This window comes from Rhineura floridana, chromosome 3 (genome assembly GCF_030035675.1).
Source record: "Rhineura floridana isolate rRhiFlo1 chromosome 3, rRhiFlo1.hap2, whole genome shotgun sequence".
Classification (NCBI taxonomy): domain Eukaryota; kingdom Metazoa; phylum Chordata; class Lepidosauria; order Squamata; family Rhineuridae; genus Rhineura; species Rhineura floridana.
Genome location: NC_084482.1, coordinates 45,463,934 through 45,608,112, shown reverse-complemented (window position 1 = coordinate 45,608,112; position 144,179 = coordinate 45,463,934). Strand labels below are relative to the sequence as shown.

Below are 144,179 nucleotides of genomic sequence, written 5' to 3'. Positions count from 1 at the left end.
AATTGCACTCCATTTGGGAGTTCCCAGGACTGTCCAAAACTGAATGGCTGGCAAAAATATTTTTTCAAAAAAATCAGCAAAATTTGCAGCTCTTTAGCCTTCCTAGTATCTAAAGCTGCTAAATAGAATGTTACAAAGTATATAACTTCCCCAGAAAAATTCAAATAATGATGCCAGCATTTCTTTTAATTTTCTTTTTTACATGTAACACTAGCGGTATCTTGTATAAACTGTTATAGTCTGCACCATTTCCCAAGATCTGTTGTCATTATTTTAGAAACTTTCTTGTTTGGGAAATGATTTTCTCCTCTGTTAGATGCTGTTCTCTTGGGATGCAGAAGAAGCAGTCCTTTGCCTACCAAATACCCATCGGAACCAGCAATTGCCTTCTCTCCCCCCCCAAACCCTCTAAAGTTAATTCACTTGTGAACTGGAATAAGTTATTTACCTTCTTCACCTTCACTTGGAAGGTGAGAAGCAATACATTTCTTAAACACTTATTGTCGTTACCTCCCAATTCCTTTTATCCCTACAGTTCCCAAGGCTTTTTAAAGTTCACCTGTTATGCTTGAGGACTACACCACATCCTGTACAGTACAGTGTCTTGTGTAATTATGACCTCTTTTGTAACCACTGCAGTACTTTAACAGTACCTTGGGCACCAGCTTGGTGAGAATGACTTCTTAGATCACATCACTCACCCCTCCCTTCAACATTCCCAGAAGCAATTATGTGATATTTTTACATTACAGCCACAACTATTCCCACCCATCCACCTCAGAGATTACAATGTGCTAATAAGAATGGCTCTTGACATGCACAAAACTGAAGTTAGAGTCCTTCGGTGTAAGCAGTTGCACGATATATTGCTGTTATAATAACATATACCTCTAAGTCCTCATATCTTACCCCTTGGTCTATTCCATATGACATAGGAATCAGATCTTTAGAGTGGTGGCACCTACCCTTTGGAATTCTCTTCCATTTCATTTTAGACAGGCGCTCTGCTGTCTTAGGCACATATTGAAGACCTTCCTTTTTCAACATGCGTTTTAAGTGGAGATCCTTATCCTAGTCTGTATTTGCATTGGATTTGAAACTGTTTCTACAGATGAAAGTGTGCTTTTTAATTGTTATAATTGTTTTTAAATATGAAACTGTAATTGCTTTAATGCTGATGTTTTTATTGTAAAATCGTTTAGGGGAAGTGATTCATAAATAGAATAAAATGAATAAACAACTGCCCTTTGGTCTTTCATCCCCATAAATCATCCTTCATCATAAATCAGCTGGCCAGGGCTGATGGGGAGTCATAGTCCAAAACATTTGGAGGGCACCAGATTGGTAAATGCTCGCATAAACGAACACTAATATTCTATGCATGAAGATGTGCTTTAAGTTAAGCAACTCAACTTGAACTTTCGGCTGTACATCTGGAAAAACCTGACTGTTACAGTGGTACGACAATGGAACCAATTACCCAAGGAGGTGGTGGGCTCTCCAACACTGGAGGCATTCAAGAGGCAGCTGGATAACCACCTGTCAGCTATGCTTTAAGTTGGATTCCTACATTGAGCAGGGGGTTTGACTCGATGGCTTTATAGGCTCATTCCAACTCTACTATTCTATGATTCTAAAGTTTATAAAAAATGCTTAGGATTGTGTTGGAGAGGGAGAAGGGCAGAAATGCTTCAGTGTTCAAGGAGATGCATTCATATTTCTAATGTTTAAGCAGCTTAAGATAAGAAACAAGGAACATCCGGACAGATGCAAAACACAATCCTAAACATCTTTACTTGGAAATTAAGCCTCACCAATTTCAATGGGACTTAAGCATTTATTAGATTTATATCTAGCCTTTCTTCTATGGAACTCAAGGCAATGCACATGCGGTTTCTCAGTAGTTTCCCAAGTAGTACTGATCAGACCAAGACCTCTTTAACTGTAGTATGCACTCACACATTCAAAACTATAGTAATCAGGTAGAGGTTTGTGTGTTTTATGTGACACTCTTATTTTCAGTTTTCTGAAAGTTAACTTGTATAACGTTTTCAGCAACCACTGTCAGAGATGCAGTCCATTGCATGCATCCAGTGAAGTGAGCTGTTATCTATGATAGCTCTTGCCCCAAGGAACTTCATATTTGCAGCAACTTTATCTTCCCGCTTTTATGGATACTCCTCTACACTTAGTTATGACTCACTCTGCACAGAAAACTAGGGCCACGATCAAAAGAGCTACTATGCACTTCCATTGGGTTTGAGCATTATCACTCTTTTTTAAAAGAAACAATTCTGCCCACTTTGAACAGCAGATCCCTCTACCCAATCTCAATTTTCACCTGAAAGCCCTTTTATTTTCAAAAGTGATTTGTCATGTGTAGGAATGGAAAGATCTGTCAATTTTGGTTTTCAGTTTCTCTTTTTTCCAGTCTTAAATTCAGTACCCTATATTTCTGCAGCAATTTGTGATTTTTCTTTTTTAAAAATCCTCATGAAAATTCTCTAGCATTTTAGTACAAATTTCTCCTAATAACACATTTTTGTAGGCGGAGTTGACTAATGTACACATTTTTGCAAGCAATTCCTCATCATATAATGCATTTTTGTAAGTTATTTTCACTCATGGATTAATTTAATGCACACTTTCCCCTAACATATACATTTTTGTAAACATTGGTTGGTGAACTGCAAAATTGCAAAATTCAATTAAGTGTGAATTTCAAAGAATGACTGTGTTTTGGGTCTCATTTCGAAAGGTGTAAACTGATAGATTCAGTGTGAAATCCCAACTGAATTGAATTTCTCACTCATCTTAGTCATGTGGCATGGGCAGCTGCTGTTTCAATAACTCAAGTCCAAGGAACCGTTAGGCACACAGAGGTCTGTTTTGCTGTACCTTGGATCCCTGCTGACTTTTATTTTTGGCATACAGTAGGGCCCTGCTCATACAGCAGGTTACGTTCCAGACCCCCGCTGTAAAGCGAAAACCACTGTAAAGTGGATCCCATTGACTTACATTGACCAAAATGGCGCCCGGCGGAAAAAAACCGCCGTAAAAGCGGAACAAGCGCTGTAAAGCGGGGCCTTTCTACAATTCACAACCGCTGTATTAGCAGAACGCTGTAAAGCGAAGCGCTGTAAAGCGGGGCCCTACTGTACGTTAATAGGTGCTGTCCTAGGTGCTGAAGATAAAATTCCATCATTCAGAAGTGGGGTATTTTCCAAGAGGGGCTTAAATAATTTTAGCTGTCTCAGTAGCAAACATTTCAGTGCAATGAATTGCTCAGAATCAAAGCATGAGTATTGACTCAAAATGGGATTATGGAACTGTTTAACCCACACGTGAACTTAGAAAGTTGCTTCCAGCTGTCTGATTAAAAGATAATGATTCACCATTTTTAATCAGTCCTGTTACATCTAAGCATGAGTCACTTCCCTGGGCTTATATCCTTCCACTGAGGAGTTCCACTCAGAACAGTTATTCAGACAGAAGCACATATGCCGGTGGGCTCCTCTGAAGATAATTCCTACTCTTTCACATTCTAAACATAAACTTTTTCCAAGTGCAAGCAAGTTCCTACAAATTTTAATGCAGAACAAAAGTGCATATCAGCAATCAGAAGTTTAAACACTGGGCATTAGTAGGGGGGCTCTTGCAAGTACTGTTGTTCTGTGTCTTGTAGTCTTACCCTTTAACTATGCCCATTTAGGAGAGTTTCATGACATATAGCATCACACACACACACACACACACACACACACAATCTTTGGTTATTTTCTTTAAAAATCATCTCTATTTTTTAATTTTATTGCTTAATATAATAAAACCTCTAAGTAGTTTACATAAAAAGTGGTTTACAAAAACTCTTTAGGGAAAAAATCCTAATGGGAGATAGCCCATTGAGCATGCTGAGTGGCCATGCAATGCTGACTGTTGCATGGGTAGGGGGAAAGGTGGAGAAATAGAATGCAGAATTGCATTCTGACTGGAACAATGGCTGGCTGGCTGGAACACTGAACAGGAGTATTCTAACAATGCAACATTTTGTTGCAGGTCCTACTTACTTGTAAATAAAACTAATATTACAAAAATGCCACAAATCCCCATTGTGTTCTCATCTAAAGGAAGCCAAACCTACATTGATCCGGGAAGTTCTCATCACTGAGAAAAATGAATGTGCCATTTAAATTTTTTTTTAAAAAGATAACAGCTGATAGAATCATTAAACTTTGTGGGACTGCTCTGATCTTGACTATCCCCTCTCTCACTTGCTCTGTCTCACTCCCACACTTTCACCACTACCTGGCATGGCAAATGTATTCTGGGACTGAAACTTGGTTCCTGCTGAGCTCTGATATGAATGAAAACAAAACGTCAGCGCTGAACTGCAAAAGCCACCTCTATGTTGTTGGAAATTTCCTTTCTGAATGTGAACACTGCAAGTGAACAATAGAGGGCATCAGGCCTCTTTATGTCAGAGGCAAGGTAAGCTCATGAACATCAAGCTTTAGCAAAGGTATTACATCTCCCCTACTTACACACCCCAATGATCTGAAGAATGTTCCATTTTGAAGTCAATTTTTGCAATTAATATCTAACTTAAAATATTTTGGAAAGATAAAACTGCACTGTTGCCTCAACATTTACCTAAAACTTAATGTTTGCTGTTTAAAAATGCCTTCAAAACTGAATTCTAGACTGAAATCTATATATTACAAATTTGAAACACATGTTTAATTTCAAAATTTCCCTGCAAATGTTGAATCTGTATGAAACTTTTCTTCAGACCCTTTCCCACCTGATGCAGATAGAAATACCACTGGCAAGCCTGAGCAGAAAGTATAAGCATTACAAACCTGATGTCATACATGGGTTATGTCATACACAACGTCTGTAGTAGTATTACTGGAATTAGTTCAGAGAAAAGGTGAGTGATATGAGAGGAGAAAGGTAATAGAGAAATGTTTTTCTCCATCTCTCATAACACTCGAACTCGTGGACATCCTACGAATCTTAATATTGGAAGATTCACACCAAACAAATGAATATTTCTTCACACAGAACATAGTTAAACTATGGAATTTGCTCCCACAAGAGGCAGAGATGGCCACCAATGTAGATGGCTTTAAAAGAAGATTGAGGATAAAGTTATCAGTGGCTACTAACATAAACCTGATGGCTGTGTTCTACATCCACTGTCAGAGGCAGTATGCTTATGAATATCAGTTGCTGGAAACTGCAGGAGGGAAGGGTGCTCTTGCACTCAGGTCCAGCTTGTGGTTTTCCTACAGGCATCTGGTTGGCCACTGTGAGAACAAGATGCTGGACTAGATGGTCCACTGGCCTGATCCAGCAAGCTCTGCTTATGTTCGTATGATTTAGGGAGAACTTACTGGGAGTTACATGAGTGTGCTCACAGCAAGCAGGCATATATCCATATTTCCAGTTAAACCCTAGCCATAGAGTGATCCTCAATCACCCATTGTATTGTATGGCTAGAGATGCAACTTCTTCATACTGTTACAGTCAAAATGAAGGACACCTTTACGTAATTCTTGGCCACGGGCTTGCATCAAGGCTCAGCATTGCCAATGGCCCAGACCCTTAGAAAAGCCCACCACTTGACCCTACAGCTATCCAGACTATGTACTTTTTTCAGCACCAAAGCACAAGTGATTGGGCTGGTGCATGTGATGTTCCTGTAGGTTAAGCATCTGTAAATATGGCAAGTGCGGGTCTATTAGGTGATGTATGGTAATTGACTGAGGGAGAAAGGGGGAGTACATGGTGTTGGTGTGTGCGGATATTTTGCGTGTCCAGGACTTTACAATTGAAGAGCAAGACGTGCAGAAATCCAGATACAAGCAGAGAACTTAATTAAGAGTCCTTTACTTCGGACATTAAGGCATTCAAGCTTACAAGCGGTTTCACTTTCCCTCCACAGAGCTGCTTTCTCCACAGAACACAAACACTCACACAGAACAGCTTTCCCCCACAGAGCTTTCGGTTTCTCACCATACTTAAGTAGATAAGACTGGCCTCGCTGGGCACAGCTGCCAGCCAACGTCCTTGGCGTGCATCCTTGCTGGCTTAACCCCATAATTACATTTTCTTGCTCTGCTACTCATGTGAGGCACATATGCACGTACACACATATCCAACAGCCCCCACCTGTGTCTCACATGAACACAATCACAACTTATCATTACATTGCAGTACATTTCACTTTGTTCAAGTTTCAGTACATTTCAGTTCCATACATTTTATTTACATTGAATATTAGACCATTTAAACTTTATTCAAACTTTGGTTGTACACAAGTCAGGTATAACGTTTCTGCATCCATTTCAATTTCCTTGCATACACCCGGGCCGCTGACTAAACCCACTGTAAATCGGTCAGGCGGCTTCCCAATGTTAGCCCTCTCAGAACGCCTCAAGGGAACTGGAGCTTCGGCTCCCACTGTATCACCACCAGCCGCACTTGTACCTGGCATGGCTTCAGGTGATGTCAGATCATCAGCCTTTCTTTTCTTTGTTTTACGTTTGCCCCATATCAATTCATTTAAAGCATCTTTTAGTGAAATTTGTGTTTCTTCTGTTTTCACCCCTTGTGTAGGTGCATTGTCTGACCCATTGAGTATAACTGTTTGGTCTTGGTCCCAAGGCTTGTCTGAGACTGTTATGCTCCTGCTCAGCACAACCTGCTGTGTCTTAGGAACCCACACCCTGTAATAGGCATTCTGGAAACCCAGCACAAACCCTTCCTGTGCTCTGGGAGCCAGTTTGCCACGTCTTTTTCCCTGTGGAATGTGAACCCAGTATCGAGCACCGAACCGCTCAATGTGTTGCACCCTAGGCTTTCTTCCCGTGAGTTTTTCATATGGAGACATTCCAAGTGCACTGTGCAACACCCTGTTGTGTATGTAAGCCACGTACAAAATGCATTCTCCCCAGAAAGAACCTGCTAAGCTGGAATCTCCCAGCATGGCTCTCAATGCTTCCTGAAGGGACCTGTTTTTTCTCTCTGCAAGACCATTACTGAACGGAGAAAATGGGGCTGTGAAATGCTGTTCTATTCCTTTACTTTCCAGGAACTCATGCAGTGTTTTGCCCGTGAATTCCCCCCCTTGGTCTGATCGTATGGCTTTCACTGTAACGTTATGCTGCATTTCAATTCTCTTGATGAACAGACGCAGCTTCTGTTCTGCCTCATCCTTTCTCTTGAGCAAATAAACATGACAGAACCTTGTAAAATCATCCACCACGACCATAAAGTACTTCGCACCTCCTCGTGAACTCTGTATTGGCCCTGACAGATCTACATGAATGAGCTGGTAGGGTGTGGTTGTGGTGCTTTCCGCCTCCTTGTTTACGGGTGCAATTGTTGCCTTCGCTTTACAACAGGCATCACAATCTATCAACTGCCCACAATCTGTCAGTTTCAAGTTTTCGCTATGTGTAGGGGTTTTCTTAATGGTTTCATAGTTTGCATGCCCCAGCCTTCTGTGCCAATCATGCACGCAACCTTTGTGTGCTTGTCTCTCAGCACTCAACACAGCACACTCTGCATGACCGCCCTGAATGACGAACTGTGAATCTATAAGGCTCGCTTGCATGCAGACCTCACCCCCTTTCTGCACAATACATCTGTCTTTTTCAAACACCACAGTAAATCCAATACTTACTAATTTCTTGACAGACAGAATATTATTGGCTAAGTCAGGTACATACAGAACATCAGTGAGAATCCCAATCTCACATAATTTCACCGTCCCTCGTGCCAGCACGTCTCTCCTGGATCCATCCGCTAACAGAACAGAGTCCTGCACTGCTTTTGACGTGTGAAATAAACTGGGATCTTTTAGGAGACAATGGGATGCTCCACTGTCACACACCCAATCCGTCGCTATAGTTGGAGGCTTCCCTGCACTGACAAAGTTCACGCTTGCCTGCCTCCAGCCTCCGACTCTGTTTTTCAGCCTGGCTACACAGTTCCTTTGAATATGCCCACGCGCTCCACAAAAATAACAGGTTTTATGACCCTGCTGCTCCTTAAAGCTCACCTGCTTGCTCTTGACAGCTTCTCTCAGCTCCGTCCTTTTCCTCTCTTGTCGTCTCTGCCATTCCTGTTTCAGTTTTTCCTCAACAAAGTCCAAGTTTAAGCCTCCATCGGGCATTGCCTCCATGGACATCACAAGATTATTCCACGTCTCATCGAGTGAAGCCAACACCAAGTAGACTTTATGAAGATTACTTTGCTCCATCTCTCTGTCTTCCAATTCAGCAAATAAACACCTGAATTCAGTGAGATGCTCAGCCATGGTGCTTTCCTCCATTAAATGCATCTGGTACAGCTTTCTTGCCAAACACAATTTGCTCCCCGCTGTCGTTTGAACATGAACATTCTGTAGTACGTCCCACATACCTCTCGCTGTGGTTTCGTCTCTGACATAAAGCAATTGAGAGTCAGAAAGTGCCAAAGTAATAAACGCCTGCGCCTTCTCATCCTTGCGCGTCCAAGCTGCCGGAGGAGCCCCCGGTGGGGTGGTGTCGATTACCTCAAACAAATCTTCTTTGATTAGGAAAGCTCTCATCCTCAGCTTCCAGCTGGCATAATTAGTCCCTGTAAGCCACTCCATTGGCATGCCTGCAGACATGTTAACTGCCATCTCTGCTCACCTCTTCCAGGCACGATCAAGCAGCCTTCCCGGAGCACTGACTCGGTCTTTACTCTGTTGTAAAGTGCACTGGATCTGGGCCCATAACCCTGTTGGTGTGTGCGGATATTTTGCGTGTCCAGGACTTTACAATTGAAGAGCAAGACGTGCAGAAATCCAGACACAAGCAGAGAACTTGATTAAGAGTCCTTTACTTCAGACATTAAGGCATTCAAGCTTACAAGCGGTTTCACTTTCCCTCCACAGAGCTGCTTTCTCCACAGAACACAAACACTCACACAGAACAGCTTTCCCCCACAGAGCTTTCGGTTTCTCGCCAGCCTTAAGTAGATAAGACTGGCCTCGCTGGGCACAGCTGCCAGCCAACGTCCTTGGCGCGGATCCTTGCTGGCTTAACCCCATAATTACATTTTCTTGCTCTGCTACTCATGTGAGGCACATATGCACGTACACACATATCCAACACATGGGTGAGAAGCTGAAGTATGCTGGATGATGATTGGCTGAGTGGCTGGCTGGCTGAAGGTATAAATGGAGGTTTGTGAGTAATGAGGGCAGTTGGGTCGGAAGGGGGAGAAGTTGTTGAGTTGGTTGGAGTGAGGTCGTTTGGTGAGGGTTGGTAGGCAGAGTTCTGAGTGAAGTTTGGATTGTATTTGGCTGATATTTAAAGAGTATATATATGAACAGAAACATAAAGAGTGACCATATATGAAACCATACGCTTGTGAAACATTCCTAAAGTAATCTTGTTATTTCCTGTTGTTAGTAAATAAATACTTATTTGGTTTACCAAAGGCCTGATCCTTGGCTGGGGGAATATACAGACCAGAAGGGAGGGCAAGGTAATTACCAAGGCTGAACAGAAACTGTATCTAATGGTGGCAGCTGTGAAGGGAGATATTGTAACAAGTCAAGTATCCAGAGCAACCCAGAGTTGTATGCTTTATATATAAAGATACAAGGGGGTTGGGAACAGTATAGGCACACAGTCACAAAGTAACAAGCTATAGAGAGGCTTAGGCAAAGTCTCTGGGAGTATTGGTTACAGGAAGTGACTGGTGGTGGTGCTGCCTAGCAGTGGGATCTAGTGAGATCTGTGGTAGAGCGGAGTGAGAAACCATATAAAGGACGGTCCTGACTGGTGGTGCCTAGTGAAAGGCAGTAGCCACAAGCAGGTGGGAACCTGGCAGGGAGAACCAGGGAAGGACGTCACAGTGCACACACTATATTAATTCCCCCACAATACCTCTGGTGGCCCAACATACCATTGCTCCAGAGTGAGCTATCCTAATTCAGGGCCTCAGAGGCATTATGGGGGAATTAAAATGGCAGTCAGATCCACCTGTTCAGCAGCACTGGAAGATAACTCAGCATCCACAGCCCTAGCCCAGTAGATCAGGGACTCTGGAGTTAGACTGCCCCACCCCCAAGGCAGGCCTTCTGCAGTCCACAGGATCCTACTGGTTAGCAGAGTGAGGTGACTGCCTCAAAAACAACAAATGAAGGGAGGCAGGTGGGTGTGGTAAAAAAGATTGAACTGCCAATCCAATCAGCTTCTGTGTGGGAAACCTTGCCCTTTGTTTCAGATAGCAAATTGTCTGTTACCTTCTGAGCCTGCACTCCCTAAGGAATCCCCCAAGGAACAATCCCCTCCACAGCAGGGACCCATACCCTCAGATTGCCACGACAGTGAAGGCAACCCACTAAGAGGGACTTGTCAGAAAGGAGGTGTGCTAGGCTCCAAGCCATACCCTGTCCCTTTAACGCTTCCCATCCCTCAACCTCTCTCCTTCAGGTGTTGCTGCTGCTGCTGCATTTACCTGCCACCACCAAGGGGAGGGAAGTGTGCTGCTGTGACCAAGGGGCCCACAGGTGTATGGATTAAGTGCCTCATCAAACTTTGTGCTGGCTTTGCTGGCCATCTCTTTCCACCCTATGATAAAACCTGATCTTAACATATTTAGAGATTTTATATCTGGCTTCCTTTGCACACTGCCATCACAGGCATGCCCTTCTATTTGCCCATTCACTAGCCCTGGTTAGAACAAAAGCACCATTCTAGAAAGTACTCTCTATCATCACCAGTCATTATCATCTGTAAATGTTTGCACATGGAAATCCAGTAGGGTCTCATCAGGGAAAGACTCCTGCCTAAAACCCAGATGTGCCCCTGCCAGTGAGCATTGAAAATACTGAGCTAGGCGGCCCGATGGTCTAAGGCAGCTTCATATGTTCCTATAGTAGTATTCATATTACATACCTATTAACTGTCTTCCCATTTTGTAATAAATACAAACCTTTGCTTTCCCCCTAAATTGTAGTCTGTGTTCTATTGGTGATTTCTCCCTAACCTAAGTGTGTAGGGCAAGTCCCCCTGTGGTGTGGTTTGGATAAGTGTAGGCCCAAGATCCTATAAGACATACTTACTTTGATGATATGCATGTGTGATTGTGTGTCACATGCAATGAGGTACACATTGAGAAGTGGCACATGATGTGGGATGGAGGGAGGAATCACCTAAACTACTCTGATCATTTAGCCCTTTATGTTGTTTATGCAGAATGAAGTGCCTTATGAGTTTGGCAGCTTGCCCTTACAGTATAATATTCTTACTCTTCGAGGACATCTAGTAGAGTGACAGATTTATTGCACTGCTCCATCAACAATTTTCTGAGGCTTCATTTTGCATACTTCAATTCAGGACTTGATTAAAAGACATCGGGCAGTAGGGTTCTGATGCTGAGTACACAGCTTTAATTTGTAAGATACTCCTGTTCCTCTCTTGGGACTGACACCAATAAGGTAACTTTATGCATACGGCTAAAGAAATAGGTGTTGGGAGAATGACATCACATCAGCGGTCATAATTGATTTATTTAGTCCAAATGGTCATGTGATCCCATACATTCTCACCCATATCAATAAAGCTTATTGATACTCTGTTCACTGCTCTACTCTGCTTGAAATGAGCTGTTGCTTTGGAGTTAGACTCAGGGTAGAGACATACTTAGCAGTTGTGTTGGTTCCAGTGCATCTCCACCTCTCTTTTCTGAAAACAGGGGCACACGACTCTAGTCAAACTCTGCCCTTTTAAAAACCTGGTTGGATCAGCTGAAGTGTTTTGTTTTTTTAAATCAGCTTCAGATGGCTTTTGCAATTGATTGGTATATCATTACGTTGCCCCTGCAGATGTGGCCAATGGAAATGCTTTATTGTGGGCTCAGGCAGAGACAGTGATTGGCCCAACACTTTGCTGTGTGGGGTCCTGAAAGTTCTGAAGTCAGCAGTTGGGAAGTGAGGTGTGTCCAGCCGAGGACAGAGTAGCTTTAAAACAAAGCCATAAAACCATTCTTCCTGTTTTGAATTGACTAGTGTGCCCACAGCCTCATAGAGTTGGAAATGACAAAAGGCCCTCTGGTCTACTTACTTGCTCAAAACAGGGCTGTTGATCCACCAGTCCATATCAACCTATGCAACTGAGACCATAGTGTGCCATATGCAGAGGAGAGGCACATTAGCAAAAGGATTTCAGGAAGAAAAACTCTTATAATCTAGCCAAGTGTCAGGCAAGTGTCAGGACTCAAGAGGTTTATCTGACTTTCTTGAACGTGAACATTCACAGGCAAATTGCTTGCTCAGAGCAAAGATACTCTGTAAATGACATTCCAGTTTAAAAAATGTTCAAGCGGAGGGATCATCGCTCAATGATACAGTACAAACTGGTTCAGTCCTGGCATCTCCATTTAATAGTAGCAGCTGGTGGGAAAGATCTCTCCCTCCTCTCCCTGCACCACAGCCTTGATACAAATTGAATTCCACACATAGCTACATTTAGACAAAATATCTTTGACAGAATAAAGGTTAATCCTGTACTATAACATGCATGGGAATTTATTTTCAGATTCACTATTATGTCCTAAACATAACAGCTGCAGTTTACATTATGCAAGAAGCTTCTCTGTCTGTTTTGTGTGCACTTAGGTCACTTCATACATCATATTTAGACTAGAGAGAGGGCTTTTTCAATAGTGGCCCCCACCCTGTGGAACTCTCTCCCAAATGATCTCCGCCATGCCCCTTCTATGATGAGCTTCCGCCGGGCCTTGAAGACCTGGCTCTTCAGGCAGGCTTTTGGGGTGGGTTAGGTTTTTATTGTTATGGTTTTAAATGTTAACGTTTTAATGTATTGTTTTTATCTTGTACGTCTCCCGGAGTGGCTGGACATCCAGCCAGATGGGCGACTAATAAATTTAATATTATTATTATTATATTTATAACACATAACCATATTATGCATGCTAAAAAAATAATAATCCAACCCTATATGCATGTCTTTTTAGAAGCAAGTTCAATATGACTTTTCTGTGACTTTCTACATGTACAAGCATTGCATAAATTAAGAAGTGCAGGGGATGCTCTTCTCTTGTTACTTCACCGAATGAAGCACATATGACTGTTTGGGGAGGAGCATATGCTGGCAGTGGGCAGCACCAGAAACAAAAGTGTTCTGGTTTAACAAATCCAGAATAAAGACTGCCCTACTTCAGGGTTCACTGTCACCTTGGCTACCTCAGATTAGGATTCTGAATTCTATACAGGTCTGCTAAACTCTACTGGGTTTGATGGGATTATTCCCAAATAAGTAGACAGAGAATTTTTCAAAGTACAACAGACCAAAATATCTGCAGTTTATTTATTTTAAAAATGCATAAGATACCACTTATTATTATTTAATAATAGTACATTTAATTTAAAATTAAATGAATATTCAGCCCTTCCTCCCGAAGGAGTCATTAATTAATATTAAAAGAAATCTCTAAGCTGCCTACATAAAATATAATCAAAGGGGAAAATAATACATTCTTATAAAAATACAGTTACATTTAAGTAAAAGTTTTGAAAAGCTTAATAAAAACAGCATTAAAATGATAGATTAATATTTTTAGGACCCACCTATTGTAATTTTTAATACTGTTTTTAATGTATTTTAAATTATTGTGACCTGCTCTGGCACTTTAGAGTGAAGGATGAGTAAATCAAATTATTATTAATAACATGCACCAATCCCTAGCCTCTCCCCCTGCCCCAGGTTGCCAACGCATCTCCCCCCTCCTCTTGTCCCACGTCACCTTCTCCTGCTCTCCACTTGATTTCACCCACCATATTTCCTTCTCCCCCCCAGCATATGGGCTGGAGGAAAGGGCCCTGTGGTAGCAATGTTAAGGCCTCCCACAAAGCAGCAGCCTGGGCTCCCCCCCCTCAACTTCCTTGCCCTCTCTCCCCGAAAAAGGAGGCAGACTATAATGCAATCTTCTAAAAGGCAGGGGACTCTAAAGCCAATTTAGCAAAGCTTTGGGGTTTGGGGTTCAGGATCTTGAGGAATTCTCCCTCCCCCCTCCACAACTTTCAAAGGTACAGAAGACCTCTTGGAGGCTGGGCCTGGCAACCAACAGGTCTTCTGTATCTTTAAAAGTGGTGCAGGGAGAAGGGAGAACTCCACCTTGTGGTTTTTCCCATTACAGGGTTGCAAGAACACCAGCACTTGGCTGACTTTCTCTTCTAAAGATACAGGATCAGTCTCAGGCCATGCACCTGGCAACCCTAATACAGGTGCAAAAAAACCATGCTTTTTCTCAAGCCATGGCACTAAGAAAAAGATTCTTTAATTGGAGTCAGGCCTGCATGTAGTTCATAGCTGCAGTTTGCTCACCTGTGTTATACTACATGGCTAAAATCAAGTGCCCCAAGTGTGAGAAAAAAACTGGGATGATTTTAAAGGAAATGGGAATTCTTTTTCAATGTGGGAGAAAAAAGGCACTGGAATGAGAAATGAATGCAAGAGAATCCCAAGCATCACCTGTCTTTCTCCTTAATAATCATGATCTCTGCCAAGGTCTATTCTTCCCCTAATAGCAGGATGGTTGACTCACGCAGCCTGAGCTTTGCATAAATTCACACAGTAGTGATTTCCCTGGGTTAATCTGTCTAGCAGGAAAGACAGACATCTCAATGTGTTACATTGTGTAGACAATGTGTACATATGTGTTACGTATCACCACCATAGTCCCAAGGAGCCCAGTTGCTCCCAGCTGGCAGTTGCGGACAAAGAAGGGGTTGGCTTGTGCAGCTGTGGCAAGCTGAATAGGCCCCAGCCAGCTGGGGAGGACTAGCCTCAGAGGGAGGCAATGGTAAACCCCCTCTGAATATCGCTTACCATGAAAACCCTATTCATGGGGTAGTCATAAGTCGGGATTGACTTGAAGGCAGTCCATTTCCATTTTTTAAAATAGCTGGATGCTTTAGTACCAGAAGGGGGGGATAGGATATAAATGTTTTCATAACATATAAAAATAAAAATAAATCTGTTGCATAGAATACCGCCCTGCAAAAATGGTTCTTAGTTTGGAAAGAATTTGTTCTCCACTTTCCCCAATACTGTTAGGATGTGATTCCGGGTTTGATTCATGAGTTGCTTCTGCTCAGCACACACAACCATCATTAGTCTGCTGCTTAGTGAGAGAACCTCATGCTTGGCAAAGCAGCTTGGCCCATGCTGAGCTCTGGGGCTTTACTGATTGTGCCCTGAGACTGATGCTGCCATGGTGTTACACTCTGTTCCTTATAAGAATCAAGCACACGAGGAGAGCTATAACTGAAGAGAGTTGCTTTATGCAGGAGAGTTCATTGGAAATACAAAAAGTATGTCTATGGGCTTTTGGAACTATGGTAACTTTGTATCCTAAATATTTAAATCCTCCATGCTGTATGTTTGCTTTTTTATGTCTCTCTTTTAATATCTGGTCTGCGACCATAATAAAATGATTAAAGAAAGTATATGTGGATAGGAAAGCCTCATCATCTACACTAGCTGAATTCGAAAAGGTAGGAAGAGAGAGAATTGTGGGGAGAAGGAGGAGGAACTGGAAGTGATGATAGCCCTGAGATTATCAGTCTAATCAATCAGAGGCATGCTTAAACTTGAGGAAAACAACAAGGAGAGAATTCATGCAGGGGCCCTTTCAGCTGACTATCTATTGCTCCTAATGGTCAATAGATTCAGAGCACACAGTGAAATAATTCATTGAATTGAAGTGATTGAACTGAAATTTCCAACAATAATTTGTAAATATTGAGGATATAATTAAAGAATCCTAAAGTTGCCAAAGACTTAGAAAAGGGCCCATCAACTTTTTTAAAAAAAATAATGAATGAATGAATGATACAATATTACTGTCAAAAAGATTGTTTAATTTATATATTGCCCTTCCTCCTAAAGTAGCCCAGAATGGTGCAAAACATAAAAAATACAATAAATAACACACCTAAAATTTACAACACTAAAGTATGATATTAGAAGGCAGCTTAACAGCAGAACTGTTGAATAATGCCCAGGCAAAAAAATATATGTTTTTAACCGCAGCCGACAGCTCTGCTTACAGCCGGAGTTTGATTCCAATGGGAGGAGGCAGTCGAATTTCTGGTAAAAGGGGTCGAGGTCCACTCAGCCTTCCATCCATCCCTGGTCGGTAAAATGAGTACCTGGCATATGCTGGGGGGTAAAGAAAGGCTGGGGAAGGAACTGGCAATCCCACCTCATATATATACGGTCTGCTTAGTAAACGTTGCAAGACTTCACCTTAAGAGTCGGAAATGACTCACACTACAAGTGCAGGGACACCTTTACCTTTTTAAATAGTAACATTGTGGGAGACAGCCACATTTCCCTGGGGAGGGAGTTATATAATCAAGGTACCACCACTAAGAAGGCCCTGCCTCAGATCACTACCTTACAGGCCATGCCCTCAAGTGGGATACACATTTTTGTATGCAATTTTGCCCAATATACACATTTTTCCAAAGCAATTTCCCATAATATAATCCATTTTTGTATGTTTCCACTAATATATGCATTGTCCACACTTTTATATTAGTATATACATTTTTGTACCCATTACTTGGCTGGAGAAGTGCATTGCAACATTTGGAGAAGTGCAGATTTTCAAGGAGCGCTGTTTTTTTTATTCTCATCTTGTTTCAGAAAGTGTAAATTAGGTAAGTTTACCTTTACATTCAAATGGAATGAAATTCCCCCATCCCAGTTCACATATAAAAGTGCAGCATCTGCCAACATGCCAACAGCATGGATTCCATCTTGGAAGGATCTAGGGGGTGATGACAGATGGGGGAGGGGGGAAGCAAGTGACCAATCCTATAAGGTTCTGGGATTTTCACCACCATCCTTGCATACATATGAAACCTGAAAAGCGGCTGCACAGGTGGCAGGGCACGTGACCCCTGAGCCACTCACTGTGGAGGTGACCTTTAGCTGGCCCTTGACACCGAGGAGACACAAATGGGGATTTGAACTCACAGACTCTGGAGTCCCAGCCAGGTTCTCCTTCCCACTGAGCTATTCCAGCTATTTAGCTAAATCTAAATCAGAGTGGATTAACATTTTAAAGCCCCCATGCCACAGTTGCCTCTCGGGAACTGCCACTCCCGCTAACACCACCTCCTCTTTTGTGCTGGCACTGATAATGATAATGTTGTTTCTATTTAATTAAATTTTTGTATATTGTATTGTTTATATTGTATATTATTGTATTTTTATACCTATGTTTATTTTTCTTGTAAGCCTCCTTGAGGGCCTTTGGCTGAAAGGCGGGATATAAATAAAATTTAACAACAACAGCAACACTGGCCCAACTGCATGCAGAATCCCATACCAGTGCTAGCCCCCACAGATGTGCAACTAGTTTGGTTATGTTAACATGTTTGGGCTGACACACATGGTAAGGGTGTGTGTTTGTTTTTTAACAGACGAGGCCTATCTATGTTGCCTGCCTTCACAAAAAACACTTTTATTTATGTAGGAAACATCTTTATTCTACCCTTGCCAAGTTTAGGGCAGCAAACATGGTCTGCTCTACTAATTTATCCTCATAACAATGCTATGAGTTAAGTAGGTGAGAGAGAGAGTGGCTGGCCCAGGATCACTTAGTAAGCTTCATGGCTGAGTGGGGATTGGAACAATAGCAGACCATGTGGTGAGGCAGAGCCACCCTCTCAACACTACTTCCACTTCAGCTTACCTGGACGGGGCTGGGGCAGAGCAGGGCAGGGCAACAATGAGATAGGGGCAGCATTGTCTCTGCCAGTGCACCTTTGGATTCCCATCTCACCACCATGCTGCCCTGACCCAGACCCATTGAAAATAAACTGCAGCAATGCTGGTGACTAGAGGGTGGCTCTGTCTCTGCCACCTGGGCCACCACTGGATTTGAAGCCAGGTTGCTCCACTCCTTGTCTGTCACTCTAACAACTATACGACACTGGCTCACTTGGCAGCTCCCACATGCAACTATGACATTAAAGAAGCACTGAGCTACAAATGATGACTTGGGATCCAGTGTCCCTTGACTAGCTTTCATTGTCAATATGAAGGAAAATGCTTTCAGACACATGGCCCCTGCTCCTTCAAACAATATAAAATTAAGCCTCCTGGGTTTTATGGATTATTCATATGAATACAATTTACATTTAGTAAACTAGTTTCTTACATGCATTAAAGATGGCAGTTCTCCATCCTCTTGCTCTGCTCCAGAATAAATTGTTTCTGTACTGCTTGGTTTACATTTTAAATATTTAGATTTTAAGTGCGTATTTAACATTAATTTCAAGCATTCTGAAGACTTTCAAAATCCACTCCCTTAATTAACTAGGCTAGGACTGATGGCCTTTACACAGACCGACATTTGTTGGCTTTCTTTGGCATCCCTGACCAGTTGGCAGAGGGAGGAAGAATGTTCAGCATTATGTTAGACAATAGCTTTTCATGGCAGAGCAAATGTGTCGTAAACTGCTTTCAAAGATCCTGGTACATGGCTGGCTCCACAGAACTAAAAAGAATTTGGAGACACTGAGCTATATTACACATTCCCCTTCCCCACACAACATTCTTCCCCCCTCAAAGTTGTACTAAACTCTCTCAGGCATACCCTTGTGGGGACAAATGTAATTGGGGAACTGTATGCAGCTGGAGATGTTCTGATGACTTCAGCAGCACTTTTCCAGTTGCTATGATCACAGGAATTGCTGCTGGCCCTCTCCATGTTCATGAAGTGTATAGATATTGCATGTGACCATACTAATGCATATATGCAAGGATGGTCAGGATTGCTTGCATGGAAACAAAATGAATTATGTAAATCTACCCCTATAAAATGTATACTATATGCCATAAATCTATTCATTTGGTTTTTCCCAGGATTTAATCTAAAAGGTGAGAACATGAGTACATAAGAGCCCTGCTCAGTTGGGCCAGAGGCCAATGTTTAAAGTACAATTATATGTTAAAACCAAAATAAAAATAAACAAGTTAAAAGAGAGAGAGAGACTTTGTTGGATTGCTTTCTATATATTCTGTTGGAGCACTCTAACTCTACCAAAGCAGTACTTTGCTCTGGAACCTTTCTGTCATATCAGACATAATCTATTAGCAGTGTTTCACCTCTGCTTCAAGGACACTCTAGTGTTGTGTTGGGTTTTGTCTCATGTATTTTTAGGCTGCTTTTCTGGGCAAATGCCCATCAGAGGTGTCTCACAATAAAAAGAAAAAATATATTAAAAAGAACATTAACACAATTTTTTTAAACTTAAAGTATCATTCAGCAACACTCCACATATTTTTGTTGTTGCATCTCTTGTTGCATCTGAGCCAATGACTGCTCTGATACCAACTGCTCTTTGTCGTGAGTTTAACTGACATTCTCAGCATAACATGCTATGGCGTATGTGAATTGGCTATAGGTCAAACCATGCACCTTTTCCACCAATAGTAAGTGGTTTTTCATGGCACTGAAGGATCAGGGACACATGTGATGGGATACAATGAAGGCAATGTTACAAGGGGTACCATCAGTGAAAGAAAAACAAAAACTGCCAAATAAAGCCCTTTGAGGTTCAAGAGAGATTGCTAGTAGAGTTTATGCCCTAGAAATAAAATAAAAATCTATCTGGGGAAGGAAGGAAGAGTCTATCCATATAAGCAGTTGATTGTTCACAAAAAAAACAAAAAACAACCCAGAAGTGAAAAGCTGTTGAAACTGGCAAGACTCATTAAAACATGGCATATCAAAAGCACTATAAATATGCGTATTATGAAAACTAAAAACATTTGAGGGGGGGAAAGCTAGAAATAAGATATTATCAAAAAAGATGGTAATTTACCATTAATAAATATTAAAAAATGGTGCACTTTTGCAGTATTCTGTAAGCAACTTTAGTTCACTTATAAAAGCAAATGCACAGTATTAATACTTATATCCCTATGATGACAACAGAATATAAATAAAAATCACAGAATATAAATCCTTGACACTTTCTGTATACTGAAAACGGTATAATCTGTTCCTTAGATCCACATTGTTCACAGGACACTCTGTGCAGGCAGTTTAACTCCTCCTGTCTGTCTCACCTTTAATACTAATGGCTCCTTCCTTTTCCAAGAATTAGAAAAAGATGGTTCAAAGAATGGGAAATTTGGGGAACCTATTGGCTGAAAGATTTATTTAAAGACAAGGCACTCATCCCTTTCTCATAAGCAACTAACTAAAAAATGAGGGGATATCAAACCTAATTGGTCCAGCCTGGTTGGCCACTGAGAAATTTTCAACTCTTGGTAATGAATAGATTGCATACAGCGATAAAAATATTTTTCACATTATATAATACATTGCTTAATATTTCAGGCAGCAACCCAGAAAGGTTGAAATCTGCATGGGAGGAGGAACTGTAGGAGCCATTGTCTGCAGAGAAATAGCTAGTACAGCATCTGGTGACAACAGTAGCCTTTCAATATGGGTTAGAGAATGCTAATTGAAATCTGTCTGCTGCTGACATTTATCTACACTGAAACTGCGCTGTATTGTAAAAAATCTACTTCCCAATGTAGGAGGGTCTGTGGAAAAACAGGTACTCTTATACATATGTGGTGGAGTTGCAGTATAAAGACCAGCTTTTTGGGAGGTTGCGGGCAGTGGTGGTCTACACACTGGTGACTAGTCCCAGCTACATTAAAAGCTTGGATTTTTCCACTGATTTGTATGGGTAGGTTTCATTTCCGACCCTGGGGACATTTAAAAATAACTTCTCAGGGTGAACCAGGAAATGACAATAAAATAGGTTTTCTCAGCATTTTTATATGTCTCTTCCATCCTTCCCCAAGATAATCCATTCCATTCCATTCCACTTCCCTTGGTTTTCCATCCCCTCACCTTCAACAGTCAGTAAGTATTTTGTGGCTATTGAGCATTTTCAGTCCTTGTTGCACTGTTTTGGAGAGGATCCCCCTTAAGGTCTTTTCCTAAAGATTGTTGTATGTCTTCAAACCAAATCCCCCAAATGTGCTGAACCGTTGCCTGGCTGCGATAATGGACTGGATGAGAGCTAATAAACTGAGGCTGAATCCAGACAAGACTGAGATGCTGTTGGTGGGTGATTTCTCTGATCAGATGGTGGATATGCACCCTGTTCTGGACGGGGTTACACTCCCCCTGAAGGAGCGGGGAGGATCCTTCCCTGTCACTCAAGGCTCAAGTAGCCTCGGTGGCACGGAATGCGTTCTACCAACTTTGGTTGGTAGCCCAGCTACGTCCCTATCTGGACAGGGAGGACCTCACCTCAGTTGTCCATGCTCTGGTAACCTCTCGATTGGATTACTGCAATGCGCTCTACGTAGGGCTGCCTTTGAAGACGGTTTGGAAACTACAGCTAGTGCAAAACGCGGCGGCCAGGCTGATAACGAGGACCAGGCGGTCTGAACATATAACACCTGTTCTGGCCCGCTTGCACTGGCTACCTATATGTTTCCGGGCCAGATTCAAAGTGTTGGTTTTAACCTATAAAGCCTTATACGGTGCGGGACCACAATACCTCCTGGAACGCCTCTCCCGATATGAACCTGCCCGTACACTACGTTCAACATCGAAGGCCCTCCTCCGAGTTCCGACTTATAGAGAGGCTCGGAGGATGGTTACCAGAACCAGGGCCTTCTCAGTGGTGGCCCCTGAATTGTGGAATAGTCTTCCCGTTGAGGTGCGCTTGGCGCCGACATTGCTATCTTTTTGGCGCCAAGTTAAAACCTTTCTTTCTGCTCAGGCATTTTAGTTTAATATGTTCAATTTGGTTTTAGATTTGTGGATTTTTATATATATGTTTTTGTACCGATTTATGTGATTTTATTGTATATACTTTCTGTTGTACACCGCCCAGAGAGCTATGCTAGTGGGGCGGTATAAAAATTTAACAAATAAATAAATAAATAAATAAATCTGCTGTGCACAGATAGTTTTGGCTACATAAGCAATGGTACTCTCCTCTTGAACACTGGAATTAGGATATACGACTTGGATCTGCAACAAAAAAATTCAGTGTGAAGTGTTGTTCAGTATTCCTGCCGTTTCATTCCCTGTTTTCCATTTGAAGACTAGAATTAGTATATATGGTGATTACATGTGCATGCATCCACATGACCAAGTAAACAAGCTACTCATAATGAGGTGTTCTCTTTTATAGGCTTCAGAAATATGGAGCTGGTCAAGTTAGTGGACCAAACTTTCAAATCCATTTCATGTCCTTCACAATTAGCAACTAATTAATTAGTTAACACTATAGGTGTGGCTCTACCCCACTTGCCAAAGTTGGGATAGAATTTCACTGTCCAGTACAGTGAAAAAGATTTCATAGAATTTGGATGCCTAACACGTTATATCCATGCCACCCCATCCCATGTATGTATGTGCCACTGAGCACAATGGGACTTACTTTTACATAAGTGCACATACCATTGTAGTCCTAAGCCCTTTAAATCATGATCATATAGTAACTCTTAAATAAAGAAGAACTGTCAGGAAGCATAAACTTGGCTGGTTGGGAGGGCTACTTTAGACATGCCCAAGTGATAGTTCCAGTGGAATTTGTTACCTAAAAACAAACAAACATGAACAGCAGACCCTCCCGTGCACTTTAGAAGTGATGCAGCAAAAAGCAATTAGGATCTATAATGCTAAGTCTGAGTGAGTGATATCAATGAGATTAAACGGGAAACCTATTAACATAACCATCATCCAAGTCTACGCTCCAACAGCAAATGCAGAAGAAGAGGAATTGAAGAGATTTTATGCAGAAGTACAGGAAAAAATTGATCACACACCAAAACAAGTTGTGCTGATAATCATGGGGGACTGGAATGCAAAAGTAGGGAACAGAGAAGAACTAGAAATTGTGGGGAAATGGGGCTTAGGAGACAGAAATGAAGCATGAGAAAGCCTTACTGAATTCTTTAAAGCCAATAATTTATTTCTTGCAAACACATTTTTTGAGCAATCGAAAAGACTAATGTACATGGGGACATCACCAAATAGTCAATGGAAAATGGAAATGGACTGCCTTCAAGTTGATTCCGACTTATGGCAACCCTATGAATAGGGTTTTCATGGTAAGCACTATTCAGAGGTTGTTTACCATTACCTTCCTCTGAGACTGAGAGGCGGTGCCTGGCCCAAGGTCGCCCAGTGAGCTTCATGGCTCTGTAGCGATTCGAACCCTGGTCTTCCAGGTCATAGTCCAACACGTTAACCACTACACCACACTGGCTCTCTAAATGGTCAATATAGGAATCGATTATATAATTGGTAGCAGAAGATGGAGAAGTTCCATACTTTCTGCGAAAACAAGACCAGGAGCAGACTGCGGTACAGATCATGAACTGGTAATATCAAAAATCAGAGTAAAGCTAAAGAAGAAGAACAAAGCAACCATAATGTCAAAATACAATTTAAATAACATCCCAGAAGAATATAAAGAACAAATAAGGAACAGATTTGAGGCTTTAAACTTAGTTGACAGAGAACCAGAACTATGGAGTGAAGTCAGAGACATGATCAGGGAAGAATGCAAAAAGACAATACCTCTAGTTAAAAAGAGAGAAAGACCGCAATGGATGACTGACAAAACTCTTAAATGGTTAAAGAGAGAAGGAAAGCAAAAGCAAAAGGAGACAGAAACTTGGTCAAAACCCTAAATGCAATAATACAGCGATTAATATATAGGGACAAAGAGAATTATTACAATAGTTATTGTATAGAAACAGAAGAGAACAAAAAGGGTAGAACAAAAGCCCTATTCCAAAAGATCAGAGAAATTAAAGGGAAATTTAAACCATGAGTAGGGATGTTGAATAATTGACAAGGGAACACACTGACTGGCCAAGATGAAATAAAAGGAAGATGGAAGCAATACACTGAAGAACTCTATAAAAGAGATGCAAGGATGACATTCATTCATGGAGGAACCGTATGATGAAGAACCAGAACTTTTAGAATGTGAGGTGAAAGCTGCTCTTAAAATACTTGGAAGAAACAAATCACCAGGAACAGATGGCATACCAATAGAGTTGCCACAAGTTACTGAGACTGAATCTGTCCAAATTTTGACAAAAAACTAAACAATGACCCACAGACTGGAAGTGTTCAATATATATCCCTGTTGTGCGCCATCCCAGTCTCCGAGCAGTGAGAGATTTCCAGGGGTCCCTGCGCTTACCCAAGGTTTGTTTTCCTTGCAAAGAAGGTCAGCGGAGACTGTGGTGTATTTATGAAATATGATTTATTTATTTACTCTCATTCCAACCTGCGCTTAAAATGGAGGGATTCAACGCATCAGGAATCCAATGGATCTTGCATTTTCCATCAGGCTTACAGGAGGCACCCTCAAGCCATGGTTCAGAGAGACAGCCTCTCTGCCTGCCTCCAGCTCCCAGCCTTTTCTCAGACTCTATTGCACTCCTTGGCCTCAGGAGGGGGGGGTCTCCTGAAGAGTTGCAATAACATGTAGGATCTCTCTGGCCCAGTTAATGGGCACTTGATAGCCCCATTAACTCACCTGACCACTCTATTAGACTGACAAAGGGAACTCTTCTGACCAGCAGAGCGGGTTTCTCACCCCCAGGCGCAGGGTTGCAAATCAGAGGTTGGAAGGGAACTCATAGAAATCATCAATCTCAACCCCAAACCCCTAACATCCCAATTCCAAACAAAGGGGATCCCAAGGAATGTAGTAGTTATCGAATTATTGATTGGTTCCCATTTGGAAAAGGTGTGAGACAGCTGTGTATTTTATCACCTTTTTGTTTAATCTATATCCAGAACATATACAGAAAGCAGGATTGGACTAAGATGAAGGAGGTGTGAAAACTGGAGGGAGAAATATCAATAATTTAAGATATGCAGATGATACCATACTGCTAGCAGAAACCAATAATGATTTTGAAATGAATGCTGTTGAAAGTTAAAAGGGAAAGCACAAAAGCAGGACTACAGCTGAACACCAAGAAGACTAAAGTAATGACAACAGAAGATTTATGTAACTTTAAAGTTGATAATGAGGACATTATGAACAGTCGCCGCCGGGATCACATCATACCAGTGTTGTTCGATCTACACTGGCTTCCAGTTGTTTTCCGGGCCCAATTCAAGGTGTTGGTATTAACCTTTAAATCCCTATACGGTTTCGGCCCAGTTTATCTTACAGAGCGCCTTCAACGCCACCAATTATGCCGCCCGACAAGATCAGCCACACAGGGCCTTCTCTCAATCCCGCCGACAAAAACAGCTAGATTGGCGGGTACTAGAAAGAGGGCATTCTCAGTGGCGGCCCCCACACTCTGGAACTCCCTCCCACAAGATCTCCAGCATGCCTCTTCCCTAAATACATTTCGTACAGCCTTAAAGACCTGGCTCTTTCAACAGGCCTTTGGGATTTCCGGGGAGGGTTAATTACTAAGATTGGAATGCCTCCTACCCTGTTTTAATATTATTGTCTGCTGCTGTATTGTTCTTATATTGTTTTTATATTGTATCATTGTATTGTATTTTATCATATTATGTTTTAACTGTTGTACGTCGCCTAGAGTGGCCATTGGCCAGATAGGCGACACAGAAATTAAATTTATTATTATTATTATTATTGAACTTGTCAAGGTTTATCAATATTTTGGCACAGTCATTAACCAAAATGGAGACAATAGTCAAGAAATCAGAAGAAGGCTAGGACTGGGGAGGGCAGCTATGAGAGAACTAGAAAAGGTCCTCAAATGCAAAGATGTATCACTGAACACTGAAGTCAGGATCATTCAGACCATGGTATTCCCAATCTCGGTATAGAAATGCAATAAATAAAAAAATAAATAATAAAGGAAGCCACAGACCTGAACTTACAAGATCAGGGTGGTTCATGACAGATGCTCTTGGAGGTCACTGATTCATAGGGTCACCATAAGTCGTAATCGAATTGAAGGCACATAACAACAACAGTTGAATAACCTCAGGAAATTCAATTAATTGCTTATTAATTATGAATAAAGGCATATTAATAAAACAGTGGCTCTAATGGGGTTATGGGATTTTTAAGGTGATGCACTCACATGTCACAACAGGCACCATTTTTTAAGAGGCATTCCCCCTGTGCGAGAGAAAAGGAATTTCTTCGAAGGTAACACCTGCCACCTACAGTTTTTCTAAGTACTTGTTTTTATTGTATAAAAATAGCAACTTTTAAAAAATGTGCTGCTCAATTAATTAGAGGTACTTTTAACAGATCCATTTTTAAGTAGCTTAATCTGACTATTAACAGTGCAATCCTGTACATGCCTACTAAGAAGTAAGTCCCATAGAGTTCAATGGGACTTACACCCAGGGAACTGAATAAAGGACTGTAGCCTAATTATAGCAGTCCGATGGGCATGCTATGCCAACAAATGGATGAAATATAAACTTCAAGTGACATACTTCGCTACCACACATGGCAGCTACATTACAGCCAGTATCAGAGGCAGCGTGCTCCTGGATGACAGTTGCTGGGAATCACGATTGGCAAAGTGAAGTTGGGGTTCATGTCCTGCTTGTGGGCTTCCCGCAGGCATCTGGTTGGCCACTATGAGAACAGAATGCTGGACTAGAGGAGCCTTTGGTCTAATCCAGCAGGGCTCTTCTTATGTAATACTATACAGCCAGTAACTGACCCTGACACTATGTTAATGGCTTACTAGATTATATCACCACGTTGCTAGGGCAGTCAGCATTCTACATGAAGCAGGGAACAGTTGTCAGTCAACTAACATATTACCAGAGGGATATCCATGTGAGCTTGTTGCAGCAGAAATAAAGACTTATGCCATCTCAAAGACTTATGGCATAAATTTTTGTGGTCTAGATTCCAGTTCAGATGCATGAAGTGTTATCCTGAGTTGGCAGGTGTACATACACATGGTTCTGTGGGTATGTAGTTGAGGAGGATGTAAGAGGGATCTGCAATAACAGACTATGACAATTATATTAAAACTTAAATGCATCTAAAGCAGAGCTTGGAAGTAATTAGTTGCAAAAACAAATTACTTTAATTTATTACTTTTTTGAGGAATGAGTGGGTAATTTCATTACATTTTGATTGTAACAGAATGAGGAGTAATTTTATTACTTTTTAGGAGTATCATACTTTGGACACATAATGAGACATGATTCACTAGAAAAGACAATAATGCTGGGGAAAACAGAAGGGAGTAGAAAAAGAGGAAGACCAAACAAGAGATAGATTGAATCCATAAAGGAAGCCACAGGCCTGAACTTACAAGGTCTCAACAGGGTAGTTTATGACAGATGCTATTGGAGGTTGCTGATTCATAGGGTCGCCATAAGTCAAAATTGATTTGAAGACACATAACAAAAACAATATCTCAGCGAGGTCAGGTCTCCTGCTCCCCTGGTGCATTCACTATAGTTGCCCAATTTCCCTTCTTTTTAAAGTTTGATAGAAATATCTGTTGACTGTAGGTATGTTCTTAAGTACTGAGTGCTTGACAAACCCCATTTTGGTTCAAGTGGAATCAAGGAGGTACAAGGCCCTGGAGCATAATTCCCACTTCACACCCTCTTGTCTTGCTGGTTATGCGTTCCTGAGGTACTGTGAGGGGAGCAACAAATATAACCAAGAGAAACTGAAATAAATGTTATCTTCTTCCTTGGCAGATTCCCCACAAGTTCAGCAGAACTATCCCATTGTTCAAAGAAATCACTAAGTTTTCCCAGTGTCAGCTAGAAACACACACACACAAGAAATCATCTTATACCCAGATCCCTCCTTTTTCAGGGGAGTTGGAAGACAAAAAGTGTCTTTAAAAAGTGAGGCTTGAGATCCAAAGAGGGGGGTAATGGCGACCTGAGCTCCAACACGTGTAACTACGCTCTCAAACGCGGGACTGCAGGGATAAAACAGGCGGGGATCCTGTGTCTCAGCACAGGCCTTGAGGCAAACATATTCTTTCCTGTTTGGGGGCGAGAGCTCCTTCACATCACTTTAGCTGTATTCCACTGCCCACTCCTGGGCCTAGGATAGGTAATCTCTCGTACCTGTCACTTATAGTAATAGGGTCCTTTTGTTGAGAAAATACAGAGTGTGTTATAATGTATAATAGAAATAGAGTACAACCATATTGAAGGTCAAAAGACCTCAGGGAACTGATTACAATGTACTGAGTTAAGGATAAAGAAACTAGCTGGAAGTTCTGGTTTATCTTGTGTATGCAGATGTAATGGGCAGATAGCCAAACAGTGGCACATCTTGTCTTTCGTTTTCTTTGTTACAACTGCTTGAGCTGTGTAATTTTCCTTGGGCACATAACATTGTTGAGATAAGGTATATAAGGAAGGCCTGCTTTGTAAAATGCAGGCAGCTCACTTTACGCATGAGCGGTGAGTGTGTCTATTCTGCAGAATAATAAATTTGGGTTGAACCCTCGATGGCTAACTTCTCGTTCTTGGTGGTAATTCAGAGACAGCCTACCAGGGAAACGAAAAACAGCATTTTTGCAACACTTTGATCTCTTTAGTTATGAATGGGTTAGGATATTAATGATTTATGCTGCCATGCACCCAGTAATTTTGTAAGGCTATTCTCTTTTCTCTCTCAATAAAAGAAAGCTTTGCTTTAGTCTGGTTTGGACCTGCATTTCTTGGGTTATACACATAAGAACATAAGAACATAAGAAGAGCCTGCTGGATCAGGCCAGTGGCCCATCTAGTCCAGCATCCTGTTCACACAGTGGCCAACCAGGTGCCTAGGGGAAGCCTGCAAGCAGGACCCGAGTGCAAGAACACTCTCCCCTCCTGAGGCTTCCGGCAACTGGTTTTCAGAAGCATACTGCCTCTGACTAGGGTGGCAGAGCACAGCCATCATGGCTAGTAGCCATTGATAGCCCTGTCCTCCATGAATTTGTCTAATCTTCTTTTAAAGCCGTCCAAGCTGGTGGCCATTACTGCATCTTGTGGGAGCAAATTCCATAGTTTAACTATGCGCTGAGTAAAGAAGTACTTCCTTTTGTCTGTCCTGAATCTTCCAACATTCAGCTTGGATGGCTTTAAAAGAAGATTAGACAAATCCATGGAGGACAGGGCTGTCAATGGCTACTAGCTATGATGGCTGTGCTCTGTCACCCTAGTCAGAGGCAGTATGCTTCTGAAAACCAGTTGCCGGAAGCCTCAGGAGGGGAGAGTGTTCTTGCACTCAAGTCCTGCTTGCGGGCTTCCCCCAGGCACCTGGTTGACCACTGTGAGAACAGGATGCTGGACTAGATGGGCCACTGGCCTGATCCAGCAGGCTCTTCTTATGTTCTTATGAAGCAATCCCCATGTTATTCAGTGGGGTTTGCTTCTGAATAATGTAGTTATTGTGGCACGAATCCACATTAGAAATTGTGACAACAGTAACCACTTTTGAACCAAGGTAAGACACTTAGGTGCCAAGTATTTAAGGGTCCACTGTTTCTTTGCAAAGGAGGAGGATGATGATAGGGAGATAACCAGAACAGATGTGTGCCATACAGCTTTTCTTCCACCAGTGAAGCAACTGTGACAGCAAGGATCCCTTCTGAACCAAAGTAAGACATTTTTCAGTGAAGTAAGGTGCTGTTTGTAAGGGAAGAAGATCAAGTTTGTATCCTGCCACATGTGTTGGCCCAGATGGTATTAGAGACAGCCCCATGGTTGTCATGGCAGCAATGAAGTCCTGAGCCAAACCTATGAGTCTAACCTCGGCATATATGTTGAAGTCACCCAGGACAACCAGCCTGGGGAACTCCAACACCAATGCCGAAACCAGCTGCACCAGCTCAGGGAGGGAAACTGCTGGGCAGTTTGGTGGTCAGTATACCAACAGAATCCGCACTGTGTCTCCCTAACCCAACGCCAGGCACACACACTTAAAACTGACAGTGTTAGGGACAGGGTACCTGACAGGGGAGATGGATTCCCTGCAGACAATTGTGACCCCACCTCTCCCCATCCCCTGGATCTAGGCTGCTGGAGTGCCACAAAACCTGGTGGGCAGAGCTGGGAGAGACCTACTCCGCTTTGGTCATTTAGCCAGGTTTCAGTGCTACAAGCAAGGTCAGCTCATTCATCCAGGATTAAATCCTGAATTAGAGTGGTTTTGTTAGTCACTGACCTTGCATTCATCAGCAGTGCAGTAAGGTCCAGGGAGTTCCCAGCATAGCTACCAGTGTCCCAGGGGTTGGAAGGGGGACCGGAAGGGATGCAAGCACGAAGATGTCTTATATCCTTTCCCCTGTAACAGCCACTCTGCCTTCCACTACTATTATGTCCCCTGCCCAATATTACCTCAATGCCAGGCCCTCAACTACTCCTACCCCAACATATGTTAAAAGGAGCCTGATACTGAAAAATTAAATTAAAAAGAAAAAAGAAGAAAAGTTAAAATAAATGAATGAAACCCTCTTATCTAGTTCTCAATAGCAAACCAAATTCCCACTTCCCCTCTCTCTCCTGCCCCCAGCAATTTATGTAACCTCACTTGCTCTTAGTAACCTCTCAACATCACCAGGCTCTCCCATTCCCTAGCTCCACCTGCGGTTAGCTCCCCCATCCTTCGTCCCTCCAGCCCCAGTGGGTAGCAACCATCACTGTGATGGCTAGATTGGCTGGGCTGTTAACAGGGGTGTAGTGGTCCAGAGTCTTGGGTGTGTGTGTCTTCAACCCCTTACCTTTTTGAGAGCAGGGTCCTTATGTCTCCAGCTTCCCATCAGCGCAAAAGAGGAGTGTGTCTGAGAAGAGTCTTCTAACATGCATCCTCATGCTTTCCTGCTGATTGAACCAAACAGAGTGAAAGGAGGTGAGTCAGCCATAGAGAAGACTCTTCTCAGTAGCTCACAGTCTCCCTTTCATACTTTTTGGCTCGTAGGGATGTCTGTTGTGGGAGAAGGCATTAACAAGGATTTCCTTCTCAACCCAACAGCAAAAAAGGGGGGATGCCTGTGACTATCATGAAGGGATCCCACACTTCTTAATTTGCCACTACGCTACTGGCTTTTAATGTATACATCTTGTGTATGTGTCCCTGTGGGAAGAAGCACTGACGTGTCGCCTGGCGTAGATGATATTTGGTACGTTCCGACTCTATGATTCGGTAAAAGAAGGTCTATTTTCTCTGAAGTCTAGACCACGTGCCCCCCAAACGGCGTCTGTTCCATTTCATTTCATTTTTTTCTGGAGTGGCTGGTCGGGGGAGAGGGGAAATAATTTGCTCTGCTCTGCCTGGAAAGTGGGAAGGGAAACCTGCTCTTGCCACAGGCGACGCTCCTTCTGTTCTCAGAGGGCAAGACAGAGCAGCGAGGACGGAGGCGCAACGGCCGCTTAGCAAGGGGAAGGGAACTCGTCTCTTCTTTTTCCCGCTGCTGACGGGTAGGCTATTTCTGTCTTCGGGAGGAGGGTGGGTAAGACGGACAACAGCAGAAGCTGCGTGCCGTTCGCCGCCTCTGAGCTCCACGACAAGCGGGCCTGAGGTGGAACTGGTGCCGCTGTCTCCTGGTTAGGGAATGGGTGTGTGTGTGTGTGTGTTCTGCGGCTTCTCTCTGGCACAACCGAGGCGGGCTCGCCGGTACTGGGCCGCACAAGAGTGGGGCTGTGGTGTGACAATAGTGGGAGAGAAACGGAGGAGGCAGGGGGGGGGAATCGCAGTGAGATGAAGAAAAGGGAGAAATGCCGGTGGCGGGGGGGGGGTTGAGGAGAAACGAAGAAAGAAAAAACGCTGGCAGATGAAAAAAAAGAGTGGTGGGGGAAAGGGAAGAAAGAGCAACGGGGGAAGAAGCGACAGTGCGGTAAAAGGCGGCAGAGATGCAATATGGAGGGAAGGGGAAGAGGTGGCGTGTTTGCTTGTCTCTTTCTCCCCCTTCCCTTTTTTGGAGGGGGCAGCCGAGCGAGAAGCACAATGAGCCGTCTCCTACCCCCCCCCGCTCTGCTCCCCACATTCAGTGCTGGATGCCGGGGTCCTTGACTTGAGCAATCGTGTGGGGCTGGAACTGACAGCCTTCTCTGTGAGGGTTGCTAAACCAGAGCTTCGTCTTTGGTGGAGGCGTGTTGCAGGCAGGCACACGCCTTTATTTTCCAAGCCCAGGCAGGAAAATACACCAAGCTGCAGGTGTATTTGGCTGGACCTATCAATAATTTAGAAACAATTCTTGCAGGCCTCACGGTGTCTGATGTCTTTGCCCATTGGCACAAAATACAGCATGTCTTGCTGTTGCATGGGGACAACGGTGGGGGATGGGAAGGAGTTGCATTTTGTAGCTGTGTATTGCTGGCTGTCCAAATGGATGTATTTTTTCTTTTGTTTTTCTGTTGTTTATTGATACATGGGTAATTCAGTGCTTTTCTCTACTCATCCTTTCCAGAATCTATGCCTTTTCTAAACCTAATTGTGTTGCATATTCATTATAAAGTTGACATCATTGCAATTCTACATATAATGAGATATGCATGCAGAGTGGGTTGGAGCCAGAGGGATAGAGAAGAAGAGAACACAGAGACAAATCCAAGCCATGAGGTGCTAGTAACACCTACTGCTTAAATAAGAAATATTGTATCCATTAGGTTGGTATTACTGATTATGAGATGACAGTGTGCCTTGAGTTTGTCATGTAGACAATAATATAAGAACAAATCCTAAGGTTGTACTGAAACAGCCACAGCTAAAGTGACTAGCTGTCTTTTAAGTTATAAATGCAGCCATAAACAGGTATCTGTGAATGCATTCATACTGCGCACACTTAGATTATAGGAAGGAATAGGAGTCCATATCTAAATACAGACAAGGAAAAGCCATCTTGTTTTAATCTGAGGAGCAGCTACAATTTATAGTTAATTTTTACTGCAGTCATTCTGGGTTCTGGTAGGGATTTAGGAGTGAATTCATTTAACAATAAAGAGAGGCTGTGAAAAAAAGACCAATAAGGAAAACAAATTAATACTCTCCCACCCCCGGCTGCCCTCCACAATTGCATGCCAAGGCCTGAATTGGTGCCACATATTTCTGTCTGGCAAGATGTAAGATAAAAGTGAATAATGCAGACTGGATTCGTGTATTTTGGATCTGCCCTCTAGTCAAGCAGTTTTGGCAAGCAGTTATAGAAGCAATAAAATAGATTATTGGCTGTGATGTGTTAAATTCTGAAGTACTCTTTCTGAGATATTTTGAGGATCACATCTTGCAGGAGGACTTGGAAATTGTTAACAGATTTACTTACCGTAGCAAGACAAATGACAGCAGCATCTCGCACATCCTGGAGAACCCCTTTAATATTCTGAGATGAGCAAATTTTAGCATGTGTTTTTCAATTGCTTTTTAAAAATGTGTTTTGAAATTTGTGTATTTGTTTTTAATGTTTTTAGTTGTTGTAAACAGCCCAGAGAGCTTCAGCTATGGGGCGGTATACAAATGCAATAAATAAATAAATTTGACTGACATTTCTAACAAAACTCACATATTATAAGAGGTTTAAAGAAGGATGCTCAACAGACAGGTTTATTGAAAAGTGGAGTTTATTTATAATTGAGTAGATTATGAAATACCAAGATAATATTCAACCAAATATATTATTTTCATTGATATAAGTGCAAGCTGTATAGTAGCTGGTGTAAATTTAAATTCAAAATTATATCTTTATATGCTATATATTTCATTATTTTAAAGAGATGATTTATATGTAATGATTGTTTTTTATGTATGTATTTTCACAAAAACTTTAAAAAAGTAAATAATGGTAAATTTGTTTTGGAAGAGCAAAAGAGAATGGTAAGACAATTTAATATGCCATGAAGTTTGTGATAACATCAACACTGCTTTGTGGATATGAATGAGTTTAGATGAGAGCTTGGAAGATTACTTTTAAAAATGAATAAATTACAATTACTGTTACATGACCCCAAAAAGCAAAAATAAAATAAAATGTCGTTATAATTACAATTGTTCTGAAAGGAATTGATTACTCTACTGTTACTCAAAAGTAATCACTACAATACAGTTAAGTTACTTTAAAAAAAATGAGAGTGCCTACAAGGTGCTGGCCTTGGCAGCTGCACACCTATGTAGCCTACATGCAGAGGTAGTAGAATACTTCTTTTTATCCATAAGATAGCAGTGCTGGTCTCTCCACTGGTGAGGGAGGCAGGGAAGGAGGCAGAGGCCACCATTCAGATCTTTGCACATCAAACCAAGGGCTTATCCAAATGGAGTGGGATAATCCACGGTTTCCATATTCGGTTTGTCATCTGATAGTCCTCACTTTGCCTTTTAGTTCGCTCTTTCCCAATTTGCACCTGCACCCGCAGCGGTAAGACCCCCTACATTCTTTTCGCTTTTTCCAAGCTCCGCCTCTAAAACCTCCCCCTTTCAACCAATTGGTCAGCAAAAAAATGACGTATGCTCCTTTCCCCCTTTGCAACGAAGCACAATATGGCTGTAAAGGAGTTGTCGCAGGAGAAGGAGGCGGGTGGCGGTTTCAGCCTGCCTCCGGAAAGCTTTGCCAATTTCATTCTACTGGCTGGGGTTTTTGCTTCAAATCATTTTGCGGTAGGAAGGAAAGGGAGAAGGGGGGGTGACACATTTCTTGCTTTTTTGGAGAAATAAGTGCAATAGCCAGGGTGTGTATCTCCTTAAATATCCATAAAGGCAGAAAAGCATACATTCGTTTAAGCGTAATATCGCAAATACAAACAAGAAAGGGGCTGCTGGTCAGTTTCATGCCTGCCTCGGAAAGCTTTGTCAATTTCATTCTCTATGGTTCTCCAGTCTCTAAGGAGATACACATGCTGGCAATTGCACTTATTTCTCCAAAAAAGCAAGAAAGTGTCACACACCCCTCCTTCTCCCTTTCCTTCCTGCTGCGAAATGATTTGAAACAAAAACCCCAACCAGTAGAATGAAATTGACAAAACTTTCTGGAGGCAGGCATGAAACCGACCAGCAGCCCCTTTCTCGCTTGCTGTGCATTGCAGATCTCACACAGAGCGGCCGCCCAGTTTGCAGGCTGGCAAAAAATAAAATGCATCTGCGCAGTAGTTGCAGACCCCCACCCAACACCCCACCATTGTGATGATTGGTTCAATTTTCCCGGGCTTATTCTTGCACATGCGCAAAAGTGCAGATACGTGATTGGCTGGAATGAGGAGAAGGGGCAAGGGGAAACGCCCAAGAACCACCCATCAGCTGTAAAGTCCGCGGTATTGCATCCTACCTCCTGAAGGCACAGCGGATGATTCCCAATTTTAAACAGCAAATCGCATTTTTGCCGGTATTGCAAGGAGCGGATTTAACCCGCGAAAATGCGTAACAGCGCAAGACGTCATTTGGACAACCGAAAAATAATGAACACACATAGCGGGCATGTCACACATTTTGCAGTCGTCTGGCTGAGCCCATAGTGAAACCCCTGCACACACACACTCTCAGCCAGCAAGCGTCATCTCTCTCACTCAACCACCACCTGGACCCTGCCCTGCCACAAACTAAGGCACACCCACTCAAGCAAACATTTTCCTCTGGGGTATAAAAAAGTTAAAATACTACAAATGCAGCAAAGTAACCAAGGAGGGTGGTGGAGGCTGCTTCATGCTCCAAGTGCAAACACAGTATTAATACATACACACGCACATAATCTCTCACCTCCACAGTTCTTTATCTCATTCCGCTCCTGCCTCCTCCTCCTTCATCCACATCCTTCCCTCAGGCTCCTTTCTCCCTCCACTCCATTCTTCTCCACCACTGTGCATTTTTTTTACAATAGTTTTCTCCACTCCACCCCCATCTCACTCTCCACCTCCTCCTTCGTTGCCTTCTAAACACTCACAGAGCATAATGGGAAGAGCAATGCTGCACAGAAGCCCAATTTGAGGCACATGATTTTCATCTACGAATCAGAGGAGCAGAAGCATCCCCTGTTCCCCCCCCAGGTAACGCCCAACAGTAAGGTTGGAAACATTACAATTACTCCTGAAAAGTAATAAAATTACTCCTCATTCTGTTACAATCAAAATGTAATGAAATTACCCACTCATTCCTCAAAAAAAGTAATAAATTAAAGTAATTTGTTTTTGTAACTAATTACTTCCAAGCTCTGCTTTAGATGCATTTAAGTTTTAATATAATTGTCATAGTCTGTTATTGCAGATCCCTCTTACATCCTCCTCAACTACATATCCACAGAACCATGTGTATGTACACCTGCCAACTCAGGATAACACTTCATGCATCTGAACTGGAATCTAGACCACAAAAATTTATGCCATAAGTCTTTGAGATGGCATAAGACTTTATTTCTGCTGCAACAGACTCACATGGATATCCCTCTGGTAATATGTTAGTTGACTGATAACTGTTCCCTGCTTCATGTAGAATGTTGACTGCGCTAGCAATGTGGTGATATAATCTAGTAAGCCATTAACATAGTGTCAGGGTCAGTTACTGGCTGTGTAGTATTACATAAGAAGAGCCCTGCTGGATTAGACCAAAGGCTCCTCTAGTCCAGCATTCTGTTCTCATAGTGGCCAACCAGATGTCTGCGGGAAGCCCACAAGCAGGACATGAACCCCAACTTCACTTTGCCAATCGTGATTCCCAGCAACTGTCATCCAGGAGCACGCTGCCTCTGATACTGGCTGTAATGTAGCTGCCATGTGTGGTAGCGAAGTATGTCACTTGAAGTTTATATTTCATCCATTTGTTGGCATAGCATGCCCGTCGGACTGCTATAATTAGGCTACAGTCCTTTATTCAGTTCCCTGGGTGTAAGTCCCATTGAACTCTATGGGACTTACTTCTTAGTAGGCATGTACAGGATTGCACTGTTAATAGTCAGATTAAGCTACTTAAAAATGGATCTGTTAAAAGTACCTCTAATTAATTGAGCAGCACATTTTTTAAAAGTTGCTATTTTTATACAATAAAAACAAGTACTTAGAAAAACTGTAGGTGGCAGGTGTTACCTTCGAAGAAATTCCTTTTCTCTCGCACGGGGGGAATGCCTCTTAAAAAATGGTGCCTGTTGTGACATGTGAGTGCATCACCTTAAAAATCCCATAACCCCATTAGAGCCACTGTTTTATTAATATGCCTTTATTCATAATTAATAAGCAATTAATTGAATTTCCTGAGGTTATTCAACTGTTGTTGTTATGTGCCTTCAATTCGATTACGACTTATGGTGACCCTATGAATCAGTGACCTCCAAGAGCATCTGTCATGAACCACCCTGATCTTGTAAGTTCAGGTCTGTGGCTTCCTTTATTATTTATTTTTTTATTTATTGCCTTCTATACCGCCCCATAGCCGAAGGTGTTTGGGCAGTTTAGTCCATCTCTTGTTTGACCTTTCTCTTTTTCTACTCCCTTCTGTTTTCCCCAGCATTATTTTCTTTTCTAGTGAGTCATGTCTTCTCATTATGTGTGCAAAGTATGAGAACTTCAGTTTCATCATTTTAGCTTCTAGTGACAGTTCTGGTTTAATTTGTTCTAACACCCAATTATTTGTCTTTTTCGCAGTCCATGGTATCTGCAAAACTCTCCTCTAACACCACATTTCAAATGAGTTGATTTTTCTCTTATCCGCTTTTTTCACTGTCCAACTTTCACATGCATACATAGAGATTGGGAATACCATGGTCTGAATGATCCTGACTTTGGTGTTCAGTGATACATGTTTGCATTTGAGGACTTTTTCTGGTTCTCTCACAGCTGCCCTCCCCAGGCCTAGCCTTCTGATTTCTTGAGTATGGTCTCCATTTTGGTTAATGACTGTGCTGAGGTATTGATAATCCTTGACAAGTTCAATGTCCTCATTGTCAACTGTAAAGTTACATAAATCTTCTGTTGTCATTACTTTAGTCTTCTTTTTTTTTTTATAAGTTTTATTGAAATTTTTCAAAAGACAAACAAAACAAAGTCAAACAACAAAAACATAACAATACAACAAAAGAAAAAAAATAAAATAGTTGACTTCCGATTTGTCACAGATCAGCTATAAGTATATAATATATATCAAACCTGTCCCTTAATATATACATACAGGATCACTTTTCTCCATAGGCTATCTTAGTTAATCGTCAAATCCCAATATCATCATTTTATTTTGATCTTTCAACAAAAAGTCTAAGAGAGGCTTCCATTCCTTAAGAAATGTGTCTGTCGATTTTTCTCTAAGTAAACATGTCAATTTATCCATCTCTACTAAGTCCATTAATTTCAATAGCCATTCTTCCGTTGTTGGTGTTGATTCCATTTTCCACTTTTGTGCATATAATAATCTTGCTGCCGTAATCATATATAATATTATTCTTCCATATTTCTTTTCTATTTGTTTATCCATAAAACCCAATAAAAAAAATTCTGGTTTTGACTGAATATTTATCTTTAGAATTTTTTGCATCATCCTACCTATCTGTGCCCAAAATGATTTTGCCTTTTTACACAGCCACCACATATGATAAAATGATCCTTCTTGTTGTTTACATTTCCAACAAACATTAGAAACATTACTATACATTTTTGACAACTTTTCTGGAGTCATGTACCAACGATACATCATTTTATAGAAATTTTCTTTAAGATTATAGCATAATGTAAATCTCAAGCCTTTTTCCCACATATTTTCCCATTGATCCATTTGTATGTTATAACCAAAATTTTTTGCACACTTTACCATACACTCTTTTACTTGTTCTTCTTCCATATCCATTTTCAGCAAGAGTTTATACATTTTCGCAATTGTATTTTCATCATTTGTACACAAACCTATTTCAAAATCAGATTTACTTATTTCAAACCCATGCATTTTCTTGTCCATTTTATATCTTTCTAACAATTGTAAATCGGCAAACCATTGAGAACTATATCCTTCCTTTATCAGTTGTTCTCTCTCTTTCATTATATATTCTCCATGTACATTTTCTAATAGTTCTTGATAAGTTAACCATTTCTCTTTTCCAGCCATTTCTCTTCTGTAAAACGCTTCTTGACTTGAGACACATAATGGTATTTTCGAATAGAACCTTGGTTTATATCTATTCCATATTTTCAACAGAGGACGTCTTATAAAATGATTATTAAAGTCTACGTTTACTTTTACTTTGTCATACCATAGATATCCATGCCATCCCCACTTCAGGTTATGGTCCTCCAAATCCAATAGTCTTTTATTCCTCAATAAAATCCATTACTTTAGTCTTCTTGACGTTCAGCTGTAGTCCTGCTTTTGTGCTTTCCTTTTTAAGTATTCAACTATGATTTCTTCAAAAAGGTAACATTCCTGTGTATCAGCAGTTCTTAGAGTTGCTCATTGAGCTGGATTGCTGTAAAACTATGACTCCCCTGTTAAATTGCAACCTTATCTGAAGGCTGCTTTCTTAAGTGTACTTACTTGCAAGTGACTCCAACTGAAATTAACTTCTTAATAAACATTGTTAGGAGTTTCTGTGTCTGAAAGCAGTGAAGTTGGTTGGCATGAGGGAGGGCCTTTTTAATAGTGACTCCACATGTTTGATATGTATTGCTGGTGGGTTCATCAACCCCATCCCTGCAGCTATGAAGCAGAACCCTAAACTTAATCTGTTTTACTAGCATTTGCTTTATGCTGTTTTTGTTTTATAGCTGGTTACTGTAATAGTGTTTCTCTTACCTGGTTTTGAACTGGCTAGATTTCCCGGCCTTTTAATGTAACTCTTTCATTAATTGTTTATTGTTGATTGTCTTGTTTTTAAAAAAACATTTTAGCCACTTTGAGAGGATTTGAGCTAAAAGTATTTTAAAGAAATAAAACAAATTAGGACCAGTTCACTTTAAATTGTTTATTGTTTGGACTGAGAAACAAAAGGAACACATAGATGCTGCTGGGACTGCACCACTTAACTGATTTCTGTCCTGTAAACAATTATTCTACTTTTAAGAATAGTGCACAGCTTTTCATAAGGTCTGACTTATTGGCAATAGTTCTGAGCAGACTAGTTTGGAATTCTGTTCCATTTGCTAAAAGGAAGCCAGCTGGCAGAAAAGACAGGAGATCGGTAATGTCCACAGGTTGATTAAGGATAGGATATTGACAAAGTATTAAAACACTGAGATGCTTAACTTTAAACAACTATATGTCATAGAAAAAGGTATGTGAATGCTATGCAGACTAATTTCTATTACTAATATGCTATGACAGTTTAGATAAATCATTTTTTTTAATATTCAGTAGTCTGTATATACCTTGGAATTTTCTCTCTCAGGAGCTGTGGATGAGAAGTATTCAAACAAGAACTTGCAAGATACTTAATATTGTGTGTATCCACAGAAGAAATCTTGGACATGATGTTGTAGGTTACCCCTACTGTTATCTTTAGGTTTCTAAAATCATATTTGCTGGGATGTTCTTTGTGGGAGTGAGATGTTCATCCTTTGCAGTTGCCACATGCTCATTGCTTCAGTGCTCAGCTTCACTGCATTGCAGATGACTGAAAGGCCAATGAGTGCTATGCACCTCTGCATGACCTCACTGCAGGGTTTCTCCATGCCATACCACCCTTGCTTCCTTTAGATATGCTTCTGGTGTTCCTAACTCAGAATTATAGCACCAGATAGAAAGGGATGTGAGTTTCCTTTGCAAAAGTGTCTGTAGTTCCGTAAGCCAATAGATGTGAAGTTATCTGGATCTTTAAGAAAATTGGTGTCTAGAATACAATTTAGTTCAATAGAGATTTCAATCAAACATGACAGCCATTAAATTTCTAAACAGAATGCCTCTGAATGAATCTGCTTTCTTGCAGTAAAATGTACCTGCCTAGTCTAGTAACTAGGTCTGCACCTAACTGGCCCTGAATGAGGTTTCACACAGTGTCTCCTACTGAGTGCATCTATTTCAGTATGCCAAGATTAAAAAAAGCTGTGATCACAGAGCTGGGTCCCTAGAGAGGGACTTGAAAAGTCTATTGTGTGCTTTTATCTTTTTGTGAAAGGAGCCTCATTCAGCCAATGCTATCATTTTTGTCAGAAATCCCTTTAACATACCTGTAGTGAGTTTTGTCACATGCAAGATCCCTATAGAGAGAAAATACCTGTCAGATTACACAGCTGTGCTTGAAAGTTAACCCACTTTAAAGATTCCTTTAAAAAAAAAACACCTCTCCGAAAAGGGAAGCAAGATTAGTGGTGTAAATGAATGTTCCCTTCATATAAAAAATGTGCTACTCTTTGCAGATCTTTCTATGCCACTTTTTAAAATGTTATTTTTTTAGGAGGATTGATAGATAATTTTGCCTACTTTTGGAAAGCTAAACTTGAATGTATGTTGACTTTATATCTTCTGAAACACCTAACATCCAGTAGAGATCTCTGCACAAAATGATCTTCTGTACATACAGTGGATCGCCTCCTGATCCAGAGATCAGGAAACATGGGTGTAAACTAAATGAGCATCTGAATCTTCCTGTGAATCTTGTCCATCCACATTACATTGCTTTGAAGGGGATGTGCCTTTGGATGCCCATTCCCATTTATTTTGGCACAACTAGTCATGTTTATATATGGCTGGCATGGGATCAAGGCAAAAATGTTGACCTATAGTTCTTTCAGTGTTTTAAAAATTGTATAATCATGTGTATAATAACATGGCTTTCAGGACAATAAAGGTTTTATTTAGTGATCCAGGCTTTAATTGGTTTAATCTTTGGATCAATTGAAGATTGAGGTCCAAAGTAGATGATACAAGAGTAAGTGTGTGTATGCATTTAATATATAACGTAAAGGTAATGCATTTTTACTTATAAAAATAATGGGTGGCTCAGGATTAAGATTACAGCATATGGGGAAGTGTTGTTTTTTAATCCTTTCCACCTGTGCTGTGATCCCAGTGCCATTAGCCCAGGTGGGAAGCTTTCTTTGGTATCAATGACAGATTCTCTTCGGGAGGAAATGTCAGTTTCAGAGAAGTCAGTGATTTTCATCAGGACTGGCAAGCAATGGGAAAAGAGCTAAACATCCCTTCCTATGTGCCATGGTCTCAGTCTTGATGAGACCACTCCACCTCATGTTAAATGCATACATACATTTAACAGATCATCTTGTTTGTCCCGGTGTTGGTTAATTGACGATGACCACTTTTAATCAGTAGGGCAGATAGTTAAAGACACGTGTTTATATGTAGAGGTTATTTTAGTCCTATGATGTTTCCAGACTAGAGCCCTTTTGCACAGTTGAAGCATTACTCTTGTTCAGCGATAGGGGAACAGAATTGCAGCCGTAATTCTACACAACCCCTTGGAGAGTGCTCTGCTAGAATCATTGGAATTTATTAGAATTGCAATCTGTCAATCCTTTGTCCTCACAGCAAGGAACAAGTGGGCAGGTGCTACTGAGCTGGGATTGGCAGCTTTATAGCACAATTTCACTGGTCTGTTCTCCCAAGAACGCATGCCTGCTCTTTAATCATTTTCTGAATGGTTTCTTCATGCGTGACTTCCATTCTCTTAAATGTTAAGCACTGTTGCAGATATTTTCTTCTCCTTCATTCTTGCTTGGATAGTTAGTGGTGAACTGGCCATGTTTCCCAGTGGTGTCTACCCCCCAACTTCTAGTTATTGTCAAAGAAAAGGATGCATGTTTGGAAAAGAGATGGATCATTTTGAATTTTCAGGATACTACTTTTAATATTTCAGTGAGTGTTTGGAAAGCAGACTCTAGACCTTATCCTTAGAGAAAGGGGTTAGGAGAGAGATGCACAGACCTCTGCTAAAGGAGTTCCTAACCTTGAACATTTGTAACAACCCTGCTGCTGCTAAACAACTGCTAAACAACTGGGAGAGAGGAAAAGAAAAAGTAAGGGAGGAAAACGTCCCTCTCCCCACTGCTTTCCTTATATTTAATTCATTGGGGCTGTTGGGGCAGAAGACAGGGCAGTTTATTGGGGTTAGCTGGGGTTATAAACTGGGGTTATAGGGCATGATTATATCCAAGCCAGTATCTGGTGTTCATCTTTGGTAGGGTGGAGTAGCATTTATTTTTGTTATTGCAAGGTGAACAATTTTTGTCAATTAATGTTTTTGTTTATTTCTGATGTATTTTAACATTGTATTATTTATGCTTTTGTAATTTTAAGTTACATTGAGACATTTTTATAGAAAATGACAATAATAAAATATTATTTGTAGACAGATAATGGTAGACAGAACCAGGTATAATGATAGATGAAGCATGACAAGGCTGCAATCCTCTGCACGCTCATGAGAGTAAACCCCATTGAACACAGTGGAGCTTACTTCTGTGTGTAGAGAACTTACTCAAAAAAGTTAGTCAAGCCACATATGATTTATATGATATCATCAAGAAATTCAGCATGTAAAAGACATTGCAGAAAACATGTTTATTTATTATATTTATACTCCACCTTTCTTTTCATGACAGAAACCCAAGGCAGCTTATATATAGTTCCCAGGCGGTCTCCCACGCAGGCACTGACCACAACTGACCCTGCTTAGCTTCAGCAGGGTGCTGGCCTCCTGCGTCTTCAGACCATAGCCTGTTCATTTTGTTGAATGGATTTGACAAAGTGCCAGTGTGTGACAGACACGCAGAGAAGTTAGTGGAATAAAACCAATTTTAAAGTTGACCTTTTTTTGTTAATGATGTCATAAAATTCTCCAACCTTTTTTAAAAAAAATCTGTATTGATGATACCTGCTCAGCTGGCGTTTGTGTGAAAGATATCTGGTCTTTGCACAAGATGAATGTGCGAACTGCTGCAGAATCTGTGCTTGCATTTGATTGGAACGGATTTCTCCACCATCCCTACTACCCACTAATTTATCTTCTAAATCCTTGCCACTTATTTATCACTCAATTAATTCAGAATCTTTCCACATTCATCTACCTTTCTCTTGAGTCCCTTCCCTTTATTTACCATCAAGATCCTTCCAAATCCATATGTCTTAAGTTGATCCCCTACCACGATTTCTATATAGTTGTCCTGATCTTCCCCAGTTAATTTACACAAAAATATATATTGTGGATAACCTTCCTAATCATGGTGCTTTCAGTGCCTAACTATTATTTCAATTGCTACTTATTGATTTTATTTTAATTCGTAAGCTGGAAGTGTAAAGACTGGCAACTACTGAGAACCATTAGAAATATTCATGTAAAAATCTCATCTCACATAGCCCTCTAAAAATGAGCTATATTTGTATAAAGTTCTCAAAACAATGTTCAGTTCTGACTCATCACTATTTCTTTCTCTGATTGTTGTATAATACACTTTTCTACCTCAGACTCAGTTCTGTGTCCAAGCTACACACTATATTGCAGGGTTGTCGTGAGCTTTACAGTGTAATATAAGCATTTAGTCCACACCCCAGTGGCATTTTGTTACCATTAATGATTGAAAATCTTAAATGTAAACCTAATATTGCTAAAAATGTCAAATACAAGCCTAATATTGCTGCATTTAAAAAATAAAAATCCCTTTTCAGAGAGAAAGTGTGTTTCTTCTTTCCCTGAATTCTAGTTTAACCATGGATATATGCCTGGCACAGATTTCATATTTACAACTGAATCATTTGATATTGAAGATGATGATAATAGCTGTCCTGCTCTCCCAAAAGAGCAAGTAGTAGTAGCAGAAATAGTAGAACTAGTAGTAGCAGCCATAATAATTAAAATTTAAAAATCAAAGGTGTGATAGCTTTGGGGCTTTGGGAAAAAAGCTTGCTTCAGAATTGTCTTCTTTTTGCCATGAAGGAACCCCACTCATTTTTTTAAAAGGAAGGACTGAGAGTTGAGAGAGAAGTAAAAAAACCTGTGAGAAAAAAGAATTTTATTTCTATTTGGGATTTCATATTTTTCTGGGAGAGGTATGTTTGGGGCTCCTAAGAGTTTTCATATTCATGTTTACCTTCCACCCTTTTCAGGATTTATGAAGAATATTTGGAAATAAGTCTCATTTATTCCATTGAGCTTAGTTTTTGACCAGCCTGCTGGACAGAGCAATACTCTCTCTCTCTCTCTCTCTCTCTCTCTCTCTCTTCTGTGGGAAGTTTGGATTAGGCAGAGATATCTCTTTGCTCTGCTTTTCTGGTTCAGCAGGCCAGCCAGCCAGCAAGGTAAAGCTTGGTACATATGTAGCCCAAGACACATTGATTACTAGAAAAGCCTGAAAAGGGAACATTTGTTTTCTTAACAGACCTGAGGCATGAAGCTTGTATTACTCATCCTAAGAGAAGCCAGCATTCTATTAAAAGAGCAAGGCAAGCTGTATATGGGGGCGGAATGTTGGGCTGGGAGAGTTATGGATTCGCCTCAGGCTATAGAGAAAACTTCCAGTTTTTTCCCCATAGACCACTTGAAAATTGCTGAGGGTCTCGATGGACCACTTAATAATTTTCTGCCTGTTGTAGCAATTGTAATGCACGGTGCTAGTGCTGTATATTTTTTTAATTGTGTTTTTTTTTTTACACGCCATGGACCACCTGAATGAAACTCATGGGCCACAGTTTAGGAACCTCTGAGCTAGCACCATAAATATTACTTAATTCACTAATAGGCAAAAACCTTGCAGTTTAAGATTGTACCTATAGCCCACAGATATTTCTATTAAACTTTAAAAAGCAGGGAAATTGGACAGCTATAGTGAATGCACCAGGGGAGCAGGAGACCTGAACTCCTCTCTGAGATATTGTACTGTGCTATAAATTTGTCAAAATGCAAACACAATTTGGGTTGGTCTTTCACAGTCCAATCCACTTGCTGTGTAGCTTGGAAGAATTCGGTAACAAGAATTTGGTAACTGTGAAAGACCAACCCAAATTGTGTTTGCATTTTGACCAATTTGTAGGGCAGTACAATATCTCAGAGAGGAGGTCAGGCCTCCTGCTCGCCTGGTGCATTCACTATAGCTGCCCAATTTCCCTGCTTTTTAAAATTTGACAGAAATATCTGTGGGCTATAGGTACATTCTTAAACTGCAAGGTTTTTTGCCTATTACTGAATTTCCCTGCTTTTTAATCTGGGAGGTAACAAATGGGATCCTGTGCAAGTTTGCTGAAAATGGATTGATCATTCGCATGCTTATTGAGTTCAGTGGGATTTACTCCCCTGCAATCATGCTTACGATAGGTGAAACTGACCACAGGGGAGGAGGAGGAGGGAGGGGATGAAGGGCAGAGAGAAGGAGGGGGAGGGGAGGAGGAAGGGGGAGGAAAAGGACAGGTTTGTTAATTTGCATGTTTATTGAGTTCAGTGGGATTTATTCCCATGCAATCAAACTTAGGATAGGTAAAACTGATTGGGGGGAAGGGAAGGATGGCTGGAGTGGGCAGGGAAGGAGAAAGAAGGAAGAGGGGAGGGGAGGAGGAAGGGAGAGGAGAGTGGAAGGAGGAGAAAGCCAGGTCTGATCATTTCCATGCTTACTGATTTCAGTGGGATTTACTCCTGTGCAATCATGTTTAAGATAGGTAACACTGACAATGGGGAGGGTGAGGGGAGGGGGAAGGAGAGGATTGGAGGGGGAGGGGATTGGAGGCAGAGCTTGGAAAAGTTACTTTTTTGAACTACAGTTCCCATCAGCCCAATCCAGTGGCCATGCTGGCTGGGGCTGATGGGAGTTGTAGTTCAAAAAAGTAACTTTTCCAAGCTCTGATTGGAGGGAAAGGGAAGGGGCAAGAGGGAAGGGATAGGAGGGACAAGAAGGTGGGTTTGATCAGTTGCATACTTTTTGAGTTCAGTGGGATTTATTTCTGTGCAATCATGTTTGAAAATGGAAATGGACTGCCTTCAAGTCAATCCCAACTTATAGCGATAGGGTTTTCATGGTAAACCGTTTTACCATTGCCTTCCTCTGAGGCTGAGAGGCACTGACTGGCCCAAGGTCACCCAGTGACCATAGTGGTCATAGTCCAACACTGACCTGGGGGAGGGCCAGGGAGGGGAGGAGGGGGAGGGGAGGAGATTGGATGGGTGGGTACTGGGCAGAGGAAAACATTGTGAACAGTATCATTGCTTTTCAGCGTTTTCCCCACCTTTTTATTCTACAGCAGGCACATGTAGCCTCCCACCTAAATTTAAACCAAAGCTGTCCCTGGCCACATCCACACCAGGCCTTTATTTCACTTTGGACAGTCATGGCTTCTCTCAAAGCATCCTGGGAAGTGTAGTTAGTGAAGGGTGCTGAGAGTTGCTAGGAGAGGCCCTGTTCCCCTCACAGACTTTCAGTCAGAGTGGCTGACTGTTAAACCACTCTGGCCACTGGACCTCTGTCAGGAGAATAGCAGTCTCCCTTCACAAACTACACTTCCCAGGATTCTTTGGGGCAAGCCATGACTGTCTCAAGTGAAATATATGTCTGGTGTGGGTGTGGCCCCCTGATTAGCCAAGCCAAGCAGCTGTGAGTCTGGCTTTTAAAACACTGGTTCTTACTGAGCATTTCTAGACAGGAGTCCACAATTCTTCTTGCCCGTGCTAAATGCTTCTTTCCTTTGGTGAAGAGGAGCTGGTGCAGAGCAGTCTAGTCCTTGCCCAAGGGCTTTTCAGAGGCTTGCCAGATAAGCAGAGGAGTCTGTTGTCACTGAGCTATGTCTTCCTCTGTTTGATTTCATTGCCTTGACACTTTGGGCAACAGAGAGTACTTAGGAGTAGCATTTTTTTTAAAAAAAAAGTTTAGTTTTCAATTTTTAAAAAGCTTGCTTAACTCTCAGAGGAGCCAGACTTAGAATCATAGAATAGTAGAGTTGGAAGGGGCCTATAAGGCCATCAAATCCAACCCCCTGCTCAATGCAGGAATCCAAATCAAAGCATCCCTGACAGATGGCTGTCCAGCTGCCTCTTGAATGTTTCCTCTCTATGTAATTGGTTCCATTGTCATATGGCTCTAATAGTTAGGAGGTTTTTCCTGACGTTCAGACAAAATCTGGCTTCCTGCAACTTGAGCCCATTGTTCCGTGTCCTGCACTCTGGGACGATCGAGAAGAGATCCCTGCCCTCCTCTGTGTGACAACCTTTAATGTACTTGAAGAGTGCTATCATATCTCCCCTCAGTCTTCTCTTCTCCAGGCTAAACATGCTCATTTCTTTCAGTCTCTCCTCATAGGGCTTGGTTTCCATTCCCCTGATCATCCTTGTTGCCCTCCTCTAAACCTGTTCCAGTTTATCTGCATCCTTGTTGAAGTGCTGAGACCAGAACTGGATGCTGTATTCAAGATGAGGCCTAACCAGTGCTGAATAGAGGGGAACTAATACTTCACGTGATTTCATTTTCATTTCATTTCATTTTATTAAATTTATATACCGCCCATAGCCGAAGCTCCCTGTTCGGTTCACAACAATCAGCATAAAATACAATGAAACACATATTTAAAACAGTTTTTTAAAAAGATTTGGAAACTATACTTCTGTTAATGAAGCCTAATATAGCATTTGCCTTTTTTGCAGCCACATCACACTGTTGGCTCATATTCAGCTTGTGATCAACGACAATTCCAAGATCCTTCTCACATGTCGTATTGCTGAGCCAAGTGTCCCCCATCTTATAACTGTGCATTGTTTTAGTGCACTTGCTGAATTGCTCTTACTGTACTCCTCCTCCCTTCAACAACAAATCAGCAACTGTAACAATTTTACTTTTTTATTTTTTGGTACTACCTGAAGAATACATCAACTTTCTAGGCAACAACATTTCTCTGTAATTACTGATGTTCAGTTCAGCCTCCCATAATTGTTACATAGAAATTTCATCACAAGGGTGGCCAGATTGGGCTTTGTTTTTGATTGGAACTTGTGATAATCAATCTATAAGCAGTATAGTCTGGTTCAGACATATTCCCAGGCACACCATAGTTATTGGAGAAGGAAGAAGCAAAGAACTCACATGCTTCCTCCTCTTGCCCATCTTGCATTAGAGAAGATTCCTGGTTTGTTAAACCACAGCTTCCTATCATGTCTGAACCAGGAAGCTTTGGTTTTAGGCTCTTCATACAAACCTGGATTGCAAAACATGGTGTGATTCTAATTTGCAATTCTGATTTCAATTGAGCAATTAAACCAGTTTCCCAGTTCAGTTCAGAATTCATGGAAAATGGAAATGGACTGCCTCCAAGTCGATTCCGACTTGTGGCAACCCTATAAATAGGGTTTTCATGGTAAGCGGTATTCACAGGTGGTTTACCATTGCCTTCATCTTCAGAATTCATAGAGTACTAAAATATTTAGTTCCGTTGAAAATGGATCTATAAATTTGTAATAATTACCCATATAATCCATACTTAACAATATGCATATTTGGCATTTAAAAGGTACAAATTCATTTTATGCAGCACACCACATGTATTTTGCTTGCTTTCCAGATTTTGCATGAAAAATGTCTGCAAATGCTCCAAGACACGTAGGAGTGTGGCGACAAACCAGAGCTCTTTTATACAAGAACTGCCTAGTTAAATGGAGGACTAAAAAGAGTAGTGTTCAGGTGAGCTGAACAGCATTATTCTAGTGTATATGGCTGTCGTATGTTTTCTAGATTCAAAAGCAGTTTGTTTAAAAAAATTTTCTTCTGGTGAAAAAGTTACTGAAGCTTTAAAGGCATTGGTTTATTCCTTGGGACTGTGTTTTAAATAGTTCTTGTCCTTGTGCTCTTCCAATGAATTGCATAAATGTGATGAACTATACAAAAGGTTTAGTTGGGCAGTTTTAATTCTTTGTGCTCTACATTTTCAAAACAGTATGGCTTTCCAGTATATGGAGTGTATATGATGTTTGTAATGAGCTCAGTATGAAACAGCCTGATCATGTGAGTTGTTGCAATCATGCTGTGACTTCAGTTCTACCACAACCTCAGAGGAAGGCTTGGTGCTTTTCTACTCATGTTGCTGCTGGTTATGCTTGTTGTCATTATTAATTATTTAGGGCAAAATCCTATACATGACATCCACTGGCTGAGGGACAATATTAGGAACACCCCAGATACTGAAAGCCAACTTTCAGCTTCATGGGATAGCCCTGAGTTCTAGTATTGTGAGGAAGGAAGAAAACTCCCTAGCCACTCCATGCATAATTTTAAACACTTCTGTCATATCCTTTCTTACTCTCCTTTTCTTTAAACTAAAAAAACTCAAATGTTGTAACCTTTCCTGTAATGGGAGTGGTTCCAACCTTTTCATTATTTTGGTTGCCCTTTTCTGAACCTTTTCTAGCTTTGCCATTTTACTGCCCATTCACTGTTTTAAGACATCCTTTTAGAGCTCCTCATAGTCCTTTTTTGTCTGAACCACCCTGAACAATTTGGTATCATCAGCAAACCTGGCTACCTCACTGCTTACTATGGATCATTTATGAAGAAATTAAAGAGCACAGGTCCCAATACTGATCCTTAAGGGACTCTATTTTTTGATGTCCCTCCATTGTGAGAACTGTCCATTTGCCCTTAATCTCTGCTTCCTGTTTTAGTTACTGATCCATAAGAGGACCTCTTCTCTTATCCCATGACTGCTAAGCTTATTCAGGAGTCTTTGTAAAGGGATACTTTATCGAAAGCTTATTGAAAGTCTAAGTACACAGTGTAAACTGGATCACCTGTATCTCAAAGAAGGTAATTTTCCAGATCTCCCCCGGACACCTTTTTACAAAATTGGTATTATATTGCCCACTTTCCAGTCCTTGGGTGCTTCTCTCCCTGGATAGAGAATATTTTTTCTAAGAGGCCTGTGTGCACTCTGCGCATGTGCCCTGCCCAAGAACTATGTGTGTGTTGTGTTCTGTTGGCTTTCCTTTGTTTCCTTTGTGTGTTGTGCTCCAAAATGGTGGTTGCAAGCAGCATAACAACATAAGCAGGGTTCAGACCCCTGCCTGTAGGGCAGTAGCAGCCTGCTGAGCAGAAGTGAGGTGGGGATGCATTGCTCACTTTGCTTCACAACACAGAGGTCGCTGATGGTAATTGAGAGGGAGAGGTGGTGGGGAGGGTGTAGTGGCAGAGCCAATCTGATGCTCTCACCACTGCACCTTACCATGCCGACGTCCCTGACGTCTTGCCCTTCCCCCCTCTCGGTTACAAACTGTACCATCTGCGTTGGGAAGGCCAGGTGGGCAACCCTACCCCACTCTGCCCTGCTGACCACTGCAGTAGGGATGCCTGGGATTGTCAGTAGCAGGGTCCTTATGCCACTGGAGCAGATGGTATGGGGGCACTCCAGCATCATTTAGCCTGTTGTATATGCAGTGATGTGTGCTGGGGGCATGTCTCTGTCAACCTCAGTTCATTGACTTCCTCTGTGTAGCATGTGGGTGTAGTCAGCACAGTCCCTGATTGATGAGCATTGACAGAGTTTCCAGGGTGTGTCTGTTTTTACTAGGGCTGGGCCCTGCCCCCCTCCCCCACCCCTGGGGCCCCACTTCAGGGCCCTAGATTGGACTGGGCCAACTCAGGCACAACCCATCCCATATCCAGCCCCAAATCAATTTGAAGGCAGGTCTGATGTTTAATTAGGAGTTTAATTAGGGTGGGAGATTCTGTGAGAGGAGAGTTCAATCCTGCTGGGTGCTGCTTTGTAAGTGCCTTCCCTGTAGGCTGGCAAAGCAGACTCCTGCAGCCTTCCCACCCAACACCCCACCCCTGACAGCTCTGGATTGCTCCAGGTGGTCTGACCTGGGCCATCCAAGGCTGACCTGGCCCAAGACCAGATCCCCCCCAAATTACCCCGGTTCAGGCTTTGGCTGAACTTGGTGCATACCCCTACTTTTTAATACTATTTTTCTATGTTTGGGTTTTGTGTTTTCCCCCTTCCCTCTTGGCTCTGCATGTACTGAATATGTTAGCTATTCTGGCAGTGTAGTGGTGACATATCCCGCTGGTGTAATGTGAGTATAGGATTGCTCTGCCCTTTTTCTAAATGCATAAGCAGCAGCAGCAGCAGCAATAACAAAAAGACATGTCACTTCATATCTATATTTCAGGGAGTTGGAAAAGGAAAGGAAAGAAATGGAGAGGCAAGGTAACAACGAATGATATGTTCACAAGCAGTTAGTCATATTACCCAGCTGGAAACAGGACTAAGACAAATCTTTGCAGGAGAGGTGGGTTTTCAGTTGGCATTTCAAAGATAAGAAAGGGGAGACACCATACTGATGTTCTTGGAAAGCGTTTACCTTTTGGTACATACCACAAGGACCTTATACAGCTCTGTCAGGAGTGGATGAGAATAGGCACAAAATAAAGTTTTCCTGGTAAGTAAGGCAGAACCAATTAGAGATCACTTGCATCATTGAAACTTAGGGTCTGTACAAATTGATATGTTTTGAGAGACATGGAAGCATTAGTGTTGTTTTTGGTGCCTTTCTAGTGTGGCTTAGCACTTTCCAATGTTTTCAGGGCACCTTATAAATTTGGAAACCCCTTCACCAATTGCAACCATGGCTATTGTCAGGGCCAGCGCCAGGGAGCGGCCAGATCAGGCCTTGGCCGAGGGCCCCTGCAGCCCTGAGGGGCTCCTCCTTGGGTGGGAGGGTAGCACTCGTGTTCTGTGATATGTGTCAGTGTCAGCTTCTGACCCTCCCATGGATCATGGAGAGGGAGCTCCCAGGCACCTCCCCCCAATACAGTCAGTGTGGGCTTCAGTAAGCCCTCACACATGCCCCACCTACCTCTCCCATCCCTGTGAATGACATGCATGCTGTGTGTGCATGCCTGCCATCAATCAAGATGGCAGTGGAGGCTTCCCTAAAGGGCTGATGCCCCCACCGCCATCTTGGTTGATGGCAGGCATGTGCGCACAGCACACACATCATTTATAGGGGTGATAGAAGTAGGTGGGATGCGCAGGCAGGTTTATTAGCCCTGCACCGCTGGTATGGAGGGGTATCTGTCGGAACGCCTCTCCCGCTATGAACCGGCTCGTACACTACAGTCTGCTACGAAGGCCCTCCTCCGGGTCCCGACTCATAGGGAGGCCCGGAGGGCAGTGACAAGATCAAGGGCCTTCTCAGTGGTGGCCCCCGAACTATGGAATAGTCTCCCCGAGGAGGTTCGCCTGGCGCCGACACTATCATCCTTTCGGCACCAGGTTAAAACCTTTCTCTACTCCGAGGCATTTTAATTTTTTGTTAATGATTGTAATGTTTGTAATTTGATTTTAGCCTTTGCTGTTTTTAGATTGTGAAATTTGATTTTAGACTGATGTTTTTGTATTATATTGTATTTTACTGTATCTATGTTCACCGCCCAGAGAGCTATTCCTAGTTGGGTGGTATATAAGTTTTAAAAATAAATAAAATAAATAAATTGGGCTATGGCGCCACGGGCCTGGGGCAGGCTGGTGTCCAAGGGCCCAGGCATGCCTAGTGCCGGCCTTGGCTGTCGTGATACAGGTGTGTATGCGTTTGTACAACTGTTACTGGACCTATTGGATAGTTATCTGTGACCATCAGTGATTACAAGCCAAACTTCCCTTTCACACATTCAAAGATTTTGGAATTGTTGTAAAGGGATTATAACTAATCTGCTTTACCAGAAGCATTCTTGTTATCTTTTTAAAAGCCCCCCCACTGAAATAGTCAAGCTACTCCGTCCTTTGCAGCAATGCATTTTTGAAGAAATATTTTTCATGTGAAGTATGTACAAACCTTTTCCCCTTAGCAGTGTAGCACACATCTCTATTTAAACAACAAAAAAGGAGGAAAGACCAGCTCCCCAAATTGTTACAAATATCTTCTCATTGGCCACTATGTTGAACAGTGTTCACAATATTGTTGCAGGATCAAGGCTATTACTACCTTAATCCACAATAAGTTGTTCGCGTACGTGGAAAGAAACGGTAGTCTGTACAATTTTGGGTTATGTTTTTGTTTGCTTTAAAGGATTTTGCATGTATCTGAATAATATTAATTTGATATCCTTCTCTTATCCTGGAGAGTTATATTATTGTTGTTGTTGTTGTTAATTAGGCAAACTCTTCTTAATTTAATAAATCAACCTAAAAGTAAATAAACTCTTTTATAAAAGCTGAATTGTGAAAGGAATAGCTATAAAAACCTCATGCCTACCCATTAGTTAGTACAAGTCGTACTTTATGACTCTAGTCCCAAACTGTGGGTGTCCAAAAATGCACATGGACCTCTTCCTCAGGAACAATGCACTTCCCCAGTTACAATTACAGTAGCGTAGCTACTTGTACCCAGTATGTATGTGTGTGCCTGGAGCTGTACAAAATACTATAATGCATGGGAAACCCTTGTGTGTATTTGAGTTTTGTGTGTACATTGGAATTTCTGCACATGCAAGAACTTTCCAGATATTATTATTATTTATTACTGGCATTTGTTAGTCGCTTTTTTTCAACAGTGGAACTCAAAGCGACTTATAAGAAAAAAATGCAATAATTGAAATAACTTATAACAAGAGCAAACAATTGCAAAACAGTTTCAAACAAAATAATACAACCATAATAAAAAAACAAATAGCAAATATTACAAAAATACAAGAATTAATACCACACTATAAATATAATATAACATATAATAGAAGGCCACGTTACACATCCAGTCATATTTGTACAATAATCACCTGTTTTAATCAAATGTGGTAGCATATGAACCACAGAAAATGTGAGAAATGTCATTAATGTGAGAAAGTCCACTGAAATATGGATGCGTGCTTCTTCTAAAAGCACTGGATGCCTTCCTTTGCAAGTTTAAGTTTATAGATATACACGCATATTGATGTGTGGTGTTTAAATACTGAAACAGTGCTTAATTGGCCTATGCAAAGTGATTTTAAAATAAAGATGGGCTCTTACCATTAATTATAGTCAGAGCTTGGAAAAGTTACTTTTTTGAACTACAACTCCCATCAGGCCCAGCAAGCATGGCCACTGGATTGGGTTGATGGGAGTTGTAGTTCAAAAAAGTAACTTTTCCAAGCTCTGATTATAGTGTGTGATTAGTAATACAAATATACAGAATGATACCCAAGGTTAGTCATACTCAGAGTAGACCCACTAAAATCAGTAGACCTAAGTAACTTAAATCCTTTGACCTCTGCCTTAGTGCAAGAGGAAGTGGATCTTTGGATCCAATCCATAGTTTTATTGTTCCAAATTGTTTAATTAACTATCAGTGAATAATTACAATGCATGAAACAGAATCTCAGCTATATTTACACTTTGCAATCAGCTCTAAGGCTTCAGTCCTTTTCATTATGCATGTTTAAGCCCATTGCCATCCACAGGGTTAGGTATGGGAATGAAGCCTTTGACAGCTACTTTTACTTACTGTTACCCATTTAACTTATTCATTTCATTTGTGCAGGAAGTCCTACTTCCACTTTTCTTTTTATTTTGGCTAATATTAATGAGCATGATGTATCCAAACAAGAAATATGATGAGGTGCCTGATTCTGATCTTTATTCTGTGGATCACTCCAGCATCTCTGAGTATATTGTTGGCTACACACCAGCAAACGATGAGACAAGAAAAATCATGCACAAAATGTCTGCAGAATACTTTACAGAAGGTATTGTGAGCTTTCATTCTATTCTGTTGTTCCATAAATGTTGTTCTGCCTTTTCCCCCCTTGCTTGTACTTGGAAGATACAGTCATCAGAATGACTGATCAAGTGTGTTCTCTGCATGGAGAAGTATTTCTCTTGTGTAAAGGCTACATTCTTAAAGCCATTGAGTTGTATCCAAAGCAGCGTCAGCAGAGTTCTGCTGGCTCAGTAGCACTTCTGTTTCCTCTCCCTGTCCTGCGTCCTCTCCAAATCTTCTTCAAAGGGTCCCCCAACCCTCCAGAACTGATATTGAGGGTGCGTGGGGGGGGGTTGCAGGGGAGAGGAGGGAAAAGTTATGCTAGTGCAAGTCTTGTAGTAACAGAACAGGAGCACTGGATAACTCTTTGACTTTCCCCCCACATTTTTATCATACTATGTTGTCATACTATCTGCATCCCCCTTGCATCCTGCCTAGCAACAGGTGTAGTTAGAGGAAAGTTTCTTTCTTACTAGAACCTAACCTCCCACACTATGCCTTTCTCGGTTAGAGTTGTTACAAGCTCTTTCCCACCATTCAGCTTGCCTCTGATATTAGAAGAAAGGTTTAGAATCATGAAAGAATACAGAAAGAATACAGCTTCCTGTGTCACTACCTTAGTGAATGAATAAGCCACATACCATTCATAGCTTCCAGGAACAAAGAACACATATTCATGATTTGTCTTTCTCTTATTGGAACAATTGAATGAATATCCCTTCAACTACACTGGCATCCTGAATCTGGCAAGCAGGATTAAATTGACATGCCCCTATGCCTTGTGTTACTTGGGAGTGAAGGATTTGGGTTGTGCCTTGATATTGCCAGTTTAGTCATTGCTTGAGTGGGAAACACTTGCACTTCCATAAGCTCTAATGTATAGAACTGAGCTGCCAAAAAAAGGGCACTTCTCTATTTTGCCAATATATGGTAGCTGTGTTTATTTACAGAATATGATACTTCCGACAGGGGTTTACAATTTTAACTTGGCTGTGCATTGCTATGAATAACTTTAGGGGTTCCCATCCATCCTGAAAAACTAGACCTGACCTATCCTATCCCATCCAGCATATATTTGTAAATAGGCTAATAAATAAGGCAGCAGCTATTGCACTTCTGTTGGCCTAGATGTTGAGATGAGAGAAATTGGGAGACATTTTTATCTTTTGTAGGAATAATTACAGAAGAATTCCTAAGTGAACATGAAATGCAAGAGGCTAGTCTTCGCAACCCTCAAAATTTTGTGGGTGTAATATTCAAGGATTCTGTATCCTATCATCTCAGGTTTCCGCCTGCAAAGGTTCCAGTATCTGCAATTTATGTGGAATCAAGAGGTAATTATGTATGTATGTATGTATGCTCTTTACTGTATTACAGCTTCAGTCAAGGAAGTGACTTGTAATATCAGTTTTTAAAATAGTCAGTGGGTTTGGGTAGCATGTCTGCTGCTCAATTTTTGCTGATGAATTTTCTTTGTGATTTTATTGAGTGTACTTTTATGAAGCTGGAGTGTTTAGGTAGAAGGACACATTAAATAAGACACACACTCCCATACTGTTTAATGGTGTCTGTGCACTAGACTCCAGTTCCTCTAGCATTGAATTGTTGGGCAATCTATCCATGCCAGCCTGTCAACTAGTTTAGTGGTGATGAAATGAATTAATAGGGTTTTGGGCATCAGAATTTATAGTGCAGAAACCAAATGATAGCTTTAGCGCTTTTGAACAAATAACAAAGGAAATCAGTTTAGGTTTTTCTTCTTATAATTTGTTTTTCCACAGCTAGTTGTCCAAACCCTTCAAAGACATGTGAAGCTGAGGCATACTGGCGCTATGGATTCACTGCTCTACAGATCAGCATTGATGCAGCAATTATACAGGTAAATGTAAATAATCAGAATGCAAAAATGCTTGAACCATTATTGTTTGCAGTAGCGATCAGCAGGGTGCAGCACAAGCAAGGCTGTGTTGCTGACATGGCTTCCCAATGCCACACATTGCTGCCAGGTACTTAGAGGGGAAAGAGCAAGGCAGCAGAAAACTAGGTGCGGTGCAGGTTCAGTGGTGGAGCCAATCTGATGCTCTTGTTGTTGTCCTGCACCATACCAAACTCCCCACTGCCTTCACCCTTCTGCAACTTTGCTCTTCCCACTCTTGGTAACTGGCAATAACATGTGGTGTTGGGAAGCGAGGCCAGTAATACAGCCCTGCATGCTACTCATTGTTTGGTAAAAGTATTAAAAGGCACTATGCTTTCTTCTCTGTATCGTAAGACATTTCACATAATCGAGTGCTTTTGTCCAAATTAGCGTCAGTGACAGTTGCCTTCATTATGACATATAATTAAGTATTCCATAAGGATATTAATGCCAACTGTACACTAGATATCATAATGTCATATACATGAATAACGCCATATACATTCACACATGCAGAGAATGTTCACTGTAGTGTTGCAGGTATATGCTCAGAAAACACAGTGCAATCCTCAGAAGTAAGTTCTACTGAGTTCAGCGGGACTCCCAAGTAGCTTATTATGTTTCTTTCCAAGTCTAATTCAAAGTGCAGTTGACATTTAAAGACCTTAAGGCTTGGGACCACGTTACCTGAAGGATCACCTCCTCCCCTATGTATCTACCCAGACCCTGAGATAACCTTCAGAGGCCCTTATCTGGGTGCCCATACAAAGTGAGATGTAATGCCTTTTCAGTGGTGGCACTCCAGCTATGGAATACACTCCCCAGAGAGACTTGTCTGGTGCCTACATTGGGGTCATTTCAGCACCAAGACTTTTTATTTTCACTGTCATTTTGAGATTTGTTTTACTTTTTTCAGTTCTGTTTCAGTTAGTTGGATTAAGAATATAAACTAGATAAAGCACACATATTGTTATGTTTGTGTTTCTGAATTTGGAATTAAATTTTACTTAATAGCAGCTGCATGAAAACCAATTTTAACATTCCCTTCCTTTCTTCTTAGCTGAAGACTAATCAGTCAGTTTTGGAAGACCTGAAACTAACAAATGCTGTCATGATGGGAGAGTCTGCCGTTATGGAAATAGATAATTTTCCTCGTGCAATCATTTTAATTTACTTAGTAATTGCCTTTTCACCCTTTGGTTATTATTTGGCAATCCATATTGTGGCAGAAAAGGAGAAGAAATTGAAAGAATTTTTAATGATAATGGGTCTTCATGACACTGCTTTTTGGTATGTATGTGGATTAGTTCTTTGATGTTAAGCAAACAGAATGGATTTTGTCTTATTATATGACTTCACATATGTTATTCTTGGAGAAGAAGTATGAAACGTTTTGGTCTTAACTTAGTGACTTGGTTTGTCCATAATGTTAAGCCACACCATGACTTAGTGTGGGGCTCCTGGAGACAAGATCAGTACCACTTTGCCGATCCTGCTACTGTGAGATAAGCCATGGTTTGGTTTAGCGTGTTGTCCAAACCTGAGCTTGTTGTGCCTCCAGAGAAACCATGAGCTTGCAACCAAGGTTTGTTCTTGGTTTACAGCACACGATTTGTCTAAAGGAGGCAAACTTCAAGCCTGGGTTTGAACAACACACTAAGCCAAACCACAGCTTCACTCACAGCAGCAGCTGGACCAGAGGAGAAGCAAAGCATACAGTAGGGCCCCGCTTATACTGTAGGTTAGGGACCAGACCCCCGCCGTAAAGCGAAAATTGCCATAAAGCGGAACATCGATCAGCTGTAGTGCGGGGAGCTCCAGCTGGCTTGGCCCCTGAAGCTCCCCCCGCAAGAGCTGATTGATGTTCCTTCCCCCCCTTGCCCGGTCGCCTTCCCCCTGCCTGTTCTCTCGCTCTCCACCGCCTCCCTCGCTCATCCCCCCTTGCCCGCTTGCCCTCCCCCCGCCTGTTCGCTCACTCTCCGCTGCCTCCCTCGCTCATCCCACCTTGCCCACTCGCCTTCCCCCCTGCCTGTTCGCTCGCTCTCCGCTGCCTCCCTTGCTCATCCCCCCTTGCCCACTCGCCTTCCCCCCTGCCTGTTCGCTCGCTCTCCGCTGCCTCCCTCGCTCATCCCCCCTTGCCAGCTCGCCTTCCCCCCTGCCTGTTCTCTCACTCTCCGCCGGCTCCCTCACTGTAAAATGGCACCCGGGCGTTGGGCGCCATCAATTGTGTCATACTGCAAAATCGCTGCAAAAATGGAACAAGTGCCGAACATATGGGACAGGGACACAATTCAAAACCGCGTCATTAGCGAAGCGCCGAGAAGCGAAGCGCCGTAAAGCGGGGCCCTAGTGTACACAGTTTCCTCTCCAGGATCCTGGACACTGACATATTCATACTAAGCCATCATTTGGTTTAGCATGATGTGCAAACGGAGCCATTCTTAAGGTAATGCACTACATTCTTAGTGCAAAAATTTTGTGCTACTCATAACTCCCCAGTATTTTTGAAAACTAAATAGGTAGGACTCTCTGTTGACAGTAGATACTGAAAATTGAGCTATTTGCTCCTGGTTTTGAAAATATCATCAAAGTGCTTTGCAATCTATGGCCAGAATTGGATTAGTCTGTCATGAATGTGTATGTGTACTAATTACAATAGCAAATACAGCAGGACTCCACTCATATGGCAGGTTAGGTTCCAGACCCCCGCCGAAAAGCGAAAACCGCCGAAAAGCGGATCAGCTGTAGCGCGGGGGTCTAGACCTAACCTACTGATCGCATCAGAAGAGAAGATCAGCTGTAGCGTGCTACAGCTGATCTTCCCCTCCTCTGGCGAGATCAGCTGGAGCACGGGGAGCTCCAGCCCCCCCTCCAGCTGATCACCCTGCTGGCGCCATATTAGCAGAACGCCGAGAAGCGGGGCCCTACTGTATATTATAAAGTTTTGCATGGCTAGTAGAGATGGTCATTGAAGTATTCAAAGTCTTCATGTTTCTTGCTAAACCATAAGTCCTTTCTTAAACTCTGAACTCTCTGACTTTCTTGATGTATTTGATCTGTTCCCTCTGGGCTGTTAGCAGCCACTGTGCCTGTCATTGGCCAGGGTGCTGAGTGCTCTCAAAGATTGCTGAGATCAATTTAGCGGTAGTGAAAATAGGCTCTGAATACAAGGGGAAACTTAGGGGATTTTTAAAAATGTTTCATGGGTAGCAGCTTCCAAATAGTAGGGCACTGCAGGTTTTTTCCTACTTTTATAAACTTTAACTGAAGATGACAGTTTCTCTTGGTCTTTCCATTCTGGGAATTCCAAGTGACATCACACAAAATAACTATTGGCAACAACTCCCATTCCCTTGGGGAAGCCACCCAACTCTGAAGTGGAAAGGAAGAATTACAGAATTTCAGTGTTCTGATCCTCCACAAAGGAAACTATTCATCCCAGATTATGTCTGTTTTTGACCACCACCATAACCAAGCCCATTCACCTCACTTTCACACACCAATCCAAATGGGCCTCTGTGGTAGCTTATATACCATGTACCTTCCCCATTGCTACTAATGACGGGTAGGGACAGAGTCCTTATAAGCATTTCTCCTTGTCCTTCCATAGACTAAGACTCAAATGGCCTGGCAGATCTTCGAGCCCAGCTTCTCCCAAAGCTGCTCTTGTTTTTTCTCATGTTACCATAATTCCTCTAGAGAGGAACACCACTACAGAGTCAGAAACAAGGATCCTATAGGAAATCTTCCCATCAATAGCTCCCATCGTTTAACTTGAGATGGATTCTGAGAGGCCTTGCAAAGTTTCCCCAGGCCAGGATCTTGGACCTTATTTCTGAAGGAAAGAAACACTTAGATTGTACCCCATTGTAGTCCTGGTTTCTAGTTCTGACCATTCTTATTTCTCTGCTGTGGAGAGGTCTGGAAGGGGAATATTTTTCCCTTTCAGTGTAGTCTTCCTTGTTTTGAACCGAAGGACAGGTACATTGATAGACTTTCTGTGACAGCCATTTTGAAAGTTTTTGGTTTATTATGTACATTAGAACCTTTTAGATTAATGTTAATGAACTCATTTCTATATCTGTGCTACAATGTGCTCCATTCATTTGAGATTCACATGATGGCTCATTTGGAGGCTATTATTTTGTGCAGCATTGAATAACATGTACTACATTTGGCTTTGGCTTGTTGTTCTTCATGGTCTCTGTGGAGTATCACAATTTAGTTCTGTACCTATGCAGAGCAAGTTCAGAGATTTCCTAGAACTGCTCCTTCCTTTGGATTAGGAGGTGAACTGAGGACAAGCACCTTTACTTTCGGTTCTTTTCTGGCCATTGTGACAGCAACATCATTGAGAACTTTATCTGTCAGTTCCCTTACAGAGTTTCTTACAACACAGTCCTATACATGTTCACTCAGTTGTAAGTCCCACTGTATTCATTGGAGCTTACTCACCAGTAAATGTGCATAGCGACTGCAATCCAAGTTTCTAACTTTCGAGTCAGGGAGTGGTTTATTTTCTTTCTTTCTTAGTGTTCATCTAGGTATAATCCTTTAGTTGTGTTGACCTTCTCTTTGCATTGTTTGCATGTTTGTGGCACTGTGCATTATTTGTTAAAAGTGTTGTATCTGTGATGGTATGCTCTTTACACCAGATATAAAATAACCTTGTTCCAAACTGCTTAGGGCAGCGGTTCCCAAACTTGTTTTTCCCATGGACCACTCAAAAATTGCCGAGAGTCTTGCTGGACCACTTAATGATTTTCTCCCAGTTTTCATAATTGTAACTGTAATTCCATAGAATTCAAATTGTAATATAGTAAAATAAGAAATAAAAGAAGCAAAAAAAGGACAATTAAAAATCAATATGAATATTCAGTGCAATGGATGTGCCATCTCCCACCTTCAGCACAGATCCGCAGACCACAAAGCCACAGAACACCTGAATGAGGCTCGTGGACCATTGATGGTCCGTGGACCACAGTTTGGGAACCCCTGGCTTAGGGCCTCTTAGCTAATAACCAGCATCTTGAATTGGGCCTGGAAATGAACTGTAAGTTAAACAAAACCAGCGTCACGTGAGCTGAAAAGTGGACACTAGAAATTTTGTAGTTGTAAAGAACTCCCGGGGCCAACAGCCAATCCAGAGCAATTGGTCCCGGCCAGGCACGTGTGCCTCCCTTACCAGGGCTGAGTTAAGCCAAATGCCAACCCTATAAGGTAGGCAGATTGCCACCACCTCTTAACCTGGTCTCCCAGTTTGGGTCTAGGGAAACCCAAAATGCCAGAAAAATAGACCTGTCAGAAATTCCAAATGACAAAAGCAAACTGCACTCCTTGTTCTGGAGACTCAAGCCAGAGTCCCAGTTTTACAGTAGCTTGGGCTTCCTGGCCAAGGTGCTGGATTCAGTGCTAAAGTTCCCCCTGCAATGAACACACACTGGAAATAGATGAGGTGGCTTTATTAAAATAAGAATAAGTGCAAAACATTGCAGCATAAAAGTTCCTTAAACCAAACACCCAGAAGTTTAGGTATAATAATCAAAATACAGAGAGTTCAAATCACAAGCTAAAATAACAAAGTCTGCCTAACCTAGCTTAATACACACATAGGAAGACAGGCAAATTGACCCCATAGTTTCACCTCTCCCCAAAGATGTGCGTCTTGGATAGCATCAGGCAAGATGGGGCATTTTGCAAAAGCACCAGATCACGTTTGTAGAAAAGAAGCCCAGCAACAGCTAGAATTTAGTTAGCCAGTCAGGCGGCTTGCTTATGATGGAATATTTCAGGGTTTTTGCACCATAATGGATGAGCAGTTTCTCAGGCCGGTGGCCTTGAGGTACCAGACTCAAGGCTGATAACACAGGTGTATTCACTCTGCCACCTATTAACTCCATTCAGCTTTGAGAGCTTGCTGTTTCTCAGCACTGAGCTTTGGGTTTTAATCCAAACAAGATGCTTTCCCACAATGCATTGCCAAAGAGCCATTTGATCAAACCAGTCTTCTTTACAATAGTAGCTGTAGTTTTTGAACACTTTTCAAGGTTAGCCCCCATGTATTATTATTATTATTATTATTATTATTATTATTATTATTATTATTAAATTTATTTATACCCCGCCTTTTGGCCAAAGGCCCTCAAAGCAACTTACAAAGAAAAATAAACACAAGTATAAAAATACATCAATGTAGAATGTGTTACAGTAATCTAGTATGGGTGCGGCCAAGGAATGTGTAGCATCAGTGATACCAGCCAAAGCTGAACAAGAGCACTTCTGGTTACAGCAGGTATCTGAGCATCCAGGAGGAACATAACATTGAATTCCATATGTTTCCACTTCATTAACCCTTCTGGCACACTCATCCCACTCTGCATTATTATTTTTTTACAATAATTTTTATTCAAATTTTCATAAAACAAACAAAACAAAATCATAAAACATTCAAAGACAAAAAACAAAACAAAACAAAAATGATTAAACAAAAAAATAAAATGTTGACTTCCCATTTGTCGCAGATCAGTTATAGGTCTACAATATATAACAATCCTGTCTCTTAAATTATATTATAAAATCACTTTCCTCCAGTAGTTATCTTAATTAATCATCAAATCTCATAAACATTACTTTATTCTTTCCACAAAAAGTCAAAGAGAGGTTTCAACTCTTTAAGAAATATATCTGTCAATTTTTCTCCAAATAAACATGTCGATTAATCCATCTCGTTAATAATAATAATAATCTTATTGTCATAACCATAGTCCAAATAAACATATCGATTAATCCATCTCATCAAAATCTGTTAGGTCCAATAATTTCAATAGCCATTATTCCATTATCCATATTAATTCCATCTTCCATCTTCAAAAGTCCTGTTAAGTCCAGTAATTTCAGTGTCCAATCTTCCATTATCAGTATTCCATAATAATATTGCTGTCATAGCCATAGTCATATAATAAGAGTCTGATGGGAATTTCCTCTATCCCAAATATTTTCTTGCCATCGATTCTGAATAAGTTGCTGAAATATTGTTGTAAAGTCATATCTGTGTTCTTCTTTTTTACAAAATGCACTGGCTCATCTCTTGAGAGTTTTTCCATTGTCACAAGGCTGCAGTTAATTCCATAGATTTTCTCTATATCAAGCTCCATCACGTCATTCCAGTCCAGAAAATTATCCAAGCCATTGATAACTTTATCTCTAATATCTTCATTAATTTCTTCAGAGATAACGTTAAATTCCAAACAGTAGATTTTATTTCTAATATCCATAAACTCCAGATCTTTTTCCAATTCCACATTTGTTCCAATCTCCAGGGCTTGTATCTTCCCTTTATTTTTTCTTTTCTCATCTCTGATCTCATTCTCCTCTCTCACAGGATCCCCTATTTCTTTAAGCTCCTGCGTCATTTTGCTCAGTTCAATTTTCAGCTCCTTACTGCCCTGTCGCAGGGTTTGTTTCGTTATCTCAATCTCATCCATTATTTTCTGAAACATAATTACTTCCAGATTCTCAGCCACTTTCTTGATTGCCATTTTTAAAACCACGAAAACAAAACAAAACAAAAATAAAGAAGAACCACTTCTTATTTCAGCAACAATTGGGTTAATATTCCAGGCTTGATGACATCACAGTATAAACAGAGCAGCCTGCCTTATCTCTCTATGTTCAAGAATACAAAACAAATTTAGTTCCCAGCATCAAAACAGTTAGTGGCGTCGTGAAGAAGCAGATTCGTCAAAATAAAATAGACCAAAAAGAGAATAGTCCCAGACAATATAATGTTCCAAAGTTCATATTTTTTATTTTTTTCTCCTCCGAATAGAAATCCCTCTTCTGTTTATATCTTTAGAATGCACTTCCAGGACAGCTTTTTGCAATAGAAGCAGAGATAAGCTGTTAATTTCGTGAATAACAGAGAAGAGTTATAACTCACCCAGAAGTTCTTTAAAGCTGATTCATTTGACAAATCTCTTTTTGCTGCAACAATTTAAACCAAGTAAAAAAAAACGATAGAAAGAAGGGTGCTTGCCTGTTAGTCCGTTTTCTCTTTGAAGAAAAGATAAACGTGTCGCATTAATCAGATAGAGCTTGTTCGGAAGTCCGTCCGGCATTGCTGGCTGGACCTTTTCTCATAAATTAATGAAATCCAGTCCTCCCAACAAAAGCAGGCTTTTGAGGTTGATCTCTACGTTTCTCCCTGCCCGGGAGAAATTTCATCAGTCAAAAAAAAAAAATGTTCTGACTGATTTATATCTGAAAAAGCTTCTTCTGAGGCGGGAGCCCGTCTCAAAAGCAGGCACAAGCGAAGTCACCCTTCCCGGAAGTCCCTCCACTCTGCATTATTTGAAATTTGCAACCAAAGGAATTGTGTACTTTGTCCTTGAGAGGGAGTACAATGCTGTCCACCATGAATTTTACATCCACCCCAGATACTCTTATTTTGTATATTTATTTATCTCTATTTTAAAACATTTAAGTGGTGCTTTTCTGGGCAAAGCTCATATAAAGCTGCTTAAAACTCTAAAAACTAAAAGTATAAAAACAATATTAATAAAACCAAGAATATAACAGAATTCACAAGAATAAAAGCAGTCATAAAAATGCCAGTAATGTCATAATATTCCAGCCTCCAATATGAGAGATCGGCTTTCCTGTTGACCGACAGTACTTATGTCTTGTCCAGATCAAACTCTAGTTTGGTTCCCTGCATTCAAACCATCACTGCATCCAGACAATGATGACAGAACCTCCGCAGCCTCTTTGGCTTTAGATGGAAAGGAAAAATAGAGCTGGGTGTCAAATCTCTGGTCAACCTTTCTGTGTGACTTGTGTAGATATCAAATAGCATAGGAGTCGAAATGGAACCCAAGAGGAAGCTCATAGGCCAGTCACCAAAGAGTTGAATGCTGGACTACCAACCTCACCTTCTGGGAACGCCTCACCAAATAGATTGAAGACACTGGAAAACGCTGTCTGCAAGCCCCATCTTAGCCAGACTGCATAGAAGGGTGCAATGGTCATCAATGGCATGAAAAGCCACTGAAAGGTCCAACTAAAAGGGACATAATTACTTACCTGTCTAGTATCTAGCATAGATAGTTGAGCAAGGCAGTTTCAGCCCCAAACCTTGTTTGAACCCAGATTGGATCCATTTAGTGCCTGAATTGATGATGTAATCAAAAGATAGGAAGCTGTGAAGATATTTGATTGTGTTTAGATTTTGTACATTTATCTATTTATTTTTGTGGTTGTTTTATTGTTTGCTGCCCTTGGCTCCTTTGGCAGGAAGGGCAGGATGTAAACTGAATATATAACAATAACACTTTGAAGAGTCTCCAAAGACTTTTCAACCTGCATAATCCAAACAGTGGTAGAGGCCCTCAATCTGCAAGGCTGATAAATAACATTATCTCATAAGACATCTGGGAAATGTCTGACCTACTTCTCCTGCCAATGGTGTTATAAATCAGCCACTTCTGGGTAGCCCTGCACAGAAGACCCCTCCATTATTTACAACTGTTTTTTCACAGTGTGGCTTTTCTATTGGATTTTCACTATTTGGTAAGATTACAGCATTGAATTCCACATGCTTCCACTTCATAAACCCTTCTGGAGCACCCATCCCACTCTGTTATCTGACGTTTGCAACCATTTACAAAAGGAAGCCATCCTCACAAATCAACATCTCTGCAGTTTTTACTCCGAGTAGTCAGTGATGTGGGATTTCCAGAAAATTCTGAATTGGATTTTCTTCCTATTAGGAACGTGGGTTATTTGCATATGGTAATTTGTGTCAGAAAATTTTCAATTTGCATTGGAAAAAAATTATGATGCCCTAGAGCAGGGATGGCTAACCTGTGGGCCCTCTAGATGTTGTTGGACTGTAGCTCTCATCCCTGACCATTGGCCATGGTGGCTGGGTGGATGGGAGTTGGAGTCCAACAATCGCTAGAGGGCCACAGATTAGCCACACCTATCCTAATGTTTATTTTACTTGTATTTAGTAAAGAAAGCCAAAATCTTTGAAACTGCCAAGCTTTCCTAATATTGTATTTGAAGTTGGTGTGCATTCATTCTTACTAATGAACTTATAAAATGGAAAATTTTCTGCACAAAAATAAAGTACTGGAAAATTTTCAATTTTGGAAAATGTTCCACCCTATATCACAGCTAATAGTTCGTGGTACCAAAGAAGGGCATTGGCTAAATGTCCATGATATAACCTTTATCTGTCCCAAGACATTTTGCATAGTCTCTCTGGTTAACATTCTCCCTTTCCTCAGCAATTATATCTGGCTTTATTTTTATGGAATACAAGGGGCCATAACAGCATTGATTCCTGCACTTTGCCACTTTAAACAGTTGTCACCGGTGTAGAGTTCTTCTGTTTGGACTCTCTAGCACTGAGAATCTTTTAAAAGTACACTGCAGTCATAGCCACATTCCTGCACTGCAGAGGTGTCTCCTTCTTCCCTGTATAACATCAGATGGAGGACTTTGGGACTTTGGAAAAGTTCAGGCAGGTCAGGCTTCTCTTGGATTTGCTTGGTTTCTGTGCAATTGGGGGACTGCACAGAGATCACAAAGAAATAAAAACAGCTTGTTTATGTGTAATTAGTGTTCTTCAAGTGGTCATTTGTGTAGTATCACAGATTCACATCCTTCCCTTCTTGCTGTTGCTGGTGCCTTTTTTTATAGTGAGAGGGTAGTCGCCTCTCAGAGCATGCCTCTATCCAAGGGGAGAGACAGAAATCCAGTTCCTCAACTACAACTCTAGAAAGTTCTAAACTTGCTCTTCTCAGGTACAGAAACCATGTTTGAGACTGCACAGTTGACCATTCAAAGGACTACAGAAAGTAATCTATCTGTAGTTGTACTGATGACTTTGAATTCATGAACTTTCATTGTGTTTTTCCTTTTTCTAGGCTTTCTTGGGTCCTACTGTATACCAGTCTGATATTTGTCATGTCCTTTCTCATGTCGGTCATTGCAACATTCTCTTCGCTCTTTCCCAAAAGTAGCAGCTTTGTGATATTTCTTCTTTTTTTCCTATATGGAATATCCTCCGTAAGTGTGTGTATATATATGTGTGTGTGTGTGTGCACTCATTGTCAGTATAATGAGAGTACTGTGTTTTAGAGTCCTTGCTGTTGGCATACTTAAACAATTTGTTTTTGATGTGTTTTTCTTTGCTATGAATGGTGGTAGGCACCTTACCCCTAGCACATAAGAGGTCCCAAATAGTTACATTTGCTTATACATTTTGGCAGACATTATTTCTCATTTTCTGTTGAATGTATTCAAATGGCTAAAAACCACAAAACACCTCCCCCTCCCCAATATTAGATTTAACTGCATTATTTATCCACTGTCATCCTTTTTCAAATGCTTTTAAAGATTTCTTAATTGTTCAGTGGCAAGGGCACAGTTAATCTTGGCAAATTACCACTGATTTTAATGGAACCAGATTATTCTATTAGTTCCTTTATGTTTTAAGTCTTCTGATCTCTAGCATTTAATGCTTTCTGATGCTTGCAGAGATCTAATTATATCAGTGGTGGGCAGCAGTATGTACTCTGTGGGTATTGAATGACATTCCAGTTATTCTAATGACATGAAGATACTATATGTAACTAAGCAGTAGCATTCAAGCCATTTATAGGGTTCTGATCTGATTTTCTGTTCTGGGTGTGTTGTCCATCCTTGGCATGGAACTATTTGCACCACTGTAGAATCACTCTACACATCAGTGAACCTGATTGTGTAAAATCTCATTTGGGGTAAAAACTACAAAAATGATGTAATGACCTAACTTGTATCTTGTCATTATTTATTTCTGAACATGTAATCATAATTGGAAGAAGTTATTTTCAAATTCTACTTGTTGTTGATTGTTGCCAGATTTTATTTTTTTCATCATGTCATGAAAATATACTGTGTTCCCTATTACTTTCTATTCCCACTCTGGTCTCATGGTCAAAATGAGATAATGAATGTTACATTGATTGTGTATGCACACAGTGCTAAACTATAGTTCACTGCTATGTGCATGAGCAGAAAGAAGTCCACTCAAAGTCCTGGCTTCATCCACTCCCCTCTCCTCTTCCTGTGGGGCTGGGAGGAGGATTGCCAGAGTTAGCTTCACTTTCCACAATTCCTGTGAACCAGGTATCCTGGTTTACAGTTTAAAAACAGCCAACTTCAACCCATGGGCTATGAAGGTGGCTTGTTTAACTAACCATTGCTTATTTTAAACCATGATTACCATTTCACATGTCATGACAAGCCAGGAATTGTAGAATGAAACAAACTTGGGTGAAGTTGTCCTCTTGGATGCATAGAAGAAGAAGCATGTGATCCCAAGTTTTCATGTTGGCTCCTGTCACTCCATGCCCATAGTGCTAAATTATGGTTTAATGTTATATGCAAATGCAGCCAATGTATCAAAGGATATAGCACTCTTAAGAAAAAGTTCTGTTTGTGATAAACCCAGTTGAATTCTTGCATCAGGTATGTTATATTGTCTGTAATGGGTTTTAATAGAGCAATACATTGTGATGGTTGCAAAAGTAAAAAAAGCATTTGTCTACATAAATTATAATGTCAGTATTTTAAATCAAGGTTTCCTGTGCACTGAAATATTCTATTTCTGTTTAGGTTTTCTTTGCATTTATGCTGACTCCTCTTTTCAAAAAATCAAAACATATTGGCACAGTTGAATTTTTGACAACTCTGGCTTTTGGTTTTGTGGGCCTGACGATTGTTCTGTTGGAGGATTTTCCAAAGTCATTTGTGTGGTTTCTAAGCCCTCTGTGTCAGTGCACATTTTTAGTTGGTGTTGCACAGGTTAGTAAAATACCTTATGTACTTGTTACCAGAGCTTGGAAAAGTTACTTTTTTAAACCACAACTCCCATCAGCCCCAGCGAGCATAGCCACTGGATTGGGCTGATGGGAATTGTAGTTCAAAAAAGTAACTTTTCCAAGCTCTGCTTGTTACTGGTATGCAGATTCGTTTGAATTGTAACTACACTGTAGTTAAAATACCAGATATGACAATTAAAAACTTCACCTCCGCATAAAGGTATGTGACAAGCAGTTGCCATGCCTTAAACTTGCAGTAAACATGTTAATTGTTTATTATTCATAGTTTTTCTCATCAGCTAAAATTAACAGATAGCTATTTTGTGCATGTGTGGACTAGAGCCACAATATATATTGATATATTGTTAGCCTTCAAAGACTTAAGTGTGTTATAGCTGAAACAACAAACACAGATATCCCTCTGAAAGGAGATTTCTACTGTGAACATTTGTACCAAGTGTACTGTATTACGACCATGAAAATGTGATTAAGGTTTCTCCATGACAAATCAGTCATTAGGTTTATATCAGGGTCTGGGAACCTTTCTCCTGCCAGGGTCTGCATTACCTCAGTTGAAACCTGCTGGGGTGAGTAGGACCAGAGCAAGTGAGTGGGGCATATGCACACACTTTTCCATATTCACACATGCTTCCATCTGCAAAACAAGCAGATCTCTCCTCTCATCTTCCTTCTCTTACTCAAAACTAAGAAGAGCAAGGACTTCCGGGAAGGGTGACTTAGCCTGTGCCTGCTTTTGAGACGGGCTCCTGCCTCAAAAGAAGCTTATTCAGATATATCAGTCAGTTTTTTCTTTTTTTTTTGACTGATTAAACTTCTCCCGGGTAGGGAGAAACGAAGAGATTAACCTCAAAGCCTATTTTTGTTGGGACGACCAGATCTCATTAATTTATGGGACGAGGTCCAGCCGACGAAGGTGGGACGGATTTTCAACAGCAAGCTCTATCTGTTAAAGCGAACGTTCATCTTATCTTCTAAGAGAGAACGCACTAACAGGCAAGCACCCTTCTTTCTATATTTTTCTTTTACTTGACTTAAATTGTTGCTGTTTAAAAGAGATTTGCCAGATTGATCAGTTTTTTGACATCTCACTGGGGAGCCATAACTTCTCTCTGCTACGCACTAATTAATAGCTTATCTCTGTTTTTGTTGCAAAAAGCTGTCCTGGATTTGCATTCTAAAGATATACACAGAAGAGGGATTTCTATTCCAGATTTTTATTTTGAAAAATATTATACTGTTTTGAGACTACTCTCTTTTTGGTCTATTTTATTTTGACGAATCTGTTTCTTGACGATTGCCATTAATTGTTTCGATCCTGGGAACTGCATTTTGTTTACTTAACTATTGGAGAGATAAGGCTGTCTGCTCTGTTTATACTGTGATGTCACCAAGTTTGGAGTATTAACCCAATTGTTGCTGAAATAAGAAGTGGTTTTCCTATATTTTTCTTTTAAAATGGCAATTAAGAAAGTGGCTGAAAATCTGGAAATAACTATGTTTCAGAAAATAATGGATGAGATTGAGATAACGAAAATTGAATTGAGTAAAATGAAGCAGGAGATTAAAGATATAAGGGTCCCTGTGAGAGAGGTGACCCTGGAAGGGGTCCCTGTGAGAGAGGAGACCCCGGAGATTGGAACAGGGGTCCCTGTGAGAGAGGAGACCCTGGAGACTGGAATAGGGGTCCCTGTGAGAGAGGAGATCCCGGAGATTGGAACCAACGTGGAACAGGAACAAGATTTGGAGTCTATGGACTTTAGAAATAAAATCTATTGTTTGGAACTCAATGTTATCTCTGAAGAAATGAATGAAGATTCTAGAGATAAAGTTATCAATGGCATGGATAATCTTCTGGACTGGAATGATGTGATGGAGCCCAATATAGAGAAAATCTATGGAATTAACTGCAGCCATGTGACAATGGAAAAACTTTTAAGAGATGACCCAGTGTATTTTGAAAAAAAGAACAGAGATATGATTTTACAGCAGTATTTCAGCAACCTATTCAGAATGGATGGCAAGAAAATATTTGGGATAGAGGTAATTCCCATCAGACTCTTACTATATGACTATGGCTTTGACAGCAAGATTATTATGGAATACTGATAATGGAAGATTGGATATTGAAATTACTGGACTTAACAAGACTACTGAAGATGGAAGATGGAAAATGGAACTAATAGAGATAATAGAACAATGGCTACTGAAATTATTGAACCTAACAGATTCTGAAGTGATGGATTAATTGAAATGTTTATTTTGACTATGGTTATGACAATAAGATTATCATAATTAGTAATGAGATGGATTAATCGATATGCTTATCTGGAAAAAAAAATTGATAGATATATTTCTTAAAGAATTGAAACCTCTCTTTGACTTTTTGTGGAAAGAATAAAGTAATGTTTATGAGATTTGATGATTAAGTAAGATAACTACTGGAGGAAAGTGATTTTATAATATGACTTAAGAGACAGGATTGTTATATATTATAGACTTATAACTGATTTGATCTTTGACAAATGGGAAGTCAATATTTTACTCTTTATTTTTTATTTTTGTTTTTTTTTTTCTTTTTTTCTTTTTGTTTAACTATTTTTGATTTTGTTTTTTGTCTTTGAATGTTTTATGATTTTGTCTTGTATGTTTTATGAAAATCTGAATAAAAATTATTGAAAAGAAAAAAAAAAAAACTAAGAAGAGCAAGAAGACACAGGCCGGCCGGCCTTCTTCGCAGTGTCTCTTGGTGAGGAAGCCGAGGGAATGGGAAAAACTGAAAAATTGCATTCCCTACTCCCTACTCCCAGCTTGCTCCAGAGGTCTTCCAGTTGCTCTCCTGTTGTATCATTGCTAGGAAGGTTACAGGGGCTATGGTTTGGTGATGGTGCTGAGCTCTGTATGAAGTGGTATCATGGACTGGAGGTTCATCACTTCTGGTACAGGGGCATTCATGCCAAATCAACAAACAAGGTTGCATTATAGTCATGGATTTTGTTAAAAGTTTGCAGTCATTGTATATGTTGAGATGTATCTACACCCAAACCTGTAGATCACTGTGGGACATTGCTATGTCCCTCGGAAAATGTGTTGCCATAGGATGAGATTTACTATACCTGCAACAGTAATTAACAGCTTACTTTGAAGCTCAGTGTCTTGTTCAAAAATGTAGTGTGTTGTGTGCTCTATTTCAAACTTACAGCTCTAACTGATGGTCAGTTAGAAAAGTTGCATTTTCTCCCTTAATAATATTTTAAATAAAGTAATTGTGTTCCATAGCATCTACAATTTTTATATTTGTTCACAGGTGATGCATCTAGAAGATTATGAAGAAGGAACTGCTTTCTCAAATTTAAGTCATGGTCCTTTTCCACTAGTTATTGCTCTTGCACTGTTGGCTCTTGACAGCATGCTTTATTTACTCCTAGCGGTTTATCTAGATCAGGTGATTCCAGGTATGATTGTGTCTAACAATATATATATTAAACACCATCCAGTGTTTGGTAAGGGATTAAGGTCTAACACAACATAAGTTGGTAGCATCATGTGGGACAAAACCCTGTAGGGTCAATGCCCACCTGTACAGGGGCTTCCCCATTCTGATAGTTAAGTAGGAAATTGATCAGCAGCATGCACAATGGGGTATCCCCATAGACACACAGACCATTCCTCTTCATAACACAGAATGAGCTAGCATACCATCCCTGGGTCTTGAGCCAGAGATGGCATTAGGAAAATAAGGCTTTATGTGTCACTAGTATTGTGCAAAGAAAAATCTCATGTGCTCCACAGACAACAAATGTGTATTCCCAGAGAATTGTCTGAAGGCATTTGACACAAATGTACTGCTAAAGGTAAGCTGGTGTGCCTAATAGGTTACCTGGATGTGATACTGCCTGGGGATTGCATAAGTCACTGAAAGCATATGGAAGAAAAAGTGCCAGTTAAGAAAAATGAACTTAATACATTTGTATTCTGCAATGAGAAATGTTGGGAAGGGTCACTCTCAGCTGTCCTGTGCCAGTGTCCTGCCCAGAGCAAAACTCACGAGACGGAGACGAGGATGGAATCAATTCCTGTTTTATTAAAGTAACATTGAAGGCAATACGTTTCATAGGCACACTATGCTAGCTCACTGCAATCTCTAACTAGGTTACATAAGTAAGCTCTGCAGCGTGTGAAGGAAGTTGAGTCAGCACCCCGGTCAGGGGGAGCAGGCAAGTAGGAAAGGTCTTCGCCCGTAATCTCTGACTGCTTCGAAGACCCTCCCTCTGACCGAAGCATTTCTCCTGGCATCTGGCGCGGGGCGAAAGGGAGTGTGCCTCCGCTGGCTCATCCGACAGTACAGCCTCGATAGGTGCCGACTTGGCTTCAGGCGGTGGGGAAATGCTTGACATGCCAAGGGGGGAGCTCAGGGGGGTGGAGTTGGTGCATACGCGCCAAGACATCCCCAAACGGCTCTATAGGGGCATCTGGAAGCTGAGTGCGGTCTTCTTTGGCGGGAGAACTGTCCGTGGGAACTGGCACAGTGTCAAACAACCCCCTTCCCACCTCGTCTTCAAAAGTCTCAGCACCCTCTGATTCTTCCCCTGGCCCTAGCAGCTGGCACTGACGCTCATCCAGCCCCCCTCCTTGATCCTCCTGAGGGCGCTGGGGCTCGATAGCCAGACTGCATGGGATCATACTGCACAGGTTGCACTAGTCATGTTTGGAATCCTGTTGTTGACGTACTTCTCCATCCACACAAGTTGCTCATTTTCCCCACAGACAATGAGCAGATTGTCTACACCTCCCCCAACCTCCATGCAGTGGGATAGTCCAGACATAAAAGTAACAGGTTGCAGATGCGGTACTTGTTACAAGTCCTGGTGATCTAGGCCAAGGCTATTCAGGCACCAAAGGACATGTAATTGATGTTATCTATGTCACCCAGAGGAACATGGCAACCCACCAAAGATTCTCGGGTACCTGTCAACTGTATAAGAAAAAATTGGAACATTTTTGAAGCATTCCAGGGAATGAAGTTACTTATGTGCTGGAAACAGTGTGATATTCAGTGCTAGAACCACTGGAGTTAATAGACATGATTAACTTAGGTTCATTAATTTCAGTGGGTCTACTCTGAGTAGAACTTAATTGAATACAACCCAGAGTCATCAAAATATTTCAGACCAAGTGTTTGTGACTGTTTTTCTTTTAAGTTTGAGATTGTTGATCAGAAAAACAAATAATAATTTGGATGTCTCAGACAATATTCTATGCTCTATAGGCTGGTTTAGACATAATGCCTAACCATGGTTTGGTGCTTTGTGGATGAGGCTTGTGCCCACACACTCCCCCTTCCCCTCAGGCATTCAGATTTCCCCCCTTAGTTTTAGGTTCTTGTTGAAAACAGAGTTTGCCATTTCTTCCGACCTGGAAAAACTATGGTTTGGACAAGCCGTTGCCTGGTTTGAATGAAACATACATTCTAGTTTACTGAGAACCTTTTGTTACTGCTGGGTTCAGCTCACAATCTGCATATGCTCCAGAATTATGTTATTCTTTTAGCTTTGCTTAGCAGATGACTGTGCAATACATACATGCACATTACAAATGCGCAGAGGAATGATTATTTGCCATCTGCCAACACAGGTGTGAGTCTCTATTTGGTCTTGATTAGTGAGAGCAAAAGTCTCTTTGTCATGCTGGAGACTGAATCAGTAGCCATCAGCATTTCCTAAATTTGAACAGCTTTATTCTCTATAACTCAAATCCAAATATGGTAAGGACTTGAGACAACTTAGTTCCATTAGTTTCTGCCTCTCATCTTTGCCCCATAGGACTGCCCAAGCTTTTGTAGGAAATTTGTACTGTTACACCTGCAGTGTTATGAGAACATAAGTGAATGACATGTGAACAAATTTTCCCAGGCTGCTGTTCAAAATTATTCTGGAAAGACTGTTAAAAATGCATACTTCTGTTGGATTCAGAAAAGGCAGTTATATTGCACGTGTCTCCTAATCCATTTGAGTAAAGCTATTGAGCTTTAGTTTATCCAGATAATTCAAGAACATGCTTAAATAGTACACTGGCAAACCATCCTTAATCAGGTCCTAAATCCAGAATAAAGGCTACAGTTTTCTCAGCAATCTAAAAACCATCAAGCCAGGCAGGAAAGCAGACAACATACATGTACCTAGTATCAGTATACTGTGCCCAACCTGTAGATGACATTTATAGGCCTTTCTTCCCCTTTTTTTGCTCAGGGGAATATGGACTGCGGAGAAGCCCTTTTTTTTTCCTGAAACCGTCGTTTTGGTTAAAGCGAACAAGAAATTACAAGGAATTATATGAAAGCAACATTAATGGGAACTTAGATTTCAGCGAGATAATTGAACCTATATCTTCTGAATTTCAGGGAAAAGAAGCTATCAGGTATTTATTTTATTTATTTATTGCATTTGTATACCGCCCGATAGCCGAAGCTCTCTGGGCGGTTTACAGCAATCAGTACAGTTCAGGTATGACTGAATACGCCTCAGTTTAGCTTCAATTGCTAATGTCTGTTACTAATACTTCTGTATAAGTTTAAAGTAGCAGTAATTCTTTAATCTGCGAGCACTAATTACCTGCATGGTCAAATAGTATAGTGTAAGAAATATTATGTGATCGTTTTCATATGTAAATATATAGCAACTGTCACATGAATTCATTATTTTTATCATATTAATTTTAGTAAAAGAAAAATGTCCCCATTAGGAAAAGACACTGTTAACTACTGTAGTTCTTTTGAATATGTAGATCAGCTTTCATTGCAAAGCAAAGCAGTATTATTTATGGTAACAAAATATGTGCTCATTGTGCATTGTTTACTTTTATCTTGCTAGGGAAATTCTACCAGAGCTTTGTGTCATTTTTCAAAAAATGAAATTAGCTTTTCTTCTTTCAGAATCAACTGCGTGCACAAAACATTTGTTAAAAAGGGTGAAAATGTGGAAGCTCTAAAAAGTAAGCATTTTAACTATCTGCCACAAGTGGGAGCCCTTGCTCTTCAGATGTTCCCGTTTATTATATACTGATAGTGGGAGAAATGACATAGCACATGGGCAAGTTTCTCTTAACCCTCACTGACTACTACCTCTTCTAACTGTTTAGATATATTAACTAATAGATGCGATATGAAGTCATGACTGTTCATTAAGGACGAGTGGTACTCTACTCTGTCTGGCAGTGACTTGAATATTTAATAATTAGGCTTATAGCAACACTTTCTAATGTCATTAATTCCTCTCTCCACACTTACCCCCCAAAAATTGCTTCATTCTTTTATTAGGTTTATCCTTTGACATATATGAGGGCCAGATCACAGCATTACTTGGACATAGTGGAACAGGAAAAACAACCTTAATGAACATTCTTTGTGGATTGTGTCCACCTTCTGATGGTAAATATCAAAATGTGTCCAGTTTATCAGATTTGGGGCCTAGGAAAGAAAAGCTAAAAGAAGCAGTCTTTTTGTTTTTGCCTTAAAGATTTCGAAAAGAACTTACAGGAAGAATTGAACAGATGGAACTACTTGCCCTGGTCCATAGACCATAGAACAATGACTGCAGCAGCACTCCTGCTGGTACACTCAGTTGTGTGTAGCAATGGGCTCCGTTTCTGCAATAATCAGATTTGCCATTGGATTAATTATTATTTCTGATATTCTCTATCTTTGTGGAGAGAATTTTGAAGTAGCAACTCTTCACACTTGGTTTCCGATTCATTTTTCTTTTTTCCAATTCGTTTTTTTTAAATTGCTTTGAAATCATCAATAGTATGTGTGATACTTTTATTAATCTACTTTCTGTGTGAGCTCTTCAAATGTGTATTCCCTTTCACCGCTATCGTTGAAGTGTTGATTGTAACTGACACAGCAACAGGGAGGAATGAGGTATTGATTGTAAGCAGCAGGGGGGAAGACACTGACTTGATTATCTGCCTTAATCTCCTCTGCAAATGCACTTGAACAAGAATGTAAACAGGCACTCATTACAGAGTTCAGAATAAAGATTGATACCAGTGGGGACTTGTGAATAAATAGTGATTAAAATATTGATAATTCTCTGCAAAGCAAAACTTTTAAAAAAATATCCGAGGAGATCGAAAAAATGAAAAGATACCAGAGGGAAAAAGAAATTGGATCGTCAATGGCCACTAGGGGTCTACACTTAAAAACAGAATGTAAAAAAGGAGAGGATTCCATTCCCTAGTTGTGTGGATCCTGCCAAGCTCCTCCTGCAATTCCAATGGTCCACAGTTACCTTTTTGTCTTACCATTTCTTTTGTCTTACCATTTCTTTTAATTACCTATCCTAATGGTAATTTGTCCTCTCATTTTTTTCATTAGGCTTTGCATCAATCTATGGATATAGAGTTTCTGAAATTGATGAAATGTTAGATGCAAGAAAGATAACTGGAGTTTGCCAGCAGTTAGATATATATTTTGACGTATTAACAGTGCAAGAAAATTTATCAATAGTTGCCTCAGTTAAGGGGATACCTCCCAATGATATGATACAAGAGGTGAGTTAATTGGATGTGATTACTACATGCAATCATTTAAACTAATGTCAAAATATTATTAATGTTTTCTGTACAAGTAACTATACATTTTTATGAACTTACTCAAATTTTTGTTTGTCCAAGGTTTTAAAAACCTGCTCGTATAACATTCTGCTTTATTTCAGTAGTCATTCTAAAACAGAGAAGCTGGAAGGACTTAAGATTATAATTGGGGGGTGGTGAGGAATAATGTGAGGTGCGGAAGGACATGCATTTTTCCTTTACGAGTACCGTTAAACACCACTTTACCCAAGTTTAAAAATGCTTGATCTGATGCAAGAGACTTTGTAAAAACAACAGAAAATGAGAAAATAGTGAGTGTGCATCAACAACAGATTCTCTTCAAAAAGCTCCTACCTCTAATTCTCAACCTGCTTTTTGAAATTGGTTGGGGGGGGGAGAAGAGAAGGCTAAAGAACACTTTAGAGGTTCTAGATTGTAACTATGTTACTATACACAGTTTTTGCAAGCCATCCCTAGCCTTGGGGATATAGCATGATAAGCCTCTAAATAAATCACCACTAAATACTTTTTATGCTTGGTTTTACAAGGTCCAAAAAGTTTTGCTAGATTTGGATATGCAGCCCATTAAAGATAATCAAGCAAAGAAGCTAAGTGGAGGACAGAAAAGGAAGCTGTCAATTGGAATTGCAATTCTTGGAGATCCAAAGGTAAACAGCAGAAGGACTGAGTGTCCATAATAATTTGTAATTTTCATGCAAAAATATATATTTTTTGCACCACATGTAACAGTTGAGGATATGTAGAAGTATTTGCACTGCATATTCTTTAATTCTATTCATTATACTGTTGCGCGCATACCCAATTTCCGAGCGGTGAGATTCCAGGGGTCCCTGCGCTCGCCCTGGGCTTGGTTTCCTTGGGAAGAAGGTCCGCAGAGACTGTGGTGTCTTTATGAAATATGGTTTATTTATTTACACATTCCAACCTGAGCTTAGGATGGAGGGGTTCAAGGCATAAGCAGTCCAATATCCAGCTTTCCCATCAGTGTTACAAGAGGCATCCTAAAGCCATGGTGCAGAGAGACAGCCTCTCTGCCTACCTCCAGTTCCCAGCCTTTCTCCAGACACAACTAAAAACACAAGCCTCTCCTGGGCCCCAGGAAGGGGGGAAGGCTCTGCTGAAGAGTTTCAATGCCAAAAGGGTCTTCCTGGCCCATTCACCAGTTGCTGGGCACCTGAAAAGCCCATTAGCAAACTGGCCACTCTATTAGCTTAACAAAAGAAACTCATCTGGCCAGCCCCTCACTCCAAGGCACAGGATTCCAAATCAGAGGCTGGAAGGGGACTCACAGGGATCATCCAAAACTCACAACAATACTATTTCTGTTTTTAAAATGAAATTGAAAATATCCAGGTGTTCTGTCTTACTGGAACTGACCAGGATTTTTACTTCTAGTTCAGTTCCAATAACACTCTTGGTGATTGATGTCTGTCTGTCTGAGAAAACTGGGCAAGGTCATTGGAAGTATGAGTCAAGGTCACCTCGCCATGCTTTATCACCTGCCTTGAGCCTGAGTACCTTTGCACAATAGCTGAGGAAAAGGGCTTTTGATTTGGCTGCTCTGCTGGCAACAAAACCTGAGGGGTATTGCACAGGGAGGGAGTTTAAACACTGGACTCGATGGCCTTGTAGGCCCCTTCCAACTCTACTATTCTATGATTCTATGATCTTCACTTCACTGTATCAAACTGCAGTCAGCCCCAATTTTAGCAGCACAGCAGTACATACTGTGTAGGACAGTGGTTCCCAACCTTTAAGAGTATGGGACTCCCTCTAACCTCAAAACATTTTGCAACCCCCACATGTTAATTGTTGTTGCTACTGCTGCTGCTTCTCTGGCCATCACCACAATTTGTATGCAGGCAGACAAACAGGCAGAAAAGAGGAATCTGCCTGGCAGGAAATTAAAGCCCCCCCAAATATAATAAATTTAAACACAGGGTTCATGCAAGCCTATAGGCAAAATCAAAATGGGAGCAAACTTGGGCACCAGGAATAGGGGCGGGTGAGTGTGAGTGGGCAGAGAGAGAAGAAAAAGAGGGATAGAAGTAATGCAAGGGGGGGCTACTTTAGCGGGAGGAAAGGCATGTCAAGTTGTGGGTGGGGGAGGGGTTTGGTGGGTCAAAAGAAGGCAGTAAATAAGAGGTGGCAGTGACTGGAAGAGTGAAGAGGAGCAGCCACATGGAAGGGAGGGCACTTGGGACATGAGGGCAGGGAGGAAAGAGGAAGGGTTAGAGTAAAGTGGGCTGCATGTCCATTCTAGGTGCTTCCTTTCTCAGAGTGACGTGTAGTGTCAGTGAGACCTCAAAACAAATGCACATGGTCCCACTTTGATTTTTTCTCTCACTCCCCCTCCTGTCCCCTTACACCAAAGGAAAGACATCCGTGGGAGGGAGAAGAGGGAAGTAGACAGTGAGCACAAGGGTGGAATCCTCCTCAACCGCTGCCTCTTTCCCTCCCTCTCTTTCTCAGACCAACGGGTGAGGAGTGAGCTCCCCATCTTCTTTTCTCTCTCCCCCCCCATCACCACCACATTCCCCTTAGCCTGGTAACAACCTGTGTGGGAATAGAAGAAAATGCACAGAGAAGGGAGAGTGTGCTGTTTGCATTGTAGAAGTCTGGTGGGTTGTGAAAAGGAGTTGAGAGAAGGCCAGGGGACCCCCCTCCCCTACACACACACACACACTCACACATGCCATGTCTGCGCTCTCCTCCTCCTGCTATTACTGCTGCCGCCACCAGTACGGACAGCATGCAATGTCTGGGGCGACCCTTCTCCATAAGGCATTAAGGAGCTGGGAGCTCAGGAAAGGCAATCAGCAGCTGGTCTCCTGGCAGGGCAGGGCGAGGAGATGGGAATGAAAGTCTCTTGCACTTGCTCAGTTCATTTCAGCCATCCTGAAGACTTTTTTTAAAATAATAGTAATTCCTCTCTTGGCTCTTCACGTCCCCCTCCTCGGGATGACTTCTCAGCCCCTCTGGGGATCATGGACCCCAGGCTGGGAACCAGTGGTCTAGGGTAATTCCTTCCCTAACCCCTTGATATCTTTGTGGAATAGAACCAATGAAAAATTGCTGCTGTGGAGACATTGCCTCTCCTCAACCCCCTTCTCTATTATTGTCACTGTCATGGCTTTTAACTGTTTCTAATGTTATGTTTCTTCAGTAAGGTTTTGTGTAAGTGTAGCCCTCATTAGAAGGTTTTTGGGAGAGCAGGTTGTCTTCCTTTAGTCATTTTGTCTGCATTTCATCAAAATCCCTCACGTATGCAAAAACCCCTATCTTGTGTTAGGGTGGTCCTCTTTCATAGTCTTACGAGCCAAAAAGGTTAGTATTAGAGGAAATAAGTTGATCACTCATGAGGAATTGTGTGGAGTGGAGAAATAAACAAGAGGGATTTTTTTCTCCCCATTGACCTATAATATAAGAGTGCTAATATCTGGGTTTAGCAGAGTAGCTTCCTAGTGACCTGGCCCCGAACCTCAGCAGCCCACCACTAGAATGCAATTTTCCTATAGTGTTCACTACTGAAATATGATGCTAGTTGATCTACAAACTGATAGGTGCTCAGTCACCTGAGTTTGCCATTAGATGGAACAAGTAGATTTCAGTCACTTCCCATTTCCTCTCCTCCACTACCTGCAACAATAGGTCAGCATTCCATAACCACTGAGCGTAGTCCTCATTGAAGTGCTCACCTTAGAGTTTTTCCCCTAAATACTTCGTATTTTTGCAAACCTTGCAGTACCCTTGAGCGCGTTGATATCTCCATTTTGAGCATGGGTGCCACCATTCTGGCTACATAAGCACCAGCATTAAAATAGATGATGATGATGATATGAGTATTTTATTGTTAATAATCTCATTGGCAGGCCCATAGTCAGCCTAAAAGTTCGGGGGAGGGGGTAAGTAGGGGAGACAGAAAAAAATCTGTAATAAATTTAATACTTTTTTGGTAAACATTTGGGGCAAGACATTTTTTAGGGGGGTCGGGCCTCACCAGTCCCCCCCCCAGTTATTGGCTTGCTCATTGTTGACCTGAAGTTCAATGGGGCGAGTCTACCCCTGAAGGACCAGGTCTGCAGCCTCGGGGTTGTACTTGATTCCAGGCTGTCCATGGAGGCTCAGATTTCGGCAGTGAGCCGGGCAGCCTGGTATCAACTACACCTCATACGAAGGCTGCAACCCTACCTTCCTGTTCATCAGCTCCCACTGGTGGTACACGCCCTGGTCACCTCTCGATTAGATTACTGTAATGCGCTCTACGTGGGGTTACCCTTGAAAACGGTCCGGAAACTACAACTTATACAAAACGCAGCGGCTCGACTACTTACGAATAGTCGCCACCGGGATCACATCACACCAGTGTTATTTGATCTACACTGGCTTCCAGTTGTCTTCCGGGCCCAATTCAAGGTGTTGGTATTAACCTTTAAATCCCTATACGGTCTCGGCCCAGTTTATCTTACGGAGCGCCTTCAACGCCACCAATTATGCCGCCCAACAAGATCAGCCACACAGGGCCTTCTCTCAATCCCGCCGACAAAAACAGCTAGATTGGCGGGAACTAGAGAGAGGGCATTCTCAGTGGCGGCCCCCACCCTTTGGAACTTCCTCCCACAAGATCTACGGCACGCCTCTTCCCTAAATGTATTCCGTAAAGCCTTAAAGACCTGGCTCTTTCAACAGGCCTTTGGGATTTCCGGGGAGGGTTAACTTTTATGACTGAAATGCCTCCTACCCTGCACTAGTATTGTTATCGCTCCTGTATTGCTGTACTGTTCATATCTTGTATTATTGTATTTTACTGTATGGTGTTTTAACTGTTACATGTACGTCACCTAGAGTGCCCATCGGCCAGATAGGCGACACATAAATTAAATTTTATTATTATTATTATTATTATTAAATAGTGTTTGCTACTTTCATTATGAATACCTAGATTTTTATCTATTACTTTCCTTGGCCAATGTTTAGGTATTACTCTTAGATGAACCAACAGCTGGCATGGATCCATGCTCACGACATACCGTTTGGAACCTCCTGAAAAACAGAAAAGCCAATCGAGTGACAGTGTTCAGTACCCATTTCATGGATGAAGCAGACATTCTTGCTGGCAAGTGCAATTTGGAGGACTTTTTGTTCAATACCAGTTTCAGGGCTGGCACCAAGCATGGCTGGGCCCTTTGGCACCAGACTACCCCAGGTCCACATTGTCATGCTCCCCACCACACCCTCCCAATGCAGGCGGCATGGGCTTAATTAAGCCCACCTGCCCCACCTACCTCTCACATTGCTGCATCAGCGTGCTAGTGGTGACATGGGAAGTAGGTGGGGCAGGCAGGCCTGTTTAAGCCTGTGCTGCCTGCATGGGGTGTTTCCTGGGAGGGTGGAGCTCCTGCTCTGCCATCCGCAGCAGTGTTGGGTTTCTGTGTCCCACGATACAACACAGGCATGGATCGCTGATTGGGAGTTCCATCGTCCCAGTCTAAGGAGGGGCCCCTCAGGGGGCCTTCTGGGCTGCAAGGGCCCTCAGCCAGTGCCTGATCCGGCTGCCTGCTAGTGCCGGGCTGACCAGTTCGGTAATACATCCAGCTTGTTCTCTTGGTTGTTACCTTCGGTTATATCAGTTCATAAAGTATCTTCTTTGTGTCTAGATCGGAAAGCTGTGATTTCCCAAGGAATGCTGAAATGTCTTGGCTCCTCTCTCTTCCTTAAAACCAAATGGGGAATTGGCTACCGCTTGAGGTATCTGTAGTTTGAAAGCCTGTTTCACTGTGTGCTGTAATGGCCGCAATCCCAGTCGAGAGTTGGATGCTATTAAACCTACTGAAGTACATGGATTGTGACCAATATCTCCTGCTTTGTTGGAAGATTAGAATATGAATATATACTTACATTTTGTACTTCAGTTGAATTAAGAAAATACAGTTTCTCTTTAAATTAGCTTACGGTGTGTAATTATTGCTTATTGTTTCTAAATAACAACACTGAGTGCTGCCTTGTAAACAAAATGCTTATATTTTATGGGTTTTTTTGTTTTTCCTTAGCATGCATATAGACAGGTACTGTAACACGGAAGGCACAGCATCTTTGATCAGGCAGCATATCCCTGGAGCCAGTTTGTTAAAACAGAATGAAGAGCAACTTGTATATGCCTTACCGTTTAAAGACATGGATAAGTTTTCAGGTATAATGTATCTCTATATTGAGCACCAGTGAATCACATAAATGACTTTTAAAAAGTAAATTACAGACACAGGTGTCATTGATCCAGATAGGGACCCCGTTGTGGGGTGTAGGGAAACCATACCTTCTTGCCCCCAACTGTGGTCTCAGTCTGGATCTCCACCTACACACTTGCTATTTGCATTGGGTGAGTCTTGGAAAATTCCCATTGGAGGGTCTAGCTGGCCTTTGTACCAGGCTTTAGTCTTTGATTTCAGTCCAGTTATGTGGAAGACAAAGATGATGGCTACTCTGAAAGAGGACTGCTGACTCCAAACTGGTTTTTTCCACAGATATTTCTTTTGGAATGTGAGGAAAAGGTTTCCCCAAGCAAAACAAAACCCTCAATCCTCAGATACGTATTTGTCACTATCATGGTTGAAGGAAACAACTATGTATTGTTGGACTATAATGTTGTATATCAGGGGTGGGGAGCCTTTACGGCTCCACAGGCACATCCTTATCAGGGATCTGTCTTGTAGACCAAATCTGACAGCTGGGCAAGGGCCACCCACGTGACAATCACTTGATATCACAAATGACATTGGATGATTTGGTGCTTTGGAGACCTGAAGTTGGGACTTCAAAGCACTTTTCAGGCAGCAAAGCACTACTAAAAGAAAGTTTTTTTCCTTCATTTCAGCAACTATTTTGGGGGTTGCATTGAAATAGCTGCTGAAACTAAGGGAAAAAAACTTTCTTTTAACAGCACCTTGCTGCTGACACATGGGTAGATCAGTCCTGCTGAGCGCTAGGTTCAAGGGCGCTAGGTCCAAGGGCATGTCCTATAGGGAGCTCTCACGTACCCAAATCAAGCTTCATTGACCTCCCCTCACATCAGCCCAGGCACAGGGAGTTCAGTCCTGTGTAGCTCTGGGTTCAGATGCATGCAAGAGTTCCCTGCAGGGTGCTCTTTTGCACACCCAGACCAAGCAGGATTGACCTCCCCACATATTAGCTGATGCGCAGGAGTACAAACTTGTTTTGCACAAAGCTTCAGGAGCTCCTGACAACCAGGTACTTTGGAAGCTGTGCAAGGAGGCTTTGCAAGTGCTGCCAGTCAGCAGAATCTGTAAAGCCCCTTTTGACTTATAATGCCCCACATTTGACATCAGGTGTTGCATGGGTGTGCATGGCTTACCCCAAATGGCCTGGTGGGCCAAGTTTGGCCCATGGGTCAGAGGATCCCCACCCCTATTGTACACTGTCATTAAACAATAATTGATAGCAAAACTTTGTTGTTGTACTAAGGAGCTTAAAGTTAGAGGACATGATTGCAGAGAAATGTATTTCCAAGCAGTAGCTTAACTACTTCTTCTTACAGCACTGTTTGCTGATCTAGACACTCATTCCCATTTGGGTGTTATTTCTTATGGAGTTGCCATGACAACTTTGGAGGATGTGTTCCTCAAGCTGGAAGTTGAAGCTGAAATTGACCAAGCAGGTGAGGCACAATTACAGTACTCTCTGTAGGTTTTTTTTAAAAAAAACCCAATTATTGTTAATTAAATTTTAATCCTGCACTTCCTCCCAAAGGAACCCAGGGCAGCAATAACAATCATGATCAAATTATTAAATTGTGTTTCACCTTATAAAATAACATTTGTAATTGGTAATAGTGTACAAGATCACATTCTTATGAAGTATTTAGAATAGGAGATAATTAAGATTGCAATCCTAACCACGTTTATTAGGAAGAGGCATTGAACTCAGTGGGATTTAGTTCTAAGGATTCTAATGTAAGGTTGATAACTTTGTAATATTTTTGGTCTTCAAGCTTGTGTTTCCCAAGATGCCAAACGCCCACTTATAAAGCACACATTTTCTATCCCCCCCCCAAAACATGGCACCGATACTTGGCATTTCCAAATTAATATGAATCCCAGAGAAGGGATAAATTCTAAATTGCCAACCTGTTCTGTTCTCTTTCTTAGATTTCAGTGTATTTAACCCAGAACAAGCTGAAGAGGAAATAGATACAAAATCTGTTGATGAGTTTGAGCAAAGTCTTTTACTGCTTTCTGAGACAAAATCTTGTGCCGTGAGCAATAAGTCTCTTTGGAAAAATCAGGTTTTTACTATGGCAAAAGTTCATTTCCTTAACTTAAAACGGGAAATTAAATCAGTGACAGCAGTGTAAGTATTTCAGCTTTATCTTTATTTGAATAAAATATAGGACAGCATTGAAATTGGTGAGGAAGAGAAAATTCTTATTTACATAGGTTCTTTCTCCACAATATGCCTCTGAATTACCAGTTGCTGGGAATCACAAGTGGAGAAAAGTGCTATTGTACTATGGTCATGGTTGTGGGCTTCCTGTAGGCATCTGATTGGCAGCTGTGAGAACAAGATGCTGGACTAGATGGGCCTTTGGACAAACTGAGGAGTTGCATAGCTTCGCCCCTTGCCTACTTAGAAGCATGACTGTTCTTATGTACAGGCCTTAGAGCCTAAAAATCCATTTGGGGGGGGGGGAGATTGGCTTATTTGTGTCTGAGCAGTAATTGGAGCTTGACTTAGCCTAAAAATATATTAACATTTTTTAAAAAAATTCTGAGCTGTTCATATTCCAAACCAAGTGATTATGGGTTTTGACAACTTCACTGGTTAAGAGATCCTGAGTATCTGTTAAGAAGTCCTGAGTATATATTGATGTTTATGGATCTTGTGGGCTTCCCTAGGCATCTGGTTGGTGATTTATTTATTTATTTATTTCCTTTGAAAGACTGTGCAAGTCAGCCCATCGCTGATCAAAAGGACAAGAATTCTTAAATAGACGTGATATAATTTTGATGTTTTACTTACGCTTTTTCTTTTCTTTTGTTCAGGTTCTTGCTATTCACAGTGTTTCTTCTTATTCAGATTTTTATGTTTCTTGTACACCATTACTTCAAAAAAGCAGTGGTCCCTATCAAACTCTCCCCAGACTTATACTTTCTTAAGCCCAATGAAACTCATCACAAGTACAAAACCAGTCTCCTTATTCAAAATTTCACAGGTAAGGATAATATTTATTTTACACATTTTATTATTTTTACATATGCATTTTTATTGTATTGTTTTATTTTCTTATACTGAAACCCCTTGAAATTATTTTTAATGAAAAGTGGTACAAAAGTGATTATAAATAAATAAACTAAATTATAATTACAATTGCTTAGTTTATTACAATTTCTGGCATTTCCAAGTTTTTAGCATATGTTGTACAATGGGAATAAATTGAAACTATAGTTTGTGTTCGTTAAGATTGATCAGCATAATGAATGGCTGATGGATGACAGATAGCAAGCTCAGTCCCCTAGAGCTGAAACAAATCTTGGTGTTCCTCTTCTGTTGGCATCTTTTTTGCCAACAACTATTCTCCTTCCCCTTCCCTACCACATACTGGAACAATGCAAGCATTCTGAGGGAAAATAAAATGGTGGTGTGTGCCCTACTAAAAAGGCAGCTCTTGCTGCTGTCACCACTGCTGCTAGTGGTGAAGGGGGACAGGGAATTTAAAAAATAGGAAAAACCCTGCTATTATTCTTAAAGATGAGCAGGCCCCCTGAATCTTGCTGCCACTGCTCTCTGTTGTGGTGGTAAAATTCATTTTTCACTACCACAACTATAGTAAAAATTCTTACTTTGGAGATCCTAAGCTCAGTCCTAGTTTCTAATGAATGAATCCAGTGTATGTACTGGAATTCAGACTTTAAATTTGTGTTAATCATTCATAGTTTGATTTCTGAATTATTGAAGACCTAAAAGCAGCCTTAGGGCATCAAGCTAATGTTCCATTAGCCCAATACTCCATCCCTGGTAGCTGCCAAAAGCATATACTGGAGATTGTGAGATAAATTAATAATACTTTGGAGGAAATATTTAACAGCAAGGAGTGGCAAGAACTGGCTATCTCCATTAATAGTACAGCTGACCCCCAAACTGCTGACATATTTTCTCCTCTATTTCCACGTTTCCCCCAAGCTTTTGAGTTGATAACTTTAAGATCTCTTCTGGTCGTTTTAGATATGTTATGCTATAGCATATATATTATGAATGAGTAAGTGAACAATGATTCTTCACAATTACAATGAATAAATGGCAGCACAAGTCTTGATATGACCTTAATATATATATGCATGAATTATCCACAGTCAAAGCTCCATTGGTTTATTTATTTATTTATTACTTGATCTATATCCCGCCCTTCCTCCCAGCAGGAGCCCAGAGTGTTCTAATGAATGCATGGGGTTCCTAGTGAACACAGGCCTCCTGTATGCTGCAATAACAGTGGCAGCCCCATATGTGCAATCGGGATATGTTTACAGAATTTTCTTTGGCCTAGTAGAGAATATTACTATTTACTATTTGTTTATTGAATTTATTACCTGCCTTTCTTCCTAAAGGAGGCAGCTCCTGCATGTTTGGAGCTTGGTATGTGCACTGAATTCATTAGCATGCAGGGAATTGCTACAGTTGTGGTACTCGCATATCATTTTCTTCTTAATCTAATCTTTTAAATTGTCTTAATCTAGGATCAAACATTGATAATATCATCAGATCTCTTAGGAGCCAGAATATACTGACAGAGATACTCAATGGCAGTGATCATGGATCAGCTGACTCCCATGGTACAGCATTAAATGGCAGTGGTTATGTGTCATTTGCCCCACATAATGCAGGATTAAATGTATTTAGTGAAGACAAGGTAAGAAGAAATACTGGTCCTCGGAGGACATGAAGTGCTATCATAAACTATTGTGTGTGTACTTATGTGTGTGTGGTTGCAAGGCATGACCTGAAGCAGCCTTCACCAACGTGATGTCCTCCAGATGCTGTTGGACTATAACTCTCGTGTTGTACTGGCTGGGGCTGATGGTAGTTGTAGTCTAACAACATCTGGAGGGCACCAGGTTGGCAAAGGATGATCTGAAGGCATATAATGGAGCACGCTTGCCAAAAGCCAGTTAAGTTTAGGTGTAGTCTGTGCCTGGATGGCAATTGTCTGGGAACCCTATGTACACTTCCCTGAATTCTGTGGTGGAAGAAAGGTAGGCTATAAATGAACAAAATGACAGTAAATAAAGTATATTTTTAATTATTATTTTCAGTGCATAAATGCTTGTTGAATGTATGGGTAACCACTTAAGGTGACATACAAAACATAAAAACTGATGAAATCATCAGTAAAGTATGCAGACCTATGAAACAATAAAAGCTTCAAACAAGAAAACATGAATGAAACAAACATTATAAGCCTAAAAATGTCCCCAAACACCCAGCTCACAATCAGGAATGCCTTGATGTCTTGGCAGAAGAAAACCAAAGCAAGGACAACATAAGCTTGTCTAGGAGGGCATTCCACAGTGTAATTGCCACTACCAAAGAACCTCTACTCAGTACCCCGGTATATGAAACTTCAATGATCAATGGGACATGAGCAAGCACATATCTGCAGAGGCTATGTATAATGTGGAGAGTATATGGGAGCTGACATCCCCTAAGATACTTGGGGCCAAGGACATTTAGGGCCTTTAAGCTAATTATCAGGTAACCACCAATTTAGTCTTTGCTTGCTACCTAGACATTATTTATGTTCTCCATTGCTTGCTTCCTGCCCATGTCCTCTGTGTGTGACAAAGAGTAGGAGAGGAGGGTTTGGGTTTTGTTGCATTTTCAGCAGCAGGCTTCTGTAGAAGCAACATATGTCTGCAAAGCCGCCAGAAAAAGAGCCACCTATTGAAGAGACTTGTAGAGATCTGATGATAATTGGCATGTCAAATTAGGTTTGCAGGCTGATGCAGATGAACATATGTTTGCCTTGATACGTTCCCTATGACGTATTCCTGCCAAGAATATAATTGCAGAATTCCACACTAGCTGAAGCTTCTGAACTATCTTCAAGGGCAGCCCCAAGTTGAGTATATTACAGTAATCTAACTGGAAGCTACCAACACAAAGAAGACATTGGTAAGATCAGAGTATTCTAGGAAGGGTCATAGGCAGCTTACCAACCAAAGTTGGTAAAAGGCACTTGTGACTGCCAACATATGGGTCTCAGAAGCAATCCAGAAATACCCCTTGGCTAATTGCCATAAATCAGCTAAATAGAATCAATTTTTGGCCATATCCATTTAGTCTTTTTTTAAATGGCAGCCTGAATATAATCATCTCTGTGTCACATGATTTTAAGTGTCAGTATAAGATATCTATTGGGTTTTATGTTGTGCTCTTAAATAACGTAATGAGTTTTTAATGTTCTTTGTGGAAAAAAAAGAGACCACTTTCTTAGTTTGAATGGAATCCACATTAAACAAAGAAATAAATAGCATGGCCTTATTGTATATTATTAAAGCAAATTGATTTTCCATAGGAAGTGGGCCATCACTGTGGGAAATAGTTCCACCTATCGTGCGAAGGCAAGAATGTTTTTGAAGTCAAGACTAGGGACGTCATGCCCCTCCCACTCTCCAGTTCATTCTTGCCTTCGTACGAACAAGATTGGAATTTCACGTAGCATTTAGCTAAGTCTCGTATTTGTTTCTCTTTTTCTCTTCAAAACCTTTTTGCTGTTTTTTGTGTCTAGCCTACTGAGGATCCCCTCAGAGACCGCGGCTGCGGCTCTCTTCCCCCTTTCCTCAGGGCTATTTAATTCCTTTTATTCCCTTGATTGGGGTGCTCTGAGACCGCGGCTGCGGCTCTCTTTATTTTTGCAGTTTCAAGCCCCCTCCCCCCCCCGTAACCAGGGGGCTCCCTCAGTGACCGCGGCTGCGGTTCTTCTTCTTCTTTTTTTTTTTTAGATCGCTTTTGATCGCTTGTGAGGGAAGGGGAATCCCTCTCCCTCCCCCCCCCTGATCGTTGCCGCGGCTGCGGCTGATCCGATCTCTGCGGGAGCTTGCAGCTGCGGCTCCCGCCGTTATTACCTTACCGCAGATCGCCCTCGCTACGTGGCTTAAATCCCACTGCGAAGGGCTTTACAGACCGCAACGGCGGCTCTCTCTGCGGCGGCTGCCGTGTGTTCCTCTACCTGCTCTTCCAGAGTTTCTTTTCCAACCGCTACTGCGGCTTTCGGCGAGTCCGTGCTGGCCAGCCCTTCCCCCAGTTCGCTTGCGACGGCCGCCATTGCTCCTTCTCCCTCAGCCCCGTTTTGATCGTTTTTTCCCGCCCGTTTTTTTTCCGGGCGCCATTTTTTGAAATTCAAAATTCCCGCCTTTTTTTGTTACCATCTATTTAGCTTCGGATACCTCCCCTGCAGGCTACCTATCTGTATGTTTGTGTGTATGTGCTGCTGACAAACTTACACAAGGCTGATTTACACACATTTTTACTGTGGCTGTAATCATAGTGGCTGAATTGTATTATTAAGGCTGGAGCTCCAATCCTAGTGGGCTGGATTGTATTATCAAGGCTGGAGCTTTAATCCTAGTGGCTGGATTACATTATCAAGGCTGGAGTTTTAATCCTAGTGGCTGGATTACATTATCAAGGCTGGAGCTTTAATCCTAGTGGCTGGATTACATTATCAAGGCTGGAGTTTTAATCCTAGTGGCTGGATTACATTATCAAGGCTGGAGCTTTAATCCTAGTGGCTGGATTACATTATCAAGGCTGGAGCTTTAATATCAGTGGCTGACTTGTATTAAATCTGATTTACATTACATATCCTGCCCCCTATGGGGCCGTGAACAAGCCAAAAATCCAGCCCACAGCACTAATCTGAGTGTGCCAACTCTAAAACAGCCTATATTATATTAACGTGGATACCTCTGTGCATTCTGCCCCCTCTGTGGCAGTGCATTCGCCATCTGCCAGTGTATCCTACCCCCTCCGTGGTAGTACGCTGTGCCAGTTCGGGTCTTTACATTCTGCCCCCTCCGTGGCAGTGTACTGCACCCAGGTTCATATAAGATGGCAGAACAGCCAGGCATGTCACCATCAACACACATGGTGCCAGATCAGCCAGACATGCCACAATCAGCCAAGCCACAACATACTAACACGTCTAAGACCAGACATGCCAAAGCACTGGCTAAGACAAAACATCTTTCCAGCCATAGTAAACCAAAGCGTCCTCGTTATGTTTCTGTGCCAACAACCACCACAGCACAGACACACATAAGTGATATTTTCCATTCTCCTGCTACTGCCTCTGACGAGGAAGAGTTTGTTGGCTTTCCCCCTCACGGTTCGCCTAACGAACCTACCTCTGGCTTACCGCCTCAGACATCTGTTCCAACAGCCCACCAGGCACATACATCTCACACATCTGGTCTGCAGCTGTCTCCTGATTTCCTCTCCCAACTCCAAGCCATGCTGGCTTATTTCACACAAATGCAGTCACTACCACAGGTTCCTGCCATACCCCCACTCAACATGGACCAACGCGCGTTCCATGCTGCTCATCCTTCCTGCTCGCCAGATCCCTTCGATGTAGCCAGAGGCAGATGTACGGACGAAGCCTCGTATGCGGAGGAGTTAACTTTCACTGACCATGTTGAAGGAGACGACTGGAGCGACTATTCAGATCATGAGGAGGATACATCGTATCGCTTGTTCAATACCTCAGATTACCAACCGCTCGCACGTAGGGTACTTCATACCCTTGGTCTCCAGACTGCGCCCTCAACTTCGTCCGCTCCAACTCTCAAAGGGGCCAAGGTCCTCAAATCCCCTGCACCTACTGAACACTACATCCCGGTGCCGGACCCAATTGCCAAATTAGCTTCCGATGAATGGGCCCACCCGCTCAAAGCTCGACGCTTCAAGAACATGGCTGACAGACTTTACACCCTAGCCCCAGACTTCGCCACCAAGTTAGAGGTCCCTGGCATAGATGAACCGATCGCTCGCCTCGTTTCACGATCTATCTTGCCCAGGGAAGGGGAATCCCACCTAAAAGATACTACTGAACGTCGAATAGACTTCGCCCTCCGCAAGAACCACGAGGCCACTGCCCTAGCCATGCGTGCCTCCGCCTCAGCCTCCATCTTCTCCAGAGCATCTATGATGTGGCTGGATGACCTTCTAGAGGATGATAACCCTGATCCTGTCGCCTTCAAAAGAGCACTATTGAAATTACGTAAGACAGCAGCTTTTGTGGCCGATGCCACTTTGGATGCCACCCAATTAGGGGCACGAGCCATGACGACTCAAATAGTCGCTCGTCGTACCCTCTGGCTTCGCCACTGGCAAGCTGATTCAGCGGCCAGATTGAACCTGTCCAAGGCCCCTTACTCCAGATCTCTACTCTTCGGCGAGGAAGCTCTAAAGGCAGTTCTGGTTGATCCAAAAGACGCCCATAAACCGGTTCTAGCCACAGTCAAGAACATCGACCACAGGCCCTTTAGGCGATTTCCCTCCTTTCGTTCTAACCAGCCTTTTCGAGGAACGCGGCCAGGAGGACGAGGCCGCGATTTCAGACCCTATGATTCCAACGCATTCAGGGGTTCCTGGAACCGACGCTTCCAGGGCAGAGGTCAGTACCAAGGGTGCAGGGGCAACTCATCGTCCTCATATAGGGGAGGTCCTCGCCTACACAAGTAGTATTAACGCCATCCCCATAGGTGGCAGATTACTTAATTTTGGAGATCGATGGCTGCGCCTCACTAAGGTCTCCTGGATCAGGGGCCTCTTCACTTATGGCTATACCATAGAGTTCTGGGCAACCCCATCAGACAGATTCCACCCGTGTCCTTGCCCAAGGGCACCAGCCAGGCACAACATCATGCAGACAGCTATACATCACCTCTTGCACATAGCGGCAATAGAGCCAGTTCCCACAACTGAGAGATCGGAAGGGGTGTACTCCCTCCTATTTGCTGTGCCAAAACGAGATTTATCTTGGAGGGCGGTATTGGATCTCAAGTTTGTCAACCGTTTTGTAACATACCGCAAGTTTAAAATGGAATCTCTCCATTCCATTACCGAGAGTCTGCATGAAGGAGACTTCCTGGCTTCTATCGACCTTAAGGAAGCGTGTCTCCATGTACCCATTTGCATAGCCCACAGAAAGTTTCTTCGGTTTGCCTTTGGCCACCAACATTTTCAATATAGAGCGATGCCATTTGGCCTCTCCTCTGCTCCAAGAGTATTTACCAAGGTGCTACTCATCCTAGTGGCTTACCTTCGGACCCAAGGGGTTCATATCTACCCATATTTGGATGATCTGCTGATACGGTCCAAGTCTGAAGAGCTGGCTCATCATCATTTAATGATCACCCTCAATGTTTTGCAGACCTACGGCTGGCTTGTCAACTTCGACAAAAGCCATCTCCAACCAACCCAACGCCTACTACATCTTGGGGCAATGTTGGACACCCTGCAGGCAATGGTCTTCCTGGCTCCAGATCGCATCACTGCCATCACAAGCATCGCAAGGTCCCTGATGCAACAAACATCCGCAGACGTCATGCTTCTCGCCAGAGCGCTCGGGATGTTTATCTCCACAATCCACATTGTGCCCTGGGCTCGGGCTCACACTCGGCCCCTTCAGTGGACTCTGTTGCCTTTTCAAAAAGACATTGCCAGCTCCAACCATCGCAAAGTTCGTTTGAGCCCCGCTCTGCGCCTCTCCTTCCGCTGGTGGACCAAGGTTCAACACCTCTCCAAGGGCACGTCGTTCAGAGAACCCCGCAGAACCGTCGTGACCACAGACGCCAGCCTCATAGGTTGGGAAGCCCACTGCAACTCCCAGTACGTTCAAGGGGTTTGGCCCAACGCAGAGCAATCTCGAAGCATCAACTGGCTGGAACTAAAGGCTGTCCACTTGGCTCTATGTCATTTTCAATCTCTGTTCCCTTTGCATCATGTGCTCATTCGAACAGACAACACGTGTGTAAAATCACATTTGAACAGACAGGGGGGCACCAGGTCTCGTCCTCTGCAGGACTTAGCCTCCCTCATCTTTGTCTGGGCAGAACAACATCTACAATCCCTGAAAGCAGAGCACCTCAGAGGGATTTGGAATGTGACAGCAGACTGGCTCAGCAGACAACAGATCTTCCCAGGAGAATGGAAACTTCATCCAGCCATTTTCCATCGTCTCCAGTGTCGGTTCGGCGCCCTCTCAGTCGACCTGTTTGCTTCCAGTCACAATTGCCAGCTTCCAAGGTACTTTGCTCGATACCTGGACTCAACAGCAGAAGCAGTGGATGCTCTGACAACACCGTGGCCGGACGGTCTATTGTACGCCTTTCCTCCCATACCATTGTTAGCCAAAACCTTGAGGAAGGCGCGAACCGAAAGGGCACAGCTGGTTCTGATAGCACCATTTTGGCCACGCCGACCGTGGTTCTCAGATCTACTGGCAATGTCAATGATGGATCCTTGGACACTTCCAGTAACGCCAGACCTCCTATCCCAGGGCCCAGTACTGCACCAGGACCCTACTTGGCTCAATCTAACAGTGTGGCGTTTGAACGGAGACACTTGAGGTCAGCTGGACTGTCTGACGCTGTGATTGATATTATTTTGGCCTCGAGAAGACCATCTACCACTCGCATTTATCAACATACCTGGGTGGCTTTCTCCAAGTGGTGTCAGTCCCACCACCACGATCCATCCCAGGCCAATGTGCACCAGGTGCTCCAATTTCTCCATACTGGCTTTATGATGGGACTTCGACCCAACACTCTACGTCGACAGGCGTCTACTCTGTCATCCATTCTCTCAGTGTCCTCTCCTGGAGATCATATCTCCTCACATCCGTTCATCAAACGTTTTTTGAGGGGAGTCGCCCTACGCTCTCCGGCTGTTGTCCATCGGTTCCCCTCATGGAGTTTGCCGAAAGTTCTGCAGGCTTTGCAACGCCCTCTGTTTGAACCCATCAGGACTGTGCCCCTACGTATACTGTCCTTCAAGGTCCTGTTTCTGATCGCAATCACATCTGCCAGACGCGTTTCGGAGTTGGGCGCATTGTCTTCTGCTAGACACCTCTGCGTCTTCCATAAGGACTCTGTTGTGCTGAAGACTGACCCTTCCTTTCGTCCCAAGGTCGATTCAGTTTTTCATTGCAACCAGGACATTGTTTTGCCTTCCTTTTGCCCGAATCCTACCCATCCTCTCGAGAAGGCTTGGCATTCGTTGGATGTCCGGAGGGCTCTCAAGACCTACCTGTCTAGGACCCAAGAGATTCGACGAACGGAGTCTCTGTTTGTATCCTTTCAACCAGGGTCTATGGGGCATAAAGTATCCAATCCTACCTTATCCCGTTGGTTAAGGGCATGCATTACCTTAGCATATGAGTCCCTGAAGCTGCCAGTTCCTGCTAGTATAACAGCTCATTCTACTAGGTCAGCTGCCACTTCGGCTGCTTTTGCTACTAATGCTCCTGTTGCCGATATTTGTAGGGCCGCAGTCTGGTCTTCCCCACACTCGTTTATAAGACATTATAAAATTGATCGTTATGCCTCTGCTGATGCTTCTTTTGGCAGATGAGTGTTGCAACAGGTTCTTAATGAGGATTAACATGTGGGTGGTCCCTCCCTATATGGGTTGCTTTGGTACATCCCACAGTGATGGCCCACTTCCTATGGAAAATGTACCATTGGTCTCACCTGAAAGGTGATTTTCATAGGAAGGGGCCATCACGACCCTCCCAGTTGGAGGATGACTAGCGATTTTATCAATGGGTTACATGTTATTGTTTCCATATTATATTTAAATGTAAGAGTGAAGTCAAGACTTTTAGTTCTGTTATGTTATGAAGTTATGTTAGAGTCATGTTGTTATGCATGTGACTATTATGTTATTTTCCTGGCAGGCCTGTTGGCCTTGTTCTTGTATTTTTAGATATCTCTTTTAGACTCGCTACGAATGAACTGGAGAGTGGGAGGAGCATGACGTCCCTAGTCTTGACTTCAAAAACATTCTTGCCTTCGCACGATAGGTGGAACTATTTCCCACAGTGATGGCCCCTTCCTATGAAAATCACCTTTCAGGTGAGACCAATGGTACATTCTAAGATATTACCTCTGAATTTCGACTAAAATGAAATTTGGGATGAATGAGTTTGGATAACCATCCTCAGGCAAAATATTTGTATGAATTTCAAGGAAAGGTGGAAGAAGGTTAAGTCAGAATAGCCAAGTTTCCCAAATGATTTATATGAAGGCATCCTCCAGTATCTTTTTTTTCTGTTCATCATGTGCTCAGCTTACTGTATCTTTCCGGCTCTGTCTTAACTTGTTACATTCTTGCTGTTGATCATTTCTATTCCTTTTTGAGTCCCATGACCACTTACATCTGCTTTCCTCTTCCTGTTTTTTCATCAGGCCATCATATAAGTTGCCTTTTCCATATTCTTCCTGTGGAAAAGATCCTCTACTTCCCAGTTACTTCTCCTGCTGATAAAACAGCTGTTCACTTTAGAAAGTCATTTGCATCTCTTTAGTTAGTTTGTTCATATCTGGCAGATTTATGGTATGGGTTTGTCTTTGCTGGCCTCAAAAGCCAGGATAAGATGGCATTTCATGCCTCAGGAATGTCTCCTATTCATCATAAGCAGTGATGATAATAATAATAATATATTCTGAACTCTTTATTTGTAGCTGTAAAAGGTGGAAGCTTATTTTTAAAAAGTAGAGGAGAATCACGCAATTGTGATTTAACAAAATCCTGATTATCGTTATAAAATATTTATAGTGCTTTCACAAGCCATTAAATAAGTCCCAAACTGGAGCCATTGCTCCTTGGAATAAACACAGGGCAATAACATTCTCTGATATGGCCAATCACTATTTTTACAGAGTGATTTGACTCCCGACAATCAGGCAGTGCGTTTATAATATTTATCAAAGTGCAGCTGTAATGCTGTAGCATACTTTTTAAAATCCTTAGAAGCATGTGATAGATATTCTTTATTCTGAAGGCATCCTCACGAACAGGTCTTTGCCAGCCTGATGTCCCAGTAGTCCTATCTGGGTCTTCTCAAAGCTATTTGAAACTGTTTGTTTCGATTCTGGAAGCTAATTTGATAAATATATTTTGTTGTTGCAGAGCTACATCTTTACAGTGGCTTTTAATCGTACCATGGTACATTCTTTACCTGTTATGATGAATATCATTAGTAACTTATATCTGCACAGTTTAAATGTAACTGAAAGCATCCATGTCTGGAGTAACCCTTTCTTTCAAGTAAGTGAATGCAAAACCCAAAGACTGATAATATAAATTGAAGTCATAGGGAAAACATAGATATTGTTTCTTGGGGGATGAGTGGATTGGATTCCCCCTGTTCTACTCCATTATTCCTCTATGGAAGGGGTGGGGAACCTTCAGCCCACGGGCCAACTTGGCTCTCCGTGCTACTCCATTTGATCCACAAGGCCATTTTGGGGAAGCCACGCCTGCCTACCCTACACTTGACATCATACATAATGTTAGGTGTGGAGCGTGTAAGGGTGTAGCTTCAAAGGAACAACCAAGAGCATAAAGTGGGTTCCCAATTGTTCCTTTGCTGGAGCAAAGCACACTCCCAATGAACAGCTCATGGGTGATAGGAGTGCACTTTGCTCAAGGAGGGGTAAGCGGTTTCCATTCAGTAGAAACTGCTTCTCTTTTTCTGTGCTGTTCCTTAAAATTCTGATTTCAGAGGTTTCAAGGAGCAGCATGAGGCACTATGCAAAGCCCTTTGGAAGCTGCTTCATCCTGCTCCTTTAAATCTCTGAAATTGGAGGTTTAAGGAGCAGTGCAGGGAGGGAGTAGTTTCCATTGAATGGAAACTGTTTTCCCCTCCTTAAGCAAGATGCAAAGCAGCTTCCAAAGGGTTTTCAAACAGCCCCACGCTGCATTTTGAAGTCCTGACAACTGGGACTTCAAAATGCAGCATCATCTGATGCCAGGTGTCAGCATGACGCCAGGTGATTGACAGACCCTGGCCACCTGTCGCGTTTGGCCCACCAAGGAGTGGGGAGATAATGATCTGGCCTACCAGCCAGAAAAGAGTCCCCATCCCTGCTCTAAAGGTCCACTCCACCCCAGGCTCATCTAGTTGATTTATGCTAAGAAGTAAGAAGTTCTACAACATTGGTTTTGGAATTCACACTTGCACCTTTGCACTTTGCTTGCCGCATTTGCACCATTTATATTCAATTGAATTAAAAAAAAATTCTCCCTGCACAAACACATGAGCACTCCAGAGCAGGCAGTTTTCAAACTGAAAAGTACCACAGTTTTTTCATTATTGTGATAGAGTGTTTCTGGCTTTTTTTATTATTCCCCTCATACTGAAATCTTTTAATTTGCAGGAAATTACTGACACAGTTTTCACACTAGTGCTGTACTTTGAAGCTGTTTTACTAGGAGTCATTGTAACTGGGATGCCACCATATTTTGCCATGGAGAATGCAGAAAATCACAAGGTAATATATTAAACCACAATGTTTAGAAAAGAACATAAAATAAGTCTTTTATATAATGGCTCCCCAAAGGGGCTTCTTTGACCAAATTAATAATCATATGGATGAGAAGAAAATCAGGTCATTTAGTTGTCCTCATGACCCATATTAACTCATCTCAGTTTGTACTATGCTAATACATAATATACACAAATGTGCATATGAGCCTCAAATGAGAAAGATCTTAGGCTATGAAATCCCTCTCCATCCAGTATTTTTCTTAATTGAATTATGTATAAAGTTTGGTGGTATTAGAATTAGCTTCATATATGTTAGCTGTAGCAGGAATACTTTTTGCTAAAACAGAGATTGACTAACACACCATGTGTTAGAATGGATGGAGAATTTTTGGGAAATTGGCTGCTGTGGCCAAATGGACTCATTAGTTCAGACTTAGATAACTTCATGATAATGGAATAGTTTTATTGAATATTGCAAAATTAAACAATTGTGGCCACATGTAATACATTAAGAACGGATACAAATAGTTTGAGTGTAAACAGTAATTTTTCATGTGTTCGGGAGATTAGTACTTTCTCTTTCTAATTAATAGTATGATCTACTTTATTTAAGCTTGTTACACTGTAATGAATTAATAATTTTCATTAAAAATATGTTGTGCTACATCTATCTATCTATCTATCTATCTATCTATCTATCTATCTATCTATCTATCTATCTATCTATCTATCTATCTATCTATCTATCTATCTATCTATCTATATAATTGTTTGGGACCAGGCTACTTGAAGACCGCTTGCACCTGTACAAGCCTGCCAAGGCTTTACAATCAGTCACTGAGACCCTGGTCTCAGACCCAGCAGTGAGAGATCAGCAGTGGTTGGCAGAGTGGCATTATGCACCTGGCTTTCCGACGCTGAGCATCACTGCCACTTACCAGGAGGTGGAGGCACAGAGAGCTTAGTGCAATGCAGGCTTAGTGGCAGGAACATCAGATTGCTGCTCTGCTAATACTGTGCTGAGCTTCCCACACCTCTCCTTCTTGGTAAGTGGGAATGGCACTTGGAAGCCAGGGTGAAATGCCACCTTGCCTGCACCTAACATGCCTCACGGCAGTGGTTGGTAAAGAGTGAAACCAGCAAGATGGTTTCTTTCTTGTGAATACACAGGATCAAGGGTTCTTATGATCTCCTTTGCCTGTTGGCTATTCAGAGTCCTTATATGTCAGACATGCACACCAAAGCTTGCATGGTTTCCAATCCCACCCCATAATCCTTGGGATTTAAGAGATATCAAGAAAATAAATGGGAGTTCAACAGCAGAGTATATTTTTAACCTTTATTTCTTAAACATCTTAACACTTCTTTAACATTTTAACACTTAACATTTTACATAAATGCTTATAGTTGGCCTTAGCCAATGAGTCAGAATCAAACAAGTTACATTGCAGTATATCTTAAGGCTATTTTCCAGTTCTTACCCAGAAAGTAAATGAACATTATCTCACCCTTGGAATGTTGGCAGTAACAGCAGTGTCTTCGACCAGGCTTAGAAGCTCTGGTAGGTTGCTGTGAGATTCTCTGCTGACTTACAGTTTTCTGTTATCTGACAGGTCATGACTCAGACCGTAGTGCGTCAGTTCAGATGCACTTCAGTGACCTTGCAGGAGTCCCAGAGAGGACACAGAGTTCCCTCAGTGATGTACTCTGCTTATTAGTTCTGGCTATCCTTATCTCTGTTTAGACTGTTCAGAGTTGGCAGACTGCCTGGAGTATTGGTGCCTGTGCAACTCCTATTTCCTGTGTCTCCATATAAGGTAGTTCCTCCCAGACAGTGTTTTAACACTAAACTTCATATTAGTGATTATACTGAATACATAATAGTATTGATACATTAATACATAATAGTATTGATCCTTACATGTGAGGGTTCTTGGGGGGTAAAATTCATGGAAAATAATGGAGGAAGCCCAAGACAAAAGATACCAGGGACTAAGGACTTTGCAGTAGTGGCCTCTTACCTCAGAAATTCACTCCCATCAAAAGTTTGTAAAGCATCTTTTTTGCCAAGCTTTTTTTTTAAAAAGTATTAAAACATTTCTATTCAAGCCAGCTTTTTATTAATTGTTGTGATAATGTAATTGCTACTGTTCAGCTTTAAGAGATGTAAAGTGATTTTAAATATTATTTTGGGTTTTTATGAATTCTGTAGACCGCTTTGAGAGAGTGTTTATGTACCTTAAAAGGTGGTATATAAATCAGTTAATAAAATAAAATACCATAACTTGCTGGGCTGCTACTCAGGTTTATTTTAAACAGCTGGAAGGGTACATTTGATGGATTGTCCTGCTGTTTTGAGGTAACTTGATGAAGATTTGACCAGCTTGTTTAATATTGCAGGCCTCATCAGAAGACACAATCCAGAGGGCCACAGTTAATTTGCAACCTTTTGTTTTATGTGATGGGGCAGTTAACTGTTATTTGGGCAAAAATACTGTTATAGCTAGTGAATCTAATTGTTGGGTCTTAGTTGGATGTCATCCTTTATCCTTAGAAGTAGCTGGTACTGCTGCTCCCAGGGGGACAGCTGGGGTGGTTGCCTTGGATGCCCTGACCCCCAAACTCCTGAGGACTCCTCATCTCTCGAGGGGGGTGGCTGATGTTGATGGCTCTCAGTCCTCAACTGCAACACCACCTCCTTCACCTCTTTTACTGCCTGCCAGATAGTTACAGTATCTGGTGCATCAGATGGGCTGGTAGAGGCCTGAGGAGCAGCAGTATCCTGCCTGGGAAGGTTTGCGGGTTGCTGCAGAATGTTTTTTGGGGGGCATGACAGCTGAAAGAGAACTACAAGACCAACATATTAAGTCAATTTGTAAAATGTGGAAAGGAAAGGGGTGTCCCTCTGCCCAGTGCCAATCCACTCAATGTCCTCTCCACCCTACCCCTCCTCCTGCACCTTCCTCCCTATCCCTACTCTCCCTACCCCTACCCTCCTCCCACCTCTCCTCCCTCCCTTTCCCCCTACCCGACCTGTGCCTCCTCCAGGTCAGTTTCACCTATCCTAAGCATGATTGGATAGCAGTAAATTGCACTGAACTCAATAAGCATACAAATGATCACAGCTGCCCTAACTTCCTCCTCCCCCTTTTCTTCCCTCTTCCTCCCCCTTTTCCTCCTCCCCCCTGGTCAGTTTCATCTCTCCTAAGCATGCTTGCATGGGAGTAAATCTCACTGCACTGGATAAGAATGCAGATGATCAGATCTGCCTTTCCCCTCCCTTTCCCTTTCTCTCCCCTTTCCCCTCCCTCTCCCCTCTCCTCCCCTGCCCACTCCAGCCCTCCTTTCCTTGCGGTCAGTTTCACCTCTCCTAAACCTGATTGCATGGGATTAAATCTCACTCAACTCAATAGCATGCAAATGATCAAACCTGCCCTCCTACTCCCCTCCCCCTCCTGCCTGCTCCTGTCCCCCTCTTCTTCTCTGCCCTTCCTCCTCCTCTTCCTCTTCCTCCTCCTCCCCTGTGGTCAGTTTCACCTATCCTAAGCATGAGCGCAGGGGAGTAAATTCCACTGACCTCAGCAAGCATGCAAATGATCAATCTATTCTCAGCAAACTTGCATAGGATCCCATTTCTTATCTCCTGGACAGAAAACAAAGAAAATCACTAATAGGCAAAAAAAAACAACCTTGGGGTTTAAGAACGTACTTATAGCCAACAGATATTTCTATCAAACTTTAAAAAGCAAGGAAATTGGGCAGCTATAGTGAATATACGAGGGGAGCAGGAGACCTGAACTCCTCTCTGAGATATTGTACTGCCCTACAAATTTGTAAAAATGCAAACACAATTTGTGTTGGTCTTTCACAGTCCAATCCTGTGTAGCTTGGAAGAATTTGGTAACATGTGCCCTTGAGCATATGGTGAATGGTGGCGACACCTGCAATCAGGACTGCATCTCCAAAGATGGAGAATTACATTTTTTGTATGTTTGTTGGTGTTCTTACTGTACTTCTTTCCTGTGTTACTACTGTTTCTACAGAGAATCTAACCTAGAAAATTATATTTTTCTCATTATTCATCGTAGAGATCTGTGTCAAATTTATTTATTTTTTTCCAAGTCTGTAAACTGTTTAGAGGCTTCTTTTCACGTATGAAGCAGTATACACATAAAATAAATAAATGAATACATTTTTACTAATTTCAAAGCCTTTTCATTAGTCAGTGCCATATGATGCTGAAGATATCCTTCTGTATTTTAAACTGGAGGTTACATTCTATTTCTGTTTTGGGTGCATTAACAGTTGAATCTGAAACAGCAGTTTGATGTAAAATTAGACTAAATACAATATGTTACTACTTAAGCAATGAATCTAGATGTTGGATAAAACAAACCTGGCCTGCCTAAGATGCTTGTGTTCAGCCTATGCCTAAACCATTCCCCTTGTCAATAAAAACATAGAGCATACTTAGAAATATGCTAGAATATATTTCTCCTCCCACTGTTTTATCTTGTGCAAACTGAGACACTTCTCATGTTCACTGGAGACTATTCTGCAGAATAGTCAGTGCCATTATTCCACAATTGTTTTTTGAATTTTTTGAGTGTAAATTATGGGAAGTGTTGCTGTGCTTCACATATTCACAGAAACAGAAGCAAAAGAAAATGATTTGCTATAGGAAACGTCACTAAAATTGCAAAGTAAATCAAACATATTTAAAGTGACTACCTGAACTATATCAACTGTCTTAATATTATTGCTTCCTCCCTGCTAAAACAAGATCAGCACAGCACATGTCTTGTTTCTAATATTTGGGCTGATTGCAGGTGTTGCCACCACTCACCATATGCTCAGAGGCATGTGTTACCAAATTCTTCCAAACTACACAGGAAGTGATTGGACTGTGAAAGACCAACCTAAATTGTGCTTGCATTTTGACAAATTTGTAGGGCAGTACAATATCTCAGAGAGGAGGTCAGGGTTCTTGCTTCCCTGGTACATTCACTATAGCTGCCTAATTTTCCTTCTTTTAAAGTTTGATAGAAATATCTGTGGGCTATAGGTACGTTCTTAAACTGCAAGGCTTTTTTGCCTATTGAAAATGGAAATGGACTGCCTTCAAGTTGATTCCGACTTATGGCTAACCTATGAATAGGGTTTCCATGGTAAGCAGTATTCAGAGGTCATAGTTCAACACTCTAACCACTATGCCACACTGGCTCTATTTATTTTAATCTAACCTCTCTCCCTCTCTATCATTATTGTGCCTTTCTTTCCTTCACCCCTTTAAGCTGCTTTCTTTGAGATGATCTGTGCACACTATAGTTTGATTACTTAATACAATATATTCTTTTTTAATTTTTGTTCATTCATCTCTTATGGGTGTTTTGGGTGCTGTACCTCAGATCAGTGAGCTGTGGGCTTCTCATAGGCATCTTATTGGTAACTATATGAGAACAGGATGTTAGACCAGATAGGCCTTTGGTCTGATCCACCAGACCTTTGATGTACCTCCCACCCTTCTGTGATATGTTCAGTTCTATATGTCATAGCCCACAGCATGTAGATATGTTTAATATCAAATATATTTGCAAACCAGTTGAAGAGCAGAATTGGCAAAATTGACTTAATTGTTAGGCTTGGTGCCAATCTCCATGTTTTATATGTATTCTATTTTTTTTTCTTGCCCTTTTGCAGATTAAAGCCTATACTCAACTTAAGATCTCAGGCCTTTATCCATCAGCTTACTGGTGTGGACAGGCACTAGTCGACATTCCTTTATTTTACATTATTCTCCTTCTTATGATAGGCAGCTTATTTGCATTTCACCATGGAGTTTATTTTTTTCCTGAAAAGTTTCTTGCTGTGGTAGGTTTCGCTTAATTTCAAATAATTTTTCTGTTGTTTTCCTCTTTTTATTGTTAATATATTTGGATATTAACCCACTTCTTCCCAAGGGTGGAAATAAAAATGCCTCAATCTAAATTGCCAGTGGTATTCAACTAACTCATCCTGTTAGCACAAAGCTTACTGCTAATGCAACAGGACTTTCACTCTCTCCTCCTCCGTGCATGCCCTGTGCCTTCCCCAAATCTGCTCCAGAGAGTTGGGGGAAGCCCTATAACAGATTTAGGGGCCATGCGGGGGAGGGGAGAGGAGAAAGTTTATATAAGGAGAAATCCTTGTTCTGAGATGGTACAACTGCCTTAGTACTACGTTGAATACAATCCCTACTAAAATAGAAAACAATGATGTCATCTAATTTCTCATATTGGCTGTACCATAACAAAAATCCAGCACAGGTACAAAGATCAGAGTACATCCCCAAAATCCAATTTTTGTACTGTATTGGTGTATAGCAGATCCTATGATCATAAGAATGATTTTTTTCTCTTTCCGGTTCTTTGGGCTCATGCCTTTTAGGGGGTTGTATGCAAAGGCCAAGCCAGCATCTCAAAATGTCTGAAAGGTAGAAGAGTTAAAAGAGCACAGCTGGGATTTTGCTTCTAGTGGCCACTCAGTTGGGGTAGGGGCTGCTATTCATGCAGATTCATGGACAGCCTTCAGCAAAGCACATGTTTTTAACTAACAAAAACAAAGAGCATCCTCAGTAGAGATTCTTTCTTCCCCTTCCTCTTCCCATGTCAGACAGGCATAGTATCAATGTGTCCAGCCATTTTCATTAAAAAGTGGTCTGTGCTTGCTTCCTATAACATGAATCCAGAGCTTGGAAAAGTTACTTTTTTGAACTGTAAGTCCCATCAGCCCAATCCAGTGGCTATGCTGGCTGGGGTTGATGGGAGTTGTAGTTTTAAAAAGTAACTTTTCCAAGCTCTGCATGAATCCAGCATCCTCTCTCCTTCTAAAGTCTGCATGTACAAGCTATAATCATGATTATCCTGCAAGACCAGTCCTGGAGAGAAGTAGGGCCACTGGCTCCATGTATGCGAGGCACACATGGACAAAGGAAAAGAAGGGGAACTTGAAGGGAACTGTTGAGCCCTGTGGGAATTCCCTGCCCCAGGGGAAGTGGGGATTGTGCCTTACCTAATCACTGCTATGCATTTTCATATCAGAGTATGTTGTGATTAATGCTAATACATGTCTTTTTTTTCTTGCAGGTTTTTTGCCTTATTGGCTATGTACCATCAGTAGTTCTGTTCAATTATGTTGTCTCTTTCACCTTTAAAACCATACAAAATACCAAAGAATTTTGGTCATTCATTTTTTCAGTGGTAGGTTTAAATGCTGTATTGAATTTGTCTTTCCCACTTACCATAATTTAATGATTTGTATATTAAGAAATATTATCCTAATTATATATTTTTCTGCAATTTGGATGTGGCTCGATCTTGTATGCACACAAATCCTATTTAGGTGTTTGGTAACTGCAGCTACCAAATTCATGATAGAACTGGTGAGAATGTATGGACCAGCCCTGCCCCTAGACATTGACAATGGCCATGCTCCCACCCAACTCCCAGCATGATGTGTTTGGTGTCAGTCTGAAGAGGGCCAGAGGTACACACATAGGGTTTCCTCCATGAGGATGGGAAGCCACTAAATGAAATAGACCTTTATTTTAATTCTTTTTCCCTTTCAGGCAGCCTTGGTTTGTTCTGTTGTCATCGAAATAGCTTTTTTTATGTGGTACTATACGGTAGCTGCTGTCCTTCACACTTGTTTTTCGGTCTTCATTCCAATATATCCCCTTATTGGATGCCTCATTTCTTTTATAAAGGTAAGTTTTCAAGGACCTGAAATATGGATAGATTTTTGTCTGAGGTGTGTACTAGCGGATGGAATTACAATATACTAAAGTGCCATGTGAATATTTTTCTGATGCAGAAGAAATACACATGTGTCAATATTTTATATTATTGTCATGTGTGTCAGTATATTAACACATGTGTTAATTCCCTCCTCTGGTACACACCACAAGATACAGAGCATGATTTAAGGCCCTTTTCAAAGAGTATAATGGGCAAGAGAGGCAGTGTGAACAGGGACAATTGTGCCTTCTCACTGATAGGAGAGGTAGGAGAGGAAACTTCATGGAGAAGGATCTCTCACCATATCTACTTCTGCAGTAGAAGGATTACTGCATACATGAAGACAGGGCAAGCCTGTGTTTTAATCATAGGTAATTATGGCACTCACTGTTACCATATTGTTTAAGTATCTTGAAAATGTTAATATACTTTAAAATATTCTTACAATCTGGGAACCAAAACATTGGGAAGCTAATTAATTTTTCCAAGGTTAATCAGGAAGTCTGAAGATTGGGATGGGTCCAAATCATATGTGCATTTTAAAGCAATTTATCAGCATCTTCCCCAGTTAAAATGTATTACCAACATCAGCAAGTTAATGATTTCCCCAGTTTAAAATTTCACTACAGCCCCTCCAGCTAGTGTGGGAGAAGAGATTCATTCAGCTGACTACCTTGGATGCTGGCCAGTATATTATCCTATAACTAACCTTGAACACAATCTTACAGGTATCCTTCTAGCCTGCTCCACTTCCATTTCTTTCACAATCCCAACCTCCAATCTCCAGCAAAACTGACAGGCTTGAGAGTTTCACACATACCTTGTCAGTAGTAGTGGTGGCAAAAGCTTCTTAGCTCAGTGGCTCAGTTTTTACAGGCTCTTTCAGTGAGCATTTCTTTTTTTTTTTACAATAATTTTTATTCAAATTTTCATAAAACATAGAAAACAAAATCATAAAACATTCAAAGACAAAAAACAAAACAAAACAAAAATGATTAAACAAAAAAAATAAAATGTTGACTTCCCATTTGTCACATATCAAATCAGTTATAGGTCTACAATATATAACAATCCTGTCTCTTAAATCGTATTATAAAATCACTTTCCTCCAGTAGTTATCTTAATTAATCATCAAATCTCATAAACATTACTTTATTCTTTCCACAAAAAGTCAGAGAGGTTTCAATTCTTTAAGAAATATATCTATCAATTTTTCTCCAAATAAACATGTCAATTAATCCATCTCGTTAATAATTATAATAATCTTATTGTCATAACCATAGTCCAAATAAACATTTCGATTAATCCATCTCATCAGAATCTGTTAGGTCCAATAATTTCAATAGCCATTATTCCATTATCCCTATTAGTTCCATCTTCCATCTTCAATAGTCCTGTTAAGTCCAGTAATTTCAGTGTCCAATCTTCCCATTATCAGTATTCCATAATAATCTTGCTGTTGTAGCCATAGTCATATAATAAGAGTCTGATGGGAATTTCCTCTATCCCAAATATTTTCTTGCCATCCATTCTGAATAAGTTGCTGAAATACTGTTGTAAAGTCATATCTGTGTTCTTCTTTTTTACAAAATGCACTGGCTCATCTCTTAAGAGTTTTTCCATTGTCACATGGCTGCAGTTAATTCCATAGATTTTCTCTATATCAAGCTCCATCACATCATTCCAGTCCAGAAGATTATCCAAGCCATTGATAACTTTATCTCTAATATCTTCATTAATTTCTTCAGAGATAACATTAAATTCCAAACAGTAGATTTTATTTCTAAAATCCATAAACTCCAGATCTTTTTCCAATTCCACATTTGTTCCAATCTCCAGGGCTTGTATCTTCCCTTTATTTTTTCTTTTCTCATCTCTGATCTCATTCTCCTCTCTCACAGGATCCCCTATTTCTTTAAACTCCTGCGTCATTTTGCTCAGTTCAATTTTCAGCTCCTTACTACCCTGTCGCAGGGTTTGTTTCGTTATCTCAATCTCATCCATTATTTTCTGAAACATAGTTACTTCCAGATTCTCAGCCACTTTCTTGATTGCCATTTTTAAAACCATGAAAACAAAGCAAAACAAAAATAAAGAAGAACCACTTCTTATTTCAGCAACAATTGGGTTAATATTCCAGGCTTGATGACATCACAGTATAAACAGAGCAACCTGCCTTATCTCTCTATGTTCAAGAATGCAAAACAAATTTAGTTCCCAGCATCAAAACAGTTAGTGGCGTCGTGAAGAAGCAGATTCGTCAAAAAAAAATAGACCAAAAAGAGAATAGTCCCAGACAATATAATATTCCTCGGAATAGAAATCAGGAATAGAAATCCATCTTCTGTTTATTATCTTTAGAATGCACTTCCAGGACAGCTTTTTGTGACAGAAACAGAGATAAGCTGTTAATTTCATGAATAACAGGGAAGAGTTATAGCTCACCCAGAAGTTGTCCAAAGCCGATCAATCTGACAAATCTCCTTTTGCTGCAACAATTTAAACCAAGTAAAAAAAATAATAGAAAGAAGGGTGCTTGCCTGTTAGTTTGTTCTCTCTTTAAAGAAAGGATAAACGTATCGCTTAAACAGATAGAGCTTGTTCGGAAGTCTGTCCGGCATTGTTGCCTGGACCTTATCTCATAAATTAATGAAATCCAGTCCTCCCAACAAAAACAGGCTTTTGAGGTTGATCTCTACGTTTCTCCCTGCCCGGGAGAAATTTCGTCAGTCAAAAAAAAAAATGTTCTGACTGATTTATATCTGAATAAGCTTCTTTTGAGGCGGGAGCCCATCCCAAAAGCAGGCACAAGCGAAGTCACCCTTCCCGGAAGTCTCAGTGAGCATTTCTGACATTAGTGTATTTGTGTTAATAGTGCTGCATGTAGCTTATGACACTGTTCCCTAGGAACTGTAGTTCCCTTTACTTGCCATTGCAAAGAGTACTTGGAAATTCATCCCATTCTTCATGTCAAAACAAAGACATCTGGGGTTTTAGATTTGAATGAGGAACAGGAACTACATAACCCACTTTCCACACAGTCATCAGTCAAATCATTCTTCCATTGTATTAGAGAGTGTCTGATAGCTGTTAAAAAGTGTAAATAACCTCAACCCATGAAGAGTCACTTTGAGATGTGCTTTCTAATTCAGAAGATGGATGAAGCAAAGTCACAATGATTATTTATTATACTTAAGAAGTAAGGAGAGCATTTAAACAGTTATAATCCAGAGAATGGTAAAACAGAGATATCCCATTGAAATAAACTGTGTTTGTAAATTTCATTGCATGTGAAATTGCCAAGTAAATTGTATTTCAAGGTTATTGTATAAAATGGGCTGTAGATAATCCTAGAAAACAAACAGTATGATTAATTGCACTGATTCAAATACTAATATAGTTCGGAAGCATTTTTTCCAGTCTTTGGAAAAGCATGTGTATTTTTTGAATTACGGTATTATTGTTAAATTAGTAAAACCTGTGAAACAATTAAAAAATATATAAATAAGTGATTATTATCTTGTTAGATAGCCCGGAAACTTGATAACAAGATGGAAAGAAATTCAGAAAGATTGCTGGTTTCAGTAGTAGCGGTAAGCCTTTTATTTTTTGCTTTTAAATGGAAATATTTTTTTAAATAAAAGAAAGGACTTTTCTTTAAAAATAAAATAAGCAAGCATGCCAATCTTAGGTACTCAGTAGCCCATCTTCCTGACTTCCTGCACTTCAGGTTAAAACCCAGGGGAAGACATCATGAAGTTTCCTATTTTGTCAGATTAGGAAGTGCGGCTGGCCAGGGAGGCTACAGAGTGTATGAGAAAAGTTAAGTGCAGCCCTCTGCAAACTGGTGCCTTCCAAATGTTTTGGACTACAATTACCATCAGTCCCAACCAGCCTTGTCAGTGATAATGGGAGGTGTAGTTCAAAACATCTGGAGGTCACCAAGTGAGGCAAGGGTAGTTTAATGGAAAGAAAAATAGACACACCCTTCTTTGACACCTTGCAACAATAAGATAAACTCAGCCCCTGTCACTCTGGTATAATAAAATTTAATGCATTCTATGAATGAGGTAAAAACTGAAAGTTTCTTTCCTGGGGAAAGAAATGTTTGATCGGATTTAGGACATTACTATTGAAAAGAACTGGTCAATTTGAGAGGGAACCATTGTTTCCTGCATTCGAGCTCCTGATAGCCACTGAACATTTTTTTAATCACTACAAATTAGGGGTATGCACCAGATTTAGCTGAATCCCGAACCAAATTGGGCTGATTTGAGGAGATCTGGGCTTGGGCTGAGTTGGGTTGAGATGACCCTGAATCACCCGAGGTAGGGCTGTCTGGAGCAGTCTGGGGCTATTTACTGATGGGGCACCAGACAGAAAGGCTGCAGGGGACTGCTTCATCAGTGTGTTCCGTAAAGGAAATGTGCTGGTGGATGTACCAGCTGGTGGATGGAGGATTCATTCCCAGTTGATTGCAGGGTGCTCCCTCACAAGCACCTTCTTCACAGGGAAGGCACTCGTGAAACAATGCCCTGCAGGATTGAATCTTCTGATCACCAGCTGGCAAGTGGAGGATTCAATCCTGCTGGCTGCAGGGTGCTCCTACGCAAGCACCTTCCCTACAGAGAAGGCGCTTGTAATGCAACACCCACCAGGATTTAACTCTTACTCTTGCTTGGGAGGGGGGTAATGAAAACAGTGTCTCCTTCCCCCTCCCCAACCATATGTTTAATTAGGGTTTTAAAAGCTCTATTACAGACCCTGCATCCTTATCATAAAGGTTTCCACTTATGTGTCTGCTTGCCAGTGCCATAGTCTCATAACCAGAGGGGTGTTTTGTTTGGTATAAAATGAGGTACTAGTGCTCATACCTTGATAAAAGTCCTATGGGTGCCAGCACAAATTTATTGCCATGGGCAGGAAAAAGAGAGGTGAGAACACTCTGTATTAGTGTGTTATGTCACAAAAAAGCACAACTCATAACTACAGCTGGCATAATATTATGGATTGTAAATATTGTGTAGCATTTGAAATGCCCCATTCTAAGCATCTGTTTTCAGATTTTAGTAAATTTGCACTTGCAAATGCGAATTAGCACTGGAGCAAAGCTGTTTTTTTAAATACATATTTATCATTTCTTCACTTTAGCCTTATTTGCAATGTGTAATTTGGCTGTTCCTTCTACGATATCTTGAGGTGAAGTGTGGAGGCAAATCACTGAGAGAAGACCCATTTTTCAGGTTGGTGCCCCTTTAAAATATCAATATGAAAATAAGGGTGTGTACCAACCAAAAAATTCAGTTCAGACCCTGATTTGGCATTTCAGAAGACAACCCAATTTGACTCAGACTGATTTGGAGGCTGCTTGATTTCGCTCAGGTCCAAATTCAATTTGGGAAAAATAAAGCTTTGTACCTCCCTATTCACTATTATGAGGATTTTTTAAAAAAATGGCTGTACTTCCCCCTTTGTACTTTGACAGAATTGGATGAAATTTTCAGACATACTAGCCCCTTCTGAGTTCGTAAGCATGCCATATTCCTGATATAAATATGTCCAGAGTGTTTTGTGTTGGGCACCTTTTTTAAAAATAAGGGAATCATTTGTTACATTATTTTTTAATCAATTTGTAGACATGGTATCCCCTTCTGAAGGGATAAATACAGTCAAATTTCAGAAGGGCAGCTGCAGTGATTTTTCTGCAAGAACAGCCTTTATAGTTTTGGAGTGGTTAAAAAAGGATTCACTTAATTTGCCCTATTGTTTTGTGATCAATTTGCATGAAAATATAATATTGCTTAATTTTAGAAGGATAGTGCAGGACTTTTGTTCTGAGTGCCTTTAAAGTTGGTTTTGTGAGGGAGAACTAAACGGAATTCACTCCCATTTAATTTTAGTATGAAAATGGCATGCACCATAGAGGTGCTACTAGAAAAGTAACTGGCAAAATTTCAGAAGGACAGGTGCAGGGGCAAGGGAATTAGGAGTTTATAAAACAGCTTCAGGCTTGTGCTCTGCTCAGTTGGCACCAAAACTCACAGAAGCTAGGCTGATTTGGCAGGAGTGGATGCTTGGACATGTGGGAAAGGCAGAAGGACTTGATTGTGCATCATTTTCCAAGCAAACAGCACTAACAGAATCATCAAAGAGCACAGAACAGACAAGAACAAGGTGATACATCACTTAAACATCTCTACCCCTAAAGCACTGTGTCTGGACATCCCTCTGAAATTCCTTCTGATTAGAAGCTATACCTGTCACAAGAGCTTTCCCTCCCCCCCTCCTTCACCTTTATTATCCTTATATGGCAAGCCTGAGAATAAATGATTCCATTTTTGCAGATGTGTGGTTTGTATGGTTTTTTTTTTTTTTTAAATCTGAATCTCTGGATCACCTCAAATCATTTCAGAGGCCTCTGATTCAGTTTGGGGTGACTCGGAAGGATCCTGCTTCAGTTCTGACAAGTCCTGAATCTGGGAATCATATGAATTTGGGTTCATATGAATCAACTGCACAGTTACTGAAATTACTACACTAAAATAAAGCTGGCCTACAGTAAACTAATACAAGGTGTGCATTACAACAGACTCTTCAGGAATGTTTACATCAAAAGTCTTTTTGAACATGAGCAGAGTTTAAATATATTTCCCTATCTTCAGAACTCCTGTGAAACTCAAGCCCTGGAAATTCCCAGATGTGCCACACAACGAAGATGAGGATGAAGATGTTATGGCTGAGAGATTGCGGGTTAAAGAGATGACAACCTGCCAGAGCTGTGAAGAGGTAAACCTTCCCTTCAGTATTAACCCTGTGAACTTACTAGCACCATCTCCCATTGTAATGTAGTATGCAGAAGGGGCAATCTGCCTGGCCATTTGTACACTGATGTTAGCACTCAAGAGATTTGGAAGTAGCTGTGATGGATTTCTCTGGGGATCAGGGAAAGCAACGTATACTAAAATGACAAAACATGATCATTGTGATAGTAATAAGCCTGACCAACACAGTCTGATTTAATACTAGTGGACAAGCCACATTATTATTTTCTGAAAGCATTTAAAAGAGCAGGCAGAGAAACATTAAAATGTGGCATGTGCACTGGGTTGTACACAGAAACACTGTAGGATCATTTCCAGTCACAGTTCCCATAGTCCACACAACAACAGAAATGGCTACAAGCTGTTTCACAATAAGATTTCTTTATGTGATTCTCTAAATGGGAAGGCCTATATGGAGGCAAATAGCAGGTCTGTATCCCTGATATTGGCCACGTTCATATGACTGTGATTTAGCACTATGTTCAGAAGCTGGAATAAGCCCAAACAAAGCCTCAGGATTGCACACTCCCCCCACCCCTCCCCTCCCACATGTCCAGGAAAAGGACTGCCTGCATTTACTTTCAGTTTCCCTTAATCCTAGCCTATTGTTGTGTAAAGGAGAAATTGTAGCTTATCACAAACTTTGGTCAGCTTCAATGTAAGCCAACTTGAACGTGCCACATTTAACTAACCAGTTTGCGATAAATTGTACCCACTAGTTTGCACACAATGATGTGCTGAGATTAAGTGAACCTGATAGTCCTTCTGGCAGCACAGAAGGAAGACAGGTGGGTGAGAAACACATGAGCCTGAGGCTTTGCTTAACCAAGGATGGTTAACCCCCACTTTGGGGGGCTAATCCATTGCCACCATCCCACACATTGTTCTGCTGACTTTGGTGGCATTGGCAAAAAGAACAAAAATTAAAGCAGACATAGTGCTGGGGTGGGTGGAGACCAGTGCCCTGATGGGGATGCACATTGCCACCTCCTCTGTCATCACATCACTGTGCATGCAAGAGTGTGGGGTGGTCACACTCATCAGTGGCATGTAGCCCCCAGAAGGTTGGACAATGATGAATGCAGAACGAAAGCCAAAAAAGATGACCCACCCCTGTACTAAGCCATGGTTCCAGCTTGTGCACATCACATTAAGCCAGACTTATTCCAACATATGTGCATTGGTTTAACCATGGTTTAGTGTTACATGACAATGTCATCTTAGACTGATGGAGAAAAGTTTTGCCCATTCAAGGGAATATTTTTGCATTATATAGTCTGATTCAGTAATAAACTCTTGCTATTGTTCGTTTTATTAGAAACCAGCAGTTTTGGTCAGCAATTTGCATAAAGAATACAATGAAAAGAGAGATTTTCTTCTTGGAAGAAAAATAAAGAAAGTGGCAACAAACCATGTTTCTCTTTGTGTGAAAAAAGGTTTGAGTTAAATTAATTAATACTGAAACAATATCCTTTTTTTTTAGAAAATATAATGCACCATCTTGTTAAGCAAAACTACAGATTGTTTTTTCTTTTTAGGAGAAATTCTGGGACTGTTGGGCCCAAATGGAGCAGGAAAGAGTACACTCATTAATATATTGGTGGGAGAAGTTGAACCAACTTCAGGCCAGGTATTGAAATGTGACCTAACCTATCTGCCCTCCTCTTCCTTCTGAGTTTTATTGAATTAGCCATTACAGTAGTTATCCAGAAAAGGTTTCATAGCTCAGGTAGTAGTCCCTCTTTCTAGACTGATGAAACATACTTTATACTGATGCTACATATACTTTATTACATGGTTTCAGAACGTATTGCCCATGCAGCTGCCTACTCCCCACTCTCTGGATTGACTCATTCAAGAGCAGTAGCTCAGCACTGCTGTGCATCAGTCTTCCTTCTGCCATAGCAACAATGTGGCCCAATGGGAAGCCCACTCTGACACACCTCCAGCCAACCAGGACAAAAAGGAGGTGGAGCATGGCCAGGACGTTTGTTCGCTGAGGGTGGCAGGGGAAACGTGGAAGCTGCTGAGAAGCTGGAGATGAAGGGGAGAATGGGCACAGGAGAGTTACAGAGACTTGAGTAAAAGAGCCTTTCAAACAGTTCTTGCTAGTCTTTATCTTCTTGCTGACTTGGTGCTGGTGGGGCAAAACAACAAAGTATGTACACCTTAAGGAAGGCTTTTTCCTGACATTTTTTTTCTTCCTTCATTTTCCCCTTCCTTCTTTTTATTGCTGGGCATTCTTTTCTGTCTTCCCCATTGCTGGGCTACCTCTCTCTCCTCCCCGGTAATCAACCAAACAAGCATGTCATGATCATCATAGCCTTTCTTCATCATCAGATTTATTCCAGTGCTTTCCCTTAAAGAAAGGGGGCAGAGAGGATGCCTGAAGAGGGTAGGGGTGTTGGCATAAAAAAAGAGAGAGACAGAGATCGGAGTGGGTTAACAGAAAAAGAGAGAGGACTGGCAGAGAGTGTAAAGAAGTGTTCCTGGTATTCAGAAGCTCGATGTGCTGATGTTAGTGGAGCTATTGGTTTTTTGGAGGGGCATTTGCACAATGATCCCACACCTGCTGTCGCAAGAGTAAATAATATTGAGTTTTATGGGGCTTACCCTCTAATAAAGTTACATAGGGTTGCAAGCCTCAGTGGAATGCAAAGCTGTGCATATGTTTTTGCCATGTTAATGAGATTGATGCTTCTTGCCTAGGTTAGACTAAAATGGGAGTTTTTAAAGTCCTTGGATAACCTTACTTTAGAGGTGATTTGAGTAGTAACAATGAATGGGGGTTATTAATTGAAGGGCATTGATTTGGAGCAGGATCTGGGTGGGAAATTAATTTGGGTTAAATTAATTTATTAGGATCTACATTAGTTGTGTATGTATTAATGCTCTGCTCTGCTCTGAGAAAAAAACATTTTACACATACTTAGACAGTGCCTGAAGTGACAGGAGTTTTGAGAGCACACCATTCTTCAAGGTGTGAAAAGATTGTGCCCCTGAATCCACAAGAAAGAAGTTGTCAATTGTGGAAAGGATGGGGGAGTAGTGCTAGGAAGTGCTTAATGCTAGAAAAGCCTATAGCCTATCTGAAAATTTAAAAGCCCAGTGAGTCCTGTGGCACCTGAAAGAATAACACATTTCTTGTTGCATAAGCTTTTTGTGAGCAAGACTTTGCTTCTTTAGATGCATGACCTGTGCAAGATACTATGTATAAATGTCAATGTACTGCCTTGAAGTTGATTCTGACTTCTGGCGACCCTATGAATAGGGTTTTCATGAGGCTGAGAGGCAGTGACTGGCCCAAGGTCACCCACTGAGCTTCAAGGCTATGTTGGGATTCAAACCCTGGTCTCCCAGGTCATAGTCCAACACCTTAACCACTATGTATACATGTATGTAAATAATGTAAGACCCACAACAGTGTATAGCATTTAGATACATAACACATTTCAAGTGAGGGGAAGTGGCTTGCAAAGGAGCATCCCCACCCCACAGGATCGAATCCTGCAGGGGTGCTGCATCACAAACCTTGAGAACCATTGAGATAGTATCTCTTGTCACTATTTTAATTTAGTTGTTCATACACTTACCTTGAACTATTTTCTTGTAAATATTCTGAAATTTACAACTGTAAACTACACGTAAAAATATTAATAAGGACTGGTGTATCCACAGGTTCTGATGGGAGATTATTCCTTAGGTGAAAATAATCAGGATAATTCCATAAGATTTGTGGGATACTGTCCTCAGACAAACCCACTTTGGCCCGATATTACATTGCAGGAGCATTTTGAAATTTATGGTGCAATCAAAGGAATGAGTGAAAGTGACATGAATGAAGTCATAAATTGGTAAGTGTTATATTTTAAACACTTTATTTTATTGTCCATTAGTGTATGTCCCTTTCTTATACTTACTCATTATAACCTGAGATCAGTGGCTCAAACTTTATAAAAATGCCATGGAATTGAGAGTTGTAAAATGTGTAAAAGTTGTAAAATGTGTAAAAAAAATCAGGTATATCTATAGTGTAACTTAAACAGATACACCATTTCCATTTTTCAGACCAGTGCACACTTACTCTTCTTTGGATTGTGCCCTCTGTTCAGTTTATAATCACAGAAGACCTGTTAGTGCATCTCAAGCAGTTATTTGCCTTCTTTTTTTAATACCCCATCTGCAAATGGATGTAATTCTCTCATGGATGACAGAGGTCTCCAAGTGGGTACTGTAGCTCCCCCTACAGCTCAGAGACAGGAAACGCTTCAGCGAATATTTTTTGCTCCTCATTGCTGAGGCTCAGTTTCGTTTCCTGTCTCAGCTCGGAGCACATCCTACTTGGCTGTCTTTGTCAGGGAAGGGTACTGGATAGAGCTCATGGAATACCCGCCCGCCAGATTCCTTCCTTCCCCTGTAGCCAAATCCAGGGGAAAGCATCAAGCGATCTTGAGCGAGATTCGCCACCTGTTGTATATCTCTGCTATATAGGAGGTGCCCTCAGGAGAGCTTTTCTCAGGTCTTTACTCCATCTTCTTCTTGGTTGGGAAGAGGGATGGATCCTGGCGCATGGTACTCGACCTCAAATTTTTAAATCAGTTTGTGACCCAGAAAAAGTTCAGGATGGAGACCCTTACATCTATACGGGAGGCTCTGCTCCCGCAGGATTTTCTTGCGTCAGTGGACTTGAAAGAAGCCTACCTGCACATCCCTATATTCCCGTCACACCGACGATTAATCCGCTTTTACTGCAATGGAGACCATTTCCAATACAAGGCTCTACCATTTGGCCTAGCGTCGGCACCAAGAGGTATTCACCAAGGTCATGGTGACGTTGGTGGCAGGTCTACGGCTGCAAGGGCTGCACATATATCTGTATTTAGACGACCTCCTAATCCGCTCCAGTTCTTTCTATCGAGCTCAACAAGACGTACAGGTTACATTAGCGTACCTGAAGGATCACGGCTTCTTGGTAAATTCCCAAAAAAGTCATCTAAATCCCTCTCAACAGCTACTTCACTTGGGGGTGAGGCTAAACACGGCACGGCAGTTCATCTCCCTGTTGCTAGAGAGGATCCAGAAGATCACCACCCTAGCATCCATTCTGTCGCAACTTCGATCAGCAGATGTAATGATGGTTGCCAAGCTACTGGGTATGATGCTATCAGTAATAGGAATTACTCCCTCGGCTCGCTTGCACTCCCACCCACTCTAAAGCTTTCTCCATTATCAATCCGACATTGCACTACGTACCCACCATCATGTCCTGCTTTCAGGTCTAGTCAAGCGCTCACTTCCTTGGTGGATGGAGACAAAGAACCTAAAAAAGGGAGTTGCACTGCAGGATCCACCTCGAGCAGTCATTACCACCAACGCAAGTCTCCAGGGTTGGGGAGTGCATTGCCAAGGCCAATATGTCCAAGGCCGCTGGTCGTCAGTGGAAGCGACCAAAAATATCAACTGGCTAGAGCTGCGGGCAGCACATCTGGCCCTTCGTCATTTTGCAGCCATCATCAACTTCCCAGACGTTCTCATACGTACCGACAACACATTGACTCGGGCCCACTTAATCAAGCAAGGAGGTACTCGCTCAAAGGCTCTGAACCTCGAGTCGACTTCAATGCTACTATGGGCAGAACAACACCTGTCATCAGTCTCATCGGAGTATATTCAGGGCCGCTTGAACGTAATGGCGGATTGGCTGAGCCGACAACTGCTCTTCCCAGGCAACTGGGCTCTCAATGTGGAGGTGTTCCACTCCCTCCAAGCGAAGTCTGGCAGCTTCAAAATAGATTTGTTCGCGTCGGATGACAATCACCAGACAAAAAGATTCTTCTCCCGAGTCGTGAGGTGGAGAAACAGGATGCATTAGCGGTACGTTGGCCAACAGGCCTACTCTACGCTTTCCCACTGACTCCTCTGTTGTCCAGAGTCCTGAAGAAAATCAGGGCAGAAGCGGCCCAGGTGGTCCTAGTAGCCCCCTATTGGCTGCGGCATCCCTGGTTCTCAGACATTGTACAACTGGCACAGACGCTGCCGTTTCACCATCTGGCGTGTCAAGACTTGCTCCATCAGGGTCCTCTGCTACACCCAGACCCACAATGGCTCAGGTGACCGCATTGCGATTGAGCGCAATAGACTGTTAACATTGGGTAATTCCCCTGCAGTAGTGGATACCATCTTGTCGGCAAGGCGACCTTCTACCATTCGAAGCTACCAGTTGACTTGTGAGGCTTTCTCCTTATGGTGCGCCAAGCACAGCATCGATCCAGAGTCGGCGATGGTTACAGAGGTTCTACAGTTCTTACAAGAAGATCTGCAAATGGGCATGCGGCCAAACACGTTAAAAAGGCAAGCATCGGCTCTGTCTTCTATTTTACTTCCTAAGAGCGCTGCATCCCTGGCTTCGCATCCTCTTGTCAAAACGTTCCTTCAAGGATCCACTGCTTTAAGTCCTTCAGTCCTACATCAATTTCCGTCATGGAGTCTGCACACCGTCCTTACTGCTCTCCAAAAGCCTCACTTCAAGCCGTTGGGATCTGTTCCTCTCAGAGTTCTCATTCATATCAATATTCCTGGTGGCCGTCACGACGGCACACAGGGTATCTGAGTTGCAGGCCCTCTCAGTACAGAAACAACTGTGTGCATTCCACAGAGATAGGGTGGTGCTGCGAACTGACCCAGTCTTTGTTCCCAAAGTTAACTCAGCCTTCCATAGGCAGCAGGAAATCATCTTACCTTCTTTTTGTCCTAACCCTTCTCATCCCAGAGAGAAGGCATGGCACTCGTTATACGTTAGACGTGCTCTAAAAGTCTATATTAACAGGACTGAGTCTTTTCGTAAATGTGATTCCCTGTTTGTGTCTTTCCATCCCCCTACTTTGGGAAAGAAGATGTCACGCAATACCTTAGCTAGGTGGATTCAAGCTTGCATCTCTTTGGCATATGAAGCCGTACACCTGCCTTCACCATTACATCTCACTGCTCATTCCACTAGATCAGCTGCTACCTCAGCGGCTTTTTCCACTAATGCCTCCATAGAAGACATATGTAAGGCGGCCACCTGGTCGTCTCCTTCTGCGTTCACACGCCATTACAAAATTGACCTCTATGCCTCAGCTGAGGCTTCATTTGGTCGCAGAGTCCTGCAACAGGTCCTGCCTCCATCTGACCCACCCTAGGTTGTAGCTTTAGTACGTCCCACTTGGAGACCTCTGTCATCCATGAGAGAAGGAACAGTTTGTTCTTACTGTAAACAGTATTTCTTCATGGATGACAAGAGGTCTCCAAGTCCCTCCCTAACATTATTGTAATTTCCACTGATTTCTATGAAACTGAGGGTCAACACTCACTTTGTATTTTGTAATTTGATATAGATGCCTTACAAAGTACAAAAGCTTCCATCACGTGTGATAGAATTACACTTATAGAACTTAGCACGTCCCTTTAAAGTGCAACTTCCAACTATTAAAGAGGCAAGTACACTATTTTACAGAGAGATGTCTGTAAAATACATGGCAAATGGCTCAAACCAAAAAAGCAAGATTTGAAAATCTCCAAATGGTGCTTATAGTAGAAAATATAATACTTGCTGTGTCCTATCTTTATGCCCTTCCTTTACTGTTAGTTAAATAAGATTTTCGTGCCCCTGAAGAAAATTATATGTTGAAATATATTGTGCATGCTCTATGTTCTAATACATGTTGTGCTTATAAGCATAATTTTGAGGTGGTCTTTCCCCCACTTTTTTGGCCCTTTGATACAACCCCTCCCTTTTCCTGACCAGAATAGGCCTGGAGAGCTGGCTTTGATTCTCATGCTAAGGAAGACACCGACAAACCAGTATGAAACCATCACAAGGGCTCAAGTTGTAGCACATTGCAAAAGTATACCAAGTTGGAAAAATCCTTTCAACAGAAAGTATAGGATTCATGATGAGTACAAGTAACAAACAGGAAAAATTGAAGCAGGAACTGCTCTAAATGTTAAGAGACTGAACAGTTCACACAGAGGTGACAGGAGAAAAAGCATTCACCAAATTCATTATCCCTGCCCTTCTTCCTTTATGGGACAGTTTTCTCATGTACTGTTTGTTCTGCATCTGCTGTGTAGGTAAATAATGTAAATTTAACTCATACATTAAAAAGATATAATGAGCATATACTAAGTTTGTTAAAGTTCTCTCATACTAGCTTTTTAGAATGCTTACATGTTTAATAGTGACGCCCCTTTCAAGACTACAAAATGTTGTATATCTGGTTTTCTGCAGCATTTCCAGTGCACTTGACTTTAAGGAACATCTTCAGAAAAGTACAAAGAAACTTGGAACAGGAGTCAAACGAAAGGTATTATTGATTACAAAAGTTGCATTTCTAATTCATGCTATATGGAATAAAGTAGCACTTAGGCATGCATTTGTTCAAACTGATTTAAGCAGAATCTGAGGTGGGCTGTTATACAACCTGTTTCATGATTCTGCCTAAACTCATTTCTCCTCCTACCTTGTTTTCACCAATAAAAAAAAATCTCACCTTGGGAGAAGTAGAAGTTAGTAGATGGCAGCAAGCTCCATTAACAGCTATTTGGCCTCTGCTGGGAATGATGCTGTCTGGATGTCTCTTCCTGCAGTGGAGGGTGGAAGAATAGAGCTGGACTGCAAGCTCTATCCCTCCCATGAAAAAAAAAAAGACACTCAGAACATCATTTCCAGCCAATGATAGACCAAATGGGCCTCTTGGTAGTTATTTGAACCATCCTCCACCTGCCACATTCTCCAGCTTCCACAAAATGAGAGTTTTTTCCCCTTTGGGGAAAGAGATTGAATATCAGGCAGAGGAGGGCTGTGCATCCTCAAGTGTAAAGTAAAATGTTTGGAGAATCTCTTTGTTGGGCTTCCAAGTGTTTGACTTTAATACTTAAAGCAGGGGTGGAGAACCTTTGGCTGTCCAGACGTTGCTGAACTGCAACTCCTATCACCCCAGCAAGGATGGCCAATGGCCAATGGCCAAGGAGAAAGGGAGTTGTAGTTCCGCAACATGTGGAGGGCCAAAGGTTCCCCACACCTGCTCAAAGCGTGCAGTGCAGTTTCAGAATACACAGCTATCACATTAATCTTTTCTTTTTACCCTCTTTTAGTTATGCTTTGCCTTAAGTATGCTTGGTAACCCTCGCATTACTCTACTGGATGAGCCATCTACTGGTATGGACCCTAAAGCAAAACAACATATGTGGTGAGTACCACCAAGTGGCATGGAAACTATATTTTGGAAGGGTACATCACGACAATGGGTATGTGGCCATCAGGTGGATTATATTGCTATTTAGTGTCCAAAGTCAGGAAATGAACACATAGTTGAGTATATACTCTCTTCCAGTCCTCACCCCAGTCCATTTCCTGTCTTCATCTGAACCAGACCTGCTCAGTTTTAGCTCTCTGTTTCTTTTCCTCATTGTGCATGTGAATTGACCTAGTCTTGCCTTCCTTGCATGGACATTTTCCTTTCCTCTTCATCTCCTGTTTAAACCAAAAAACACCTTTATTTTGCTGCTTGCTTCTTTCCTGGTTTTGTCTACCTCACCCTGCCCAGACCTGAATTGCTCCATATCTCCTGTTTTCTCCCTCCTGACAGAGGTTCCATCTGTTTTTCCAGCACCCATCTGTTTTCCCCCCCAACCCTGACACTTGTCACTTTAGATTTAATGCAGGTGCCTACTGTGGTTCCCTCTGGGCAACATCAGGCATCAATCCCTGTACATCCTGTGCAGCAGCCTTCGCAATTGTCTTCATCTTCTGAGGTGTTGGCACAAATAAAAAGGAAGCCTGGCTCAAGTCTGTTGTTAGTTAGCTTAGGGCTCTTCCGGCTGTTCAGTGGTCTTCTCATCCTGTGACTTCAGTGCCATCCGAGCCAAGGGGGAAAAAGGCAAGGCAGAAGTCCCACCATAATTCAACAGCCTGTTCATTCCTTTAATGATTAAAATGTGCCATCTCCTAAAACCTTTGTTCTGTGGGGTAGGTTGTTAGGACAGTCTCTCCCCTCCCAAAATCATGAAGATTTGAACCCTTCTCAATCCTGAATGTTCTGAGGAAGAGTGGAGTGGGGACTGAGGTGGAGGAGACTATGTCTCATCGCTTGTTTCAACTAGTGTACTTCATGTCTCTTTTGCACAGGACATTTGATGTTCTGGGGTTGGCTGAACTGCATCCTGAGTCTGTTCTAAAGGTGCTGCTGTTTTAAAGGAGCTCAGGTTTTCTGTCACTTGCATACCTGTGTCTGGTCCTGGGAGCAGCTTCTGTTTTCTCCAGGGATTCCATGGTTTGGTTAGATGAGCATCCCATCAAGATCCAGAGAGAATTAGGAAGACTGCTAAAATTTCAGAGGGCAACAGTCTTTGTGGTGGGTGCTACCTAGGGTGCTACAGGGTTCGCAGCCTGTTCTGTGTCACCTGGGTGGTGGCCTGCCAGACTCTGTGGCTCATTGGGACACAGACAACACAGCTTGGATGAAACTGACCACAGTCCTGTATGTGGACAACAAGTTATTTGGTGAGGACTCTGTTACAGATGTGTTGGTTGACCTGCCCAAGAAGTGGAAGTTTGTCCTGGTTAGTACGAAGAGGGAGGGCAGATGGTCTTTTTGCAGATATTCTCCATAGCCTTCTTTTCAGCCTTTTTGTGGCAACCAGCCCTTCGAAAGGGGCCATAACTTGTTTAACACTTGCTAGTCTTGGACCAGAGCTTATTTTCAGGGTTGTTCACAGCATCAATCTGGAAGAAAGGCTTCGTCTGCAAGCTCCTCAGGGAAAGGTGGCCTCCAGCAACAACAGTACTTATGCCATCCCAGTGGAGAATTGGCTGCTCCAGTTCTTCAGGGTCCAGAGGGCCATTACAACAGATTCTTGGGTGCTCAACTCCATTGTTCAAGGTTATGCTGTAGAACTGCAGCAAACCCCTCCCGCAAGATTTCTGCCATCTCCCATGTCCTGATCTCCAGAGAAGCAGTCGTGGTAGCAGCCATTCAACACCTTCTGCACATCTGGTTAGAATCATAGAATAGTAGAGTTGGAAGGGGCCTATAAGGCCATCGAGTCCAACCCCCTGCTCAAGGCAGGAATCCAAATCAAAGCATTCCCAACAGATGGCTGTCCAGCTGCCTCTTGAATGCCTCCAGTGTCAGACAGCCCTCTACCTCTCTAGGTAGTTGGTTCCATTGTTGTATGGCTCTAACAGGAAGTTTTTCCTGACGTTCAGTTGAAATCTGGCTTCCTGCAACTTGAGCCCATTATTCCATGTCCTGCACTCTGGGACAATCGAGAAGAGATCCCAGCCCTCCTCTGTGTGACAACCTTTCATGTACTTGAAGAGTGCTATCATATCTCCCCTCAGTCTTCTCTTCTCCAGGCTAAACATGCTCAGTTCTTTCAGTCTCTCCTCATAGGGCTTTATTTCCATTCCCCTGATCATCCTTGTTGCCCTCCTCTAAACCTGTTCCAGTTTATCTGCGTCCTTCTTGAAGTGTGGAGACCAGAACTGGATGCAGTACTCAAGATGAGGCCTAACCAGTGCTGAATAGAGGGGAACTAATACTTCATGTGATTTGGAAACAATCTGTGCAATTGAAAAGTAGATCCTGTAAACCTTTACTCCGGACTCTACTCCATTTTGTTCATTGCTGCCAAAATAGATGTTTCATAGAGGGCCACTGGTCTTGAGGTTTTTCAATCAATTTGTCAAATATTGCAGTTCAATATGGAGTCCCTGAACACAATTCTGAAGATGCTGTGACTGGAAGATTACTTGGTGTCCATCAACCTGAAGGAAGCATGCCCTCATGTGCCTATTCTCCCTCATAATCGGAGGTATCTCTGTTTTCCTACAGTCAACATCGCTTCCACTAACAGACTCTCCCATTTTGTCTCTTGTCAGTACCAAGAGTTTTTGTATAGAACATGGTTACGCTGGTGTCTCACCCCTTCATGGTATCCATATCTATCCATATGTAGATGACCTTCTGGTTGGGGTGGAGAGTCAGTCTCGGAACATGGGCCATGTACAAAGAAGCCTTGACTCCCTGAGAGACCATGGATTCTTGATCAACAGGGAAAAGTCACCTCATCCCATCCTGAAGGCTGCAACATCTGGGGGTCATGTTGGACACTTTCCAGTGCCACATTTTCCTTTTGCAGGAGTGGATATAGACTATCATGGAGGCATCAAATTCCTTGATGTGGTGTCCTTCTGTGTACCTTGTTCCTTGCAAAGGCGTTGCATCTATTCATTTCAACCATCAGTATAGTTCTCTGGTTTCACCATCATTTCCAAACCCTCCAGTGGGAGTTGCTCCTGTGTCTACTGGACATTGCCAGCCCTCAACATCACCTCATCCTTCTGTCTCTTCAACTCAGAACATCTCTTCTGTAGTGAACCTGCCCATGAAATCTGCAGAAGGGGACTCCCTTTCAGGGTCCTCCAAACACCTTAATTATCACTGATGCCAGCTTGCAGGCTGGGGGTCCACTACAACAATAAGTTCATTCAGGAGTTTTAGACTCATGCGGAGGCCAGCCACAAAATAAATTAGCTAGAGCTCAGAGTAGCTTGTCTGGGACTGCAACTCTTCTGCCATGTTCTCCTCCACACTGACAATACCACCATGAAGGCCCACACCACAGGCAGGGGGGAAAGAGGTTCAGAAGCCTGCAGGAGGAGTTGATGTTACTATTCAGTTGGGGTAAACAACGCCTCTTCTGGTTGCTGGCAGAACACCTAAGTAGCAAATTAAACATGATATTGAACTGGCTTTGTCTGCAACAGATTGCACCTTGGGAATGGAAGTTGCACCAACAGTTGTTCTCCCAGCTCCAGTTGCACTTTGAGACTCTCTGGGTGGACCTTTTTGCATACCCACTGGACAGTCAGCTGCCCCGGTTCTTCACCCAGTACTGGTTGTCAGAGGCAAAAGCAGTGGATGCCCTGAGAGCCTTCTCTGGGCTTTTTCTCTGGTTCCCCTTTGGGCGTAAATGATTCCGATTGCTCTGTATGGACCCTGCCAGCCATGGTTCTTGAACCTTATTTTTATGTCCATAGAGGTCACATGAGAACTACCAATACACCTGGATCTGTTGTCCCAAGGGCCATCTTGGTATCTGGATCCAGGGTGGTTGTGGCTAACGGTGTAGCACTTGAGCGGCACCATCTGAGTCAATCCAGGTTCTCTTGAGAGGTTGTTGATACCATCCTTGCATCTTGCTAACAGTCTACAATATGCATTTACCAAAGCACTTGGAAAGTCTTTGCTGCTTGGTATGCTACTCAGAACGTTTGACCTTCAAAAGTCTCCATTCAACAGGTATTGGCATTTCCTCATAGGTGTTTGAAGTTGGGTTTGCAGCCTAATACATCATGCATCAGCAGGCGTCTGCCATTTTGTCCTCCAAATCTTCAGGTCCAACTTGGTCACATCCTATGCTGAAGCGTTTCCTGGAGGGTGGGGGGGCTTTGCTTTCTTCTCCACCTGCAGTTCACTGGTTTCCCTCTTGGAGTTTAACAAAGTTCTTCAGCCTGTTTTTGAACCTCTCCAAAAGATCCCTCTGTGTGTGCTGTCTTACACGGTCCTCTTTTTTCTAGCTGTTACAACAATGTGCTTGGTATCTGAACTAGGAGCCCTATCTACTGCCAGACCCCTGTGTATTTTTCAGGAGGATTATGTGATCCTTTGTACAGATCCTTCATTTTTACCTAAGGGGAATACATGCTTCCATCATAACCAAAACATCATCTTGCCTTCCTTTTGTCCTAGACCAGTCTATCCCCTCAAGAAGGACTGACTCACTTGATGTTTTGCAGGCCCTCAAGATTTACCTTAATCAGGCTAGATATTTCAGGATGTGCTCTTTGCCTCCTTCTATCCATGGACATTGAAAAAAAAGGTTTCTGCTATTAACTTGATTGAGGGCCTTAGTATTTCCTTGGCCTACTAATCTCTCAAGGGGGCCACGTAACAAAACATCATGGCTTATTCCACTAGATCTGCTTCAAACATGACACCTTTCACTTCCAATGCTCCACTAGTTGATTTTTGTAGAGCTGCCACCTGGTCCATACCAAACACCTTCATAAAACACTTTAAACTGGACTTGTATGCTTATGCTGATGCCGTCTTTGGACAGTGTATATTGTAACAGCTAGTTCTGCAGACTTCGGATTTTTCCTGGTGGGATCCATGCTACTGAGATTGATTTGGTACACCCCACCTGATGGCCTGACACACATGGAAAACAGAATGTTTGCCTCACCTGAACAGTGGTTTTCATAGGTGTCAGGCCACCAGATCTCTCCCTACTGTATACTGGTCTGCATAGTTTCTTTTTGTAAAATGTATATTGGATTTGCGTGCTATTCCTTAGTGCCCTGTTTATTTCCTTCCAAGCTAAGAATGAATGTTTCAGTATTGTTCATTTCCAGTGGAACTTCTCTTATTGTTAATTACATGTTCATTCTGTAGTCAAGGATGTGTACACTTTCTGCTCCTTAAAATAGCTGTGTTTTCTTGTTTGCTTTCTCTTGTGTCTTGTGTGTGAGTGCTAGAGGGGTCCTGGGTCGGTCTCATCATGAATGGACTAGAGTGAGAACCAGAAGGGACTGTATGCTCCTTGACTCTGTATTCATTTCCTGCCATTAGATGGCCAAAAAAGCTGTTTACCTATCAAAACCACCATTCAGGTGAGACCGATAGTCTGATTTAATTAATTAAATGATGTCCCACCCCAGCTGCATCACTTTCGAGGCAGCTAGCAAAACCCATTAATTTAAAATAAATGCAACACAAAATAACACCAGATTTTGTTGAGGTAGCTGCCATTCCTCCTCCTCAGAATGTCCAGGATAATTTTGGGCAAAAGAAAATGGCAGCTGGTAGCTGTCTTTGGGAAGCCCAGCTACCTCTGCCACCTCAGAAGCAACAAAGGTTTAAAAATAAAGACCTGTGCTGCCACTACCCATAGCAAATACCAGTCTCTTAAGGGCCGTCCCATTAATTATCAAGACAAAAGTTATTTTTGAGAACTATTGGCTCAGCAATACCTGCTAGGAATTATTTCAATTTTTGCACACATCCCAACAAAAGGATTTATCAGAGTATTAAGTAAATTGTAGCCTATGGCCAGGTGTGCTGGGCCTAGCTGTGCCAAAACGTTTGGGTAAAGAGAAACAATGTGGGTGGTAGTGGACGATTTGTCCTTCCTAGCATCTTCACCTTTGTGGAAGGTCTGCACAGACTGCACAGAGAAATACCAAAACATTTGAACTGTTTACAGGCTAGCCACTCCGCTATTCTCATTATTTATTACATTTTACAGGAAAGCAATTCGTGCAGCCTTTAAAAGTAAAGACAGAGCAGCTATTCTGACAACTCATTATATGGAAGAAGCAGAGGCTGTGTGTGATCGAGTCGCAATCTTGGTGTCTGGAAAGTTAAGGTATCTCCTCAGCATATTGGGGCGTCTTGAATAAAAACATCCTAGATTTTTGTATTAAAAGAACATAAAGATTTGACATTAAGTTTACTTTTGCCTTACTGTCTATCTTTTGTACTCCTCCCCCAAATACTGATAGATGTATTGGCACAGTTCAACATCTCAAGAGTAAATTTGGCAGAGGATATTTCTTAGAAATGAAATTGAAACATGTGCCAGATACACAGAAGAAGGAGCATCTTCAAAGGGAGATTTTGCGCATTTTTCCAAATGGAAGTCATCAGGAAAGGTAAAAGGGAATAGTTACAAAAGATATGAGTATTAAAAGAATAAGGAAGCTTGGTTTCCTCCAAGCTTCTGGGCTCAATTCACCACATAAAGGGTGGCTTATTACGCTCAACATGGGAGTGGGGAAGAGTGAGGGTTCGTTGGTTGGCTGGCAGCAAACCTGGCTACAGTGGCACAGAACTTAGCCCACAGCTTGGACTCACCACATGTCCCACCTGCCAACTAATCAGCTCTGCAAACATGTAGCTTTGGGGAGAGATCTCAGAAAGAGACTAGAGTGGGAACTTCTCTTCCCAGTCTCCTCTTGAGTAATAAATTGGGCCCTGATCAGTCAATGCTTTCTTGCCTGTCCTCCCTCCGATAATATACTTACTATTGTAAAGATAGTTCTTTGTTTGTTATAGACCCAGAGTGGCCTCTGGTTGATGGGGCTGACCAAATTTTATTTGGCTGCGTAACAGGCAGCTAATCTGACTAGTTTGCTTTTCTCTTTGCAAATGACATTGATTGGAACTTCTTTCTATAGGACTCTCATTGCTTTGCTATATTGAAACTGGTTCAGTGTTAGAAATAAGCTGATAAAACATATAAAAGCTCTAGTCTGATTCAAAACTAATGTGTATTCAGCTGTATGAAAACTAGGGATAGGGGAGAAATTTGATCAAGTTCAAGGGAAAGGTACCAAATTTGCACTTTTTGGAACATGATTCGAAATACTACCATCCTTCAAAATTCACAGTTCTTTGAATTTTGCAATGCAGTTCTCCAGCCAAGTAATGTGTGCAAATATTTAAAGTTTGATAGAAACTATGTTGGCTATAGGTACATTCTTACACTGCAAGGTTTTTTTTGCCTATTGAAATTGCCTTCAAGTTGATTCCGACTTATGGCGAACCTATGAATAGGATTTTCATGGTAAGCGGTATTCAGAGGGGGTTTACCATCGCCTTCCTCTGAGGCTGAGAGGCAGTGATTGGCCCAAGGTCACCCAGTGAGCTTCATGGCTGTGTGGGGATTCGAACCCTAGTCTCCCAGGTTGTAGTCCAACACCTTAACCACTACACCACACCTTAAACACTAAAAATAGCATACAAAGATGCATTTATATTTCAGAAAACTGCTTTGCAAAAATGTGTAATTGGGCAAAATTGCATACAAAAATGTGTTTTTAGGAGAAATTAGCACTAAAACGCTGATGAATTTTCATGAGGATTAAAACAAACCTGCAAATTGCTGCAGAAATGTGGAAAACTGAATTTTGAACTTTGAAGACAGTTAGGAAACTGCAGCTGGTGCATAATTCAGCAGCCAGACTGCTCACCGGGACAAAATGCCGAGCACATAACACCAATTCTGGTGCAGTTGCACTGGCTACGAATAAGCTTCTGGGCTCAATTCAAAGTGCTGGTTTTGACCTATAAAGCCTTATACAAGTCAGAATCCTAATATCTCAAGGACCACCTCTCCCTATATGTACCAACCCGAACCCTGTGCTTGGCATCGGAAGCCCTTCTTTGTGTGTCCCCCTCCGAAGGAGGTGCAGAGAGTGGCAACACAAGAATGGGCCTTCGCAGTGGTGACCCCCCCCATTTGTGGAACACTCTCTCCAGAAAGATACACCTGGCACCATCATTATGCATCTTCAGGAGCCAGGCAAAAATATTTATCTTCTCCCAGGCATTTGGTTCTTAACTTTGGAAGGCTTTAGAGGGCTTCTGCTGTGTAGCCTTCCTAAGAAGGGTTGCTCCATCATCAGATATACTTTTAAAAAAACGATATTTTTTACTTTTCATTTTTATTAACTGTAAGTCACTTCAAGTGCACTTGTGTAGAAAAGCAACAAACAAATGTAATAAATAAATAAATAAATTTAAAACAGGAAAAATAAGAAACTGAGCAAACCAAAATTGAGATCCATCCCTAATGATCATATTGTACAAAAATGCTTAACTTCTGTAATGTTTACTCAAGCCACTTGTGATTGTCATTTCTGCTTAGTGGTATGTACTCATGTGTATTTTGTCTTTGTTGCAGTTTTGCATCTATTTTGGCTTATAAAATTCCAAAGGAAGATGTCCACTCGCTTGCACTATCTTTTTCTAAACTGGAGGAAGGTGAGATAATCATTTACTAAGTAGAACCGCCATCATTTGATTCTCAGTTATCCATCCAAACCTCCTGATAATCTAACTTTACCCTGCCAACTCCCCCACACCTAATCATGTCTCATAAAAATATAATTTTCTATATATTATATTCCTTCATCCAAACCAGTCTGATATATGAGATTTTGCTTCAGTAGGTGTGTTGCCTTCCTGACTTGCCTTTGTGGGGCACAGTAAAATCAGATAACTTTTTGATTATTTAAAGAAGTACAGGATTTCCTCTTGATACATTAATGTGCCATCTCCTCACAGCATACACTATGTTTGACTGATGCTCACATCTTTAAACATTAAAGTCTTCTGGAGGCTCCTAATGTACGTTTGAGATGTGTATCATGCCTCAATACATACAGTAACTTTCCTGGCTACTGGAATGCTAAGGAACAGCTGAATATATGTACAGTACTTCCGAGATGGCTGTGTATATATATGCCAGAACCTTATAGGAGCCTTATGATATGCACATTTTAGTGTTTATGACCTTCAGATGAATCAAACTGTTTCCCATTTTTACTGGTATCAAGAGAGATAATGTGTCATTTTAAAGTGCATGCCCCTATAAAGTAATTTTGATGCTTAACTACTATTGAGGAATAAGGAGTTCTTTTTAACATTTTTAACAGCAAAACATGCTTTTAATGTTGAAGAGTACAGCTTCTCTCAAGCAACACTTGAACAGGTAATTTAAACAGACTTTTTTTTTAAATGCAACCTACAGAACATAGTGGTTCATGGTTTTCAAATTTATCTTTATTTTATGTAATCAAATATAGTCATTTACATCTATAAATTAGCTTTTACAGAAAACATTGTTACATTTATTATTATTCACAGCTGTCATTTTGTGATTATTTTATAGCTTTCTAACTTCACAAAATATTTATTAATTTAACATTGACTCAGTTCACACGTAACTTTAAGCCAAACCATGGTTTAGCACGAACAAGCAAACATGCCAGTTCCTGGAGTGAAGATCATGGCCATAGCACTCCTTCCTAGTCCTGCTGATGCTGCACTAACTGGGGCTGAGCCATGGTTTGGCTTAGTGGTACATTCAAACCTGTACTTATGGTTTATCTTGCTCCAAACAAACCAGAAGCTGTAACCAGGTCTATTCTTGGTTTACTGCTGTGGAGCTTTGGAACTTTGTACTATCTTGGGCTGCCATTTTGCCTGCAGGTAAGCAAGATTCACATAGATTGTGATTGTAATTTAATATGTTCATGAAACTCTTACTCATTTTAGGTATTTGTGGAACTTGCCAAAGAGCAAGAGGAGGAAGACAGCAGTTTTGGAACACTAAACAGCACACTTTGGTGGGAACGAGCCCAAGAGAGAGTTGTTTTCTGATCTATCCCACGGTGTAGAATTCAGCTGTTTCATTCTTCAGGGTTTTTTAAAGGATTGTTTTTGTTGTTTTTGATTGTTTCCTTCTTTTGGAATGTTTATGAGCACAGTGAATTGGAAACATATTCCCAAGTGATTCAGAGTATAAATAATACATTCCATCTAAAAATGTGAAATTGAGCCTATTCACCTTATTTGCCTTACATACATCAACATTATAAATTTATTTTTTACCTATGATGTGCTCTTTTTATGTAAAATGTTTTGTACTGATGGCAGAAGTGGGCAATGTAGAATTTAATGATTTGGGGGCAATTTATGCTTTCTATTCTAAAATTTCATACTAAATTTCACTAGTCATACAGTATGTAAAATCTTGATTATTAGATGACAACTACAGATATTTTTTAAAATACCTGATTACAAGGCCTTTAAATGTACTGCATTTTATGAAACTTTTCAAAAACCACTTTCTGAAGAAGTTGTAGGAACTTTTGTGACATCATTTAACAATCTGCAGTATAATCTTGATTGGTTTATATGGACTTTTTTGGAACATTTTGCTAAAGGCCATGTTGACATCTTTCCAAGTTACCCTGTAAATCTTATCATAATTTTCTTTTGCACACATTTTTATGCAAGTTAACTCATAGGAGTAAGTGGTTCTCTAAACTACCCATCGTTTAGCAGTTTTTATTTAGGTGGCACATAACTCAGGTACACCTTAACTTGTAATAAGCCACTAAATAGAATACTTAGCATTTATTTAATCCAACTCTTTAAAAAAAACTCACAATGATATTTTCTTGGTACATGGTACATTTAATTCTCAAGTTGATCTTACTGTGCAATCCAGTAGGGAAATCTGCCAAGAGGAAGGAATGTTATCAATCTGGCATCACAAAATCCACTCCATACAAACCCCGTTGGATGACAGCTGAGAAAAAGGAAACAAATGCAGCAAAAGGCGAAAGGACTCACCCATAGCATTCATGGTAACCCTGCCCACAGCAGCAAATCAAGACGCAGCTTCCAACAAGCATGGCTAATCTACCTACTACACACACTACCAATCAGGGACATGTATGCACGACACCCACAGCTGCTGCAACATCGTAAACAGACACATGGTGCCACCAGTCCTGCAGCAAGGTGGAAATCAACACCCCCTCATTGCCACTTCAGGATTCCAATCACAGCACTCACAGAAACACATGACAACAGCCTGATCAGTGCAGCCTGATCCCCCACCCCAATGGCTGCTATCCAAGAACCCACCCCCCCGCATCAGACATATTAATACTAATATCCAGCCCACCATCCCTAGGCCTGGACCACCCTCTCCCAAGTTGCTAGGAGTGGAGCCCCTGCCTCAGATGTTTGAGGCAGTGTCTCCTTCTCAGTCTGCTCAAGATCTAGGCCCAAAGGCATCATCACATGCATGAGTGCTGGTCAGGTACCACCCAATGGTTGGGGAGTGGTGTCACAGGATCCTGGGCAGGTAGCTGGTGGATGGCTATCCACCATGTTCACAAGGGCTGCTGGGCCTCAAAGGAGAAGCATGCCAGCAAGCAGAAGAGATGGAAGGGGCAAATGAGGCCTGGGAAAGTGCCAGGCATAGCCGCTGGAGCTCCCCTCTGTGGTACAGGGAGGAACCCCCAAAGCCAGAGAGAGACCTCATGCCCACCTCCGGGGCTCAAGTCAAATGTAAAGGAAGGGATGTCCAGCTGTGATGGTCAGATGACTATCACAATCACAGACACAACTTTCTCTGCTAGCTGGCATGACACCACCACCTCTATCCCCTGTGAGAACCACAGGAATCCAGCAATAGGTATATGCTCTGATTGTCACCTATATCTTTGGAAGAGGCCAGGATCAATCAGAATTGGCATCTACAAAAGCCACCTACACCACTTGCAAGACCCACCTGTAAGGGTCTTCGGTGTCACCCACTGTGCACTTCACAGGGCACAATTGGGGTAAGGATCTTTTTCTCAGCTCTCAAGGCTCTGTCCAAAGCCTGCTCAAAGGCCATGCTGGAGTGGATCAGCTCCCAGGCTCACTCTCTTGCTTGAAGACAGAATCTGCTTGTGAGACAGTGGGAGCTGTAGGCACCGAACTTCTCAGCTGTGTTTACATACCACTTCCTCATCTGCTGGGTCTGTACCACTATTGCAAAAATCTGTCTTACGATCAGACACTATGAGTTGATACACTTTGAGTTGGCCTTTTCCTCAGGTCATCAGTTCAACTCAAACCATTTGCACCTCCTGAAGGACCCTCCTCTGTTCCCTCCATGGCATCTAGGACATATCCAAACAATGCTACTGGAGCCAAGCAGGCTCTCCCTGGGGTTCCCACATCATTCTGCTCATCACACCATCACCCGTAGGGAAACAGGACAGCCGATCTCCTTTCCAGTAACCTCTAGGGGCAGCCATATTTTCTCTGTACAGTTTCCTTGTTTGTACTGGTGCCCTTTGCCCTGTGCTGAGGCTGTACCATGCATTAGTAGACTTTTTACTATTGGTGTGTAGCACATCCGTCTAGTCTACAATTCCCAACCTATCTGGCAATGATATATTGCAGCACAGGATGATATATGTTATGGTTCAACACAGTCCAACAGCAGCCAAGAATGCTCATGGGAATCCCTAGCACTGAGGATATATTTCCTATCTGACTTGGCAAATGAATAAACAAGACACTGAACAATTCAGTTTTATTTTATCTTTGAAGCATAGATTGGTGCCTCAATAGACAATGGAAATGGTGGTTGTGTTTCTATTCTGGTGAGATTGTGACAGATAGTAGCCTGACTGCAGCAAGGACTATGGGTCCTTCACACAGGTGGGGCCTGTGGTTTGGCAGCCCACAAATATAAGAAGGTTGGAGGAGGAGCTACTGATAGTTGACACTGGTGCACTTTGAAAGTGTACCTGGATGCAGCAGTGGATGCTGAGTGAGGAAAGTGAGGTTTTGGGCAGTGCCTCCCAAGTGTTTGCATGGCAACTGCATCAATCATGTCTTCTATCTATGGAGGGAGGGGAAGCATGTGCAGATTTTTAACTTTTTGCTGTGAGTCTCCTTGGAGTGTAGCAAGAGGTCTCATGCTTACGTAGACATGGCTATGATTCTGCTAAATCAACACACGCTTGTGAGAGCTGACTGTTGGGGATGGGGAGCACATGATGGGCTAACACATCCCCTTACCTTTGTGTGGCACTGGCCCAAGTGAGCAGAGTGTTGTTGCTGTGGTCTTTGTATTGTGTCTCCGGAACGACATACAGATATGTGTTAGTTTGGTGTACTTGCATCTGCAACCTGAACTGGGTAAGAAAGATGGGGCCTGGTAGTCCTTGGGTGGGGATGGGGGGCCTGTTGAAGGGTGTTTCCACTTTCCTCAGCATCTCTTCAGCTGGGGACTTGAGCTGTTCAGCAGTTTCCTACACAGACATGTTTCCCCTTTTTCCTGGTCTAACCTTGATGGGGGCTCTCCTGCACTACTGTTCTGTAGTGGTGTTTGCTGCTGGGTCATGTTGTCCAAAGAGCTGCTGCAGGGTGCCTGTTTGGGATGGAAGTCTGATAATACCAGTAGCATTGTTGTTTTGCCCCATGAGCTGTAGAGGCAAACTTTGCTCAAAGTGCCTTCTGTTTATTTTGGTGCAAAGTGCCCTTTCACCAGAACCCCCCTCTCCCAATTCAGAATCCACACAGCCAGAGTATGTGAAACATAGCCACATGCCGTTCAACTTATCTGAGTAGCGTTTGGTGTGTGCAGGTTTTATATCCTGCCAGTGTACTGCACTAATTGACAGTTGTGTTCTGCTACATCCAGAGTGCTCCTATGCTGGTATGGGATTTGATGGGAAGAGTAGGCTGCATGGGAAGTTTGGTTTTTGCACATTCCATTGTGATTTATGGTGTTTGTTTCCTTTCTGCCAGCACTTTCGATGGCATAGGATTTGCCAGGTTGTAAAGGCATTGCCAGTGGCTGATGGGGTTTGGATGTGGGTGAACTGTGTCTGTCCCGAACCACCTCCATTCCTCAATCAATCAGCACCTAGCCTGTGGGCTTTTCACCAGGTTAATTACCAGCAGTTGTATCTTCTGCCCTCTCTGGTCTCCATGGGCGAGGAGACATGTTTCTGACAGCTTGGGCCCTCTCCACCAGTGCTGGCTCCTGGCCCTGCATCATCCTGACCACTTCCAGCCAGCAGATCTAGGGAATGCATGATTTTAGAGTCTACATTGTCAGCTTGCTAATTGCATTAATGACTGGTGCATTTATGCTCTAGGCCAGGGGTGGCCACTCTGTGGCTCTCCAGATGCTGCTGAACTACAGCTCCCATCAGTCTCAGCCAACACAGCTCATGGTCAGGGATAATGGGAGCTGTAGTCCAGCAGCATCTGGAGAGCCACAGAGTGGCCAACCCTGCTCTAGGCCCTTTCCACAAGCCCTTTCCCTCATGGGTTATATGGGCTGAATACCAGTCACAAGATCTATATCACATGTAAGATGGGTATACTCAGCATTTCACTAGCTTAGAAGAGATATTTCTGCTTGGGTCAAATCACAGAAATACATTTTAAGGCTGCAATTTCATACTCACCTGAGAATGTCCCATTGAACTCAGTTGGGCTTACTTCTGAGTAAACATGTTTCAGATTACATTGTAAACCATTCTGAATCACTTGTTATTCAATAAAATCCAAATACGTGACCCTCTTTATAAGGCTGCCAACTATATAAATAGTTGTTTTGAAAGGTAAGTCTAAATTGTGTCACTGTTGCAAGTTGCACAGAAAACTATACTACATGTACATGTACATTGAAATAGTTTGCACAAATAAACTGGTTTCTTTCACTTTTACAAATGCAGACTGTGAAAACCAAATGGATAAATCTTTATGTACATTACTTATTAACATATAGCATGTTAATTCTTTGCATTGTCGTGGTTATTTTTGTAGTTTCAACACTTCAAGATCTACCATGTGTTTGGTGGGCTATCTTTTCTGTGTTCAGTTTCCTAGACAGTGAAATTGTAGCCACACACCCCAAAACCTTGTACTTAGCATTGTGATTATGATAACTATGGCACAACAAAAATGCAGCTTTTCCAATATCGCTGGAATATATAATAAAGATTTATGTTTCATATAGCCATACTTGAATGTAATCAATTTATGTTTAGGATGTAAAAAGAATAAATTATCTAAAAATGATAACATGGATATCACCATGATCACATCCCTAATGGAAGCTGAATTCCAAACAAAGGCAGTATATATACCTGTACTTATGAAGTTAAAGATTACTGACCTTTGACTAAGCTCTTACAGTATGAAGGTTAAACAGTGGGTTCTAGTAGATTTGCTTTTGTTTGAACATACACTCTTCCAGAAACTTGATTTTTCCATTAAGTTCCAGAGACTAACAGCACATGCTACTTGGTTCTGACTTTGCTGCACAGTTGAAACACTAAACAAAGATGTGAAAAATTTGGTGAATATATAACAAATGGACCCTTTCTTTCCTCTCCAAAATCTTCTTGCTATAAAATCATGTTACTTTTGATGTTTAAAGGCTGCTTCTCATGCACAATTTTCACATGCAGGACTTCTCATGCTTTTCCTGTTTAAGGAAAATTGTAAGATGGGAAGGATTTTTATAAAAGTCAGACACAGCTATTCTGAGCTATGCCTTGTATCAGCAGTGTACCAAAGTTTACCTTTCTGTGCTTTACGGAGCTTCCAGACATGGGCTTAATACTACAAACAGATAATTGGTAACAGGTTGTTTTTTTTTAACTGGGCAGATTTTCCTCAGAAAGGATAAATCTGGATTAAATGGGAAACAATTTTGATGCCAAGGATAGTGTGGGGCCTGGGAAAAACTTGCATGCATGAGAAGCACCCATCCCACAATCTAGATGGGTGCTTCTAGAAGCATTTTACTGTGTAAAAAAAATTGTCAGCTCAACTGACTTATATCATGCATATCTATGAAATCTCATGGGGGATAATTAACCTGTTGCATACTGGATTAAAGATAAGATCCATATAGGACCAATTCCATCTAAAACCAATTGCCAGAGTGGTAGCCATGTTTATCTGTTGTAGCAAAAGCCAGAGTCTTGTGGCATCCTAGTTACAGTATATATTGCATTGGGGGTGGGGAGATATTGTAAACAATGAGTTCAGAGGGAAATGAAGTACAGACAGTGATAATTACATAATTACCAGGGGTCATTCACAAATCATGTGATAAAAAATACTTTGTCCACAAGTGATTGCGCTGAACTACTTGATGAATTGCAATTCAGTGGTTTCACAATGCAGTTTCCCTATGAAGTTCATTTGTTCAAATATGGCCACTTTAGGGTCACTTACAGAGTTTTCTGGAATGTTGAAATATTTCCCCACTGGTTTTGAATATTGCTGTTTCTGATGTCAGATTTGTGTCCATTTACTCTTTTGCATCGGGACTAGCCTGTTTATCCTATGTACAATGAAGTAGGTCATTGGCATATATTATATTGGAAGATGAATAGGTAAATGAACCCCTGGTATTCTGGATGATATTTTTAGGTCCTGTTACAGTGCTGCCACAGTACACACATGATCAGAGTTGGCATCTGGCTCTGCCATAGGGTGTCATGCTTTGTCTGATTGAAAGGGCTAGGAAATTAGAATAGGTTTAGATAAGGATGAAAATAATGCAGTTTTCAGGCAAGTATGCAAAAAACTAAAATAAAGGTAGAGCACTTTAATATTTATCTCCACATATTTCAGTGTTGTAGACTTGAAAGCATTCATTCTAGACAAGTATGCATTTTTCTTTGCTCATTAATTTAGTAGATATGGGTGATGGGTTTCGTCACAGAGACCTGTGACCATGCAGAGGGCTGGATGAAATATAACTTCTTTTCCTCAAAAGGCTAGTCTGTCTATTAAGCCTCTTCAACTGTTATGCATAGGTTTATACACCAAAATAAGTCTATCCAATCTAAGGATACACATCTCTGAAATTTACATTATTGATAAGTTGGGATGGAAAGATCTGTGAATTTCAGTTCTGTTTCTCATTTTCCCAATCTTAAATTCAGTTTTACAGCAATTTGCTGCTTTAAAAAAAAAATCCTCATGAAAATTCTTCAATATTTTAGTGCAAAATTCTCCTAATAAACACATTTTTGTATGCAGTTTTGATTAATGTTCACCGTTTTGCAAACACTTTCTCCTAATATTAAAGTTTATGTTGTTTTCACTAATATAATGATTTTTCTGCAGATTTCCTCATAAGCATTTTTGTAATTATTATTTGGTTGAAGAACTGCATTGCAAAATCAGATAAGTGTGATTTTTGAAGGACTGACTGTGTTTCAGTTCTCATATTGTTTTGGAAAATGCAAATTTGTTATATTTTGCTTTAAATGCAAACCAAATCAAATTTCTAACCCATTTGCATTGATACCATACATAGCAGCCAAAGCAGCCTCTGCCCAATCTCCCTTATGATTTTTTCGTATCAAGGGATCTTACTTTTCTAAGTATTGAACTTTGGACTAGGCCATTAACAGATCGGTATGTGCAACTGTGTCCATTGAAAACAAAACAAAACAATCTTAGTCTTCCTTTAACAAAGTTGAAACCCTGAAGCTTTTTTAGAAGAGGGTGTGATGTTCCTCTATTAGTGTATATATGGTAAGTGCTGTTTGTATAGGAGATACATGGTAAGTGGAATGAAAGAGGAGGGGGGAGTGAATGGGCAGTAGAATGCTAGATGATTGGCTGAATGTTTAAAATGGCTGACAGTATAAATGGAAGGATGACAGTTAAATCTGGGTGGATGTGAGGTGGATGTTAGTGGGTTGTTTGGGTGGGTTTATGAGAGGAGAGTGTGGAGTTCGGATTAATACTAAGACCAGTACCTCAGGAATAGATGTAACCATATGCTTAAGTGCCTTTTAAAGTAATCTTGTTATCTTTGTTAGTTAATAAATACTTTTGGTTTACCAAAGGCCTGATCCTTGGCTGGGGTTTCACAGACCAGAAGGGAGGGTAAGGTAAATACCAAGGCTGAAGAGTGACAAATGGTGGCAGCGGGGAAGGGAAGAATAACACCACAAGTATTCAGAGCAAACCAGAAATATATGTATCTGCATTGATACAAAGGGAGTGGGACAGCTTGAGCACGCAGTCACAGAGGTAACCTGATTGAGAGAGACTCAGGCAGAGTCTCTGGGGATACTGGTTATAGAACGTGACTGGTGGTGCTGCCTAGCAGGGGGATCTGGTGAGGTCTATGCTAGAGCGGAGAGAGAAACCATAAAAAAGGACGGTCTGGACTGGTGGAGTCCCTGGTGGTGCCTAGTGACAGGCAGTAGCCACGAGCAGGTAGGAACCTGACAGGGAGAGCCAGGGAAGGACCGCCACAGAGGGCTTGAAAGGCTTCACATACTTTAATATGGTTGTCAACTACTACAGTATAAGAGCTGAGAGTCATTCTGATTCTACTCTAAAATTCACAAGATTTCAGTCATTGTGCATGGATGCAATTTACATCTGTTTTTTTAATGTATATAATGCAGAGGAAAGCACAAAAGCAGGACTACAGCTGAACGTCAAGAAGACTAAAGTAATAACAACAGAAGATTTATGTAACTTTAAAGTTGAAAATGAGGACATTGAACTTGTCAAGGATTATCAATACCTTGGCACAGTCATTAACCAAAATGGAGACAATAGTCAAGAAATCAGAAGGAGGCTAGGACTGGGGAGGGCAGCTATGAAAAAAGGTCCTCAAATGCAAAGATGTATCACTTACACCAAAGGCAGGATCATTCAGACCATGGTATTCCCAATCTCTATGTATGGATGTGAAAGTTGGACAGTGAAAACACAAATAATTGGGTGTTAGAACAAATTAAACCAGAACTGTCACTAGAAGCTAAAATGATGAAACTGAGGTTGTCATACTTTGGACACATAATGAGAAGACATGATTCACTAGAAAAGACAATAATGCTGGGAAAAACAGAAGGGAGTAGAAAAAGAGGAAGGCCAAACGAGATGCATTGATTCCATAAAGAAACCCGCAGACCTGAATTTACAAGATCTGAACAGGGCAGTTCACAACAGATGCTGCAGGAGGCCACTGATTCAAAGGGTCGCCATAAGTCTTAATCAACTTGAAGGCACATAACAACAACAAATGCACTCTAATAATTCCAAGATGCCAATTGTAAGTTTCTTGAATCTGGCAAATTACACCATTGATACAAGATACTGTATGTACCCAACAGATGGCCAATGTTGTTGGAATATTATCTGATCATCTAAAAGGTGGAATAGGGCTGAATCCATGCCTCACCCTTAATACGACAATGTCATATTCTGACCTCAACCAGAAGCCCACTGGATAGAGTGGGGTACCCAGTAAGACAAGTCCGGGTTGCAGCACCTCAATAATATCCAAGTAAATAACTTGATCCAACAAAAGCTGGAGGCTGATCAACTCAGTCAAAACCACCCTGTGATGTTCCTGCTTATATTGTAAATATGGTAAGTGCTGGTTATATAGAAGACATATGGTAAGTGGAGTGAAAGAGAAGGGGGGAGTACATGGGCAGTAGAATGCTGGATGATTGGCTGAGCGTTTGAATGGCTGGGAGTATAAATGGAAAAATGACAGTTGAATCTGGGTGGTGTTT

At 41.6% G+C, this 144,179-nt stretch overlaps 1 protein-coding gene across 17 annotated transcripts; it reads left to right on the top strand.

The window, feature by feature from the left end:
• Window positions 1–31,165: 31,165 nt before the first annotated feature.
• Window positions 31,166–139,622, top strand: LOC133379763 (cholesterol transporter ABCA5-like). 17 transcript variants are annotated; one of them, XR_009761256.1, is made up of 41 exons: window positions 31,519–31,617; window positions 32,481–32,679; window positions 49,442–49,560; window positions 55,389–55,593; window positions 56,780–56,941; window positions 57,389–57,486; window positions 58,586–58,815; window positions 68,457–68,598; window positions 70,189–70,377; window positions 73,720–73,867; window positions 76,661–76,829; window positions 77,344–77,402; window positions 77,728–77,838; window positions 78,787–78,962; window positions 79,553–79,672; window positions 84,003–84,141; window positions 84,683–84,773; window positions 85,076–85,215; window positions 86,578–86,697; window positions 87,188–87,389; window positions 88,082–88,251; window positions 89,771–89,943; window positions 99,231–99,368; window positions 100,481–100,594; window positions 106,291–106,461; window positions 107,715–107,828; window positions 108,197–108,334; window positions 111,893–111,958; window positions 113,517–113,608; window positions 115,028–115,151; window positions 116,505–116,622; window positions 116,725–116,816; window positions 118,865–119,040; window positions 123,456–123,531; window positions 124,322–124,416; window positions 130,541–130,660; window positions 130,797–130,946; window positions 132,980–133,059; window positions 133,734–133,789; window positions 134,356–138,765; window positions 138,885–139,622. XR_009761256.1 is itself a non-coding variant. In XM_061615650.1 (41 exons), exons 4-41 carry the CDS (start codon window positions 49,456–49,458, stop codon window positions 134,458–134,460), a joined length of 4,974 nt encoding a protein of 1,657 aa, XP_061471634.1. In that variant the 5' UTR covers window positions 31,519–31,617; window positions 32,481–32,632; window positions 36,290–36,435; window positions 49,442–49,455; the 3' UTR covers window positions 134,461–139,622. The 17 variants fall into 17 exon arrangements, 16 of the variants coding, with proteins under 16 accessions (XP_061471640.1, XP_061471632.1, XP_061471628.1 ...); XM_061615650.1 differs by adding an exon at window positions 36,290–36,435 and having other exon boundaries at window positions 32,481–32,632; window positions 134,356–139,622; XM_061615649.1 differs by adding an exon at window positions 36,290–36,435 and having other exon boundaries at window positions 134,356–139,622.
• Window positions 139,623–144,179: the final 4,557 nt, after the last annotated feature.

Excerpts from the sequence above, each read along its gene's own strand:
- LOC133379763 (XM_061615656.1), top strand. The coding sequence starts at position 49,456 with ATGTCTGCAAATGCTCCAAGACACGTAGGAGTGTGGCGACAAACCAGA. Across the intron at positions 77,403-77,727 it reads AAATGTGGAAGCTCTAAAAA|GTTTATCCTTTGACATATAT; the intron begins GTAAGCATTTTA and ends TTCTTTTATTAG. Across the intron at positions 89,944-99,230 it reads ATGTATTTAGTGAAGACAAG|AGCTACATCTTTACAGTGGC; the intron begins GTAAGAAGAAAT and ends TTGTTGTTGCAG.